At 41.1% G+C, this 144,179-nt stretch overlaps 2 protein-coding genes and 2 long non-coding RNA genes across 4 annotated transcripts in view; 2 read left to right on the forward strand and 2 right to left on the reverse strand.

Moving 5' to 3' along the window:
- Nucleotides 1-26,515: 26,515 nt before the first annotated feature.
- Nucleotides 26,516-92,608, reverse strand: LOC128477589 (uncharacterized). Its single transcript, XR_008348557.1, has 3 exons — nucleotides 92,385-92,608; nucleotides 27,679-27,701; nucleotides 26,516-26,574 (listed from the first exon to the last, which is right to left on the reverse strand). It is a non-coding gene; the product is annotated as an uncharacterized LOC128477589 (long non-coding RNA).
- A 4,078-nt stretch (nucleotides 92,609-96,686) lies between these two features.
- Nucleotides 96,687-103,198, forward strand: LOC128490231 (vomeronasal type-2 receptor 26-like). Its single transcript, XM_053462412.1, has 3 exons — nucleotides 96,687-96,829; nucleotides 97,676-97,967; nucleotides 102,255-103,198. The coding sequence occupies exons 1-3, from the start codon at nucleotides 96,687-96,689 to the stop codon at nucleotides 103,113-103,115; spliced, it is 1,296 nt and encodes a 431-aa protein (XP_053318387.1). The 3' UTR covers nucleotides 103,116-103,198.
- Nucleotides 103,199-107,741: 4,543 nt separating this feature from the next.
- Nucleotides 107,742-117,568, forward strand: LOC128491045 (vomeronasal type-2 receptor 26-like). The gene is made up of 3 exons (XM_053463617.1): nucleotides 107,742-107,858; nucleotides 113,718-113,841; nucleotides 116,507-117,568. Exons 1-3 carry the CDS (start codon nucleotides 107,742-107,744, stop codon nucleotides 117,412-117,414), a joined length of 1,149 nt encoding a protein of 382 aa, XP_053319592.1. The 3' UTR covers nucleotides 117,415-117,568.
- A 22,260-nt stretch (nucleotides 117,569-139,828) lies between these two features.
- The window catches only part of LOC128477600 (uncharacterized), an 11,483-nt gene continuing 7,132 nt past the window's right edge, over nucleotides 139,829-144,179 (reverse strand). The window contains exon 3 of the long non-coding RNA XR_008348568.1: nucleotides 139,829-139,898. This is a non-coding gene — a long non-coding RNA (uncharacterized LOC128477600). The remainder of the gene's footprint in view (nucleotides 139,899-144,179) is intronic.

The raw sequence follows: 144,179 nt of genomic DNA on the forward strand, positions 1-144,179 counted from the left end.
TTAAAATATTACAAGATTTATAGGACGGCCATGGTTGGCTGATTTATATGCCCAAAATGTAGTTGGTGAGGAAACCTTTTGTCGGCCATTTTTGCAATATGTTCTGTGTTTCCTTTTTTATATAAAAGCGAGAAATCCAGTCGTCAAGTAGCAGTGTGGAATCCATATAAAAAAAATTCCTAATTTTGGAAAATTTTATCAGTCTAAGTACTTTCTCGAATATTGAATATTTTGAGCTTGGAAACATAATTAAAACAATTCTCTTTGTAAAAATCTCAAAAACCCAGCCCATTAATGCTGCTGATGCCGAAGGATTCTGATACAGAGCACGTATTCCAGTTAGAAAGCTTCCCTGAAAGCCAAAGTGATCCATGACTTCCCACGCGTCACTCCAGTCCATGCTGTCGAATGCCTTTTCGACATCTAAGACAAGCAGCACAGCAGGTTGGTTCATTAGTTTAGCTATTTCAGTGAGATCCACTGTACGACAGATATTATCCGGAGCTTCCCTTTGTGGTATGAACCCAACTTGGTCAGGGTGAATTAAGGAAGCGCCTACTTCATTCAGACCAGCAGGGCATTCAGTTCTTCCTCTGAAAAATACCCCTCCTTCTATAGCACTTAAATCCAGATCCTAAATGAAAGTTAAATCTGATGTATTTCTAATTAATAATAAAATAAACATGTAATTTTATTAATTAGCAAAATAATTCTGTGTATTTTGTCTGCTAAGTTTGGTTGAATAAATGAAATATAAAATTGAAGTATGAATGATTAAATAATGTAAAGCTTAATTGTTTCAATCAATAAAGAATTCTGGGTGCTTTGCCAACAAAATCATAAAAAATAAATGAAATATTAAATTGTTGTATTCCTATTAAACGTAGAAAATTAAATAAGGGGGAAATTATAATAGAAACGTGTAGTTAATGTTGAAGATACAATAAGATTCTCTTTGGACGAGCTTTTTTGCCAGTTAATTTAAATTAATAACTTATAAGTAAAATAAATACGTTTAAATAACATTTACTGAACATATAATAGTGCTTTCTTTAATAACCCTCCAAAAAATCCAGCGCCCACATTGCCCACATAAAACCTGACCAGCACCCAAATTACACACACATAGGACGTGCCATCTTTGCCCCCAAACAGCCCAGCATGAGTCAGCATTGCTCCCAAACAGCCGAGTGTACGCCATCTTTGTCCCATAAACACGCTACCTGTGCCATCTTTGTCCCATAAACACCCTGCCTGTGCCATTTTTGTCTCATAAACACCCTGCTTATACCATCTTTGCCTTTTTGACAAATCAACTATACACCTATGATTAACACAAACACTTTTACAGTCACTCACTAATTCACTTTCATTCACACAATTCATTCACACAATCAATTATTCTTTTACACAAATTATTTACACATATTCATTGATGCATTCTCACAAATTCATTAATTCTCTCACTCATTCACACAATTCATCCACACATTAATCCATCCATTTTTGCTCTCTCATTCTGACTCTTTATTTCAATATTCTTGCTACCCTCCTTTCTCCCTATCTAACCATTCTCACCCCCTTCTGACTCCCTTCTCCCTATCTCCCTCATCCCCCCGTCTCACTCCTTTCTCCCTATCGACCCCCTCCTAACTATCTACCCTCTCCCCCCTTTGAAGTTCACTTACCTTTCAGGAGTCCTGCAGTGGGGGTGCAAGGCCTCTGTCTCCCAGCTCTGCTACTGTATGGAACAGTATAGAGTGATGGGGCTTATGATGTACTTTAGAGCATAATCAAAAAGACATTGGAAATGGTACAGCATAACACCCATCACTCTCACACACTTACCAATCCACATTTACCATTCCACAGATTCCACACATACCAATCCACAGATTCCACACATACCAATTCACACTTACCAATCCACACATTCCACATTTACCAATCCTGATTCCACACATACCAATCCACACATACCAATCCACAGATTCCACACATATCAATCCAGATTCCACACATACCAATCCACACTTACCAATCCAGATTCCACACATACCAATCCACAGATTCCACACATACCAATCCACACATACCAATCCAAAGATTCCACACATACCAATCCACAGATTCCACACATACCAATCCACACTTACCAATCCACACATACCAATCCAGATTCCACACATACCAATCCACAGATTCCACACATACCAATCCACACATACCAATCCACAGATTCCACACATACCAATCCACACATTCCACACATACCAATCCACTCTCACTCACTGAATGATTTCCTACCTTTCCTCTTTTCTTCTAACAGCAGTCAGCTCCTTTTCTTCCTCTTCGCTCCTCTTCTTCTGTCTTCTTCCGGTTCAGAGGGCACGGGCGGCGGTGGGCGCGGCTTCAGTGCTGTGCACCGGGATCTGACAACAAACCCCGGCTCACAGCAGCAGTTGCCGCGCGGATCGCGAGGGAGCGGTATCGGAGGTCTTTAACAGACCTCCGGCTCCCTTGAGTGATTTTAAGCCGGTTCCCGGCCTAAAATCACTCAAGGGAGCCGGAGATCTGTTAAAGACCTCCGATACCGCTCCCTTGCGAGCCTTCTCCTCCAGCGGCGGACATTACTGTCCGTCTCTGGAGGGGTGCCGGGTGCCCAACTGTATGGTTTATGGAGTTGTTTGGATTTCTGTGAGCACTATTGAAGTTAGAGCCTCCAATGCTAAATTTGGAAAAAATACAGAATTTTAAAAAATTGATGCACAAAAAATGTGTTTTACACATTTTTTTATTTACATTACACAAAATAATGTCTCACATTTATGATTATAAATTCTAACTGAGAACGAGGGAAATTACAGCTGAACAGACACAGTAAATAGTGTAAAAGAGTCCTGGTCCTTAAGGGGTTAATGAGCTCGTCCCAATAGAGGTTATATTTACGGGCTTCAATAACCTCGTACTTAGCTGCTCCAGAACGTCCACACATATCGTACGCGGTGCCCCGGGGGGGTGTCATCTTCACTACTGGACTCCGAAGCAAGAGCGAGAGCGTCCATTAGACGGCTAGAATGGGTCTCTCTCTCTGCTTCAACTTCAGAGGAGTCGCAACTCGATGATGAAATGGGAACGATGGCGTCCGACGGTGTCGTGTCTGTCATCCTTCTGGTGCCGCATTTCTCTCCTTGTTTGGTTCCCTTGGATTTTATGGTCCTTAAAAGAAATAGAACATTTAGATTGTTACGGGAAGGTCAGTGATGGATCTTCAGACTGAGGGAAGTCCTCATACAGGACAACCTCAGATGTTCCTTGAAAGATGTCAGTAAATACCCGGCCGTTTATTCCAGGACTAGGTCACATTTTCTAAATGACTCATCTTAGGACATCATCTTCAGCACAGGGCTGTGAGGACGCCGACAGAGAATGGCCGTCCGTTATCTCCGTTCCATGTTCAGGGCTGGTCTGTGGAGACTCACTTTCTGTTGGAACGGAGACAATGGTGTCTGGTGGAGCGGAGTCTCTCGTTGGTCCAGCATCAGCTTTCTCACCTTGACCGGTTCCCTGACATTTCCTGGACCTGACGAGGTCCCATTTAGGTCGCTGGAGGAGAAGGCTCGCAAGGGAGCCGGTTCCCGGCCTAAAATCACTCAAGGGAGCCGGAGATCTGTTAAAGACCTCCGATACCGCTCCCTTGCGAGCCTTCTCCTCCAGCGGCGGACATTACTGTCCGTCTCTGGAGGGGTGCCGGGTGCCCAACTGTATGGTTTATGGAGTTGTTTGGATTTCTGTGAGCACTATTGAAGTTAGAGCCTCCAATGCTAAATTTGGAAAAAATACAGAATTTTAAAAAATTGATGCACAAAAAATGTGTTTTACACATTTTTTTATTTACATTACACAAAATAATGTCTCACATTTATGATTATAAATTCTAACTGAGAACGAGGGAAATTACAGCTGAACAGACACAGTAAATAGTGTAAAAGAGTCCTGGTCCTTAAGGGGTTAATGAGCTCGTCCCAATAGAGGTTATATTTACGGGCTTCAATAACCTCGTACTTAGCTGCTCCAGAACGTCCACACATATCGTACGCGGTGCCCCGGGGGGGTGTCATCTTCACTACTGGACTCCGAAGCAAGAGCGAGAGCGTCCATTAGACGGCTAGAATGGGTCTCTCTCTCTGCTTCAACTTCAGAGGAGTCGCAACTCGATGATGAAATGGGAACGATGGCGTCCGACGGTGTCGTGTCTGTCATCCTTCTGGTGCCGCATTTCTCTCCTTGTTTGGTTCCCTTGGATTTTATGGTCCTTAAAAGAAATAGAACATTTAGATTGTTACGGGAAGGTCAGTGATGGATCTTCAGACTGAGGGAAGTCCTCATACAGGACAACCTCAGATGTTCCTTGAAAGATGTCAGTAAATACCCGGCCGTTTATTCCAGGACTAGGTCACATTTTCTAAATGACTCATCTTAGGACATCATCTTCAGCACAGGGCTGTGAGGACGCCGACAGAGAATGGCCGTCCGTTATCTCCGTTCCATGTTCAGGGCTGGTCTGTGGAGACTCACTTTCTGTTGGAACGGAGACAATGGTGTCTGGTGGAGCGGAGTCTCTCGTTGGTCCAGCATCAGCTTTCTCACCTTGACCGGTTCCCTGACATTTCCTGGACCTGACGAGGTCCCATTTAGGTCGCTGGAGGAGAAGGCTCGCAAGGGAGCCGGTTCCCGGCCTAAAATCACTCAAGGGAGCCGGAGATCTGTTAAAGACCTCCGATACCGCTCCCTTGCGAGCCTTCTCCTCCAGCGGCGGACATTACTGTCCGTCTCTGGAGGGGTGCCGGGTGCCCAACTGTATGGTTTATGGAGTTGTTTGGATTTCTGTGAGCACTATTGAAGTTAGAGCCTCCAATGCTAAATTTGGAAAAAATACAGAATTTTAAAAAATTGATGCACAAAAAATGTGTTTTACACATTTTTTTATTTACATTACACAAAATAATGTCTCACATTTATGATTATAAATTCTAACTGAGAACGAGGGAAATTACAGCTGAACAGACACAGTAAATAGTGTAAAAGAGTCCTGGTCCTTAAGGGGTTAATGAGCTCGTCCCAATAGAGGTTATATTTACGGGCTTCAATAACCTCGTACTTAGCTGCTCCAGAACGTCCACACATATCGTACGCGGTGCCCCGGGGGGGTGTCATCTTCACTACTGGACTCCGAAGCAAGAGCGAGAGCGTCCATTAGACGGCTAGAATGGGTCTCTCTCTCTGCTTCAACTTCAGAGGAGTCGCAACTCGATGATGAAATGGGAACGATGGCGTCCGACGGTGTCGTGTCTGTCATCCTTCTGGTGCCGCATTTCTCTCCTTGTTTGGTTCCCTTGGATTTTATGGTCCTTAAAAGAAATAGAACATTTAGATTGTTACGGGAAGGTCAGTGATGGATCTTCAGACTGAGGGAAGTCCTCATACAGGACAACCTCAGATGTTCCTTGAAAGATGTCAGTAAATACCCGGCCGTTTATTCCAGGACTAGGTCACATTTTCTAAATGACTCATCTTAGGACATCATCTTCAGCACAGGGCTGTGAGGACGCCGACAGAGAATGGCCGTCCGTTATCTCCGTTCCATGTTCAGGGCTGGTCTGTGGAGACTCACTTTCTGTTGGAACGGAGACAATGGTGTCTGGTGGAGCGGAGTCTCTCGTTGGTCCAGCATCAGCTTTCTCACCTTGACCGGTTCCCTGACATTTCCTGGACCTGACGAGGTCCCATTTAGGTCGCTGGAGGAGAAGGCTCGCAAGGGAGCCGGTTCCCGGCCTAAAATCACTCAAGGGAGCCGGAGATCTGTTAAAGACCTCCGATACCGCTCCCTTGCGAGCCTTCTCCTCCAGCGGCGGACATTACTGTCCGTCTCTGGAGGGGTGCCGGGTGCCCAACTGTATGGTTTATGGAGTTGTTTGGATTTCTGTGAGCACTATTGAAGTTAGAGCCTCCAATGCTAAATTTGGAAAAAATACAGAATTTTAAAAAATTGATGCACAAAAAATGTGTTTTACACATTTTTTTATTTACATTACACAAAATAATGTCTCACATTTATGATTATAAATTCTAACTGAGAACGAGGGAAATTACAGCTGAACAGACACAGTAAATAGTGTAAAAGAGTCCTGGTCCTTAAGGGGTTAATGAGCTCGTCCCAATAGAGGTTATATTTACGGGCTTCAATAACCTCGTACTTAGCTGCTCCAGAACGTCCACACATATCGTACGCGGTGCCCCGGGGGGGTGTCATCTTCACTACTGGACTCCGAAGCAAGAGCGAGAGCGTCCATTAGACGGCTAGAATGGGTCTCTCTCTCTGCTTCAACTTCAGAGGAGTCGCAACTCGATGATGAAATGGGAACGATGGCGTCCGACGGTGTCGTGTCTGTCATCCTTCTGGTGCCGCATTTCTCTCCTTGTTTGGTTCCCTTGGATTTTATGGTCCTTAAAAGAAATAGAACATTTAGATTGTTACGGGAAGGTCAGTGATGGATCTTCAGACTGAGGGAAGTCCTCATACAGGACAACCTCAGATGTTCCTTGAAAGATGTCAGTAAATACCCGGCCGTTTATTCCAGGACTAGGTCACATTTTCTAAATGACTCATCTTAGGACATCATCTTCAGCACAGGGCTGTGAGGACGCCGACAGAGAATGGCCGTCCGTTATCTCCGTTCCATGTTCAGGGCTGGTCTGTGGAGACTCACTTTCTGTTGGAACGGAGACAATGGTGTCTGGTGGAGCGGAGTCTCTCGTTGGTCCAGCATCAGCTTTCTCACCTTGACCGGTTCCCTGACATTTCCTGGACCTGACGAGGTCCCATTTAGGTCGCTGGAGGAGAAGGCTCGCAAGGGAGCCGGTTCCCGGCCTAAAATCACTCAAGGGAGCCGGAGATCTGTTAAAGACCTCCGATACCGCTCCCTTGCGAGCCTTCTCCTCCAGCGGCGGACATTACTGTCCGTCTCTGGAGGGGTGCCGGGTGCCCAACTGTATGGTTTATGGAGTTGTTTGGATTTCTGTGAGCACTATTGAAGTTAGAGCCTCCAATGCTAAATTTGGAAAAAATACAGAATTTTAAAAAATTGATGCACAAAAAATGTGTTTTACACATTTTTTTATTTACATTACACAAAATAATGTCTCACATTTATGATTATAAATTCTAACTGAGAACGAGGGAAATTACAGCTGAACAGACACAGTAAATAGTGTAAAAGAGTCCTGGTCCTTAAGGGGTTAATGAGCTCGTCCCAATAGAGGTTATATTTACGGGCTTCAATAACCTCGTACTTAGCTGCTCCAGAACGTCCACACATATCGTACGCGGTGCCCCGGGGGGGTGTCATCTTCACTACTGGACTCCGAAGCAAGAGCGAGAGCGTCCATTAGACGGCTAGAATGGGTCTCTCTCTCTGCTTCAACTTCAGAGGAGTCGCAACTCGATGATGAAATGGGAACGATGGCGTCCGACGGTGTCGTGTCTGTCATCCTTCTGGTGCCGCATTTCTCTCCTTGTTTGGTTCCCTTGGATTTTATGGTCCTTAAAAGAAATAGAACATTTAGATTGTTACGGGAAGGTCAGTGATGGATCTTCAGACTGAGGGAAGTCCTCATACAGGACAACCTCAGATGTTCCTTGAAAGATGTCAGTAAATACCCGGCCGTTTATTCCAGGACTAGGTCACATTTTCTAAATGACTCATCTTAGGACATCATCTTCAGCACAGGGCTGTGAGGACGCCGACAGAGAATGGCCGTCCGTTATCTCCGTTCCATGTTCAGGGCTGGTCTGTGGAGACTCACTTTCTGTTGGAACGGAGACAATGGTGTCTGGTGGAGCGGAGTCTCTCGTTGGTCCAGCATCAGCTTTCTCACCTTGACCGGTTCCCTGACATTTCCTGGACCTGACGAGGTCCCATTTAGGTCGCTGGAGGAGAAGGCTCGCAAGGGAGCCGGTTCCCGGCCTAAAATCACTCAAGGGAGCCGGAGATCTGTTAAAGACCTCCGATACCGCTCCCTTGCGAGCCTTCTCCTCCAGCGGCGGACATTACTGTCCGTCTCTGGAGGGGTGCCGGGTGCCCAACTGTATGGTTTATGGAGTTGTTTGGATTTCTGTGAGCACTATTGAAGTTAGAGCCTCCAATGCTAAATTTGGAAAAAATACAGAATTTTAAAAAATTGATGCACAAAAAATGTGTTTTACACATTTTTTTATTTACATTACACAAAATAATGTCTCACATTTATGATTATAAATTCTAACTGAGAACGAGGGAAATTACAGCTGAACAGACACAGTAAATAGTGTAAAAGAGTCCTGGTCCTTAAGGGGTTAATGAGCTCGTCCCAATACAGGTTATATTTACGGGCTTCAATAACCTCGTACTTAGCTGCTCCAGAACGTCCACACATATCGTACGCGGTGCCCCGGGGGGGTGTCATCTTCACTACTGGACTCCGAAGCAAGAGCGAGAGCGTCCATTAGACGGCTAGAATGGGTCTCTCTCTCTGCTTCAACTTCAGAGGAGTCGCAACTCGATGATGAAATGGGAACGATGGCGTCCGACGGTGTCGTGTCTGTCATCCTTCTGGTGCCGCATTTCTCTCCTTGTTTGGTTCCCTTGGATTTTATGGTCCTTAAAAGAAATAGAACATTTAGATTGTTACGGGAAGGTCAGTGATGGATCTTCAGACTGAGGGAAGTCCTCATACAGGACAACCTCAGATGTTCCTTGAAAGATGTCAGTAAATACCCGGCCGTTTATTCCAGGACTAGGTCACATTTTCTAAATGACTCATCTTAGGACATCATCTTCAGCACAGGGCTGTGAGGACGCCGACAGAGAATGGCCGTCCGTTATCTCCGTTCCATGTTCAGGGCTGGTCTGTGGAGACTCACTTTCTGTTGGAACGGAGACAATGGTGTCTGGTGGAGCGGAGTCTCTCGTTGGTCCAGCATCAGCTTTCTCACCTTGACCGGTTCCCTGACATTTCCTGGACCTGACGAGGTCCCATTTAGGTCGCTGGAGGAGAAGGCTCGCAAGGGAGCCGGTTCCCGGCCTAAAATCACTCAAGGGAGCCGGAGATCTGTTAAAGACCTCCGATACCGCTCCCTTGCGAGCCTTCTCCTCCAGCGGCGGACATTACTGTCCGTCTCTGGAGGGGTGCCGGGTGCCCAACTGTATGGTTTATGGAGTTGTTTGGATTTCTGTGAGCACTATTGAAGTTAGAGCCTCCAATGCTAAATTTGGAAAAAATACAGAATTTTAAAAAATTGATGCACAAAAAATGTGTTTTACACATTTTTTTATTTACATTACACAAAATAATGTCTCACATTTATGATTATAAATTCTAACTGAGAACGAGGGAAATTACAGCTGAACAGACACAGTAAATAGTGTAAAAGAGTCCTGGTCCTTAAGGGGTTAATGAGCTCGTCCCAATAGAGGTTATATTTACGGGCTTCAATAACCTCGTACTTAGCTGCTCCAGAACGTCCACACATATCGTACGCGGTGCCCCGGGGGGGTGTCATCTTCACTACTGGACTCCGAAGCAAGAGCGAGAGCGTCCATTAGACGGCTAGAATGGGTCTCTCTCTCTGCTTCAACTTCAGAGGAGTCGCAACTCGATGATGAAATGGGAACGATGGCGTCCGACGGTGTCGTGTCTGTCATCCTTCTGGTGCCGCATTTCTCTCCTTGTTTGGTTCCCTTGGATTTTATGGTCCTTAAAAGAAATAGAACATTTAGATTGTTACGGGAAGGTCAGTGATGGATCTTCAGACTGAGGGAAGTCCTCATACAGGACAACCTCAGATGTTCCTTGAAAGATGTCAGTAAATACCCGGCCGTTTATTCCAGGACTAGGTCACATTTTCTAAATGACTCATCTTAGGACATCATCTTCAGCACAGGGCTGTGAGGACGCCGACAGAGAATGGCCGTCCGTTATCTCCGTTCCATGTTCAGGGCTGGTCTGTGGAGACTCACTTTCTGTTGGAACGGAGACAATGGTGTCTGGTGGAGCGGAGTCTCTCGTTGGTCCAGCATCAGCTTTCTCACCTTGACCGGTTCCCTGACATTTCCTGGACCTGACGAGGTCCCATTTAGGTCGCTGGAGGAGAAGGCTCGCAAGGGAGCCGGTTCCCGGCCTAAAATCACTCAAGGGAGCCGGAGATCTGTTAAAGACCTCCGATACCGCTCCCTTGCGAGCCTTCTCCTCCAGCGGCGGACATTACTGTCCGTCTCTGGAGGGGTGCCGGGTGCCCAACTGTATGGTTTATGGAGTTGTTTGGATTTCTGTGAGCACTATTGAAGTTAGAGCCTCCAATGCTAAATTTGGAAAAAATACAGAATTTTAAAAAATTGATGCACAAAAAATGTGTTTTACACATTTTTTTATTTACATTACACAAAATAATGTCTCACATTTATGATTATAAATTCTAACTGAGAACGAGGGAAATTACAGCTGAACAGACACAGTAAATAGTGTAAAAGAGTCCTGGTCCTTAAGGGGTTAATGAGCTCGTCCCAATAGAGGTTATATTTACGGGCTTCAATAACCTCGTACTTAGCTGCTCCAGAACGTCCACACATATCGTACGCGGTGCCCCGGGGGGGTGTCATCTTCACTACTGGACTCCGAAGCAAGAGCGAGAGCGTCCATTAGACGGCTAGAATGGGTCTCTCTCTCTGCTTCAACTTCAGAGGAGTCGCAACTCGATGATGAAATGGGAACGATGGCGTCCGACGGTGTCGTGTCTGTCATCCTTCTGGTGCCGCATTTCTCTCCTTGTTTGGTTCCCTTGGATTTTATGGTCCTTAAAAGAAATAGAACATTTAGATTGTTACGGGAAGGTCAGTGATGGATCTTCAGACTGAGGGAAGTCCTCATACAGGACAACCTCAGATGTTCCTTGAAAGATGTCAGTAAATACCCGGCCGTTTATTCCAGGACTAGGTCACATTTTCTAAATGACTCATCTTAGGACATCATCTTCAGCACAGGGCTGTGAGGACGCCGACAGAGAATGGCCGTCCGTTATCTCCGTTCCATGTTCAGGGCTGGTCTGTGGAGACTCACTTTCTGTTGGAACGGAGACAATGGTGTCTGGTGGAGCGGAGTCTCTCGTTGGTCCAGCATCAGCTTTCTCACCTTGACCGGTTCCCTGACATTTCCTGGACCTGACGAGGTCCCATTTAGGTCGCTGGAGGAGAAGGCTCGCAAGGGAGCCGGTTCCCGGCCTAAAATCACTCAAGGGAGCCGGAGATCTGTTAAAGACCTCCGATACCGCTCCCTTGCGAGCCTTCTCCTCCAGCGGCGGACATTACTGTCCGTCTCTGGAGGGGTGCCGGGTGCCCAACTGTATGGTTTATGGAGTTGTTTGGATTTCTGTGAGCACTATTGAAGTTAGAGCCTCCAATGCTAAATTTGGAAAAAATACAGAATTTTAAAAAATTGATGCACAAAAAATGTGTTTTACACATTTTTTTATTTACATTACACAAAATAATGTCTCACATTTATGATTATAAATTCTAACTGAGAACGAGGGAAATTACAGCTGAACAGACACAGTAAATAGTGTAAAAGAGTCCTGGTCCTTAAGGGGTTAATGAGCTCGTCCCAATAGAGGTTATATTTACGGGCTTCAATAACCTCGTACTTAGCTGCTCCAGAACGTCCACACATATCGTACGCGGTGCCCCGGGGGGGTGTCATCTTCACTACTGGACTCCGAAGCAAGAGCGAGAGCGTCCATTAGACGGCTAGAATGGGTCTCTCTCTCTGCTTCAACTTCAGAGGAGTCGCAACTCGATGATGAAATGGGAACGATGGCGTCCGACGGTGTCGTGTCTGTCATCCTTCTGGTGCCGCATTTCTCTCCTTGTTTGGTTCCCTTGGATTTTATGGTCCTTAAAAGAAATAGAACATTTAGATTGTTACGGGAAGGTCAGTGATGGATCTTCAGACTGAGGGAAGTCCTCATACAGGACAACCTCAGATGTTCCTTGAAAGATGTCAGTAAATACCCGGCCGTTTATTCCAGGACTAGGTCACATTTTCTAAATGACTCATCTTAGGACATCATCTTCAGCACAGGGCTGTGAGGACGCCGACAGAGAATGGCCGTCCGTTATCTCCGTTCCATGTTCAGGGCTGGTCTGTGGAGACTCACTTTCTGTTGGAACGGAGACAATGGTGTCTGGTGGAGCGGAGTCTCTCGTTGGTCCAGCATCAGCTTTCTCACCTTGACCGGTTCCCTGACATTTCCTGGACCTGACGAGGTCCCATTTAGGTCGCTGGAGGAGAAGGCTCGCAAGGGAGCCGGTTCCCGGCCTAAAATCACTCAAGGGAGCCGGAGATCTGTTAAAGACCTCCGATACCGCTCCCTTGCGAGCCTTCTCCTCCAGCGGCGGACATTACTGTCCGTCTCTGGAGGGGTGCCGGGTGCCCAACTGTATGGTTTATGGAGTTGTTTGGATTTCTGTGAGCACTATTGAAGTTAGAGCCTCCAATGCTAAATTTGGAAAAAATACAGAATTTTAAAAAATTGATGCACAAAAAATGTGTTTTACACATTTTTTTATTTACATTACACAAAATAATGTCTCACATTTATGATTATAAATTCTAACTGAGAACGAGGGAAATTACAGCTGAACAGACACAGTAAATAGTGTAAAAGAGTCCTGGTCCTTAAGGGGTTAATGAGCTCGTCCCAATAGAGGTTATATTTACGGGCTTCAATAACCTCGTACTTAGCTGCTCCAGAACGTCCACACATATCGTACGCGGTGCCCCGGGGGGGTGTCATCTTCACTACTGGACTCCGAAGCAAGAGCGAGAGCGTCCATTAGACGGCTAGAATGGGTCTCTCTCTCTGCTTCAACTTCAGAGGAGTCGCAACTCGATGATGAAATGGGAACGATGGCGTCCGACGGTGTCGTGTCTGTCATCCTTCTGGTGCCGCATTTCTCTCCTTGTTTGGTTCCCTTGGATTTTATGGTCCTTAAAAGAAATAGAACATTTAGATTGTTACGGGAAGGTCAGTGATGGATCTTCAGACTGAGGGAAGTCCTCATACAGGACAACCTCAGATGTTCCTTGAAAGATGTCAGTAAATACCCGGCCGTTTATTCCAGGACTAGGTCACATTTTCTAAATGACTCATCTTAGGACATCATCTTCAGCACAGGGCTGTGAGGACGCCGACAGAGAATGGCCGTCCGTTATCTCCGTTCCATGTTCAGGGCTGGTCTGTGGAGACTCACTTTCTGTTGGAACGGAGACAATGGTGTCTGGTGGAGCGGAGTCTCTCGTTGGTCCAGCATCAGCTTTCTCACCTTGACCGGTTCCCTGACATTTCCTGGACCTGACGAGGTCCCATTTAGGTCGCTGGAGGAGAAGGCTCGCAAGGGAGCCGGTTCCCGGCCTAAAATCACTCAAGGGAGCCGGAGATCTGTTAAAGACCTCCGATACCGCTCCCTTGCGAGCCTTCTCCTCCAGCGGCGGACATTACTGTCCGTCTCTGGAGGGGTGCCGGGTGCCCAACTGTATGGTTTATGGAGTTGTTTGGATTTCTGTGAGCACTATTGAAGTTAGAGCCTCCAATGCTAAATTTGGAAAAAATACAGAATTTTAAAAAATTGATGCACAAAAAATGTGTTTTACACATTTTTTTATTTACATTACACAAAATAATGTCTCACATTTATGATTATAAATTCTAACTGAGAACGAGGGAAATTACAGCTGAACAGACACAGTAAATAGTGTAAAAGAGTCCTGGTCCTTAAGGGGTTAATGAGCTCGTCCCAATAGAGGTTATATTTACGGGCTTCAATAACCTCGTACTTAGCTGCTCCAGAACGTCCACACATATCGTACGCGGTGCCCCGGGGGGGTGTCATCTTCACTACTGGACTCCGAAGCAAGAGCGAGAGCGTCCATTAGACGGCTAGAATGGGTCTCTCTCTCTGCTTCAACTTCAGAGGAGTCGCAACTCGATGATGAAATGGGAACGATGGCGTCCGACGGTGTCGTGTCTGTCATCCTTCTGGTGCCGCATTTCTCTCCTTGTTTGGTTCCCTTGGATTTTATGGTCCTTAAAAGAAATAGAACATTTAGATTGTTACGGGAAGGTCAGTGATGGATCTTCAGACTGAGGGAAGTCCTCATACAGGACAACCTCAGATGTTCCTTGAAAGATGTCAGTAAATACCCGGCCGTTTATTCCAGGACTAGGTCACATTTTCTAAATGACTCATCTTAGGACATCATCTTCAGCACAGGGCTGTGAGGACGCCGACAGAGAATGGCCGTCCGTTATCTCCGTTCCATGTTCAGGGCTGGTCTGTGGAGACTCACTTTCTGTTGGAACGGAGACAATGGTGTCTGGTGGAGCGGAGTCTCTCGTTGGTCCAGCATCAGCTTTCTCACCTTGACCGGTTCCCTGACATTTCCTGGACCTGACGAGGTCCCATTTAGGTCGCTGGAGGAGAAGGCTCGCAAGGGAGCCGGTTCCCGGCCTAAAATCACTCAAGGGAGCCGGAGATCTGTTAAAGACCTCCGATACCGCTCCCTTGCGAGCCTTCTCCTCCAGCGGCGGACATTACTGTCCGTCTCTGGAGGGGTGCCGGGTGCCCAACTGTATGGTTTATGGAGTTGTTTGGATTTCTGTGAGCACTATTGAAGTTAGAGCCTCCAATGCTAAATTTGGAAAAAATACAGAATTTTAAAAAATTGATGCACAAAAAATGTGTTTTACACATTTTTTTATTTACATTACACAAAATAATGTCTCACATTTATGATTATAAATTCTAACTGAGAACGAGGGAAATTACAGCTGAACAGACACAGTAAATAGTGTAAAAGAGTCCTGGTCCTTAAGGGGTTAATGAGCTCGTCCCAATAGAGGTTATATTTACGGGCTTCAATAACCTCGTACTTAGCTGCTCCAGAACGTCCACACATATCGTACGCGGTGCCCCGGGGGGGTGTCATCTTCACTACTGGACTCCGAAGCAAGAGCGAGAGCGTCCATTAGACGGCTAGAATGGGTCTCTCTCTCTGCTTCAACTTCAGAGGAGTCGCAACTCGATGATGAAATGGGAACGATGGCGTCCGACGGTGTCGTGTCTGTCATCCTTCTGGTGCCGCATTTCTCTCCTTGTTTGGTTCCCTTGGATTTTATGGTCCTTAAAAGAAATAGAACATTTAGATTGTTACGGGAAGGTCAGTGATGGATCTTCAGACTGAGGGAAGTCCTCATACAGGACAACCTCAGATGTTCCTTGAAAGATGTCAGTAAATACCCGGCCGTTTATTCCAGGACTAGGTCACATTTTCTAAATGACTCATCTTAGGACATCATCTTCAGCACAGGGCTGTGAGGACGCCGACAGAGAATGGCCGTCCGTTATCTCCGTTCCATGTTCAGGGCTGGTCTGTGGAGACTCACTTTCTGTTGGAACGGAGACAATGGTGTCTGGTGGAGCGGAGTCTCTCGTTGGTCCAGCATCAGCTTTCTCACCTTGACCGGTTCCCTGACATTTCCTGGACCTGACGAGGTCCCATTTAGGTCGCTGGAGGAGAAGGCTCGCAAGGGAGCCGGTTCCCGGCCTAAAATCACTCAAGGGAGCCGGAGATCTGTTAAAGACCTCCGATACCGCTCCCTTGCGAGCCTTCTCCTCCAGCGGCGGACATTACTGTCCGTCTCTGGAGGGGTGCCGGGTGCCCAACTGTATGGTTTATGGAGTTGTTTGGATTTCTGTGAGCACTATTGAAGTTAGAGCCTCCAATGCTAAATTTGGAAAAAATACAGAATTTTAAAAAATTGATGCACAAAAAATGTGTTTTACACATTTTTTTATTTACATTACACAAAATAATGTCTCACATTTATGATTATAAATTCTAACTGAGAACGAAGGAAATTACAGCTGAACAGACACAGTAAATAGTGTAAAAGAGTCCTGGTCCTTAAGGGGTTAATGAGCTCGTCCCAATAGAGGTTATATTTACGGGCTTCAATAACCTCGTACTTAGCTGCTCCAGAACGTCCACACATATCGTACGCGGTGCCCCGGGGGGGTGTCATCTTCACTACTGGACTCCGAAGCAAGAGCGAGAGCGTCCATTAGACGGCTAGAATGGGTCTCTCTCTCTGCTTCAACTTCAGAGGAGTCGCAACTCGATGATGAAATGGGAACGATGGCGTCCGACGGTGTCGTGTCTGTCATCCTTCTGGTGCCGCATTTCTCTCCTTGTTTGGTTCCCTTGGATTTTATGGTCCTTAAAAGAAATAGAACATTTAGATTGTTACGGGAAGGTCAGTGATGGATCTTCAGACTGAGGGAAGTCCTCATACAGGACAACCTCAGATGTTCCTTGAAAGATGTCAGTAAATACCCGGCCGTTTATTCCAGGACTAGGTCACATTTTCTAAATGACTCATCTTAGGACATCATCTTCAGCACAGGGCTGTGAGGACGCCGACAGAGAATGGCCGTCCGTTATCTCCGTTCCATGTTCAGGGCTGGTCTGTGGAGACTCACTTTCTGTTGGAACGGAGACAATGGTGTCTGGTGGAGCGGAGTCTCTCGTTGGTCCAGCATCAGCTTTCTCACCTTGACCGGTTCCCTGACATTTCCTGGACCTGACGAGGTCCCATTTAGGTCGCTGGAGGAGAAGGCTCGCAAGGGAGCCGGTTCCCGGCCTAAAATCACTCAAGGGAGCCGGAGATCTGTTAAAGACCTCCGATACCGCTCCCTTGCGAGCCTTCTCCTCCAGCGGCGGACATTACTGTCCGTCTCTGGAGGGGTGCCGGGTGCCCAACTGTATGGTTTATGGAGTTGTTTGGATTTCTGTGAGCACTATTGAAGTTAGAGCCTCCAATGCTAAATTTGGAAAAAATACAGAATTTTAAAAAATTGATGCACAAAAAATGTGTTTTACACATTTTTTTATTTACATTACACAAAATAATGTCTCACATTTATGATTATAAATTCTAACTGAGAACGAGGGAAATTACAGCTGAACAGACACAGTAAATAGTGTAAAAGAGTCCTGGTCCTTAAGGGGTTAATGAGCTCGTCCCAATAGAGGTTATATTTACGGGCTTCAATAACCTCGTACTTAGCTGCTCCAGAACGTCCACACATATCGTACGCGGTGCCCCGGGGGGGTGTCATCTTCACTACTGGACTCCGAAGCAAGAGCGAGAGCGTCCATTAGACGGCTAGAATGGGTCTCTCTCTCTGCTTCAACTTCAGAGGAGTCGCAACTCGATGATGAAATGGGAACGATGGCGTCCGACGGTGTCGTGTCTGTCATCCTTCTGGTGCCGCATTTCTCTCCTTGTTTGGTTCCCTTGGATTTTATGGTCCTTAAAAGAAATAGAACATTTAGATTGTTACGGGAAGGTCAGTGATGGATCTTCAGACTGAGGGAAGTCCTCATACAGGACAACCTCAGATGTTCCTTGAAAGATGTCAGTAAATACCCGGCCGTTTATTCCAGGACTAGGTCACATTTTCTAAATGACTCATCTTAGGACATCATCTTCAGCACAGGGCTGTGAGGACGCCGACAGAGAATGGCCGTCCGTTATCTCCGTTCCATGTTCAGGGCTGGTCTGTGGAGACTCACTTTCTGTTGGAACGGAGACAATGGTGTCTGGTGGAGCGGAGTCTCTCGTTGGTCCAGCATCAGCTTTCTCACCTTGACCGGTTCCCTGACATTTCCTGGACCTGACGAGGTCCCATTTAGGTCGCTGGAGGAGAAGGCTCGCAAGGGAGCCGGTTCCCGGCCTAAAATCACTCAAGGGAGCCGGAGATCTGTTAAAGACCTCCGATACCGCTCCCTTGCGAGCCTTCTCCTCCAGCGGCGGACATTACTGTCCGTCTCTGGAGGGGTGCCGGGTGCCCAACTGTATGGTTTATGGAGTTGTTTGGATTTCTGTGAGCACTATTGAAGTTAGAGCCTCCAATGCTAAATTTGGAAAAAATACAGAATTTTAAAAAATGGATGCACAAAAAATGTGTTTTACACATTTTTTTATTTACATTACACAAAATAATGTCTCACATTTATGATTATAAATTCTAACTGAGAACGAGGGAAATTACAGCTGAACAGACACAGTAAATAGTGTAAAAGAGTCCTGGTCCTTAAGGGGTTAATGAGCTCGTCCCAATAGAGGTTATATTTACGGGCTTCAATAACCTCGTACTTAGCTGCTCCAGAATGTCCACACATATCGTACGCGGTGCCCCTGGGGGGGGTGTCATCTTCACTACTGGACTCCGAAGCAAGAGCGAGAGCGTCCATTAGACGGCTAGAATGGGTATCTCTCTCTGCTTCAACTTCAGAGGAGTCGCAACTCGATGATGAAATGGGAACGATGGCGTCCGACGGTGTCGTGTCTGTCATCCTTCTGGTGCCGCATTTCTCTCCTTGTTTGGTTCCCTTGGATTTTATGGTCCTTAAAAGAAATAGAACATTTAGATTGTTACGGGAAGGTCAGTGATGGATCTTCAGACTGAGGGAAGTCCTCATACAGGACAACCTCAGATGTTCCTTGAAAAATGTCAGTAAATACCCGGCCGTTTATTCCAGGACTAGGTCACATTTTCTAAATGACTCATCTTAGGACATCATCTTCAGCACAGGGCTGTGAGGACGCCGACAGAGAATGGCCGTCCGTTATCTCCGTTCCATGTTCAGGGCTGGTCTGTGGAGACTCACTTTCTGTTGGAACGGAGACAATGGTGTCTGGTGGAGCGGAGTCTCTCGTTGGTCCAGCATCAGCTTTCTCACCTTGACCGGTTCCCTGACATTTCCTGGACCTGACGAGGTCCCATTTAGGTCGCTGGAGGAGAAGGCTCGCAAGGGAGCCGGTTCCCGGCCTAAAATCACTCAAGGGAGCCGGAGATGTGTTAAAGACCTCCGATACCGCTCCCTTGCGAGCCTTCTCCTCCAGCGGCGGACATTACTGTCCGTCTCTGGAGGGGTGCTGGGTGCCCAACTGTATGGTTTATGGAGTTGTTTGGATTTCTGTGAGCACTATTGAAGTTAGAGCCTCCAATGCTAAATTTGGAAAAAATACAGAATTTTAAAAAATTGATGCACAAAAAATGTGTTTTACACATTTTTTTATTTACATTACACAAAATAATGTCTCACATTTATGATTATAAATTCTAACTGAGAACGAGGGAAATTACAGCTGAACAGACACAGTAAATAGTGTAAAAGAGTCCTGGTCCTTAAGGGGTTAATGAGCTCGTCCCAATAGAGGTTATATTTACGGGCTTCAATAACCTCGTACTTAGCTGCTCCAGAACGTCCACACATATCGTACGCGGTGCCCCGGGGGGGTGTCATCTTCACTACTGGACTCCGAAGCAAGAGCGAGAGCGTCCATTAGACGGCTAGAATGGGTCTCTATCTCTGCTTCAACTTCAGAGGAGTCGCAACTCGATGATGAAATGGGAACGATGGCGTCCGACGGTGTCGTGTCTGTCATCCTTCTGGTGCCGCATTTCTCTCCTTGTTTGGTTCCCTTGGATTTTATGGTCCTTAAAAGAAATAGAACATTTAGATTGTTACGGGAAGGTCAGTGATGGATCTTCAGACTGAGGGAAGTCCTCATACAGGACAACCTCAGATGTTCCTTGAAAGATGTCAGTAAATACCCGGCCGTTTATTCCAGGACTAGGTCACATTTTCTAAATGACTCATCTTAGGACATCATCTTCAGCACAGGGCTGTGAGGACGCCGACAGAGAATGGCCGTCCGTTATCTCCGTTCCATGTTCAGGGCTGGTCTGTGGAGACTCACTTTCTGTTGGAACGGAGACAATGGTGTCTGGTGGAGCGGAGTCTCTCGTTGGTCCAGCATCAGCTTTCTCACCTTGACCGGTTCCCTGACATTTCCTGGACCTGACGAGGTCCCATTTAGGTCGCTGGAGGAGAAGGCTCGCAAGGGAGCCGGTTCCCGGCCTAAAATCACTCAAGGGAGCCGGAGATCTGTTAAAGACCTCCGATACCGCTCCCTTGCGAGCCTTCTCCTCCAGCGGCGGACATTACTGTCCGTCTCTGGAGGGGTGCCGGGTGCCCAACTGTATGGTTTATGGAGTTGTTTGGATTTCTGTGAGCACTATTGAAGTTAGAGCCTCCAATGCTAAATTTGGAAAAAATACAGAATTTTAAAAAATTGATGCACAAAAAATGTGTTTTACACATTTTTTTATTTACATTACACAAAATAATGTCTCACATTTATGATTATAAATTCTAACTGAGAACGAGGGAAATTACAGCTGAACAGACACAGTAAATAGTGTAAAAGAGTCCTGGTCCTTAAGGGGTTAATGAGCTCGTCCCAATAGAGGTTATATTTACGGGCTTCAATAACCTCGTACTTAGCTGCTCCAGAACGTCCACACATATCGTACGCGGTGCCCCGGGGGGGTGTCATCTTCACTACTGGACTCCGAAGCAAGAGCGAGAGCGTCCATTAGACGGCTAGAATGGGTCTCTCTCTCTGCTTCAACTTCAGAGGAGTCGCAACTCGATGATGAAATGGGAACGATGGCGTCCGACGGTGTCGTGTCTGTCATCCTTCTGGTGCCGCATTTCTCTCCTTGTTTGGTTCCCTTGGATTTTATGGTCCTTAAAAGAAATAGAACATTTAGATTGTTACGGGAAGGTCAGTGATGGATCTTCAGACTGAGGGAAGTCCTCATACAGGACAACCTCAGATGTTCCTTGAAAGATGTCAGTAAATACCCGGCCGTTTATTCCAGGACTAGGTCACATTTTCTAAATGACTCATCTTAGGACATCATCTTCAGCACAGGGCTGTGAGGACGCCGACAGAGAATGGCCGTCCGTTATCTCCGTTCCATGTTCAGGGCTGGTCTGTGGAGACTCACTTTCTGTTGGAACGGAGACAATGGTGTCTGGTGGAGCGGAGTCTCTCGTTGGTCCAGCATCAGCTTTCTCACCTTGACCGGTTCCCTGACATTTCCTGGACCTGACGAGGTCCCATTTAGGTCGCTGGAGGAGAAGGCTCGCAAGGGAGCCGGTTCCCGGCCTAAAATCACTCAAGGGAGCCGGAGATCTGTTAAAGACCTCCGATACCGCTCCCTTGCGAGCCTTCTCCTCCAGCGGCGGACATTACTGTCCGTCTCTGGAGGGGTGCCGGGTGCCCAACTGTATGGTTTATGGAGTTGTTTGGATTTCTGTGAGCACTATTGAAGTTAGAGCCTCCAATGCTAAATTTGGAAAAAATACAGAATTTTAAAAAATTGATGCACAAAAAATGTGTTTTACACATTTTTTTATTTACATTACACAAAATAATGTCTCACATTTATGATTATAAATTCTAACTGAGAACGAGGGAAATTACAGCTGAACAGACACAGTAAATAGTGTAAAAGAGTCCTGGTCCTTAAGGGGTTAATGAGCTCGTCCCAATAGAGGTTATATTTACGGGCTTCAATAACCTCGTACTTAGCTGCTCCAGAACGTCCACACATATCGTACGCGGTGCCCCGGGGGGGTGTCATCTTCACTACTGGACTCCGAAGCAAGAGCGAGAGCGTCCATTAGACGGCTAGAATGGGTCTCTCTCTCTGCTTCAACTTCAGAGGAGTCGCAACTCGATGATGAAATGGGAACGATGGCGTCCGACGGTGTCGTGTCTGTCATCCTTCTGGTGCCGCATTTCTCTCCTTGTTTGGTTCCCTTGGATTTTATGGTCCTTAAAAGAAATAGAACATTTAGATTGTTACGGGAAGGTCAGTGATGGATCTTCAGACTGAGGGAAGTCCTCATACAGGACAACCTCAGATGTTCCTTGAAAGATGTCAGTAAATACCCGGCCGTTTATTCCAGGACTAGGTCACATTTTCTAAATGACTCATCTTAGGACATCATCTTCAGCACAGGGCTGTGAGGACGCCGACAGAGAATGGCCGTCCGTTATCTCCGTTCCATGTTCAGGGCTGGTCTGTGGAGACTCACTTTCTGTTGGAACGGAGACAATGGTGTCTGGTGGAGCGGAGTCTCTCGTTGGTCCAGCATCAGCTTTCTCACCTTGACCGGTTCCCTGACATTTCCTGGACCTGACGAGGTCCCATTTAGGTCGCTGGAGGAGAAGGCTCGCAAGGGAGCCGGTTCCCGGCCTAAAATCACTCAAGGGAGCCGGAGATCTGTTAAAGACCTCCGATACCGCTCCCTTGCGAGCCTTCTCCTCCAGCGGCGGACATTACTGTCCGTCTCTGGAGGGGTGCCGGGTGCCCAACTGTATGGTTTATGGAGTTGTTTGGATTTCTGTGAGCACTATTGAAGTTAGAGCCTCCAATGCTAAATTTGGAAAAAATACAGAATTTTAAAAAATTGATGCACAAAAAATGTGTTTTACACATTTTTTTATTTACATTACACAAAATAATGTCTCACATTTATGATTATAAATTCTAACTGAGAACGAGGGAAATTACAGCTGAACAGACACAGTAAATAGTGTAAAAGAGTCCTGGTCCTTAAGGGGTTAATGAGCTCGTCCCAATAGAGGTTATATTTACGGGCTTCAATAACCTCGTACTTAGCTGCTCCAGAACGTCCACACATATCGTACGCGGTGCCCCGGGGGGGTGTCATCTTCACTACTGGACTCCGAAGCAAGAGCGAGAGCGTCCATTAGACGGCTAGAATGGGTCTCTCTCTCTGCTTCAACTTCAGAGGAGTCGCAACTCGATGATGAAATGGGAACGATGGCGTCCGACGGTGTCGTGTCTGTCATCCTTCTGGTGCCGCATTTCTCTCCTTGTTTGGTTCCCTTGGATTTTATGGTCCTTAAAAGAAATAGAACATTTAGATTGTTACGGGAAGGTCAGTGATGGATCTTCAGACTGAGGGAAGTCCTCATACAGGACAACCTCAGATGTTCCTTGAAAGATGTCAGTAAATACCCGGCCGTTTATTCCAGGACTAGGTCACATTTTCTAAATGACTCATCTTAGGACATCATCTTCAGCACAGGGCTGTGAGGACGCCGACAGAGAATGGCCGTCCGTTATCTCCGTTCCATGTTCAGGGCTGGTCTGTGGAGACTCACTTTCTGTTGGAACGGAGACAATGGTGTCTGGTGGAGCGGAGTCTCTCGTTGGTCCAGCATCAGCTTTCTCACCTTGACCGGTTCCCTGACATTTCCTGGACCTGACGAGGTCCCATTTAGGTCGCTGGAGGAGAAGGCTCGCAAGGGAGCCGGTTCCCGGCCTAAAATCACTCAAGGGAGCCGGAGATCTGTTAAAGACCTCCGATACCGCTCCCTTGCGAGCCTTCTCCTCCAGCGGCGGACATTACTGTCCGTCTCTGGAGGGGTGCCGGGTGCCCAACTGTATGGTTTATGGAGTTGTTTGGATTTCTGTGAGCACTATTGAAGTTAGAGCCTCCAATGCTAAATTTGGAAAAAATACAGAATTTTAAAAAATTGATGCACAAAAAATGTGTTTTACACATTTTTTTATTTACATTACACAAAATAATGTCTCACATTTATGATTATAAATTCTAACTGAGAACGAGGGAAATTACAGCTGAACAGACACAGTAAATAGTGTAAAAGAGTCCTGGTCCTTAAGGGGTTAATGAGCTCGTCCCAATAGAGGTTATATTTACGGGCTTCAATAACCTCGTACTTAGCTGCTCCAGAACGTCCACACATATCGTACGCGGTGCCCCGGGGGGGTGTCATCTTCACTACTGGACTCCGAAGCAAGAGCGAGAGCGTCCATTAGACGGCTAGAATGGGTCTCTCTCTCTGCTTCAACTTCAGAGGAGTCGCAACTCGATGATGAAATGGGAACGATGGCGTCCGACGGTGTCGTGTCTGTCATCCTTCTGGTGCCGCATTTCTCTCCTTGTTTGGTTCCCTTGGATTTTATGGTCCTTAAAAGAAATAGAACATTTAGATTGTTACGGGAAGGTCAGTGATGGATCTTCAGACTGAGGGAAGTCCTCATACAGGACAACCTCAGATGTTCCTTGAAAGATGTCAGTAAATACCCGGCCGTTTATTCCAGGACTAGGTCACATTTTCTAAATGACTCATCTTAGGACATCATCTTCAGCACAGGGCTGTGAGGACGCCGACAGAGAATGGCCGTCCGTTATCTCCGTTCCATGTTCAGGGCTGGTCTGTGGAGACTCACTTTCTGTTGGAACGGAGACAATGGTGTCTGGTGGAGCGGAGTCTCTCGTTGGTCCAGCATCAGCTTTCTCACCTTGACCGGTTCCCTGACATTTCCTGGACCTGACGAGGTCCCATTTAGGTCGCTGGAGGAGAAGGCTCGCAAGGGAGCCGGTTCCCGGCCTAAAATCACTCAAGGGAGCCGGAGATCTGTTAAAGACCTCCGATACCGCTCCCTTGCGAGCCTTCTCCTCCAGCGGCGGACATTACTGTCCGTCTCTGGAGGGGTGCCGGGTGCCCAACTGTATGGTTTATGGAGTTGTTTGGATTTCTGTGAGCACTATTGAAGTTAGAGCCTCCAATGCTAAATTTGGAAAAAATACAGAATTTTAAAAAATGGATGCACAAAAAATGTGTTTTACACATTTTTTTATTTACATTACACAAAATAATGTCTCACATTTATGATTATAAATTCTAACTGAGAACGAGGGAAATTACAGCTGAACAGACACAGTAAATAGTGTAAAAGAGTCCTGGTCCTTAAGGGGTTAATGAGCTCGTCCCAATAGAGGTTATATTTACGGGCTTCAATAACCTCGTACTTAGCTGCTCCAGAATGTCCACACATATCGTACGCGGTGCCCCTGGGGGGGGTGTCATCTTCACTACTGGACTCCGAAGCAAGAGCGAGAGCGTCCATTAGACGGCTAGAATGGGTATCTCTCTCTGCTTCAACTTCAGAGGAGTCGCAACTCGATGATGAAATGGGAACGATGGCGTCCGACGGTGTCGTGTCTGTCATCCTTCTGGTGCCGCATTTCTCTCCTTGTTTGGTTCCCTTGGATTTTATGGTCCTTAAAAGAAATAGAACATTTAGATTGTTACGGGAAGGTCAGTGATGGATCTTCAGACTGAGGGAAGTCCTCATACAGGACAACCTCAGATGTTCCTTGAAAAATGTCAGTAAATACCCGGCCGTTTATTCCAGGACTAGGTCACATTTTCTAAATGACTCATCTTAGGACATCATCTTCAGCACAGGGCTGTGAGGACGCCGACAGAGAATGGCCGTCCGTTATCTCCGTTCCATGTTCAGGGCTGGTCTGTGGAGACTCACTTTCTGTTGGAACGGAGACAATGGTGTCTGGTGGAGCGGAGTCTCTCGTTGGTCCAGCATCAGCTTTCTCACCTTGACCGGTTCCCTGACATTTCCTGGACCTGACGAGGTCCCATTTAGGTCGCTGGAGGAGAAGGCTCGCAAGGGAGCCGGTTCCCGGCCTAAAATCACTCAAGGGAGCCGGAGATGTGTTAAAGACCTCCGATACCGCTCCCTTGCGAGCCTTCTCCTCCAGCGGCGGACATTACTGTCCGTCTCTGGAGGGGTGCTGGGTGCCCAACTGTATGGTTTATGGAGTTGTTTGGATTTCTGTGAGCACTATTGAAGTTAGAGCCTCCAATGCTAAATTTGGAAAAAATACAGAATTTTAAAAAATTGATGCACAAAAAATGTGTTTTACACATTTTTTTATTTACATTACACAAAATAATGTCTCACATTTATGATTATAAATTCTAACTGAGAACGAGGGAAATTACAGCTGAACAGACACAGTAAATAGTGTAAAAGAGTCCTGGTCCTTAAGGGGTTAATGAGCTCGTCCCAATAGAGGTTATATTTACGGGCTTCAATAACCTCGTACTTAGCTGCTCCAGAACGTCCACACATATCGTACGCGGTGCCCCGGGGGGGTGTCATCTTCACTACTGGACTCCGAAGCAAGAGCGAGAGCGTCCATTAGACGGCTAGAATGGGTCTCTATCTCTGCTTCAACTTCAGAGGAGTCGCAACTCGATGATGAAATGGGAACGATGGCGTCCGACGGTGTCGTGTCTGTCATCCTTCTGGTGCCGCATTTCTCTCCTTGTTTGGTTCCCTTGGATTTTATGGTCCTTAAAAGAAATAGAACATTTAGATTGTTACGGGAAGGTCAGTGATGGATCTTCAGACTGAGGGAAGTCCTCATACAGGACAACCTCAGATGTTCCTTGAAAGATGTCAGTAAATACCCGGCCGTTTATTCCAGGACTAGGTCACATTTTCTAAATGACTCATCTTAGGACATCATCTTCAGCACAGGGCTGTGAGGACGCCGACAGAGAATGGCCGTCCGTTATCTCCGTTCCATGTTCAGGGCTGGTCTGTGGAGACTCACTTTCTGTTGGAACGGAGACAATGGTGTCTGGTGGAGCGGAGTCTCTCGTTGGTCCAGCATCAGCTTTCTCACCTTGACCGGTTCCCTGACATTTCCTGGACCTGACGAGGTCCCATTTAGGTCGCTGGAGGAGAAGGCTCGCAAGGGAGCCGGTTCCCGGCCTAAAATCACTCAAGGGAGCCGGAGATCTGTTAAAGACCTCCGATACCGCTCCCTTGCGAGCCTTCTCCTCCAGCGGCGGACATTACTGTCCGTCTCTGGAGGGGTGCCGGGTGCCCAACTGTATGGTTTATGGAGTTGTTTGGATTTCTGTGAGCACTATTGAAGTTAGAGCCTCCAATGCTAAATTTGGAAAAAATACAGAATTTTAAAAAATTGATGCACAAAAAATGTGTTTTACACATTTTTTTATTTACATTACACAAAATAATGTCTCACATTTATGATTATAAATTCTAACTGAGAACGAGGGAAATTACAGCTGAACAGACACAGTAAATAGTGTAAAAGAGTCCTGGTCCTTAAGGGGTTAATGAGCTCGTCCCAATAGAGGTTATATTTACGGGCTTCAATAACCTCGTACTTAGCTGCTCCAGAATGTCCACACATATCGTACGCGGTGCCCCTGGGGGGGGTGTCATCTTCACTACTGGACTCCGAAGCAAGAGCGAGAGCGTCCATTAGACGGCTAGAATGGGTCTCTTGCTCTGCTTCAACTTCAGAGGAGTCGCTACTCGATGATGAAATGGGAACGATGGCGTCCGACGGTGTCGTGTCTGTCATCCTTCTGGTGCCGCATTTCTCTCCTTGTTTGGTTCCCTTGGATTTTATGGTCCTTAAAAGAAATAGAACATTTAGATTGTTACGGGAAGGTCAGTGATGGATCTTCAGACTGAGGGAAGTCCTCATACAGGACAACCTCAGATGTTCCTTGAAAGATGTCAGTAAATACCCGGCCGTTTATTCCAGGACTAGGTCACATTTTCTAAATGACTCATCTTAGGACATCATCTTCAGCACAGGGCTGTGAGGACGCCGACAGAGAATGGCCGTCCGTTATCTCCGTTCCATGTTCAGGGCTGGTCTGTGGAGACTCACTTTCTGTTGGAAGGGAGACAATGGTGTCTGGTGGAGCGGAGTCTCTCGTTGGTCCAGCATCAGCTTTCTCACCTTGACCGGTTCCCTGACATTTCCTGGACCTGACGAGAAACAGAACATTCATATTCTTTTTATGTTTAAATCTGTTTATTCGCAATTGTAAAAGAGCAGATTGAAAATAATCAGTTACAGTGTAGTGACATAGCAGATCACACACAACATGTGTAACAAAGTATTCGGTCGTGAAATAAAACACAAATGTCATACAATTGCCTTAAGATTATAACATTATCCATGTGGGTGAGGGAAGCAAAACACAGATATCAGACAAACACGATCACTCATAAATAAGGAAGGGAAGAAAAAAAAAGTTTCTTCAAGTGGTCCACCTGAGAGTGATGAAAGGTACACAAGAATCACAACTGGTCTATTGTGTAAAGTCCCGGCGAGAAGTAAAAACCTACCCAGCTTGTCAGCCTTGCTGTAGCCAAGTTGAAATCCCAAGCTGCTTCTCAAAAAACTCCGACTTAATTATTTTTCTGCGTGGGGTGCGTGGCATGGTAATGATCCTGGAAAGATGTACTCCAAAAGGCATGTAGTGAAGATTTTCGAAGGTGAGTTTCCTCCAACAAAATGACATCGCCATGTAACTTCTGGTAATATCAAATCGATTGCTTGTCTTGTCTTATGTTGTGGGAGTGAATTGTTTTCGATCAATAAAGAATTCTGGGTGTTTTGCCAGTAAAATAATATTAAAAATGTAATATAAAATCCATGTATTTCTAATTAATAATAAAATAATTAAACATGTAATTGAAATAATTAGCAAAATAATTCTGTGTATTTTGTCTGCTAAGCTTGGTTGAATAAATGAAATATAAAATTGAAGTATGAATGATTAAATAATGTAAAGCTTAATTGTTTCAATCAATAAAGAATTCTGGGTGTTTTGCCAACAAAATCATATAAAATAAATGAAATATTAAATTGTTGTATTCCTATTAAACTGTTTTACACATTTTTTTATTTACATTACACAAAATAATGTCTCACATTTATGATTATAAATTCTAACAGAACGAGGGAAATTACAGCTGACACAGTAAATAGTGTAAAAGAGTCCTGGTCCTTAAGGGGTTAATTAGCTCATCCCAATAGATGTTATATTTACGGGCTTCAGTGACCAAGTACTTTGCTGCTCCAGAACGTCCACACATATCACACGCGGTGCCGCTGGGGGGTTCATCTTCACTACTGGACTCCGAAGACGAGAACAGAGCGAGAGCGTCCATTAGACGGCTAGAATGGGTATCTCTCTCTGCTTCAACTTCAGAGGAGTCGCTGCTCGATGATGATGAAATGGGAACGATGGTGTCCCACGGTGTCATGTCTGTCATCCTTCTGGTGCCGCATTTCTCTCCTTGTTTGGTTCCCTTGGATTTTATGGTCCTTAAAAGAAAGAGAACATTAAGATTGTTACGGTGAAGAGTGAAGTCCTCATACAGGACAACCTCAGATGTTCCTTCAAAGTACTTTCAATATTCTTGCCCTATCTACTCCCTTCTGCCTATCTACCCCTTCCTCGCTATCTACCCCCTTCTCCCTATCTGCCCCTTCTCCCTCCGTTCACCCTGTCTACCCTTTATCACTCCCTTCTGCCCTATCTACCCCTTCTCACTCCCTTCTCCACTATCTACCCCTTCTCACTCCACTCTCACTATCTACCCCTTCCTCACCATCTACCCCCCCTCCAGTCTCTCTTTCTACCCTCTCCACCTCCGTCTCCCTATGTATCCTCTCTCTTTCTAATGGCGGCTCTGATCATACCAAATATCAAAACGCACATGAAAACACTGATCAGGACGGCGCAGAGTCCTCCTCTGCATTGTTTTCATTTTCTCTTCTACCTATCTTCCCCTTCTCACTCCCTTCTGCCCTGTCTTCCCCTTCTTACTCCCTTCTGCCCTATCTACCCCTTCTCACTCCCGTCTCCCTATCTACCCCTTCCTCACTATCTACCCTCCCCCGTCTCTCTATCTACCCTCTCTACCCCCATCTCCCTATGTATTCTCTCTCCTTCTAATGGCAGCTCTGATCACACCAAATATCAGAATGCACATGAAAACACTGATCAGGATGGCAGAGTCCTCCTCTGCATTATTTTTATTTTCTCTTTTACCTATCTTCCCCTTCTCTCTATCTACCCTCTCCACCCCCGTCTCCCTATGTATCCTCTCTCCTTCTAATGGTGGCTCTGATCATACCAAATATCAGAACGCACATGAAAACACTGATCAGGATGGCGCAGAGTCCTCCTCTTTGCGTTTTCTGCTTTCTGGCTATTTTATAATTCTGTCAGTTATTATCACTAAGGGTTCAGATGATATATCAGCCCATTCTAGGAATAATCATATTGATGCAGATGAGTCCTCTAAGCAAATTCCTTTGAATTACTTCATTGTGAGAAAAAAACTATTTTCCATGTAATTTCTTTACAACGCCACCATATATGAATGCGGGATCCTCGTTCTAATTGGCGTCTCAAGCAAATATCTCTACTGCGGTTCTATTTGGGACATGAAACCATCTATTTAATCATTTATAAAACATTTCTACCAAATTTAAACAATGTTTACTTTTCTCAACTTTAACTGAGAAATCCCATTCTGAGATTTTTTTCTCTATAAATATCTCTTTTTAAAGATATTTATCACTATTTCTAAGGAATATTTGGCTCTCGTGTTTTCTACTATGTTACCAAATACGCTTCCATTTGAATCTCATTTTTCTCTTCATTAAATTATTATTGGAAAACCCTTTGACTCTCATAGAATTAAAAATATCCGTTAATTCATTCTGAACTTTATTTGCAGCTGGTTAAAGGGGCTGCATTTATCTTCTTTGACGACATCTGAGATATAAATGATGCCTTTATCTTTCCAAGTTTGTAAATTAAAATTTTCAGTTAGTAATGTTATTTCACGTGCTTCAGCCACTTTTGCTATTTTATCCTTCCACCCTGTTATTTTAGGGTTCTTTGCATGCTTTATATAAATGCCAGATGATTTAAGAGGGTTGCTCCGAAGTCTTTTATATTAGGAAGGCCCAAGACGCCCTCCACTTTCCTAGATAAAACAAATTGCAAGAAGGAAATTTGAATTAGATTTACCCTTGTTCTGGTACGGTTAAATCCTTCCCTGCCAAGAAATTTCACATTTTTTAAGTACTTTAACTATTTTAGTGTTAATTCCAAGATAATTTATCTCATCCATTTAAATCTGTAGTGCCTTCTTGCAACGTCTGATTTTTTAGGACATTCATTAGATCAAAATTGTTTTTGTAGGGTTACTAATTGTAAATAGAATATAATCTGCATACATATGGAGTTTCCACATCTGCAGCCCGTCTCTCTTGTTTTGTCCTCATCTCTCTGGCTAATGGTTATATTGTTAATATGTATAGGAGTGGAGATAAAGGACAACCCTGTCTAGTTCCATTAGAAATGTTAAACCACTTAAAGGTAATGCCAGGACTGATGGTTCTAGCTGTAGATGATAAGGATAATAAAAGTATCGCATTATAGGGCATTAATGTACGCTTCAGATGTACCATCTAACTCTATCAAACGCCTTCTGTGAAAGAATTATAAGTGGAGGCTTTCTTTTATATGTAATGTCCAGAATATCAGTTATCTTTAGTTATTTGTGGTTGATATCCTAGGAATAAACCTTATTTGATGCATTAAATCCGGGATTATTAATTTGAATCTGTTAGTATAGAGGAGTACATTTTATCATCCACATTTAAAAGGGAGGGGGGGAGGTCTATTATCCCCTAGACTTTTCTCGATATTTTTTTGTATCGATATATTTGCCTTTAATAGTTCTTACCAAATATGGCGTTTATCAACTAAAAGTAAAAAATATGTTTAATCAATCAGGGCCTGGAGCTTTTGGAGTTAACTTGTTTTTTCTCGTTAGATTGTAATAATCAGTTTATGAGTTATGAGTGTTTCCCTTTTTCCAGATCCCATTTTTATCAAATAACCTAGAATTGTGGGCTTGTAAGGGAATTCCAGAACGGTCCCAAAAATGTCATATCCATAATATACTTCCTGTATGATTTCATGGGCCATTGTTTATTTTAACGATAATAATAATCTGACCATGTTATTTATTTTATTATTTTTATTATTATCTTTATATTTCCTACATTTATATCTATCCTAGAATAGGAATTATATGATACAGAGTAAGAAGTAAAATCCCTTTCCAGTGGGTGATACATATAATAAATGAAGATTGAGATAGGCTCTTATATAACTTGGTGCCAATTTCACTTTTACTTGATTTCTGATCATGTCTGCTACACAAATTTCCGGCTGTTACTAACATACCCTGGCAAACTTTATCAATAAGATAATTATTTGGGGATATTTATTAACCAGTGTGTACAATATTCTGTTTAATTCATAAATCGACATGATATATCTTGCATTGTAGTCGACTTCTTGATATTTCATATTTACTACCTTGGATTTTTTCATGGAAGCACTTAGCACTCTTAGAAAATTATTAGGTTTAAATAAAAAAGAGTTAATTTTCAGAGAACCCTAGGTAAAAGAGAGAAAGAGAGAGAGAAAGAAAGAAAGAAGAAAAAGCACCGTTATTAATCTCATATGAGTCCATTTGAATAATTCTGTGTAACTGATTGTTTTTGAAATCGAAGTGGAAATCTGTGAATTTTATTTTTGAATTATTTTTGAAAATAAATATTTTCTTCCTTTAAAATGAATTAACTACAAATCTTGATCTTCCCCATTATATGAATAAACCTATTTTTTTTCTATAATATTAACACAGAGACCCCCTCCGTTTAAATAGCCTATAAGTGTTTTGGGCTTATATGATAAACCTTATCCCACTTAAGGAAGAAAAAGAAAACTGTAAAGCACTTTAATAAGCTCGTTGATCTGAGCCGTTCATTTGCTTGATTCTTGATTTTCCGGTACATTTAAATTTTAATTATTATTATAATTCTGGTTGTATAATTTTACACCCAGAGTAAATGTCCTTTTTTGTCCTCGTCTGATCAGGGAATATTCTGAAACTGTTCGAGTTACCGTTCGCTGGGTCCGGTGGGGTCTCGTTAGCGGGAGCCGCCAGCGGGTCCTCCCAGTTCCTACATGCGCACCCTCACGAGCATCGGTAGATCAGAGCGTGCGTCATGCAAAGCCATCTGCGCATGCGCGGACAGCTATCTCATGAATATTCAGTACGAAAATTAAAGGGACCTTTATCCATTTTTCTCCACCCCACGAATAGGAGAATCCTGAAGCTTGGAGGGATATTTAAACCCTCTGTTTGTGATCTAACATTGCCTGTGACAGTGCCTCTGTACTGCACTAGCATTTTCATTATCTCTGAACCTTTGGTATTGACTCCTGCTTGTTTCCTGACTACTGCTGATTGCCACCTGCCCTGAATTTTGTTCCCCCGACTACTCTTCTGCCTGACCCGTGTTTGTTCATTATCGGTTCCTGACTTCAGCCTGGCTCCAGACCACCGTTGGGTTTTGGTTCTTCTGCTCTGTGCCGGTGTCTCCTCTGCCCTTGCTGCACATGTATTACATTTAGTTCCATCTGTAGCAGTGTCTCCTGTCGACCACAAGGGGGAGCTTTCTCCATCCCCTGCAGCGAGGATCCTCCTCTACATCTGCCTGAGAGCTACACTTTGTATTGTAATATTTGTTCTCTCCGAGCCTTGATTATCGCTTCCTTCATTTTATATACCGTATTTGCTCGATTATAAGACGAGGTTTTTTCCAGAGCAAATGCTCTGAAAAATACCCCTCGTCTTATAATCGGGGTCGTCTTCTAATCAGACCCCAAAAAAATGGCTGGGGCCATGCTGCTTACCGGTCGCGAGCAGCGTCTCTTCCGTTAGAAGCAGGAGGACAGGAAGCTTGTAGCTTCCTCACAGAACTCTATCTCCCCCTCCCTCCTCTGGGGGCGGGGCCAGAGAAGTTGCTGGTACAGCCGGTCCCCTGCAGAAGTCTTCGAGTGAGAGATCTGCAGTTCAGGTAAGGGGGTGGGGGAGGGTTTTTGGGTAAGTATGTGTGATTAATGTGTGAAGTATGTGTGATTAATGGAATGAATGAGTATTTAAATGTTTGTGAATGTGTGTTTGTGTGTGATAGCATGGATGTGTAAGGGGGGTGGGGGTTGTAGCATGGCATAGGGAGGCTGTAATCCCACTACTATCATCCCCAGGTTCCAGCATGTACTGGCTGCCTTGGCTTGATAGGAGTGTGATTGCTGTTAGCAGCAATCACACTCCTATCAAGCCAAGGCAGCCAGTACATGCTGGGTTAAAAGGCATATCATGGGGCTGAGTAGCATATAGGGGGTTAAAATGCATTTCTGGACCTATAAGGCATATCATGGGGCAGAGTGGCAAATAGGGGGGGTATAAAGCATTTCTGGGGGCAGAGTGGCATAACTGGGGGGGGGCAGGTTGGCAAATAAAAGGAAATTTAAAAAATATATTTACATGAATTAATATTTACTGGTAAAACCTTTTTTCCTATAGGGTCGTCTTATATTCAGGCTTTTTGTTTTTTTCCTAAATTAATATTTTGATTTTGGGGGGTCGTCTTATAATCGGGGTCGTCTTATAATCGAGCAAATACGGTAAATAGCAACATGTTATCACATTTGATAAATTGTACACAACTACTGTCACCGATTTCCCTTCTAAAAACGTGTTTACAAAAGAATGTCTTCCAGCTTAGTTTTAGAAATTGGACTAATTTCAGAAATAAAAGGATTAGTGATATTATGTTTTGGAAAAATATAAAAACACTTCTCTAAGCTTATGGAATTTAAATTTAACAATCTAGAATTCTTTAATGTTTTTAGGATTAGGCATTATTTGAGCTCTCCTTAATATATATATATTGGAAAAATCCGCAAAGACAACAGATCAGCGAAATGTTTTCTTCAGAAATTATTACTAAAAGCCTGAAGAAATGCTGCTTACTGTTGGAAGGGATAGAAAACCCAATTAATATAATAGCTTTAGAATCCTGGCAAAAGGACCTTAGAGTTCAGATAGATCGAAATCAGTGGATAACTAGTTTATTAGAAATTAACAGAGTTTCCCATCGTCTAAACATGATAGAATTACATGACAAGATTATGCAACGTTGGTATTTAATCCAAGTTAGGTAACCAAAGTGCTTCTTCCTTATGATGGAGATGTAACCAGGATCAAGGTACTTTTAAATATATTGTGTGGCGTTGCAGTATGATCAGGCAAACATGGTATGCGTACTGCTGCAATAAATTATCCGTTGAAGCCACTGGTGTTCCCCTGCTAGCACAGAGGCTACTAAACCTGCCTTATGACCGGGGCACCAGGCCCAGGGAGTGTCTGGCATCTGCACCTGTTTACCACTAGGTCTTGTGCGTGGCGGATAAAATCGCTGCCACTTGCTGTTTCGCATAGAGACAAATAATTCATTCTCCCCTATTACCAAGAAATCCCTTAATTGCACAATTATTTCTTATAGCTAAGGGCTCCAGCGATAAATTTGCTCCTATGATTCTGCCGGTTGGATCGGTATACATGGACATGATCGCTCGGGGCATCTAACCAGTAACTCCAGCAGCTTGGAGGGTCCGGCTCATTTATACCCACCCGACTCTTTCAAAAGCTTCCTTATCTCCTAATCAGGAGAGGCGAGCATCTGCTATTAGCAAAAGCTAAAATATTAATTAATCTTCCAGCAAGAACTCCATTTAATCTACATGCATAATAATCAGAAGATCCTTCTATATCCAAAGCCTCAGACAGAAGATTACATCGTTTTTGATAGAAGACACTAAATGTTTTAAGTATTTAGTCCAGAGTCCTATATACCTTTATCGGATTAAATTATTCTGAATATCCTATTGTTAGGAGATTATTTCATCTCCTCAATTCTCCCTATGATAGATTTTTCATTTTAACCTCCCCATAGTCTTATTTATTCTAATAAACTCAACCCGGTGTATTCAATCCTGTCATTGAAATATTATTTCTTCAGCTAGGTCTCTTTTATTCTCCGCAGATAAATTAGAAAAAGAAATGTAAAATTTAAATAGGGCGGGATCTCTATTTTCCTTCACAATATTATTAAGATTTATAGGAACGGCCATGGATGACTGATTTACAGAATTATTTTCTAGAAAACAAATTGTTCTGTGTTTTCTTTCTTATATAAAAGCGAGTAATTCGGTCGCCAAGTATCTATAAAAAAATATTACTAATTTCGAAAAATGTAAACGTTAAACAGAGGATCCGATCACAAAGAGAAGCCCTTGAATGCAAAGACAAATAATATCAAATATTCTGTTTACGTTAAAAAATGACAAAACTGCGAGGACTGTCACGCGATTTGTTAAGTCTTGAGCCGCAGGTTATCGTCCGGAGCCGCGTCACCAATGGACAACGAGCTATAGACTCCTCTTTTGCCTTCTACAGAAAAAAACATTCTTAATTAAGGAGATTGGCCGATAATTAGCTGGTTCCATAGGTGTCATGGCCTTCGCCCTGAGTGTTTTATCCAGAAAAGTCCCACTTTGGATATACCGTCATATGGTTTTGTTTGATGCTCTGTTTTATTCAAATTACATTTCCAAAACCTTCTGGTCCCGGAGTCTGGGGTTTGATGCGTTTGTTGATAGCCTTAATTACTGGTTCTTCTTACCCTTTTGTATTACAATATAGAAGGTTTTCACCCTCCATGTCTGCAGTTCTGAGCCCGTCTCGGATCGCCTCACGCTGTTGGTCCTGACAGGTTTTTTGGGGGCTTCTCCCTTCTCTTTTGGTGGAAAGCTTCCGCTCAGCACTCAGAGCCCTCCGCTTCTAATCGGGTCTCTGCCTCGAGATCCGCTCGCCACGCGGGCACTCCATACACCTCCAGCAACGTTACATGGCACACCTGCTATATCATCCCTCCCATATTTCTTTTATTTAGTGAACACAGATAATATTCTGAACACAAGCAGAGAATCATGTCATTTAGTGTGGCTATTATATAAAAATCAGAAAATAAGACATTCTTTGCACTTCTCCCTGTAAAGCTTTATAAAATATTTTTTTTCATTATATACATGAAACAGCTTGTATAGTATACATTAGTATTAGTATATAGGGGGCTCAAAATCAGGGCCATTAAATAAATATATTTTGGGTATTTCCCCACATCAGCAGTAGCTGTGTACAATTTATATGCAAATACAACTGCAAAAAATGTTGTGTTTTTAGAACAAGGGAAATTACGGCTGAACAGACGCAGTAAATACATGAAAACTCCTCTGGTCCTATAGTGTGGAAGAGTCCTGGTCCTTAAGGGGTTAATAAGCTCAGTCCCAATAAATGTTATATTTACGGGTTTCATTGGCCGTGTGATTAGCTGTTCTAGAACGTCCACATATATCACACATGGAGCACTTGGGGAGATCATCTTCGCTACTAGACTAGGAAGACGAGAACAGAACGAGATCGTCCATTAGACGGCTAGAATGGGTCTCTCTCTCCACGCGATGTTCAGAGGAGTCGCTACTCGAAGAAGAAATGGGAACGATGGCGTCCCAAGGTGTTGTGTCTGTCATTCTTCTGGTGCCGCATTTCTCTCCTTGATCGGTTCCCTTAGATTTTATGGTCCTAAAAAGAAAGAGAACATTAACACTGCTACAGGAATGTAATGTAATTTATGTAATTTTTGGGAGAGTTAATTTCTATAGATAATTACATATTTTATCATTAGTGGCATCCTCAGGTATTGTGTCCCAAAACAGGACCCATTTAAAAAAAAGAGCTCCAACATGAAGCTGCAGCTTCCCATTAGGGCTATTTTATTAAAGGCCCTATAATTCTGCGAAGGGTTCAGATGATATCTCAGCCCATTCTAGGAAGAATAAAATCGAGTCCTCTAAGCAAATTCCTTTTGATTATCTATAAGCCACTGGACCCAATCATTTCTCCATTAATACAGACTGCTTAACGATATAAGAGATCAAAAGTCATTTCCATCTGAGATGTTACAAGCCATAATCACCCCGATACCTAAACCAGATAAACACCCTGGCTTTGTTTCAAATTATCACCCAATTTCACCCAATTTCTCTGTTAAACATTGACATCAAGATATTCTCCTTGATCCTGGCAGATTGACCCAAAGTGCTCATCCCGGAGTTAATATATTTAGATCAATCTGGTTTTATAATAAATAGAACAGGAGGAAACAATGTTCGGAAACTAACACATGTGATTCAGGAAATAAATATGAATCCTGCCCCAGTGTGTCTTATTGCCTTACAATGCTGTAAGATCATACTTGATGCCAAAAATAGAATATTTGATGAGAACTATCCCATTAAAAGTATCAAAAATTGAGTATGGGGGGGCAAAAAAAGCTAAAATCTCATCCACCAGCTTGACCAGAAAATGAGGTATGTCCTTCCCGGACGTTTTTTAAATATATGTTGGCATAGAAATATGTGAACCTTAGGAATAATTCTTGGTATATATATGAAAAAGATGCCTGTAATAACATTGACCCAATATTACTTTACTGGGTAGACCTCCCAGCTTTTAAAAAGCTTAGAATAAACAATATTATTGTAGAAGATATTTATCATATTCAGGGAAAACTCTGTCCATTCTATCGAGAATTTAAACACGAATAAGTGGAGTGAGGTGGAAATAAAACATATTGGGAGATTTTTTTCTCTGTGGACCTTAAAATAAGAACCTTTCAACAGATTGAGTACTAGACTAGTAACTAATCACACTTTCCTTGATCCTTTATTCTCGTTAGAAAAATGACAAAACTGATCTCCAAAATAAATAATTATATAAACAAAACATGGAGATAAATTAAAAGCAATAATAAAGTGGGAGGAGGAGCTGGGACTTGAGTTCTCTTTGGAGGAATGGCTGGACTCTGACTCTGCTAGGGAAAACAATTCATTGTATAAATATCTGAAACTTTTACCAAGATGGTCCCGGCCAGCCTATTAAAATGTCACATTTCTGCAACCCATATATGCTGGAGATGTCTCCCAAATGCATCTACAGTGGGAATGTAGAGAACTTATTTCTCTGAGGAATAAACCACTGATGTCTTGGCGGGAATTTTACAGGCCCCACTGAGGATTGAGCTCCAGCTCTTCCTATTCCATTTGGACATCCCAATACCTAAAAAATCTATTAAATTAAATTGCGCTTCTCAGTCATAGGAGTCACCCTATTTACTATTTTTTGTTTTTACATATTATTTTTATGTTTTTATTAGTATTTTTTAGGTTTACATGAATTTGGCTGGGATATATATATGATCGGTTGGTATGTGAGATCATTTCATTGTTGTTTTCCATTCATCCGTTTTATTGGGACATTTTTTCTTCCCCACTGTTCTATTCCACGCTTGTTTGATATTATTTCCAACACTGTTATTGATCTTTTTTTCATCAATTGCACAGGATTTTTTTTATTGCATGATTTTTAAGTAACATTATCTGTATTTTCCCCCCTTTATTGATACCATCATGAGTACCGCAATGAATTAAATATCAAGTAAATTCTATTTGCCAACACTGTAGCATTCAAATTATTCCTGTCTATACATCGTACAGCGCTACAGAATATGATGGTGCTATATAAAACAATAAATAATAATAATAAAGTGACAGTCTATTGAAGGACACATAGTAGAATCTTTCCCTGGCTTCGGAAATGTCACTATGTGTGTAAATTTTCTTTTTAAAATAGAATAAATAAAAACCATAATAATGTAGTAGGCAGACATGCAGAATTTCTACAATATACATATTCACATTCAAATACTATCTAGTCCCGGAGCCACGTGGGGTCTGAGTTGTTTAATTGTCCCTCGTACTTCTAAGGCAGTTATTGGAGTGTCCGATGAGGGTGGCATAACATGGATGATATAGATTGGAATTATACTGCCCTAAGCAGTGGCGGATCAGTAACAGTCTCCCGGCGGCCACGGGCCCTGATCTCTAGGGGAGTCCCCTGGCTCGTCACATGCTACCCTGAAACCTGGAGTGGCTGCGTCAAGACAGAGAAGGATGGATGGAGTTTCGGGGCCCGATTCATTCTGTGCCTTGGAGCCTCCGTCTTTACATCCCCTCCATGCGAGCCTGAAACCCCCCGGGCCAGACTGATGCAACGTCAGACCCACTGATCGCTTTAAGTGAAAATGACTCACACTGAATAGTCCTATTTCTGTGTCTCTCTGACATGTGAAGTATTGCGGTGTTTAGGTACCATAAAGTTTTTAAGCATTTTGCACAGAAATTGTTCCTAATCTGATTATTATTGACATGCTTTTCGGAGTTTGTGTGTATAGATCCCAGATGTCATTCAGAACTTTACTTGAATATACCAGTGAAATACATATTATTTTTTTTACCAATTTGGTTGTTTTCAATGGTTTTTTTTCATTTTGGTGTTTTTTGTGGTATGCTGATACAACGGTCGCTTTTTAAAGGTCATTTAAAATAATTAGAAATCACCAAAATCTGCATAACTTTATTAGGCATGTTTAAAAAAAAAATCCCAAAAACATGAATTTATTGTGTTGGTTGCTTATAAACCCATGTAATAAAATTCATCCGTGAAAAGCACCTGCCTGTAGCATTGAAACAGCTATCTTATTCCTCCCCGTTAAATTATACTTATTTCTAAGTCAAATTGATGCAAACACATTGATCTCTCCAGCCATGCTCACGGCGACTCATACGGACCATTCTTGGGCACAGCCAGACACTGACAAGCACTGGTCAGCTTCAGTCTGTAAACCCATTCACAGCACTCTCAGGCAAACTGCCAGAAACTCGAAAAAACACTGACCCAGAACGGGGAATGTACCGGACAAGGCGTCAAGAAGAAGCCCGTTTCCACCCATCCTAGACATTATGTGGTATGGCCCAACCAAATTATAGAGCGGCTCATCTTCATGCCGCTGCAGTGATATTTATTTTGTTGGCCGTTTAGTTTTATTTCTGGCTGCTGCATTTTCTCTGGAATTAAAGTGAGTTATCCTCATATCTGGTATGAACGGACCAGGAGACTCCACACATTAACCCTTTAATAGCCCACTGTGGAGATTTAATGCATTCACCCAGCTCTAATACCGGTCCTCATGGAAACCTTTGACTTGTCCTAATTTAAAGATACACTTAAACGAGTCAACTGCATTCAAGCAGGCATATCAACCATAATATATCTGATATATGAACGCAGCACATTATAAGAAGCAGTCAGCTAAGGACTCTGTTACCCTGAGAATCTGCCCCTTTAGCCCGAGACTGCTGCAAATACCCTAAGACTCGGGGCATATCCCTAGTTCCCAGGCGTGGTTATTCTGTGTGTGTATGTCGCTAGTACTCAATATACCCCACAACTGCAACACCATCCAAGGCTTTCTTATTCATAATATATATATATATATACTGTACATCTATATGCGTTTATTGATGGCCATTTTTGGGGGTTGCTGATTAGTGATCCTTTACGTCTATATACAGCATAGGGCGAGAGATGGGCACAGGTTCACTATAGTGTTGTGGATGTTAGATTTTTTACATTTTCTTTTATTTAGCATACACATTTAAACACGTACATGGTGTATGTTTGAGGAACTGTCATTAAGCACACCTAGAAAAGCGTGGCAACCTTAATTCCAAATAAAATTTTAAAATTAACCCAAACCAACCTAACATTAAATACGCTAATCAGGACTAAAGAAATAAAACACTACACTGTCCCAAATTCCCTCCAACCACCCACTAAACTACCCCTAAAATGCAATCACTGTGTTTAAATGTGCACCACATAAATGGGTCTGTCCAGGAGAGAATAACAGTGAAGAAAAGTGGGCATTTGGCACAGGGCCCCTGGTGGCTAGGAGCCCCACTTTCTACTGGCTTGCTGCAGTGTCATTTATGTAAGACCCTGCACTGCACATTGGGAATAAAGCATCCGGTGTGCTGGGAGTTGTGGTAGGCAAATGGGGCCCACTTTCTACAAGAGGCCCTCTCCTGCAGCAGATTATATGCTCAGACACACAGCAGCCCTTAAAGGCAAATAAACAATGATGGCAGAGTGAGCCTTATATTCCCTGTCACAAGAGATGTTCAGTCAGACTGTCAGTAAGAAGCTGCTTTATTGGTTACATGGTAAGTTAGGGTGAAAGCTATAGGGTGACAGTTACTGAGGGATTCCCCGCCCACTAGCCTGCAGCAGAGAGCAGACAGGTTACAGGAGCTGGCAGCCATTTTGTGGAGGTCTCTCTGAATCTGAATGCAGGTGGCTGTGTGCTCATACATGTGCATTCTGCCCCTGTGTGCTCATACATGTGCATTCTGCCCCTGTGTGCTCATACATGTGCATTCTGCCCCTGTGTGCTCATACATGTGCATTCTGCCCCTGTGTGCTCATACATGTGCATTCTGCCCCTGTGTGCTCATACATGTGCATTCTGCCCTGTGTGTTCATACATGTGCATTCTCTCTGCTACCATGTAAAGTAATGAGTGTACAGCCTGTATAACAGAGTAACTTTACTGTCCCTTCAAAATAACCCAACACACAACCATTAACCCCTCAAATATAACCCAACACACAGCCATTAACCCCTCAAAATAACTCAACACACAGCCATTAACCCCTCAATATAACCCAACACACAGCCATTAACCCCTCAAATATAACCCAACACACAGCCATTAACCCCTCAAAATAACTCAACACACAGCCATTAACCCCTCAAAATAACTCAACACACAGCCATTAACATGTAAACCTTGGCAACAAAAGTGAGTTCAGTGCTGTACAATATGTTATTATAATTACTTATATATCGCCCTCATACTCCGCAGCGCTGTACAATGTGTGTTATTATTATTATTTATATATCGCCGTCATACACTGCAGCGCTGTACAATGTGTGTTATTATTATTTATATATCGCCGTCATACTCTGCAGCGCTGTACAAAGTGTGTTATTATTATTATTTATATATCGCCGTCATACTCCGCAGCGATGTACAGTGTTTTTTTATTATTTATATCGCCGTCATAATCCGCAGCGCTGTACAATGTGTGTTATTTATATATCGCCGTCATACTCCGCAGTGCTGTACAATGTGTGTTATTATTTTTTATATATCGCTGTCATACTCCGCAGCGCTGTACAATGTGTTATTATTATTATTTATATATCGCCGTCATACTCTGCGGCGCTGTACAATGTGTGTTATTATTATTTATATATCACCGTCATACTCTGCGGCGCTGTGCAATGTGTGTTATTATTATTTATATATCTCCGTCATACTCTTCGGCGCTGTACAATGTGTGTTATTATATTTATATATCACCGTCATACTCCGCAGCGCTGTACAATGTGTGTTATTATTATTTATATATCGCCGTCATACTCCGCAGTGCTGTACAATGTGTGTTATTATTTTTTATATATCGCTGTCATACTCCGCAGCGCTGTACAATGTATTATTATTATTTATATATCACTGTCATACTCCGCAAAGCTGTACAATGTGCTATTATTATTTAGATATTTCCGCCATACTCCGCAGCGCTGTACAATGTGTTATTATTATTATTTATATATCGCTGTCATACTCCGCAGCGCTGTACAATGTGTGTTATTATTATTTATATATCGCCATCATACTCCGCAGAGCTGTACAATGTGTGTTATTATTATTTATATATCGCAGTCATACTCCGCAGCGCTGTACAATGTGTGTTATAATTTATATATCGCCGTCATACTCTGCAGCGATGTACAATGTGTGTTATTATTTATATATCGCCGTCATACTCCACAGCGCTGTACAATGTGTGTTATTATTATTTATATATCGTCGTCATACTCCTCAGCGCTGTACAATGTGTGTTATTATTATTTATATATCGCCGTCATACTCCGCAGCGCTGTACAATGTGTCATTATTTATATATCGCCATCATACTCCGCAGCGCTGTACAATGTGTTATTATTATTTATATATCGCCGTCATACTCCGCAGCGCTGTACAATGTGTGTTATTATTATTTATATATCGCCGTCATACTCCGCAGCGCTGTACAGTGTGTGTTATTATTATTTATATATCGCTGTCATACTCCGCAGCGCTGTACAATGTGTGTTATTATTTATATATCGCCATCATACTCCGCAGCGCTGTACAATGTGTGTTATTATTTATATATCGGCGTCATACTCCGCAGCGCTATACAATGTGTGTTATTATAATTACTTATATATCGCCGTCATACTCCGCAGCGCTGTACAATGTGTGTTATTATTATTTATATATCGCCGTCATACTCCGCAGCGCTGTACAATGTGTTATTATTATTTATATATCGCCGTCATAGTCCGCAGCACTGTACAATGTGTGTTATTATTATTTATCGCCGTCATACTCCGCAGCGCTGTACAATGTGTGTTATTATTATTTATATATCGCCATCATACTCCGCAGCGCTGTACAATGTGTGTTATTATTATTTATATATCGTGTCATACTCCGCAGCGCTGTACAAAGTGTGTTATTATTATTATTTATATATCGCCGTCATACTCCGCAGCGCTGTAGTGTTTTTTTATTATTTATATATCGCCGTCATACTCTGCAGCACTGTACAATGTGTTATTTATATATCGCCGTCATACTCCGCAGTGCTGTACAATGTGTGTTATTATTTTTTATATATCGCTGTCATACTCCGCAGCGATGTACAATGTGTTATTATTATTATTTATATATCGCCTTCATACTCCGCAGCGCTGTACAATGTGTGTTATTATTATTTATATATCGCTGTCATACTCTGCGGCGCTGTACAATGTGTGTTATTATTATTTATATATCGCCATCATACTCCGCAGCGCTGTACAATGTGTGTTATCATTATTTATATATCGCTGTCATACTCCAGTGCTGTACAATGTGTATTATTATTATTTAGATATTTCCGCCATACTCCGCAGCGCTGTACAATGTGTGTTATTATTTATATATCGCCGTCATACTCCGCAGCGCTGTACTATGTGTGTTATTATTATTTATATATCGCCGTCATACTCTGCAGCACTGTACAATGTGTTATTTATATATCGCCGTCATACTCCGCAGTGCTGTACAATGTGTGTTATTATTTTTTATATATCGCTGTCATACTCCGCAGCGATGTACAATGTGTTATTATTATTATTTATATATCGCCTTCATACTCCGCAGCGTTGTACAATGTGTTATTATTATTATTTATATATCGCCGTCATACTCTGCGGCGCTGTACAATGTGTGTTATTATTATTTATATATCGCCATCATACTCCGCAGCGCTGTACAATGTGTGTTATCATTATTTATATATCGCTGTCATACTCCGCAGCGCTGTACAATGTGTATTATTATTATTTAGATATTTCCGCCATACTCCGCAGCGCTGTACAATGTGTGTTATTATTTATATATCGCCGTCATACTCCGCAGCGCTGTACTATGTGTGTTATTATTATTTATATATCGCAGTCATACTCCGCAGCGCTGTACAATGTGTGTTATTATTTATATATCGCCGTCATACTCCGCAGCGCTGTACAATGTGTGTTATTATTTATATATCGCCGTCATACTCTGCAGCGATGTACAATGTGTGTTATTATTTATATATCGCCGTCATACTCCACAGCGCTGTACAATGTGTTATTATTATTTATACCCCACAACTGCAACACCATCCAAGGCTTTCTTATTCATAATATATATACCGTATATACTGTACATCTATATGCGTTTATTGATGGCCATTTTTGGGGGTTGCTGATTAGTGATCCTTTACGTCTATATACAGCATAGGGCGAGAGATGGGCACAGGTTCACTATAGTGTTGTGGATGTTAGATTTTTTACATTTTCTTTTATTTAGCATACACATTTAAACACATACATGGTGTATGTTTGAGGAACTGTCATTAAGCACACCTAGCAAAGCGTGGCAACCTTCCTTAATTCCAAATAAAATTTTAAAATTAACCCAAACCAACCTAACATTAAATACGCTAATCAGGACTAAAGAAATAAAACACTACACTACACTGTCCCAAATTCCCTCCAACCACCCACTAAACTACCCCTAAAATGCAATCACTGTGTTTAAATGTGCACCACATGCATGGGTCTGTCCAGGGGAAAATAACAGTGAAGAAAAGTGGGCATTTGGCACAGGGCCCCTGGTGGCTAGGAGCCCCACTTTCTACTGGCTTGCTGCAGGGTCATTTATGTAAGACCCTGCACTGCACATTGGGAATAAAGCATCCGGTGTGTTGGGAGTTGTGGTAGGCAAATGGGGCACACTATCTACAAGAGGCCCTCTCCTGCAGCAGATTATATGCTCAGACACACAGCAGCCCTTAAAGGCATATAAACAATGATGGCAGAGTGAGCCTTATATTCCCTGTCACAAGAGATGTTCAGTCAGACTGTCAGTAAGAAGCTGCTTTATTGGTTACATGGTAAGTTAGGGTGAAAGCTATAGGGTGACAGTTACTGAGGGATTCCCCGCCCACTAGCCTGCAGCAGAGAGCAGACAGGTTACAGGAGCTGGCAGCCATTTTGTGGAGGTCTCTCTGAATCTGAATGCAGGTGGCTGTGTGCTCATACATGTGCATTCTGCCCCTGTGTGCTCATACATGTGCATTCTGCCCCTGTGTGCTCATACATGTGCATTCTGCCCCTGTGTGCTCATACATGTGCATTCTGCCCCTGTGTGCTCATACATGTGCATTCTGCCCCTGTGTGCTCATACATGTGCATTCTGCCCCTGTGTGCTCATACATGTGCATTCTGCCCCTGTGTGCTCATACATGTGGATTCTGCCCCTGTGTGCTCATACATGTGCATTCTGCCCTGTGTGTTCACACATGTGCATTCTCTCTGCTACCATGTAAAGTAATGAGTGTACAGCCTGTATAACAGAGTAACTTTACTGTCCCTTCAAAATAACCCAACACACAGCCATTAACCCCTCAAATATAACCCAACACACAGCCATTAACCCCTCACAATAACCCAACACACAGCCATTAACCCCTCAATATAACCCAACACACAGCCATTAACCCCTCAACTATAACCCAACACACAGCCATTAACCCCTCAAATATAACCCAACACACAGCCATTAACCCCTCAATATAACCCAACACACAGCCATTAACCCCTCAAATATAACCCAACACACAGCCATTAACCCCTCAAAATAACTCAACACACAACCATTAACCCCTCAAAATAACTCAACACACAGCCATTAACATGTAAACCTTGGCAACAAAAGTGAGTTCAGCGCTGTACAATATGTTATTATAATTACTGATATATCGCCCTCATACTCTGCAGCGCTGTACAATGTGTGTTATTATTATTATTTATATATCGCCGTCATACTCTGCAGCGCTGTACAATGTGTGTTATTATTATTTATATATCGCCGTCATACTCTGCAGCACTGTACAAAGTGTGTTATTATTATTATTTATATATCGCCGTCATACTCCGCAGCGATGTACAGTGTTTTTTTATTATTTATATCGCCGTCATACTCCGCAGCGCTGTACAATGTGTGTTATTTATATATCGCCGTCATACTCCGCAGTGCTGTACAATGTGTGTTATTATTTTTTATATATCGCTGTCATACTCCGCAGCGGTGTACAATGTGTTATTATTATTATTTATATATCGCCGTCATACTCTGCGGCGCTGTACAATGTGTGTTATTATTATTTATATATCACCGTCATACTCTGCGGCGCTGTACAATGTGTGTTATTATTATTTATATATCGCCGTCATACTCCGCAGCGCTGTACAATGTGTGTTATCATTATTTATGTATCGCCGTCATACTCCGCAGAGCTGTACAATGTGTGTTATTATTATTTATATATCGCAGTAATACTCCGCAGCGCTGTACAATGTGTGTTATTATTTATATATCGCCGTCATACTCTGCAGCGATGTACAATGTGTGTTATTATTTATATATCGCCGTCATACTCCACAGCGCTGTACAATGTGTTATTATTATTTATATATCGTCGTCATACTCCTCAGAGCTGTACAATGTGTGTTATTATTTATATATCGCCGTCATACTCCGCAGCGCTGTACAATGTGTGTTATTATTATTTATATATCGCCATCATAGTCCGCAGCGCTGTACAATGTGCGTTATTATTATTTATATATCGCTGTCATACTCCGCAGCGTTGTACAATGTGTGTTATTATTATTTATATATCGCCGTCATACTCCGCAGCGCTGTACAACGTGTTATTATTATTTATATATCGCTGTCATACTCCGCAGAGCTGTACAATGTGTGTTATTATTATTTATATATGGCCGTCATACTCCGCAGCGCTGTACAATGTGTTATTATTATTTATATATCGCCGTCATACTCCGCAGCGCTGTACAATGTGTGTTATTATTATTTATATATCGCCGTCATACTCCGCAGCGCTGTACAATGTGTGTTATTATAATTACTTATATATCGCCCTTATACTCCGCAGCGCTGTACAATGTGTGTTATTATTATTTATATATCGCCGTCATACTCCGCAGCGCTGTACAATGTGTGTTATTATTATTTATATATCGCCGTCATACTCTGCGGCGCTGTACCATATGTTTTATTATTATTTACATATCACTGTCATACTCCGCAGCGCTGTACAATGTGTTATTATTTATATATCGCTGTCATACTCTGCAGCGTTGTACAATGTGTGTTATTATTATTTATATATTACCGTCATACTCCGCAGCGCTGTACAATGTGTGTTATTATTATTTATATATCGCCGTCATACTCCGCAGCGCTGTACAATGTGTGTTATTATTTATATATCGCCGCCATACTCCGCAGCGCTGTACAATGTGTGTTATTATTATTTATATATCGCCGTCATACTCTGCAACGCTGTACAATGTGTTATTATTATTATTTATATATCGCCGTCATACTCTGCAACGCTGTACAATGTGTGTTATTATTATTTATATATCGCCGTCATACTCTGCAGCGCTGTACAATGTGTGTTATTATTATTTATATATCGCCGTCATACTCCGCAGCGCTGTACAATGTGTGTTATTATAACTTATATATCGCCGTCATACTCCGCGGCGCTGTACAATGTGTGTTATTATTATTTATATATCGCCGTCATACTCTGCAGCGCTGTACAATGTGTTATTATTATTTATATATCGCTGTCATACACCGCAGCGCTGTACAGTGTGTGTTATTATTATTTATATATCGCTGTCATACTCCGCAGCGCTGTACAATGTGTGTTATTATTATTTATATATCGCCGTCATACTCCGCAGCGCTGTACAATGTGTGTTATTATTATTATTTATATATCGCCGTCATACTCCGCAGCGCTGTACAATGTGTGTTATTATTATTTATATATCGCCGTCATACTCCGCAGCGCTGTACAATGTGTGTTATTATTATTTATATATCGCCGTCATACTCCGCAGAGCTGTACAATGTGTGTTATTATTATTATTTATATATCGCCGTCATACTCCGCAGTGCTGTACAATGTGTGTTATTATTATTTATATATCGCCGTCATACTCCGCAGCGCTGTACAATGTGTGTTATTATTTATATATCGCCATCATACTCCGCAGCGCTGTACAATGTGTGTTATTATTTATATATCGCCGTCATACTCCGCAGCGCTGTACAATGTGTTATTATTATTTATATATCGCCGTCATACTTCTCAGCGCTGTACAATGTGTGTTATTATTATTTGTATATTGCCGTCATACTCCGAAGCGCTGTACAATGTGTGTTATTATTATTTATATATCGCCGTCATACTCTGCAGCGCTGTACAATGTGTGTTATTATTATTTATATATCGCCGTCATACTCCGCAGCGCTGTACAATGTTTGTTATTATATATATATCGCAGTCATACTCCGCTGCGCTGTACAATGTGTGTTATTATTTATATATCGCCGTCATACTCCGCAGCGCTGTACAATGTGTTATTATTATTTATATATCGCCGTCATACTTCTTAGCGCTGTACAATGTGTGTTATTATTATTTATATATCGCCATCATACTCCGCAGCGCTGTACAATGTGTGTTATTATAATTACTTATATATCGCCGTCATACTCCACAGCGCTGTACAATGTGTTATTATTATTATTTATATATCGCCGTCATACTCCACAGCGCTGTACAATGTGTTATTATTATTATTTATATATCGCCGTCATACTCCGCAGCGCTGTACAATGTGTGTTATTATTATTTATATATCGCCGTCATACTCCGCAGCGCTGTACAATGTGTGTTATTATTATTATTTATATATCGCCGTCATACTCCGCAGCGCTGTACAATGTGTGTTATTATTATTTATATATCGCCGTCATACTCCGCAGCGCTGTACAATGTCTGTTATTATTATTTATATATCGCCGTCATACTCCGCAGCGCTGTACAATGTGTGTTATTATTATTTATATATCGCCTTCATACTCCGCAGCGCTGTACAATGTGTGTTATTATTATTTATATTTCGCTGTCATACTCTGCGGCGCTGTACAATGTGTGTTATTATTATTTATATATCGCCGTCATACTCCGCAGCGCTGTACAATGTGTGTTATTATTATTTATATCGCCGTCATACTCCGCAGCGCTGTACAATGTGTGTTATTATTATTTATATATCGCCGTCATACTCCGCAGCGCTGTACAATGTGTGTTATTATTATTTATATATCGCCGTCATACTCCACAGCGCTGTACAATGTGTGTTATTATTTATATATCGCCGTCATACTCTGCAGCGCTGTACAATGTGTGTTATTATTATTTATATATCGCCGTCATACTCCACAGCGCTGTACAATGTGTGTTATTATTTATATATCGCCGTCATACTCCGCAGCGCTGTACAATGTGTGTTATTATTATTTATATATCGCCGTCATACTCCGTAGCGCTGTACAATGTGTGTTATTATTATTTATATATCGCCGTCATACTCCGCAGCGCTGTACAATGTGTATTATTATTATTTATATATCGCCGTCATACTCCGCAGAGCTGTACAATGTGTGTTATTATTTATATATCGCTGTCATACTCCACAGCGCTGTACAATGTGTGTTATTATTATTTATATATCGCCGTCATACTCCGCAGAGCTGTACAATGTGTGTTATTATTTATATATCGCCGTCATACTCCGCAGCGCTGTACAATGTGTATTATTATTATTTATATATCGCCGTCATACTCCGCAGCGCTGTACAATGAATGTTATTATTATTTATATATCGCTGTCATACTCCGCAGCGCTGTACAATGTGTGTTATTATTATTTATATATCGCCGTCATACTCCGCAGCGCTGTACAATGTGTGTTATTATTATTTATATATCGCCGTCATACTCCGCAGCGCTGTACAATGTGTGTTATTATTATTTATATATCGCCGTCATACTCTGCAGCGCTGTACAATGTGTTATTATTATTTATATATCGCCGTCATACACCGCAGCGCTGTACAGTGTGTGTTATTATTTATATATCGCTGTCATACTCCGCAGCGCTGTACAATGTGTGTTATTATTTATATATCGCCATCATACTCCGCAGCGCTGTACAATGTGTGTTATTATTTATATATCGCCGTCATACTCCGCAGCGCAGTACAATGTGTTATTAGTATTTATATATCGCCGTCATACTTCTCAGCGCTGTACAATGTGTGTTATTATTATTTGTATATTGCCCTCATACTCCGAAGCGCTGTACAATGTGTGTTATTATTATTTATATATCGCCGTCATACTCTGCAGCGCTGTACAATGTGTGTTATTATTATTTATATATCGCCGTCATACTCCGCAGCGCTGTACAATGTTTGTTATTATATATATATCGCAGTCATACTCCGCTGCGCTGTACAATGTGTGTTATTATTTATATATCGCCGTCATACTCCGCAGCGCTGTACAATGTGTGTTATTATTATTTATATATCGCCGTCATACTCCGCAGTGCTGTACAATGTGTGTTATTATTATTTATATATTGCCTTCATACTTCTTAGCGCTGTACAACATGTGTTATTATTATTTATATATCGCCATCATACTCCGCAGCGCTGTACAATGTGTGTTGTTATAATTACTTATATATCGCCGTCATTCTCCACAGCACTGTACAATGTGTTATTATTATTATTTATATATCGCCGTCATACTCCGCAGCGCTGTACAATGTGTGTTATCATTATTTATATATCGCCGTCATACTCCGCAGCGCTGTACAATGTGTGTTATTATTATTATTTATATATCGCCGTCATACTCCGCAGCGCTGTACAATGTGTGTTATTATTATATCGCCGTCATACTCCGCAGCGCTGTACAATGTGTGTTATTATTATTTATATATCGCCGTCATACTCCGCAGTGCTGTACAATGTGTGTTATTATTATTTATATATTGCCTTCATACTCCGCAGCGCTGTACAATGTGTGTTATTATTATTTATATTTCGCTGTCATACTCTGCGGCGCTGTACAATGTGTGTTATTATTATTTATATCGCCGTCATACTCCGCAGCGCTGTACAATGTGTGTTATTATTATTTATATATCGCCGTCATACTCCGCAGCGCTGTACAATGTGTGTTATTATTATTTATATATCGCCGTCATACTCCACAGCGCTGTACAATGTGTGTTATTATTTATATATCGCCGTCATACTCCGCAGCGCTGTACAATGTGTGTTATTATTATTTATATATCGCCGTCATACTCCACAGCGCTGTACAATGTGTGGTATTATTTATATATCGCCGTCATACTCTGCAGCGCTGTACAATGAATGTTATTATTATTTATATATCGCTGTCATACTCCGCAGCGCTGTACAATGTGTGTTATTATTTATATATCGCCGTCATACTCCGCAGCGCTGTACAATGTGTGTTATTATTATTTATATATCGCCGTCATACTCCGTAGCGCTGTACAATGTGTGTTATTATTATTTATATATCGCCGTCATACTCCGCAGAGCTGTACAATGTGTGTTATTATTTATATATCGCCGTCATACTCCGCAGCGCTGTACAATGTGTATTATTATTATTGATATATCGCCGTCATACTCCGCAGCGCTGTACAATGAATGTTATTATTATTTATATATCGCTGTCATACTCCGCAGCGCTGTACAATGTGTGTTATTATTATTTATATATCGCCGTCATACTCCGCAGCGCTGTACAATGTGTGTTATTATTATTTATATATCGCCGTCATACTCCGCAGCGCTGTACAATGTGTGTTATTATTATTTATATATCCCCGTCATACTCCGCAGAGCTGTACAATGTGTGTTATTATTTATATATTGCCGTCATACTCCGCAGCGCTGTACAATGTGTTATTATTTTTTATATATCGCCGTCATACTCCGCAGAGCTGTACAATGTGTGTTATTATTTATATATCGCTGTCATACTCCACAGCGCTGTACAATGTGTGTTATTATTATTTATATATCGCCGTCATACTCCGCAGAGCTGTACAATGTGTGTTATTATTTATATATCGCCGTCATACTCCGCAGCGCTGTACAATGTGTATTATTATTATTTATATATCGCCGTCATACTCCGCAGCGCTGTACAATGTGTGTTATTATTATTTATATATCGCCGTCATACTCCGCAGCGCTGTACAATGTGTGTTATTATTATTTATATATCGCCGTCATACTCCGCAGCGCTGTACAATGTGTGTTATTATTATTTATATATCGCCGTCATACTCCGCAGCGCTGTACAATGTGTGTTATTATTATTTATATATCGCCGTCATACTCCGCAGCGCTGTACAATGTGTGTTATTATTATTTATATATCGCCGTCAAACTCCGCTGCGCTTTACAATGTGTGTTATTATTATTTATATATCGCCGTCACACTCCGCAGCGCTGTACAATGTGTGTTATTATTCTTATTTATATATCGCCGTCATACTCCGCAGCGTTGTACAATGTGTGTTATTATTATTATTTATATATCGCCATCATATTCCGCAGCGCTGTACAATGTGTGGTATTATTATTTATATATCGCCGTCATACTCCGCAGCGCTGTACAATGTGTGTTATTATTATTATTTATATATCGCCGTCATACTCTGCAACGCTGTACAATGTGTTATTATTATTATTTATATATCGCCGTCATACTCCGCAGAGCTGTACAATGTGTGTTATTATTTATATATCGCCGTCATACTCCGCAGCGCTGTACAATGTGTATTATTATTATTTATATATCGCCGTCATACTCCGCAGCGCTGTACAATGTGTGTTATTATTATTTATATATCGCCGTCATACTCCGCAGCGCTGTACCATGTGTGTTATTATTATTTATATATCGCCGTCATACTCCGCAGCGCTGTACAATGTGTGTTATTATTATTTATATATCACCATCATACTCCGCAGCGCTGTACAATGTGTGTTATTATTATTTATATATCGCCGTCATACTCCGCAGCGCTGTACAATGTGTGTTATTATTATTCATATATCGCCGTCATACTTCTCAGCGCTGTACAATGTGTGTTATTATTATTTGTATATCGCCGTCATACGCCGCAGCGCTGTACAATGTGTGTTATTATTATTTATATATCGCCGTCATACTCCGCAGCGCTGTACAATGTGTGTTATTATTATTTATATATCGCCGTCATACTCCACAGCGCTGTACAATGTTTGTTATTATTTATATATCGCAGTCATACTCCGCAGCGCTGTACAATGTGTGTTATTATTTATATATCGCCGTCATACTCCGCAGCACTGTACAATGTGTGTTATTATTATTTATATATCGCCGTCATACTCTGCAGCGCTGTACAATGTGTTATTATTATTATTTATATATCGCCGTCATACTCCGCAGCGCTGTACAATGTGTGTTATTATTATTTATATATCGCCGTCATACTCCACAGCGCTGTACGTTTGTTATTATTTATATATCGCAGTCATACTCCGCAGCGCTGTACAATGTGTGTTATTATTTATATATCGCCGTCATACTCCGCAGCGCTGTACAATGTGTTATTATTATTTCTATATCACCGTCATACTCCGCAGTGCTGTACAATGTGTGTTATTATTATTTATATATCGCCGTCATACTCCGCGGCGCTGTACAATGTGTGTTATTATTATTTATATATCGCCGTCATACTCCGCAGCGCTGTACAATGTGTGTTATTATTATTTATATATCGCCTTCATACTCCGCAGCGCTGTACAATGTGTGTTATTATTACTTATATATCGCCGTCATACTCCGCGGCGCTGTACAATGTGTGTTATTATTATTATTTATATATCGCCGTCATACTCCGCAGCGCTGTACAATGTGTGTTATTATTATTTATATATCGCCGTCATACTCTGCAGCGCTGTACAATGTGTGTTATTATTATTTATATATCGCCGTCATACTCCGCAGCGCTGTACAATGTGTGTTATTATTATTTATATATCGCTGTCATACTCCGCAGCGCTGTACAATGTGTTATTATTATTTATATATCGCCGTCATACTCCGCAGCGCTGTCCAATGTGTGTTATTATTATTTATATATCTATATATATAGATTTATATATAGAGATATATATATTTATTTATATATATATATATATACAGGACAGATAGGCACAGGTGCAAATAGTGTGGTGGATGTTAATTTGTGTTTTTAATTTTCTTTTATTTAGCATACACACATAAAGATGTACACGGTGTATGTTTGAGGAACTGTCATTAAGCACACCTAGCAAAGTGTGGCAACCTTCCTTAATTCAAAGTAAAATTTTAAAATTAACCCAAACCAACCTAACACTAAATACGCTCATCAGGACTAAAGAAATAAAACACTACACTGTCCCAAATTCCCTCCAACCCCCCACTAAACGACCCCTAAATGTGCACCACATGCATGGGTCTGTCAGCCCAGGAGCTGGCAGCCATTTTGTGGAGGTCACTCTGTGAATGCAGGTGGCTGTGTGTTCATACATGTGCATTCTGCCCCTGTGTGCTCAAACATGTGCATTCTGCCCCTGTGTGTTCATACATGTGCATTCTGCCCATGTGTGCTCATACATGTGCATTCTGCCCCATGTGTTCACACATGTGTATTCTGCCCCTGTGTGCTCATACATGTGCATTCTGCCCGTGTGCTCATACATGTGCATTCTGCTCCTGTGTGCTCATACATGTGCATTCTGCCCCTGTGTGCTCAGACATGTGCATTCTGCCCCTGTGTGCTCATACATGTGCATTCTACTCCTGTGTGCTCATACATGTGCATTCTGCCCCTGTGTGCTCATACATGTACATTCTGCCCCATGTGTGCATACATGTGCATTCTGCCCCTGTGTACTCATACATGTGCATTCTGCACGGCTCTATCATTAAACCGAAGAAGGCAGAGATCCAACAATTTATGGAAAAATGTTCTATTAATGTTAATAGAACAGCGTTGTACAATGTGTGTTATTATTATTTATATATCGACTTCATACTCCGCAGCGCTGTACAATGTGTTATTGTTATTTATATATCGCCGTCATACTCCGCAGCGCTGTACAATGTGTTATTATTATTTATATATCACCGTCATACTCTGCAGCGCTGTACAATGTGTTATTATTATTTATATATCACCGTCATACTCCGCAGCGCTGTACAATGTGTGTTATTATTATTTATATATCACCGTCATACTCCGCAGCGCTGTACAATGTGTGTTATTATTATTTATATATCGCCGTCATACTCCGCAGCGCTGTACAATGTGTGTTATTAATATTTATATATCGCCATCATACTCCATGGCGCTGTACAATGTGTGTTATTATTATTTATATGTCGCCGTCATTCTCCGCGGCGCTGTACAATGAGTGTTATTATTATTTATAGATCGCCGTCATACTCCGCAGCGCTGTACAATGAGTGTTATTATTATTTATATATCGCCGTCATACTCCGCAGCGCTGTACAATGTGTTAGTATTATTATTATTGATATATCGCCATCATACTCCACAGCGCTGTACAATGTGTGTAATTTTTTTTATATATCGCCATCATACTGCGCAGCGCTGTACAATGTGTGTTATTATTTATATATCGCCGTCATACTCCGCAGCGCTGTACAATGTGTGTTATTATTATTTATATATCGCTGTCATACTCCGCATCGCTGTACAATGTGTTATTATTGTTATTTATATATCGCCGTCATACTCCGCAGCGCCGTACAATGTGTGTTATTATTATTCTTTATATTGCGCCGTCATACTCCGCAGCCCTGTAAATGTGTTATTATTATTTATATATCACCGTCATACTCAGCAGCGCTGTACAATGTGTGTTGTTATTATTTACATATTGTCGTCATACTCCGCAGCGCTGTACAAAGTGTATTATTATTATTATTTATATCGCCGTCATACTTCGCAGCACTGTACAATGTGTGTTTTATTATTTATATATCGCCGTCATACTCCGCAGCGCTGTACAATGTGTGTTATTATTATTTATATATCGCTGTCATACTCCGCAGCGCTGTACAATGTGTGTTATTATTATTTATATATCACCGTCATACTCCGCAGCGCTGTCCAATGTGTGTTATTATTATTTATATATCGCTGTCATACTCCGCAGCGCTGTACAATGTGTTATTATTATTTATATATCGCCGTCATACTCCGCAGCGCTGTCCAATGTCTGTTATTATTATTTATATATCTATATATATAGATTTATATATATATAGATATATATATATTTATTTATATATATATATATATATATATACAGGACAGATAGGCACAGGTGCAAATAGTGTGGTGGATGTTAATTTGTGTTTTTAATTTTCTTTTATTTAGCATACACACATAAAGATGTACACGGTGTATGTTTGAGGAACTGTCATTAAGCACATCTAGCAAAGTGTGGCAACCTTCCTTAATTCAAAGTAAAATTTTAAAATTAACCCAAACCAACCTAACACTAAATACGCTAATCAGGACTAAAGAAATAAAACACTACACTGTCCCAAATTCCCTCCAACCCCCCACTAAACTACCCCTAAATCACTGTCTTTAAATGTGCACCACATGCATGGGTCTGTCAGCCCAGGAGCTGGCAGCCATTTTGTGGAGGTCACTCTGTGAATGCAGGTTGCTGTGTGCTCATACATGTGCATTCTGCCCCTGTGTGCTCATACATGTGCATTCTGCCCCTGTGTGCTCATACATGTGCATTCTGCCCCTGTGTGTTCATACATGTGCATTCTGCCCATGTGTGCTCATACATGCGCATTCTGCCCATGTGTGCTCATACATGTGCATTCTGCCCCTGTGTGCTCATACATGTGCATTCTGCCCGTGTGCTCATACATGTGCATTCTGCTCCTGTGTGCTCATACATGTGCATTCTGCCCCTGTGTGCTCAGACATGTGCATTCTGCCCCTGTGTGCTCATACATGTACATTCTGCCCCATGTGTTCATACATGTGCATTCTGCCCCTGTGTACTCATACATCTGCATTCTGCACGGCTCTATCATTAAACCGAAGAAGGCAGAGATCCAACAATTTATGGAAAAATGTTCTATTAATGTTATTATTATGTTCTATATATATATCAACGTCATACTCTGCAGCGCTGTACAATGTGTGTTATTATTATTTATATATCGCCTCCATACTCCGCAGTGCTGTGCAATGTGTGTAATTATTATTTATTATTATTTATATATCGCCATCATACTCCGCAGCGTTGTACAATGTGTTATTATTATTTATATATCGACTTCATACTCCGCAGCGCTGTACAATGTGTTATTGTTATTTATATATCGCCGTCATACTCCGCAGCGCTGTACAATGTGTGTTATTATTATTTATATATCACCGTCATACTCCGCAGCGCTGTACAATGTGTGTTATTATTATTTATATATCGCCGTCATACTCCGCAGCGCTGTACAATGTGTGTTATTAATATTTATATATCGCCATCATACTCCATGGCGCTGTACAATGTGTGTTATTATTATTTATATATCGCCGTCATTCTCCGCGGCGCTGTACAATGAGTGTTATTATTATTTATAGATCGCCGTCATACTCCGCAGCGCTGTACAATGAGTGTTATTATTATTTATATATCGCCGTCATACTCCGCAGCGCTGTACAATGTGTTAGTATTATTATTATTGATATATCGCCATCATACTCCACAGCGCTGTACAATGTGTGTAATTTTTTTTATATATCGCCATCATACTGCGCAGCGCTGTGCAATGTGTGTTATTATTTATATATCGCCGTCATACTCTGTAGTGCTGTACAATGTGTGTTATTATTATTTATATATCGCCGTCATACCCCGCAGCGCTGTACAATGTGTGTTATTATTATTTATATATCGCTGTCATACTCCGCAGCGCTGTACAATGTGTGTTATTATTATTTATATATCGCCGTCATACTCCGCTGCGCTGTACGTGTGTTATTATTATTTATATATCGCCATCATACTCTGCAGCGCTGTACAATGTGTGTTATTATTATTTATATATCACCGTCATACTCCGCAGCGCTGTCCAATGTCTGTTATTATTATTTATATATCTATATATATAGATTTATATATAGAGATATATATATTTATTTATATATATATATATATATACAGGACAGATAGGCACAGGTGCAAATAGTGTGGTGGATGTTAATTTGTGTTTTTAATTTTCTTTTATTTAGCATACACACATAAAGATGTACACGGTGTATGTTTGAGGAACTGTCATTAAGCACACCTAGCAAAGTGTGGCAACCTTCCTTAATTCAAAGTAAAATTTTAAAATTAACCCAAACCAACCTAACACTAAATACGCTCATCAGGACTAAAGAAATAAAACACTACACTGTCCCAAATTCCCTCCAACCCCCCACTAAACGACCCCTAAATGTGCACCACATGCATGGGTCTGTCAGCCCAGGAGCTGGCAGCCATTTTGTGGAGGTCACTCTGTGAATGCAGGTGGCTTTGTGTTCATACATGTGCATGTACAATGTGTGTTATTATTATTTATATATCGCTGTCATACTCCGCAGCGCTGTACAATGTGTGTTATTATTATTTATATATCACCGTCATACTCCGCAGCGCTGTACAATGTGTGTTATTATTATTTATATATCGCCGTCAGACTCTGCAGCACTGTACAATGTGTGTTATTGTTATTTATATATCGCCATCATACACCGCAGCGCTGTACAATGTGTGTTATTACTATTTATATATCGCCGTCATACTCCGCAGCGCTGTACACTATGTTTTTCTTTATTTATATATCGCCGGCATACTCCGCAGCGCTGTACAATGTGTGTTATTATTAATTATATATCGCCATCATACACCGCAGCACTGTACAATGTATATTATTTATATATCACCGTCATACTCCGCAGTGCTGTACAATGTGTGTTATTATTTATATATCGCCGTCATACTCCGCAGTGCTGTACAATGTGTGTTATTATTATTTATATATCGCTGTCATGCTCCGCAGCGCTGTACAATGAGTGTTATTATTATTTATATATCACCGTCATACTCCGCAGCGCTGTACAATGTGTGTTATTATTATTTATATATCGCCATCATACTCCACAGCGCTGTACAGTGTGTGTTATTTTTTTTATATATCGCCATCATACTCCGCAGCGCTGTACAATGTTTGTTGTTATTATTTATATATCGCCGTCATACTCCGCAGCGCTGTACAATGTGTGTTATTATTATTTATATATCGCCGTCATACTCCGCAGCGCTGTACAATGTGTGTTATTATTATTATTTATATATCGCCGTCATACTCCGCAGCGCTGTACAATGAGTGTTATTATTATTTATATATCGCCGTCATACTCTGCAGCGCTGTACAATGTGTTATTATTATTCATATATCGCCGTCATACTCCGCAGCGCTGTACAATGTGTGTTATTATTATTATTTATATATCACCGTCATACTCCACAGCGCTGTACAATGTGTGTTATTATTATTGATATATCGCCGTCATACTCTGCAACGCTGTACAATGTGTTATTATTATTTATATATCACCGTCATACTCCACAGCGCTGTACAATGTGTTATTATTTATATATCGCCATCATACTCCACAGCGCTGTACAATGTGTGTTATTATTATTTATATATCGCCGTCATACTCCGCAGCGCTGTACAATGTGTGTTATTAATATTTCTATATCGCTGTCATACTCCGTGGCGCTGTACAATGTATATTATTTATATATCACCGTCATACTCCGCAGTGCTGTACAATGTGTGTTATTATTATTTATATATCGCCGTCATACTCCGCAGCGCTGTACAATGTGTTAGTATTATTATTATTGATATATCGCCATCATACTCCACAGCGCTGTACAATGTGTGTTAATTTTTTTATATATCGCCATCATACTGCGCAGCGCTGTGCAATGTGTGTTATTATTTATATATCGCCGTCATACTCTGCAGCGCTGTACAATGTGTGTTATTATTTATATATCGCCGTCATACTCCGCAGTGCTGTACAATGTGTGTTATTATTATTTATATATCGCCGTCATACTCCGCAGCGCTGTACAATGTGTGTTATTATTATTTATATCGCCGTCATACTCCGCAGCGCTGTACACTGTGTTATTATTATTTATATATCGCCGTCATACTCCGCTGCGCTGCACGTGTGTTATTATTATTTATATATCGCCATCATACTCCGCAGCGCTGTACAATGTGTGTTATTATTATTTATATATCGCCGTCATACTCCGCAGCGCTGTACAATGTGTGTTATTATTATTTATATATCGCCGTCATACTCCGCAGCGCTGTACAATGTGTGTTATTATTATTTATATATCGCCGTCAAACTCGGCTGCGCTTTACAATGTGTGTTATTATTATTTATATATCGCCGTCACACTCCGCAGCGCTGTACAATGTGTGTTATTATTCTTATTTATATATCGCCGTCATACTCCGCAGCGCTGTACAATGTGTGTTATTATTATTTATATATCGCCATCATATTCCGCAGCGCTGTACAATGTGTGGTATTATTATTTATATATCGCCGTCATACTCCGCAGCGCTGTACAATGTGTGTTATTATTATTATTTATATATCGCCGTCATACTCTGCAACGCTGTACAATGTGTTATTATTATTATTTATATATCACCGTCATACTCCACAGCGCTGTACAATGTGTGTTATTATTTATATATCGCCATCATACTCCACAGCGCTGTACAATGTGTGTTATTATTATTTATATATCGCCGTCATACTCCGCAGCGCTGTACAATGAGTGTTATTATTATTTATATATCGCCGTCATACTCCGCAGCGCTGTACAATGTGTGTTATTATTATTTATATATCGCCGTCATACTCCGCAGCGCCGTACAATGTGTGTTATTATTATTTATATATCGCCGTCACACTCCGCAGCGCTGTACAATGCGTGTTATTATTATTTATATATCGCCTTCATACTCCACAGCGCTGTACAATGTGTGTTATTTTTTTTATATATCGCCATCATACTGCGCAGCGCTGTGCAATGTGTGTTATTATTTATATATCGGCGTCATACTCTGCAGCGCTGTACAATGTGTGTTATTATTATTTATATATTGCCGTCATACCCCGCAGCGCTGTACAATGTGTGTTATTATTTATATATCGCCGTCATACTCTGCAGCGCTGTACAATGTGTGTTATTATTATTTATATATCGCCGTCATACTCCGCTGCGCTGTACGTGTATTATTATTATTTATATATCGCCGACATACTCCGCAGCGCTGTACAATGTGTGTTATTATTTATATCACCATCATACTCCGCAGCGCCGTACAATGTGTGTTATTATTATTTATATATCGCCGTCACACTCCGCAGCGCTGTACAATGCGTGTTATTATTATTTATATATCGCCATCATACTCCACAGCGCTGTACAATGTGTGTTATTTTTTTTATATTTCGACATCATACTGCGCAGCGCTGTGCAATGTGTGTTATTATTTATATATCGGCGTCATACTCTGCAGCGCTGTACAATGTGTGTTATTATTATTTATATATTGCCGTCATACCCCGCAGCGCTGTACAATGTGTGTTATTATTTATATATCGCCGTCATACTCTGCAGCGCTGTACAATGTGTGTTATTATTATTTATATATCGCCGTCATACTCCGCTGCGCTGTACGTGTATTATTATTATTTATATATCGCCGACATACTCCGCAGCGCTGTACAATGTGTGTTATTATTTATATCACCGTCATACTCCGCAGCGCTGTACAATGTGTTATTATTATTTATATATCGCCGTCATACTCCGCTGCGCTGTACGTGTATTATTATTATTTATATATCGCCGACATACTCCGCAGCGCTGTACAATGTGTGTTATTATTTATATCACCATCATACTCCGCAGCGCTGTACACTATGTTTTTCTTTATTTATATATCGCTGTCATACTCCGCAGCGCTGTACAATGTGTGTTATTATTATTTATATATCGCCGTCATACTCCGCTGCGCTGTACGTGTATTATTATTATTTATATATCGCCGACATACTCCGCAGCGCTGTACAATGTGTGTTATTATTTATATCACCATCATACTCCGCAGCGCTGTACAATGTGTGTTATTATTTATATCACCATCATACTCCGCAGCGCTGTACACTATGTTTTTCTTTATTTATATATCACCGTCATATTCCACAGCGCTGTACAATGTGTGTTATTATTATTTATATATCGCCATCATACACCGCAACGCTGTACAATGTATATTATTTATATATCACCGTCATACTCCGCAGTGCTGTACAATGAGTGTTATTATTATTTATATATCGCCGTCATACTCCGCAGCGCTGTACAATGTGTTAGTTTTATTATTATTGATATATCGCCATCATACTTCACAGCGCTGTACAATGTGTGGTTTTTTTTTATATATCGCCATCATACTGCGCAGCGCTGTGCAATGTGTGTTATTATTTATATATCGCCGTCATACTCTGCAGCGCTGTACAATGTGTGTTATTATTATTATTTCTATATCGCCATCATTCTCCGCAGCGCTGTACAATGTGTGTTATTATTATTTATATATCGCCGTCATACCCCGCAGCGCTGTACAATGTGTGTTATTATTTATATATCGCCGTCATACTCTGCAGCACTGTACAATGTGTGTTATTATTTATATATCACCGTCATACTCCACAGCGCTGTACAATGTGTGTTATTATTATTTATATATCGCCGTCATACACTGCAGCACTGTACAATGTGTTATTATTTATATATCGCCGTCATACTCCGCAGCACTGTACAATGTGTGTTATTATTATTTATATATCGCCGTCATACTCCGCAGCGCTGTACAATGTGTTATTATTATTATTTATATATTGCCGTCATACCCCGCAGCGCTGTACAATGTGTGTTATTATTTATATATCGCCGTCATACTCTGCAGCGCTGTACAATGTGTGTTATTATTATTTATATATCGCCGTCATACTCCGCTGCGCTGTACGTGTATTATTATTATTTATATATCGCCGACATACTCCGCAGCGCTGTACAATGTGTGTTATTATTTATATCACCGTCATACTCCGCAGCGCTGTACAATGTGTTATTATTATTTATATATCGCCGTCATACTCCGCTGCGCTGTACGTGTATTATTATTATTTATATATCGCCGACATACTCCGCAGCGCTGTACAATGTGTGTTATTATTTATATCACCATCATACTCCGCAGCGCTGTACACTATGTTTTTCTTTATTTATATATCGCTGTCATACTCCGCAGCGCTGTACAATGTGTGTTATTATTATTTATATATCGCCGTCATACTCCGCTGCGCTGTACGTGTATTATTATTATTTATATATCGCCGACATACTCCGCAGCGCCGTACAATGTGTGTTATTATTTATATCACCATCATACTCCGCAGCGCTGTACAATGTGTGTTATTATTTATATCACCATCATACTCCGCAGCGCTGTACACTATGTTTTTCTTTATTTATATATCACCGTCATATTCCACAGCGCTGTACAATGTGTGTTATTATTATTTATATATCGCCATCATACACCGCAACGCTGTACAATGTATATTATTTATATATCACCGTCATACTCCGCAGTGCTGTACAATGAGTGTTATTATTATTTATATATCGCCGTCATACTCCGCAGCGCTGTACAATGTGTTAGTTTTATTATTATTGATATATCGCCATCATACTTCACAGCGCTGTACAATGTGTGGTTTTTTTTTATATATCGCCATCATACTGCGCAGCGCTGTGCAATGTGTGTTATTATTTATATATCGCCGTCATACTCTGCAGCGCTGTACAATGTGTGTTATTATTATTATTTCTATATCGCCATCATTCTCCGCAGCGCTGTACAATGTGTGTTATTATTATTTATATATCGCCGTCATACCCCGCAGCGCTGTACAATGTGTGTTATTATTTATATATCGCCGTCATACTCTGCAGCACTGTACAATGTGTGTTATTATTTATATATCACCGTCATACTCCACAGCGCTGTACAATGTGTGTTATTATTATTTATATATCGCCGTCATACACTGCAGCACTGTACAATGTGTTATTATTTATATATCGCCGTCATACTCCGCAGCACTGTACAATGTGTGTTATTATTATTTATATATCGCCGTCATACTCCGCAGCGCTGTACAATGTGTTATTATTATTATTTATATATCGCCGTCATACTCCGCAGCGCTGTACAATGTGTGTTATTATTATTTATATATCGCTGTGATACTCCGCAGCGCTGTACAATGTGTGTTATTATTTATATATCACCATCATACTCCACAGCGCTGTACAATGTGTGTTATTATTAATTATATATCACCATCATACTCCGCAGCGCTGTACAATGTGTGTTATTATTATTTATATATCGCCGTCATACTCTGCAGCGCTGTACAATGTGTGTTATTATTATTTATATATCGCCGTCATACTCCGCAGCGCTGTACAATGTGTGTTATTATTATTTATATATCGCCGTCATACTCCGCAGCGCTGTACAATGTGTGTTATTATTATTTGTATATCGCCGTCATACTCCGCAGCGCTGTACAATGTGTGTTATTATTATTTGTATATCGCCGTCATACTCCGCAGCGCTGTACAATGTGTGTTATTATTATTTGTATATCGCCGTCATACTCCGCAGCGCTGTACAATGTGTGTTATTATTATTTGTATATCGCCGTCATACTCCGCAGCGCTGTACAATGTGTGTTATTATTATTTGTATATCGCCGTCATACTCCGCAGCGCTGTACAATGTGTGTTATTATTATTTATATATCGCCGTCATACTCCGCAGCGCTGTACAATGAGTGTTTTTATTTATATTTTGCCATCATACTCCGCAGCGCTGTACAATGTGTGTTATTATTATTTATATATCGCCGTCATACTCCGCAGCCCTGTGCAATGTGTGTTATTATTATTTATATACCGCCGTCATACTCCACAGCGCTGTACAATGTGTGTTATTATTATTTATATACCGCCGTCATACTCCGCAGCGCTGTACAATGTGTGTTATTATTATTTGTATATCGCCGTCATACTCCGCAGCGCTGTACAATGTGTGTTATTATTATTTGTATATCGCCGTCATACTCCGCAGCGCTGTACAATGTGTGTTATTATTATTTATATATCGCCGTCATACTCCGCAGCGCTGTACAATGAGTGTTTTTATTTATATTTTGCCATCATACTCCGCAGCGCTGTACAATGTGTGTTATTATTATTTATATATCGCCGTCATACTCCGCAGCCCTGTGCAATGTGTGTTATTATTATTTATATACCGCCGTCATACTCCACAGCGCTGTACAATGTGTGTTATTATTATTTATATATCGCCGTCATACTCCGCAGCGCTGTACAATGTGTGTTATTATTATTTATGTATCGCCGTCATACTCCGCAGCCCTGTGCAATGTGTGTTATTATTATTTATATACCGCCGTCATACTCCACAGCGCTGTACAATGTGTGTTATTATTATTTATATACCGCCGTCATACTCCACAGCGCTGTACAATGTGTGTTATTATTATTTATATATCGCCGCCATACTCCGCAGCGCTGTACAATGTGTTATTATTATTTATATATCGCCGTCATACTCCGCAGCGCTGTACAATGTGTGTTATTATTATTTATATATCGTCGTCATACTCCGCAGCGCTGTACAATGTGTTATTATTATTTATATATCGCCGTCATACTCCGCAGCGCTGTACAATGTGTGTTATTATTATTTATATATCGCCGTCATTCTCCACAGCGCTGTACAATGAGTGTTATTATTATTTATATATCGCCGTCATACTCCGCAGCGCTGTACAATGTGTGTTATTATTTATATATCGCCGTCATACTCCGCAACGCTGTACAATGTGTTATTATTATTATTTATATATCGCCGCCATACTCCGCAGCGCTGTACAATGTGTGATATTATTATTTATATATCACCGTCATACTCCACAGCGCTGTACAATGTGTGTTATTATTTATATATCGCCATCATACACCACAGCGCTGTACAATGTGTGTTATTGTTATTTATATATCGCCGTCATACTCCGCAGCGCTGTACAAAGTGTGTTATTATTATTTATATATCGCCGTCATACTCCGCAGCACTGTACAATGTGTGTTATTATTATTTATATATCGCCGTCATACTCCGCAGTGCTGTACAATGTGTGTTATTATTTATATATCGCCGTCATACTCCGCAGCGCTGTACAATGTGTTATTATTATTTTTATATCGCCATCATATTCCGCAGCGATGTACAATGTGTGTTATTATTATTTATATATCGCCGTCATTCTCCTCAGCGCTGTACAATGTGTGTTATTATTTATATATCGCCGTCATACTCCGCTCTGCTCTTTTGTTGTAAAATCTCTGCTCATATAGGAGTTAAAGTTTCTTCAGCTGTGTGAAATGGGGAGGGTTTCGTGTTTTTTTTCCAACATAGAACGCAGGACACAGTTATTGTCCTCAGTCTCCGTGGCAATGTACCATTATTTTTCTGTTCATTTGTACTGGATTTGAGTGATGTCATATTGCACGTTAACTCTGCCCAATAAAGTTTTTTTTTGTTTTTTTTTAAAAACTTTTGGACACATTTTACTAAAGAACTCACAGCCTGGCAACCATTTCCCGCACGTCATGGTGGGATATGTTGGCTGGTTTTATGGGTTTATAACTCAAATAAAAAGTTGTGCCCACCACAAGCTCCCACGCTTTTACGTTGCCAGAAAATGTGCCTATCTTTTTTAAAATCTCTTCACTAATCACGGCAACGCACTTTCCGGATCGCACCCTAAAGGGGAAGTTCCACTGGGAAAAAAACAAATGTTGAGAAAGCTATACCTGCTCTAAAAATATTTCTTGAAAGCCTATTTTTAACCTGATACTAGGAATAGGAAATGCTGGAGGGTCACAATATGGAAGGTTTTCTGAGAGATCACTTTCCACGATTGCTCCATGAACATTTCATTGTGTCGCTGCATAAGAGTGATGACGTGAAGACGCGAGGACGGTTGCTGAGCGTGGAGGTGGAGGAATGACCTGTTGATGCGGCGGCTGAAGGAGGTCGTGCCGGGGCTGTGAGCCACGGCACAAGGATATTGGATATAAAACCACTCCCCTCCCCTCTCCTCCATCTTAGGCAGACGACGCCATTAAAACATTGGACACTCTGCGGATAACAAACGAACAGAAATATACAACGCTATTAAACGCCATTGAGTGCCATCAAATCTCCTGCTAACCGCGAGTAACATGAGGAACATGTTAATACTTGTGATAAAGTGGTCAGTATGAGTAATATATGAATAATATATGGAACATAAATTGAACATTATGCAGATAAAGTGGCTCTAGAATGGCGGGAATATAAAGAGTGAAATGGAATGTATTTAATGATGGCTGATGAAATATACATTTGAAATGAAAATATAATAATGGTGGATGTGTTAAGAGAACTAATGAGCAAACGGAATAAATGGATGAGAGGGATGAAGGTATTGGATATTAAATCTTTGTACCCGTAAGCACCCACAAGTACTAAAATATAGCCGTTTGACATACAAGCTAAAGGAAATTTGAAAGGAGACGGGTGTAGGAAATGGAAGTATGGATATGATAATTGATTAAGAGTGATTAGAACCAAAAGACAATATTTGAAGTGAATCAATTGTTGACTGAGGATGCATTTAATAATCTACTTACTAAGGAATATTAAGCAAATGTATTTATTTAGAACTATCATAATGATCTTGCTTCTGGTCCTTTTAAACTATTTGAATAAAATTGATATCATTATAAGATTAGTAATGATGATATTTTTCTATAACAGAAATATATCCAGACCAAATTGATTAAGAAACAGGTAGACAATCTAACTGCTAGAAGATAACTTACAAAAATAAATTTAACCAAGAAGAGTAAAAAAAAAAGCTATGGGTCGAAAAAAAAGAAAAGGAGAAAGAGAGAATAATTCAAGAAAAAAAAACAAGAAAAAAATAAACCGATAAATGATTACTATTCTCCTATAACACATATAACACAGACATCACTCCAATTAACAGAAGATTAACATTAGATGACCGTAGAGAATCTCTCCAGCTGGGGAAAGAATCAGCTCAAGAGGAGGAGTCACTATCTTAATTAATTAATCATTTATATAAAAAAATCAAAATGGATATTGAAGAAAGCAGCCACCAGATCAAAGAAGATGTCGCTAAAATATCTGAATTATTGAAAACGCAAGACGATATGACAGTTAAAATAAAAGAAGAACAAAAGATCTTACAGGTAGAAAGCAATCAATTAAATGTGAAAGTTAGACTTCTGGAAACTAAAATAAATGACCAAGAAGATAAAAATCGCATAAACAACATAAGAATAAGAGGAATAGCGGACTCAATATCTCAAGAACAACTAGAATTTTACTTAATGGAATTAATACAAGATATCATAAATAATCAAACATTCAAGTATACACCAATGGAACTATACTATAAAATTAAAAAACCGAGCCAAATAAGTCAAGACCTCCCAAGAGACGTACTTGTGAGATTCACAAGCTCACACATAAAAGAACATTTCAATAAAGGATTATGGAGCAAACAACACTGTCTGATAAATTCAAAAATGTAAAATTTTACCCGGATTTATCATCAACAATACGAAAAGAAAGGAAAAAATTGAAAGAATTGACTGCAATATTGAGACAAAAAAATATAGAATATAAATGGGGATTTCCGGTTAGTATTAAAATGGAATATGAAGGCACTTCAGTGTATATCAAAAATGTAGAAACCGGAAGAGAAGAAATTTAGACAATGGGGATTTTTAAAAGAAGGGCGAGTGTATAATTTTTTCTTTTTCACAGTTATTTACACATTTTTACACATGTATTATTAATTAAGTGATTAATATTATCACAATTTTCACTGGACTAGGGTTTTTTTTTGTTTGATATAAAACATTATTACATTAGGAATGCATAATACTACATATCACATGCATTATTTATCATAATATTAATATTTATTACACTAAATATATGTTGCAATTTAAAAAACACTAAATATCACAGTAATTATCTACTAATTTAATTTAATCTTATAAAAATAGATAAAAGGTTTAGTAACCTTATTGCACAAATCACACTTTTACACATAATCAAGGTAGAAATATACATATATATATATATATTTATTTTTTCTCTATTGGTTACTTTTTTCTTTTCCAAAATTGGTACTTGATATTATAATTTAGAATTTGCTGGTACGCTTCAATACATTGATATCATTTTATATTTAATTTAAATGTAAATATAAGAAGTGATGCTCTTAGATTTGTATTTAGTACTAGAATATTAATTGGAGTCTCCTGTTAACGACTACGTGGTATAAGCATTATGCACTTTATACAAAGATGATTCATTTAATATTATGAAACTCTTAAGGGAAAAAAAGAGGAGAAAAGGAAAGGAAGAAAATAAAAGAGAAAAAGGAGAAAAAAGTAAATGTATAATGTACTATATTTGGAGGAAATGTGAACGGTATAAAATCCTGATACATACTTTGTTATTTTTGAGTAACTCCTCATAAGCAAGAAGTAATGAATGACGGTACAGGATATTAATGACAATATATGGAAAATATTATAGGTAAATGATGATATTAATATAAGGTTATTATCAAGGGATTTTAGTATGAGTCAAGATCGAAAAACTTATAAAGATAAGTATAAACTAAAACTCCAAGTAAAACTTAAAACCCACTGATTATAATGATGCAGGATTAAAACATCAATACTTTACGATTTCTATACCCACCCCTATTACTTGTTATTCCCTCTCGCTCTTCTAAACCCCCCCCCCCTGTATTGGGTTGGGGGGATAGAGGGGGACTATTATGTAGCGGCTATAGAAAATGTATTTTTTATCTCACCCCCACGCCAGAAAATTCCTGTATTAAGAACAGGATGGATGTTGAGAAAGAGTTTCTTAAAATCGACATTTATATGTTTTTTGTGTAGAATGAATGGTTTAAATGGTTTTAAAAAAGAAAATAATAATAAGATATCTCCAAAAACCTATAAGAAAACATTAAAATTGGTACATCGTTGAAATTAGTCTCAATAAATGCGCGAGGGTTAAATTCGCCACAAAAAAGGAATCATTTGTTTAATATGTTAATCCAAGAAAAGGTAAATATTGCTTTAATTCAGGAAATTCATTGAACAATAAATCCACAAAAATTATGGAGATACAGACTCTTCCTAGAAATATTTTTCTCTAACTTAGAGGGGAACGTAAAAAAAAGAGGGGTTACAATTATAGTTTCTAGCAATGTTAAATTTGAACTTTTATATCATGAAGACGATAATCAAGGTAGATCACAAATTTTAATTTGTAAAATTAATGATATATTATATACATTGGTGAACATATATGCACCTAATAAGAACCACTCTAATTTCATGAAAAAAATCTACAAAAGAGTGCAACAAAGAAAAAAAGGAATATTATATATGGGGGGGACTTTAATTGTATTATAGATCCTAAAAAAGAAAAAAAAATCTACAATATTAACTCTAGATCCCTATATAAAAACAGAAGCAAGACATATGAGCTCTTTTATAGAAAATAACTCATTGTATGATATATGGAGACCTCCATCCTAAAGAAATAGATTTTACCTTTTTTTCCCGCAGCCACATATGTCGTATTCTAGAATTGATTATATATTAACGGAATTAGATAATTTAAGTTCAATAATAAGTTCAAATATAGGACAAATCATTTATTTATTGAATTCAAGAATAATCAATATTATAGAATGAATCAGAAATGGAGATTAGATGAATCATTATTAAACAAGGAAGAGATTGTAGATGATTTGAAGAAACAAGCTAATTTATTTATGGAAACGAATAATAACGGGGAGGTCACCAATTTAATATTATGGAATACATTCAAATGTCATATGTTTAATAAAAACAGCCTCAAATATTAAGAGGAAAAGGGGTCAACATTTAGAGGATTTATATATTATTTTAGCTAAAAAAAGAAAGATTAAATAGGGACAATCTTAATATAGTAAATACAATAGAACTTAATAAAATAAGGACAGAAATTAATGTAAAACTACAAGAGAAAGTAGATAGGGGACTCTTAAGAATGAAACAGAGGTGGTATTATGGCAATAACCGAGTAAGTAGATATTTAACAAAAAAATTAAAATATGAACGGAGTGTGATTAAAAAAATAATAGTTGGAAACGAAATTAAATTTTTAAATTCTTCGCAAATAGCTAAATGTTTTGAAGACTATTATAAATCACTTCTAAATTTCATAAATTACAGAGAAATTAGCTAGAAATTGGAAAAAGAGGGGCAAAATATCTCGGGATGAGATACATGCTCAAATCCAATTCCAATGTAAAATGGAGGAGGGATATTACCCAAGTATAGCTAAATGTAAGAAACATGTGAACATTTGGAAACCATGAAAAACCCATGCAAATTTAGAGACTAAGAAAGAGAAGGAATAAATAGACAAAAATACCCATACAAATTTAGGAGACACCTATCTTATTATTACTATTGAGATGGATGATTGTATAAGTTTAGAATGGTGAAATTTTAACTAAATTATGATCTTATATATTTCCCTTCCAGATAAAACTTTAATAAGAATTACGTTTTGGAAGAATATAATGAAAGGGAATGAATATAAATATACCATCTCTTTGAACGCCTGTTTTTGCATTTTGTATGTATTTATATATGTATAGCTGAGGTGGCTAGCTATGGCTCTGCTAATAACAACCAGGCGGTGCGAGAGCGTACCGCTCTTTCTCTACACTTATTTGTAAGCTATAAAGAAAAGCATTTGATACTTTTTCTTTCTCAGGTCTAAAGCAATACCTGAGGAAGAGAGGGAATCTTTTGAGAGCTGGTCTTTTAAGTATTATGTTAATCCAAAAAAAAGGTATCACTGCATACCACAATACGCCGGTATATATATATATATATATATATAAATTCCAAAATTAGTTACCAGCACTCCTGGGACTTGGTTTCAATAAATCTCTCAAAACTCTGTGTTATAAGTCAACGTTTCAGTCTTTTATTTTCAGACTTTCATCAGGACATAACAGAGACATAGCGTGTCTAACATTTATAATATGTGTAATTACAATCATTAGGAACAGAACTTACTGCACCTGAAGTGTTCACAATCACCAAGCTCGGCGTGTATCTCAACAATGTGCACATGCACGTGACGTCATGGCAACGTTTACTAGAATTAACCAAATAGTTGGTCTAATATAAATCTGTGCCGATACGGAGATCTAAGTGAAATGCCCGTGTATTATTCGTGTCTAGTGATATGATGCCTTATTAGAAAACTAGGCTCATATATATATATATATAGGTACTGTGAAGTTTTAACCTCCGGACAAAACATAAAATTAATTGGCAATATTGAATATAACAAAGTACGTAGCTACTCCACATAGGGGTAGAAATAACCTGTATAATATCAAATCATGGTAGTAACAGGTAGGTATAAATAGTGTAAGAACAAATAATAATAACATAAAAAGTGACTCTATAAATAGTAAATCTATCATTTATAATACTGTGAAAAAAATGTGCAAACCTGAGCCAACATACATTTATACCTGATAAAGTCTACTAGCTTATGGCTATAGACATTCACGTTTTAATTATAATATACCCAATAACCATCCCCAATTAAAATTATGTACTCACTGACATAGTGTATAGTTGCAGTGATTGTATCCACCAAGCATATACTCTTTGTGGATCAAAAAGGGATATAAACCATAAATCACTCACCCCTTTAAAGGGACAGTAGTCTTATCTGGTACCCTCATATTTACCATAGCCTTAAGCCAATCTGATATCTTAGCATTCTAGCTATCAATACCACTTCTCAAAGTATTCGAGTGGTTATTCACTTCACACACTTAACTGAACAGTAGTTTCACTTTACATGTATTTAAAAATCACATATCAAATAAATAAGGAAAATGTCAATTTGTCATTCAGCCCTGCTGGGGCCATAGTTTCCGATTGTTCAATCCAAAATGTCTCTCGCTGTAATAAGGTTTTACCTCTGTCACCCCCTGTTTGAGACTCGGGGACATGGTCAATCGCTATGAAGCGAAGAGAAGACAATAGATGTTTCCAGGGAACATTTCTTAAGTACTGCAGTCCCATCTTTACATACTTGGGCTTGTCCAAGTCTATTTCTTTGTTCTTTAGCCGTAATAATTGTGTCCCCACATCTTTGCTACTGGTGTCAATCGGTAGTTCCAAACTCATAATATTCCATAATATTTTTTGTGCTTCATCTTTTGTGAAATACAGTGTATCAGCTTGTGTGGCAAGCGCACCAGCCCGTTGCATAAAGTCTTCCATCTGGCTCAATTAGTTGCACAGGGTCCACAGGAATGTTCATGCATGAAATAGTTACAAAGTAGATATTTCTCAATGCAAATATACAATATGTGTGCAGTTCAGTCCTGAATTTAAATTAATAACTCAATACGGGGGTGCTAATTGTATAAGGAGCTGCTACTCCAAATCAATACAAAGTCCAAAGTGTACAATTGCACACCAACCTTAATTTCTCTGCCCGGTGCCTGGTAACTGGAGCAGTCATGTATATAAATTCCAAAATTAGTTACCAGCACTCCTGGGACAGCGAGAGACATTTTGGATTGAACAATCGGAAACTATGGCCCCAGCAGGGCTGAATGACAAATTGACATTTTCCTTATTTATTTGATATGTGATTTTTAAATACATGTAAAGTGAAACTACTGTTCAGTTAAGTGTGTGAAGTGAATAACCACTCGAATACTTTGAGAAGTGGTATTGATAGCTAGAATGCTAAGATATCAGATTGGCTTAAGGCTATGGTAAATATGAGGGTACCAGATAAGACTACTGTCCCTTTAAAGGGGTGAGTGATTTATGGTTTATATCCCTTTTTGATCCACAAAGAGTATATGCTTGGTGGATACAATCACTGCAACTATACACTATGTCAGTGAGTACATAATTTTAATTGGGGATGGTTATTGGGTATATTATAATTAAAACGTGAATGTCTATAGCCATAAGCTAGTAGACTTTATCAGGTATAAATGTATGTTTGCTCAGGTTTGCACATTTTTTTCACAGTATTATAAATGATAGATTTACTATTTATAGAGTCACTTTTTATGTTATTATTATTTGTTCTTACACTATTTATACCTACCTGTTACTACCATGATTTGATATTATACAGGTTATTTCTACCCCTATGTGGAGTAGCTACGTACTTTGTTATATTCAATATTGCCAATTAATTTTATGTTTTGTCCGGAGGTTAAAACTTCACAGTACCTATATATATATATATATGAGCCTAGTTTTCTAATAAGGCATCATATCACTAGACACGAATAATACACGGGCATTTCACTTAGATCTCCGTATCGGCACAGATTTATATTAGACCAACTATTTGGTTAATTCTAGTAAACGTTGCCATGACGTCACGTGCATGTGCACATTGTTGAGATACACGCCGAGCTTGGTGATTGTGAACACTTCAGGTGCAGTAAGTTCTGTTCCTAATGATTGTAATTACACATATTATAAATGTTAGACACGCTATGTCTCTGTTATGTCCTGATGAAAGTCTGAAAATAAAAGACTGAAACGTTGACTTATAACACAGAGTTTTGAGAGATTTATTGAAACCAAGTCCCAGGAGTGCTGGTAACTAATTTTGGAATTTATATACATGACTGCTCCAGTTACCAGGCACCGGGCAGAGAAATTAAGGTTGGTGTGCAATTGTACACTTTGGACTTTATATATATATATATATATATATATATATATATATATATATATTTATGTAGTTTTTTCAATGGCATAATTTAGTGGTAGAACTTATTACTGCCCCCCAGTTTTAACTGTGGTCTCTTATTTGCGCCCCCCATATATTGTTCTTAGAGTCGCCCCTGGTCAGAGGCCTATGAATGTATTGTAAGAAGCACTGCTATAGAAATAAACTATAATAATAAAATAACTGAAATTTAAATCTGGTGTATTTCTAATTACTAATAAAATAATTAAACATGTAATTGAATTAATTAGTAAAAAATTCTGTGTATTTTGTTTGCTAAGTTTGGTTGAATAAATGAAATATAAAATTGAAGTATGAATGATTCAATAATGAAACGCTTAATTGCTTCAATCAATAAAGACTTTTGGGTGTTTTGCCAACAAAATCATTAAACTTAGAAATATTAAACTTAGAAAATTGAGACGCCTCAATGAAGAAAATTGTAAAGAATTCGTGAAAAACAGGAAAGTCGATGCCTTCGGCAGAGATTGGTGATAATCTGGCCACTTTAAAAGTGTCACAATGTCTTTTTTTCAGTAATATATGGTTTATGAAGTTGTCTGGATTTCTGTAGCACTATTGAAGTTAGAGCCCCTAATGCAAAATTTGGAAAAAATACAGAATTTTAAAAAATTGATGCACAAAAAATGTTTTTTAGACATTTTTTTTTCAAATAAAGATTTATTGAGTTTTTTCATGTGAAAGAAAACAGTAGGCAGGGGAGTAAGGGAATGGGGAAAAGGGAGGGGCAGGATGGGGAGGGAGAAACAGCAATCCCGTCGCAGCGGGGTATATTAAATCCGACAATAATCAGTACAGAATAAAGCTCGTAAAGCAAAATACGTTACAGAGCAGTACAATAACGTCGGCAGGCAATACAGCATCGCGTACCCGGGATAGTGGAGCATTAGTGCCGCAGAAGGGGCCAGTTGTAACACTGGTAGATTGCCCATGTACGGTGTGAAAGGTATCGCAAATCCCCCGGCAACAGTGCGTGTACACAATACCACCAAACGTTCAAATGGGGCCGAAAAAGGGGGGAGGGGATGGACAGGGAAGACAGAAACACAAGGAGGGTAGGGAAGAAAAACCGGAACAGGGGGCGATAATCAGGATAAAAGGAGGAAGACATAAGAGAGAGACTAAGGGAGAGAAAAGGAAGAGAGAAAAAGAAGAAAATAATAAAAAAAAAAATGGGACCATGGCACCCCGATCAACACCGCAGCCTGCCCCTCAGCGACCAAGAAGACCCCGCACTTCCGTGCTCTCCACATAGGACAGCCAATAGAACCAAATTTTCCCATACTGTTCCTGCCGATCTGCAGACGCCATAGCCAACTCCTCCAATGCCCTAATTTGTTCCACCTTTAAAATCCATTCCCGGAAAGAGGGGGGAGAGGACTTTTCCAATGCAGCGGGATCAATGATTTTGTAGCATTCAGGAGATGAGGTATGACTGACTTCTTATAACTCGAAACCGAACTAGCAGTGTGGTGCAAAAGGAACGTTTCAGGCAAAAATGGGATTGGGCAATCCGTGAATTTTGGCAGGATTGCATGGATTTGTTCCCAGAATGGCGCTATCCTCGGGCACTCCCACCACAAATGTAAGAAGGTTCCCACAGCGGCCCCGCATCTCCAACACGTATCAGGCAAGTCAGGAAAAATGTTATGGAGAACCTCAGGAGTCTGATACCAACACGACAGAAACTTATAGGAAAGTTCCTGAAGTTTCGTGCTACGGGAGCATTTATGGGTGAGAAGGAAAATCTTGTCCCAGTCACGTTGATCAAGAGTAAGTCGTAAAACGCGTTCCCAGTAGCCTTGGAAGCGCAATGGAACGACAGAGTGTGCCTGTAATAAGAGCTGATACAGAAGCGAGATCCCATGAGCAGGCAGGGAGGCTCTAGTACAAAGGAGTTCAAAGCTCGTGAGATCTCTGTCATAACATGTGGCCATAAGCGTATGTGGGTGGATAGTGCCACCATCTAATATGGAATTAAGAGAAAGCACCAGCTGCGGACCCAGTACCTCTAACATCTTCTTATAGTAAACCAAAGAGAGCCCATCAGGGCCAGGACACTTCCCCAGCTTGGAGTCCTTAATCGCCGCACCTAATTCAGATAAAGTGATGGGGGCTTCCATGGAGGTTGCCTCCACGGCTGACAACTTACGCTTTATATTTCTAGAAAGGTAGTGATGTAAGGCTGGCGCATGGGACGGAACCTGTTTAGAAAGGTTATACAGATCCGAGTAGTATTTAGTGAAGGCACCCATTATCTCCTGAGGGAGTCGATAAGGAGGACCCGAAGTAGGTTTAATCCGAGGGATATAGAATTGCCTACGACGAGCACGCAGCGCACGAGCCAAGAACTTGCCGGGCTTATCACCGTGTTCATAATACAGCGCTTTCAGTGTCATAAAGGAACGACGTGACGGCACAATAAGAAGAGAGGATAATTCCTTGCGCAATACAACTAAACGCTGAAAGGCGACATCCGACAAACTCTCCTTGTGGGCACATTCCAAGGGCGCTATTTCCTGATATAATTTCGCAAGAACAGCCGCATGGGCCCTCTTTTTCTCAGCCCCCACCCTTATTAGATGCCCGCGAACCACACATTTGTGGGCCTCCGAGACCGTCAAGGGGGAAACGTCAGTCGAGGAGTTTTCAGAGAAATAATTAGTTAAAAGGGTTGTCATGTCAGCGAGAACCACCGTGTCAGCGAGAAGCGTTTCATTCAGTCGCCATGTCGTAGAGGACAGTCTAGTGAGTGTCGAAGTCAATGACAACACCAAAGGTGCATGATCCCACCAGGTGATCAGGCCGTAACGAGCTGCCCGCAGACTAGAGAGATGATAGTATGGAAGAAAAAGTCAATTCTAGTATAGAGCCCCTTAGGGTGTGAGAAGAAACTATAATCCCTATTACTAGGGTGCAATGCTCTCCAACAGTCCACTAGCTGGAGATCATGCAATAAAGTTTTAATTTTACGGGAGACATGAGGGGGAGTGCAGGAGTGCCCTACGGAAGTATCCACCCCGGGTTCCAAAGCAACGTTAAAATCACCGCCAAGCAATAGGACACCCACCCCAATATATTAAGGCACTCCCGATGAAGGGGCAAGGGCCAACCGCCCAAGAGGGAGTACGTGGAACCGGAACTCGAGAGGAACCGGTAGGTAAAGAACAATAACTCGGGCGCCGCCACACCCCAGCCCGGAGCAGCATACAGGTCCCGCAAAAGCAGAGTACAGGAGAAAACAGAACGACTTCATAAGAACAAAATATCTAGAAAGATATCGATGTTGTTGTCTATTGGGGTGATAAATATTCGCGAAGGTATACATGAGGCCAGCTATGGTGCCCTTAACAAAGACGTATCTACCATTCTGGTCAGTTAAGCAGGCCTTCTCAAGAAAGGGAGTATGTTTATCAAAGAGAATGGCCATGCCTTTGGACTTGGTGGCGGCATTGTTGCTAAAAAACCCTATCGGGTAGTCCCTATTCAGTAACCGGGGTGACCGGGAGGCCTTAAAATGGGTTTCCTGGAGAAACACAGCGGAGGCTTTATAGTGTCTCAGATCCCTCAACAAATGGGAACGCTTTTCAGGGATATTCAAACCCTTCACATTAAAGGAAATAACAGTGAGGTCCCTGGGTAGGAAGCGAGGCTGCCGCGTCGACACAGACGCCGTAGGGAACTAAGAGAGAAAAGAGAAAAAGAAAAAAAATAAAAGAAAAAAATAAAAAAGGGGGGAGGGGGGAGAAAGGGGAAAAGGGTAGAGGTAGGAGGAAGGAAGTGTGGGGGAGAAAAGAGAAGAGAGGGGGGAAGAAAACACGTGGAGTGTCTATTGGGTAATGGAACGTGCCACCCCAATATATTAAGGCACTCCCGATGAAGGGGCAAGGGCCAACCGCCCAAGAGGGAGTACGTGGAACCGGAACTCGAGAGGAACCGGTAGGTAAAGAACAATAACTCGGGCGCCGCCACACCCCAGCCCGGAGCAGCATACAGGTCCCGCAAAAGCAGAGTACAGGAGAAAACAGAACGACTTCATAAGAACAAAATAAACAGAAACATCAGTGATCGATTGCAGTAGTTACCATGTTAAAACAAATCAAAGACCAAAGCAATCAGAGATACATAGTAACAATTGAATGGCAGAGCGCAATGCGTCGAGTGGAGTAGGAACCAACAATATGTGTGAGAGCGTCCCCCATAATGCGAGCAATAAAATAAAAATAAATAAATAAAAAATATATATAAACCCCTTGTGCGGAGCTGGGAATATATTGTATAGAAATAGCAGCAACTGCCATTAGCTGCTTAATCAAATGGCCCACTCATCCATTAGGAAGCGCCGCGGGCCGCCAAAAGTCCCGCGAGCATTAGCTCATGCTGTGTGCATTATAAGCTGGTAGACCGTGAATGTGAAGTAGCAGCACAGTAGTGTTAAATGCAGTATTAATGTAGTAATGGAATGTGATGCTATCCTCTGTGATGCTATGTGTATGCGTTTTGTTTGCGCTACCTGGGACAGCCTAGAAAGCCGTATGCAGGACAACAGTAGCAGCGGCTCACAGGCACAGTTGGTGACATATGATATCCCGTGGAGGGGCCGAGAGCGGGCTACGCGGTCGCAGGGCTCTGTGAGCTCTGTCAATGCCAACCACGGCATCACTGGGGCGATTGAGGAGCGAATTAAACAGCGTGGTAAGAATCTGGAACACATCTTCACCCACCTGGGGCCGAGCTTCAGGTAGGCCTCGGACCCTGACGTTATGCCGTCTGCCCGTTATCGAGATCTTCAAGCCGGCGTCGGTAATCCGCCAGATACAGAGCGTGTTGTTTAGAGATTTTAGCCACCTGGGTGACATTTCGGGTCAGTCTTGTGGATTCTTGTTCCTGAGCGGTGATCCGCTTCTCCAGGCCCAGTAGGTCTGCTCGCAGGGACGCCACCTCCTCCTTCACCGCGTGCTTAAGCTCCGTGATGAGGGTGCTAAAATCCTCCTTCCACGGAGCGGAAGAGAAGAGTCGGTGCACGGACTCCCGGCCTGGGAGATCCACGGAGGGGTGATATCACCTACTCTGCCCGCTACCGTCAGTACCCGACAAGCTGGCCGGTGAAGAGGCCTCAGGGCCTTCAGGGAGCTGCGAGGTAAGGTCTCTCGGCGTCTGAAAAAAGTCTTGTAGCGATGCAGATGTAGACTTTCCTTTGCCTCTAGGAGTCTCTGAGTCGTCTGGTAGCTTTTTATTTCTGCCCATGGTGCAGGATGGCTAAAGATTGCTAATAAGGCCGGGTTCGTGGCAGAGCACCTCACTCAAGCGTCCATCTTCCTAGATGGCCGACCACGCCCCGACATTTTTTTATTTACACAAAATAATGTCTCACATTTATGATTATAATTTCTAACTGAGAACGAGGGAAATTACAACTAAACAGACATAGTAAATAGTGTAAAAGAGTCCTTAAGGGGTTAATGAGCTCAGTCCCAATAGATGTTATATATACGGGCTTCAGTGACCACGTACATAGCTGCTCCAGGACGTCCACACATATCGCACGCGGTGCCCCTGGGGGGGTCATCTTCACTACTGGACTCCGAAGCGAGAGTGTCCATTACACGGCTAGAATGGGTCTCTCTCTCTGCTTCAACTTCAGAGGAGTCGCTACTCGATGATGAAATGGGAACGATGGCGTCCCACGGTATCGCGTCTGTCATCCTTCTGGTGCCGCATTTCTCTCCTTGTTTGGTGAAGTCCTCATACAGGACAACCTCAGATGTTCCTTCAAAGATGTCAGAGAAGGGCCATCCGTTATCTCTGTTCCATGTTCAGGGCTGGTCTGTTAAGACTCACTTTCCGGTGGAATGGAGACAATGGTGTCTCGTTGGTGCAGCATCAGCTTTCTCACCTTGACCGGTTCCCTGACATTTTCTGGACCTGACTAGAAATAAAACATTTCTATTCTAATGAGATGATCGCTGATGGAGCTACAGGTTTCCCAGTAACATTGGAACTTTCTAGATTGTAAGCTCTTGTGCGCAGGACCCTCTTTACCCTTTGCTTTTCTAACTCTAATTGTTATGAGATGCTACTTATAATGTGCTGTCTACGCATTGTACAACGCTGTGGAATATGATGGCGCTATATAAATCAATAAATAATAATATCAGCCAATATTCCCAAGTGACTCCCTTCCTTCTAATACCCCCAGAGGTGCTGCGAGGGCCTGCGGTCATATGACTCTATTTAACATCAGGTGACCAGGCCTTGAAGGATGCCCCCTAAGACTCGTGATGGTGGCCCTGGCGGCTCTCCCATCATCTCGAGTCCACATTTTCTAGTTACCCTTGGATGGATGGAGCCCAGTAAAATCCCAGAATGGAAATCTCTTCTTCAACACAGATGACTCGCGACATATAAGAATCACACGGATGCAGATTATACGGGGACTTTTATTAATAGAATCTCACAGTGGGCTATGTGTTATTTTAGCCGATTTCTACTGAGAGACGTTAATGAGAATGACGGGTAAAACACATGATTGGTGAGAGCAGGAAATCTCCGGAATTCGGCTATTGGTCTCTGGCAGTAGATCAAAAAGTAAAATTTAAAGACAGACATAGCGTTAAAATGATATGAATGACATCCCTGATAGTGCTCCGCGGAACAAACACTCTAAACACGGAATACGATATTTTCTGTCCCACTAAACGCGTCCGTCCTGTTACTCATTAGATCAGACCAGCGGATCTGTCACCATTAAAATGACACGCACCTTCTTTCATCCCTTCAGTCATAGAAGCTCCAGTGAAAATGTCAGCCAGCAGAGGAGGTTCACCTTTTGCACCCACTAGACACCAGGGAGTGGCGGGGGTCAGAATCGTGTATTGGGGAGAATGCAGAGTGATGTATGGGGGAGGGGAGGCAGAGTGGTGCATGGGGGAGAGGAGGCAGAGTGGTGTATCGGTGGAGAGGAGGCAGAGTGATGTATGGGGGAGGCAGAGTGGCGTATGGCATATTGGAAGGTGTAAGGCATATCTGTAGGGCAGATCCCAGTTCAGGGACCCGAGGGTGTCGTTCCTTCTCCCCAGCGGCGGACGGATGACCTGGGAGATGGCGCTGCTAACCCATTACCCCAGCGGCAACAGGAGCACCAGGGAGAAGATGCAGGCATCATCACTACCCAGTGGCTTGGAAGATTCTAGAGAGAAGGTGCTGTAGGGACTTCTCTCCAGCGGCAGTTGTATTTTTCTGGAGAGTCCGAGGTTGGGTGGGGGAGTACTGCTCTTGGAGGGGCAGATTATTTGGGGCACCAGTATTGGGAGGGCATTGATGGGCTAAGTGAACTAACTGACTACGGAGTCAACCTGTTTGGGGTCTCCTCCTGGGTCAGTCCTATTTGGAAGGGGAGAGATGTGACAGAATCCTCCATCACTGGGGCCCCTGGAGAGGCCTGAGAGCCAGCCTCCTCCCTATCGACTATGGGCCCAGGCCTTGTAGAGACTTCTGTGTGTGAATACAGGGGTTCAGTTTCTGCTGATTTTCCCCATGTTTTACGACTCAGAGTCTCAAAACTGTAACGTCAGCTGGACATCCTGTTGTAGGAAGAAGGCTGTATGTCTTTGCATTGTTGATTGTCTATGTGTGAAGTGTTTCCCCTGTCATTTTGTGAGTTAGTGCTTGTCTTAAGACCCCCTGTAGGTATGACTAGGTGTCACTGCTGCATACCTAATTATCAATTACACAACAGGTAGCTGTTAATCCTGTGGGTTCCTGTTATCCATGTGTCCTGGCCATTGTCTGTCTCAAGCCAATTATATGTCTATCGTCATTCCATGTCTACGTCCCCAATTAATGTAATTATTTATGCCTCATGTCATCCTGTCCTTCCCCCGGATAGTGTGTTGCAGGATTTGATCTAATTACTTCCTTCCTGACATGGTAATTAGATCATGTGATATTTGTCTTGCCCCATTTCTTACTTGTGTATATATAGCTCTGTATTTGGTTTTAATAAAGGAGTCCTGTTTTCACCTCAACATGAGTGTTGCCTGATGCTTGGGGTGGGCTGCAATGATCCTTTATTGTCCTTTCAGGACAATAGCCACGCAGTGTAGCTAAGCTTCGGATAGCCACAGTGCCAACGCAGCTCCGGTACAGCGACGCCCCCCCTTCTATCTACAACGCTGGTTCTGCCTGGCGCTGAAGGGGTTAATTGTTGGTGTCCCGGCAGGAGGAAGCAAAGATTGGTGGGAGTACCCAGTCGGGGTACAGGTCGGTCCCGTCACAGAAAGCATATCAGGTGGTATTGATTCTGTTGATCACCACCTTCTTCTTGATTAATTTGCTACTACAGACTATTACTTCATGGATGTCACAACGCTCCCTGAAACATAATCATTCTAAAACTGAACTCATTATCTTCCCCCCTTCCATCTCCACTCCACTTTTCATTTCCCGTCTTGACTACTGCAACATTCTTCTGGTTGGCATTCATCTGTCTCTAATAAATATAAATTAACATGTAAGCTATTTGTTCATATTTAATAAAAACTATAATTGAGAAAACTGTATTTCTTGTTTTTATTTTCTTTTATTGGCCAACCTGCCCCCAGTTATGCATACCTAGCCCCCCCAGATATGATTTATATCCCATATATGCCACTCTGTGTCTGTTGGCTGTTTGCGCCATATGCGTAGATAACATCCATTGCTGCCTGGTACTTCCGCTGGGGCTTCTAAGAACATTTTTGAAGAAGTGCTATTTTCTGTACTTTTTTTTTTTTTTTAAAGAAAAGTTTTTGCTCAGGTTCTCAAGTATGAACATTCCTGTCCTATGTTCCAAAATTCCTAACTTTTATGTTATAAATGAGCATATTGTCGCCAATAATGTTACCAATCAGCTAAATATTACCTACTGTAGAATTTCTTTTACTAAATGATTATAAGAATATCTGTATCTGAAGTTAAAAGAAAACCTCAGAGCCCCAACAATTAAAACATCGTTTATTTATGCTTGCACTGGGAATTATGAAGCTTGTGTACGGAATAAACCTTAACGAATACATCTATATCTTGGAGTATTTATAAAAGCCACAGCTGCCTGGTTTAATATAGAATGACCTGAATGCTGATATATTGTGAACCTGCAGAGCTGCCTCGGATTTTACACACAGAGAACGGCGCCGGCTGTGATGGAGCAGCGCCTGTCCAGAGCTATTCCTCGGGAGTCTGCAGCTATTTTCTTCTTGGTTATTTTGTGGCTGGTGCCTGGAACATCCAAAACTCGGAAATCACAACCTGGATGTCAACTCAAGATGAAAAGTACTGCTTTTGAGTATGAATATTACCAGGATGGCGATATTATCATCGGTGGGCTGTTTACTGTGAATACTGGAATACAAAAAAATGTATGATGACAATGATGTTAAAGAGTATTCTTTATGTGCATAGTAAGTGTATATTTTCTATACGTTACATGTTTTAATGTCATGATTTAGAAGCAGTATAGAGTGTTTACTTGTGATCAGTAATCATACACAGAGCACTTCATCTTTTTGGAAAACATCTTTTAATATTTACATAATATTTCTATTATTTTAACAAAATACATGATTCAGCTTTGTTATGAAGCAATCCATTTCCCAAGAACATGGATTAATTAATATAAGTTTTCTGTCTCTTCCCACAGTTTGAATAATAAAGAATACGCAACTCTCCTGACCTTTTTCTTTGCTGTTGATGAGATAAATCGGAACCCAGATATTTTGCCCAATGTCACCCTGGGCTATCATGCATTTGATTCATGTGGAGATAGCCAGAAATCTGTAAAGAATGGAGAATGGAGAATGGAGAGAAGCTCCGAATTATTCCTGCCAGAAAAAGAGTAAAATAGCTGGCTTTCTAGGAGATCGTTACTCTGCCACGAGCATTGCAGCGGCACAGGTTCTCGGTCTATATGGATACACGCAGGTAAGTGGCATACACACTAAATGGACAAAAGTATTGGGACACCCGACTGTTACACATAACAGAAACATTTTGGACGTCATATTCTAAATACATAAACATTAATATGTAGTTGGTCCCCTCTTTGCAGCTATAACAACTGTCACTCTTCTGGGAAGGCTTTCCACAAGATTTTGACTGTTTCTGTGGGAATTAGCACGTAGGTGTGAAACGCTTCAAGTATTAGGTCTGATCCTGCAGAAGCATTTTGTCTCTGTTGCTGTCTAAGGATACAAATAAAGTTTTTCCTTTTTTAATTTTACTTTACATTCATTTCTGCTTCTCCCCAATTTGCACCTGCTCATTTGATTTGTTGAATTTCAAAGCCACAAAACTATGCTAGACCCCCCCAAATCCGAAATTTCCCTCACACTTTCACTTTCTCATTCACTCTCTCTCATATGTTCTCTAAATGTTTCCCTACCATCTCTGCCGACTGCTTTCACTTCCACATCGTCTTGTTCTTCATCTTCTTTCTCTCCGTGGGAAACATTCATAGCGCATGAGAGAGAATGAGACTGAATGTGGTCACCGGGAACAAATTTCTTTCCCAAATTAAAAATGTCCTAATAGTTTTTGGCCCGTTTGCAGATACCTACTGGCTACATTTATTCATTGACCATTGAATATATGACCAATACATGCACCTTAATGCAGCCCCTGCATTCATTTCTTTATTCCAGTGCTGGTATTATTCACATTTAGAGATCTTCATGCTAAACTATATTTCCAGGATTTTCATCAGCCCATAGAAGTATATCTCCGCTATGACAATTACCTCAGCCCGGTGCTTCAAAAGCTGCATCGCATGTGGATCTATACATGTAAATACGTTATATGAAATTTATTTTTTAAGTGTGTCTGGATTTAGTAAGAGGTCTTTTGTAGAGAGCCACCTCTGTCCACACCCCAAATTTATGTTTACACTATTGGTTTTTGGTCTGCACCTTTGCCCTCCTCCTTTAACCCCTTTCTTATTTACTGTACCCACACAAGTTATATATTTTTTCAAGACAGGAAGGTCTTTCTTTAAGTACCTGTCAGGCCCCATGCAGGCTTCGGAGCTCCTTATCTCTGGTTTTACCTTTTTCCACTACAGTTCCCCTATCTAGCTACAGTTAACGATAGCGTGAACAATTAAATTGCAAAACAAACTGAAATCTTTGGGGGGGGCAATATATGCCCTATATATGTGATGATCTCCTGTGCGCAGCCCTCTTCAGATCACCCCACAGATGTTCAATTGGATTCAGGCCTGAGCTCTGGCTGGGCCATTCCAAAACGTAAATCTTCTTCCGGTGGATTTTTTGGATGTGTGCTTTGGGTCGTCGTTGTGCTGAAAGGTGAACTTCATCTTCAGATTCCTAATAGACGCCTGAAGGTTTTGTGCCAAAATTGCCTGGTATTTGGAACTATTCATAATTCCCTCCACCCTGACTAAGGCCCCGGTTCCAGCTGAAGAAAAACAGCCCCAAGGCACGATGCTGCCCTTACCATGCTTCACTGTGGGTATGGTGTTCTTTGGGTGATGTGCAGTGTTGTTTTTGCGCCAAACATACCTTCTGGAATTATGGGCAAAAAGTTCAACCTTGGTTTCATCAGACCATAACACATTTTCCCGCCTGCTTTTGGGGGACTTGATGTTTGTTTTTGCAAACTTCAGCCGGGCTTGGATGTTTTTCTTTGTAAGAAAAGGCTTCCATCTTGCCACCCTACCTCATAGACCATTCATTTGAAGAATACGGGAGACTGTTGTCACATGTCGCACACAGCCAGTACGTACCAGAAATTCCTTTAGTTCCTTTAACCCCTTAAGGACAATGGGCGGTCCCAAAACCCATTGAAAACAATGCATTTTGAGCCCGTACATGTTGTCATTAAGGGGTTAATGTTGCAGTAGGCCTCTTGTAAGCCTCCCTGACCAGTTTTCTTCTCATCTTTTCATCAATTTTGGAGGGATGTCCAGTTCTTGGTAATGTCTCTGTTCTGCCATATTTCCTCCACTTGATGATAACTGTCTTCGCTGTGTTCCATGGTATATTTAAAGCTTTGAATTGGAACACCCACATTGCGGGAGCGGGCAGGATTGGGCAAAAAATCAGCGGGAGCGGGCGGGATTAAAAAAGTAGTCCCGCGCAGGGCTCTAGTCCAAACCACAATTTGACTATAAGCAACACATGTAAGCACTTGCAAAAAGTAACTCGGATTCAAGTGGGAAAAAAATCAAGGGACTCAGATTTTGTGATAGAATTCTTTATCCATACTTTTTCAGGACAATACAAAATGCTCTGAATTATTATGAAGCTATTCTTCATGGCCAAAAATATCCTCCATGGCCAAAGATTAATAGCTTCGCAGGTGGTCACTGGACGGGCTCACAAATTGAAAAGTCACACACTCAAATTTTGAAGAATATGCAAGTTTTTGTTCCCGGTGTAAACGTTTGAGGGCATGCAACCCTTCCAAAGTCTGGTCAGTAAACCAGTTAACCCCTAACTCAACCGACCATGCAACTTTCCAGTGCATAGAGCCTTGTTCATTAAGCTCTACCCTCATTCATTCTTAATATTAAATTACACATTTATACAACATGTTTTGTATCTATTCCTTTCTTACTTAAGACATAGCAGTGATAACACAAATTATTAAGTGATATACACTTTCTATGATTTCTAATAATGTGATATACTTTTAAAAAGAAACATAAGCATATAATTTGATTATGTGAGATATGTTTCAGTATTTTTTCTTGTTTTTCTTGTTCTTCTTGTTCTTTTCTAGATCAGCTATGGGGCCACCGACCCTCTGCTCAGTGACAGAATTCTTTATCCATACTTTTTCCGCACAACACAAAATGATCTGACTTATTATGAAGCCATTGTAAAGCTGCTGAAATATTTTGATTGGAATTGGGTTGGAATAATGACAACAAGAAATCAGAGTGGAGAGACGCAGCTCCGGGAGCTGAGCCAAGTGATCACTGGGCGCGGGATCTGCATTGAGTTCATCATCAAAATCTCAGACACACTGCAAGAAAACCACAAGGATCTGGATATCATTAAGAAATCAACATCACAGGTTATAATAGCGATCGGTACATGTCATCTGAATTGTGTTTACCCCTTTCTTAACAACAAATCTGCGCAAATGCTGCAAAATATAACACTTATCTATACATCTTCATGGTCGTATGTTTTAACTTTTAGTATAAAAACAGGCATACCTTTTAGCAGCGGTTTAAGTTTTTCAGCCCTCGTTACGGAAATTCTAGGCTTGCAAACATTTATGGAAACTGTCGAGCTATCCAATGACGTGACTGATCCCCTGCAGGAAGATATTTGGCTATTAGAGTTTCATTGTCTAACGTCAAATCGGCACAAAAGTGATTTTTTCCAATGTCTATATAATTTTACTGCAAATAACTGCACTGGAAAACAGAATATTATAGATCTGATTAGTTACAAAACTGATTCCATCCCTTATCTGACTTACACTGCGGTTAATGCCCTGGCTCGTGCTTTACACAATATGAACCAGCCTTTCAATCGTCCTGAAAAAGATTTGCTGAATTATGAATATCAAAACAAGGTGAATATACTATTAAGTTATATGTTACACGTTATGGTTATGAGATCTGGTGCAAAAGTTTCACAGTAACTGCTGTGTTTAAAAAATGGCGAGCACAAACCACAAAACCAAAATGAACAAAAAAGCCTCACAAACTTAAATGTGAAAATTTTGAAAAATGCCACATCCATCGTCAGAGCAAACATTACGTGAGAGTACATGTAAAAATGTAAAAGATAAGTGTAATGTGTGAGAAACGGTAAGTGTCGTGTATATCAAAAACAAATAAGCAAATGGGAAGAACCCAAACAAGAAAGTCAACGAAATGAACGATCCAAGAGCTAGCAAGTAAGCGTCTTGTGGTGGCTACATGAGACTACTCACTGCCCGGAACAGTCACTATTCTTCCCGCAGAAGTCCACTGCGAACTTCGGCGTCTTGGCGCGAAGTAGTAGGGAGAGGATCCGGTCGTAGTCCCCGAGGTCGAGACGCCTCACGACGGCGGTGACGCGGCAGATGATCCATCGGTCTCCCAGGTAGAGGAAGCTCAGGTAATCCCCAATCAGCGACGTGCAGGTCAGAAAGTCCGAGCGCCTCCAAGAACTCTGGTAGCTCATGATGATATCGGAGAGAGTGAACAATGTTATCAATGCGCACATTGAGACTGAAAGGGTAACCCCAGCTATAACGCAATTCCCGTCGCTGGAGCTCTCTCGTTAACGGTCGCAGTATCCGCCGGGCTTGTAGGGTCAGGTCAGAAACATTGTGGTAGAAAGATATCTCATGGCCGTCGTAGAGCCAGGAGCCTACCTCCCTCGCGCGTTTCATAATGGATTCCTTCAACTGGTAATCCACAAGGTGACATATGATATCCCGTGGAGGGGCCGAGAGCGGGCCACGCGGTCGCAGGGCTCTGTGAGCTCTGTCAATGCCAACCACGGCATCACTGGGGCGATTGAGGAGCGAATTAAACAGCATGGTAAGAATCTGGAACACATCTTCACCCACCTGGGGCCGAGCTTCAGGTAGGCCTCGGACCCTGACGTTATGCCGTCTGCCCGTTATCGAGATCTTCAAGCCGGCGTCGGTAATCCGCCAGATACAGAGCGTGTTGTTTAGAGATTTTAGCCACCTGGGTGACATTTCGGGTCAGTCTTGTGGATTCTTGTTCCTGAGCGGTGATCCGCTTCTCCAGGCCCAGTAGGTCTGCTCGCAGGGACGCCACCTCCTCCTTCACCGCGTGCTTGAGCTCCGTGATGAGGGTGCTAAAATCCTCCTTCCACGGAGCGGAAGAGAAGAGTCGGTGCACGGACTCCCGGCCTGGGAGATCCGCGGAGGTGATATCACCCCTACTCTGCCCGCTACCGTCAGTACCCGACGAGCTGGCCGGTGAAGAGGCCTCAGGGCCTTCAGGGAGCTGCGAGGTAAGGTCTCTCGGCGTCTGAAAAAAGTCTTGTAGCGATGCAGATGTAGACTTTCCTTTGCCTCTAGGAGTCTCTGAGTCGTCTGATAGCTTTTTATTTCTGCACATGGTGCAGGATGGCTAAAGATTGCTAATAAGGCCGGGTTCGTGGCAGAGCACCTCACTCAGGCGTCCATCTTCCTAGATGGCCGACCACGCCACGACATATTTTTATTTACACAAAATAATGTCTCACATTTATGATTATAATTTCTAACTGAGAACGAGGGAAATTACAACTAAACAGACATAGTAAATAGTGTAAAAGAGTCCTTAAGGGGTTAATGAGCTCAGTCCCAATAGATGTTATATATACGGGCTTCAGTGACCACGTACATAGCTGCTCCAGGACGTCCACACATATCGCACGCGGTGCCCCTGGGGGGGTCATCTTCACTACTGGACTCCGAAGCGAGAGTGTCCATTACACGGCTAGAATGGGTCTCTCTCTCTGCTTCAACTTCAGAGGAGTCGCTACTCGATGATGAAATGGGAACGATGGCGTCCCACGGTATCGCGTCTGTCATCCTTCTGGTGCCGCATTTCTCTCCTTGTTTGGTGAAGTCCTCATACAGGACAACCTCAGATGTTCCTTCAAAGATGTCAGAGAAGGGCCATCCGTTATCTCTGTTCCATGTTCAGGGCTGGTCTGTTAAGACTCACTTTCCGGTGGAATGGAGACAATGGTGTCTCGTTGGTGCAGCATCAGCTTTCTCACCTTGACCGGTTCCCTGACATTTCCTGTACCTGACGAGAAATAAAACATTTCTATTCTAATGAGATGATCGCTGATGGAGCTACAGGTTTCCCAGTAACATTGGAACTTTCTAGATTGTAAGCTCCTGTGCGCAGGACCCTCTTTACCCTTTGCTTTTCTAACTCTAATTGTTATGTGATGCTACTTATAATGTCCGCATTGTACAACGCTGTGGAATATGATGGCGCTATATAAATCAATAAATAATAATATCAGCCAATATTCCCAAGTGACTCCCTTCCTTCTAATACCCCCAGAGGTGCTGCTAGGGCCTGCGGTCATATGACTCTATTTAACATCAGGTGACCAGGCCTTGAAGGATGCCCCCTAAGACTCGTGATGGTGGCCCTGGCGGCTCTCCCATCATCTCGAGTCCACATTTTCTAGTTACCCTTGGATGGATGGAGCCCAGTAAAATCCCAGAATGGAAATCTCTTCTTCAACACAGATGACTCGCGACATATAAGAATCACACGGATGCAGATTATACGGGGACTTTTATTCATAGAATCTCACAGTGGGCTATGTGTTATTTTAGCCGATTTCTACTGAGAGACGTTAATGAGAATGACGGGTAAAACACATGATTGGTGAGAGCAGGAAATCTCCGGAATCCGGCTATTGGTCTCTGGCAGTAGATCAAAAAGTAAAATGTAAAGACAGACATAGCGTTAAAATGATATGAATGACATCCCTGATAGTGCTCCGCGGAACAAACACTCTAAACACGGAATACGATATTTTCTGTCCCACTAAACGCGTCCGTCCTGTTACTCATTAGATCAGACCAGCGGATCTGTCACCATTAAAATGAGACGCACCTTCTTTCATCCCTTCAGTCATAGAAGCTCCAGTGAAAATGTCAGCCAGCAGAGGAGGTTCACCTTTTGCACCCACTAGACACCAGGGAGTGGCGGGGGTCAGAATCGTGTATTGGGGAGAATGCAGAGTGATGTATGGGGGAGGGGAGGCAGAGTGGTGCATGGGGGAGAGGAGGCAGAGTGGTGTATCGGTGGAGAGGAGGCAGAGTGATATATGGGGGAGGCAGAGTGGTGTATGGCATATTGGAAGGTGTAAGGCATATCTGTAGGGCAGATCCCAGTTCAGGGACCCGAGGGTGTCGTTCCTTCTCCCCAGCGGCGGACGGATGACCTGGGAGATGGCGCTGCTAACCCATTACCCCAGCGGCAACAGGAGCACCAGGGAGAAGATGCAGGCATCATCACTACCCAGTGGCTTGGAAGATTCTAGAGAGAAGGTGCTGTAGGGACTTCTCTCCAGCGGCAGCTGTATTTTTCTGGAGAGTCCGAGGTTGGGCGGGGGAGTACTGCTCTTGGAGGGGCAGATTATTTGGGGCACCAGTATTGGGAGGGCATTGATGGGCTAAGTGAACTAACTGACTACGGAGTCAACCTGTTTGGGGTCTCCTCCTGGGTCAGTCCTATTTGGAAGGGGGAGAGATGTGACAGAACCCTCCATCACTGGGGCCCCTGGAGAGGCCTGAGAACCAGCCTCCTCCCTATCGACTATGGGCCCAGGCCTTGTAGAGACTTCTGTGTGTGGATACAGGGGTTCAGTTTCTGCTGATTTTCCCCATGTTTTATGACTCAGAGTCTCAAAACTGTAACATCAGCTGGACATCCTGTTGTAGGAAGAAGGCTATATGTCTTTGCATTGTTGATTGTCTATGTGTGAAGTGTTTCCACTGTCATTTTGTGAGTTAGTGCTTGTCTTAAGACCCCCTGTGGGTATGACTAGGTGTCACTGCTGCATACCTAATTATCAATTACGCAACAGGTAGCTGTTAATCCTGCGGGTTCCTGTTATCCATGTGTCCTGCCCATTGTCTGTCTCAAGCCAATTATATGTCTATCGTCATTCCACGTCTACGTCCCCAATTAATGTAATTACCGTATTTGCTCGATTATAAGACGAGTTTTTTTCCAGAGCAAATGCTCTGAAAAATACCCCTCGTCTTATAATCGGGGTCGTCTTCTAATCAGACCCCAAAAAAATGGCTGGGGCCATGCTGCTTACCGGTCGCGAGCAGCGTCTCTTCCGTTAGAAGCAGGAGGACAGGAAGCTTGTAGCTTCCTCACAGAACTCTATCTCCCCCTCCCTCCTCTGGGGGCGGGGCCAGAGAAGTTGCTGGTACAGCCGGTCCCCTGCAGAAGTCTTCGAGTGAGAGATCTGCAGTTCAGGTAAGGGGGTGGGGGAGGGTTTTTGGGTAAGTATGTGTGATTAATGTGTGAAGTATGTGTGATTAATGGAATGAATGAGTATTTAAATGTTTGTGAATGTGTGTTTGTGTGTGATAGCATGGATGTGTAAGGGGGGTGGGGGTTGTAGCATGGCATAGGGAGGCTGTAATCCCACTACTATCATCCCCAGGTTCCAGCATGTACTGGCTGCCTTGGCTTGATAGGAGTGTGATTGCTGTTAGCAGCAATCACACTCCTATCAAGCCAAGGCAGCCAGTACATGCTGGGTTAAAAGGCATATCATGGGGCTGAGTGGCATATAGGGGGTTAAAATGCATTTCTGGACCTCCAGAAATGCATTTTAACCCCCTATATGCCACTCAGCCCCATGATATGCATATATACCTCCAGAAATGCATTTTAACCCCCTATATGCCACTCAGCCCCATGATATGCCTTTTAACCCCCTATATGCCAGAGTGGCATATAGGGGTATAAGGCATATCATGGGGCAGAGTGGCAAATAGGGGGGGTATAAAGCATTTCTGGGGGCAGAGTGGCATAACTGGGGGGGGGCAGGTTGGCAAATAAAAGGAAATTTAAAAAATATATTTACATGAATTAATATTTACTGGTAAAACTTTTTTTCCTATAGGGTCGTCTTATATTCAGGCTTTTTGTTTTTTTCCTAAATTAATATTTTGATTTTGGGGGGTCGTCTTATAATCGGGGTCGTCTTATAATCGAGCAAATACGGTATTTATGCCTCATGTCATCCTGTCCTTCCCCCGGATAGTGTGTTGCAGGATTTGATCTAATTACTTCCTTCCTGGCATGGTAATTAGATCATGTGATATTTGTCTTGCCCCATTTCTTACTTGTGTATATATAGCTCTGTATTTGGTTTTAATAAGGGGAGTCCTGTTTTCACCTCAACATGAGTGTTGCCTGATGCTTGGGGTGGGCTGCTACGATCCTTTATTGTCCTTTCAGGACAATAGCCATGCTGTGTAGCTAAGCTTTGGATAGCCACAGTGCCAACGCAGCTCCGGTACAGCGACGCCCCCCTTCTATCTACAACGCTGGTTCTGCCTGGCGCTGAAGGGGTTAATTGTTGGTGTCCCGGCAGGAGGAAGCAAAGATTGGTGGGAGTACCCAGTTGGGGTACAGGTCGGTCCCGTCACAGAAGGCATATCAGGTGGTATTGATTCTGTTGATCACCACCTTCTTCTTGATTAATTTGCTACTACAGACTATTACTTCATGGATGTCACAACGCTCCCTGAAACGTAATCATTCTACAACTGAACTCATTATCTTCCCCCCTTCCATCTCCACTCCACTTTTCATTTCCCGTCTTGACTACTGCAACATTCTTCTGGTTTGCACTCATCTGTCTCTAATAAATATAAATTAACATGTAAGCTATTTGTTCATATTTAATAAAAACTATAATTGAGAAAACTGTATTTCTTGTTTTTATTTTCTTTTATTGGCCAACCTGCCCCCCAGTTATGCATACCTAGCCCCCCCAGATATGATTTATATCCCATATATGCCACTCTGTGTCTGTTGGCTGTTTGCGCCATATGCGTAGATAACATCCATTGCTGCCCGGTACTTCCGCTGGGGCTTCTAAGAACATTTTTGAAGAAGTGCTATTTTCTGTACTTTTTTTTTTTTTTAAAGAAAAGTTTTTGCTCAGGTTCTCAAGTATGAACATTCCTGTCCTATGTTCCAAAATTCCTAACTGTTATGTTATAAATTAGCATATTGTCGCCAAAAATGTTACCAATCAGCTAAATATTACCTACTGTAGAATTTCTTTTACTAAATGATTATAAGAATATCTGAATCTGAAGTTAAAAGAAAACCTCAGAGCCCCAACAATTAAAACATTGTTTATTTACGCTTGTACTGGGAATTTATGAAGCTTGTGTACGGAATAAACCTTAACGAATACATCTATATCTTGGAGTATTTATAAAAGCCACAGCTGCCTGGTTTAATATAGAATCGGCTGAACGCTGATATATTGTGAACCTGCAGAGCTGCCGCGGATTTTACATACAGAGAACGGCGCCGGCTGTGATGGAGCAGCGTCTGTCCAGAGCTATTCCTCGGGAGTTTGCAGCTATTTTCTTTCTGGTTATTTTGTGGCTGGTGCCTGGAACATCCGAAACTCGGAAATCACACCCTGGATGTCAACTCAAGATGAAAAGTACTGCTTTTGAGTATGAATATTACCAGGATGGCGCTATTATCATCGGTGGGCTGTTTACTGTGAATACTGGAATAAAAAAAATGTATGATAACAATAATGTTAAAGAGTATTCTTTATGTGCATAGTAAGTATTTTCTATAAGTTACATGTTGTGATGTCATGATTTAGAAGTGGTATAGAATGTTTACTTGTGATTAGTTATCATTTATCACACGTTTTCCTCTGATTGCTGTAACCAATACACAGAGCACTTCATCATTTTGGAAAACATCTTTCAATATTTACATAATATTTCTATTCCGAGACAGATTTAAGTAAGATTACAGAAAAAGGGATAACATTTGAGGGACTCTCCTAATCAAGTATAATTTATTTTAAAAAGCAGACATTTTTATTTTGTTTTAACCAGTACTGTTAGGGCCTTGGATACTGTATATCCTTACCTTGAAATTAGGTATTTTAATGAATTTTAGTTGAGGTGCCTGCACTCAAGCTAGGATATCCAAAAATGGGGACCCGTTGGCAGCCCTTGATGGCACAGATTTAAACTCTACAGCGTTGCATAATTTCCATACACTATTAAACTGTATAAAAATGACTTACAAATAATCTGAAGTTCAGACACATGGTGGAGCCCCTGCTGTCCTCTCCCAGCTCCCGGACCATCACAGGTACAGCCTGCCAGGAGATGCTGGAGATGCCCTTCCTCAGCCTGCTGCTTCTACAAAGCCCTTATTAAATTAACTAAGTCAATGTTTGTTATTTTAACAAAATAAATGATTCAGCTTTGTTATTAAGCAATCCATTTCCACATAAAACTTTTTAATTAATATAAGTTTTCTCTCTCTTCCCACAGTTTGAATGATAAAGAATACGGAACTCTCATGACCTTTTTCTTTGCTGTTGATGAGATAAATCGGAACCCAGATATTTTGCCCAATGTCACCCTGGGATATCATGTATTTGATTCATGTGGAGATAGCCAGAAATCTGTAAAGAATGTCCTGGGGATATTATCTGGCAGAAGGAGAGAAGCTCCGAATTATTCCTGCCAGAAGAAGAGTAAAATAGCTGGATTTCTAGGAGATCGTTACTCTGCCACGAGCATTGCAGCGGCACAGGTTCTCGGTCTATATGGATACACGCAGGTAAATGGCATACACACTATATGGACAAAAGTATTGGGACACCTGACTATTACACCAACAGAAAGATTTTTGATGTCGTATTCTAAATACATAAACATTAGTATGTAGTTGGTCCCCTTTTTGCAGCTATAACAACTGTCACTCTTCTGGGAAGGCTTTCCACAAGATTTTGGGTGTTTCTGTGGGAATTTTTGCCCGTTCATCCAGTAGAGAATTTGTGAGGTCAGACACTGATGTTGGACAAGAAGGTGTTCAATGGGGTTGAGGTCAGGGCTCTGTGAGGCCGGTCAAGTTCTTCCACACCAAACATGTCTTTATGGGCCTTGCTTTGCGCACTGGGGCACAGTCATGCTGGAATAGACAAGGGCATTCCCCAAACTGTTCTCACAAAGTTGGAAGCATAGCATTGTCTGAAATGTCTTGGTGCTGGAGCATTAACCCCTTCGGGACCGGGATTTTGATACTAAGGTGGCACTAAAAGACCGGAGCCGTTTTTGTGTTTTTGCTATGTCTTTCTTTAACTGTAATTTCTCTCTTATCAATTAGTGCACCCACACAAATCATTTATTGTTTTTTTAGCACAAGTAGGGCTTTCTATTGAAATAATAATTATATATATAAACCATCATTAAGTATGAAAAATATCTAAAAATGTGGGGGAAATTAGGAAAAAAAGTAAATATTTTCACAGTTTCACCTATAAAAACTTGCAACAGTGCAAATGGGAAAAAAAACTCCAAAAATGTATTTGGGTATTTGTCCTGTTTTTGGAAACACCTCATATGCCTGGTATTTTCATTTATTTTGGCACTTATAGGGTTAAATATGAATGACGCGCATCGCTGTTTCTAAACAAGATTTTTTTTAAATGTGGTATGTTGGGAGTTGCGCCCCAATAGAGGCTGGAAAAAGAAAAACTGCCCAACAAAAGTATATATTTTTTGAAATATGACATCCCAAAGTATTTTACTTGGGGCATTTTAACACTTAACCTACAGGACTGCTCAAAGGACTTGTGGGGGCTCGTTTTTGCTGTTGCTGGTCTGCCTGGCCGGCTTCCTGGCAGACCACCAGCAGCAGAGCCCCATACAAAATGGGTATTAACCCCTGGAATGCCGTGATCTTATGGAGCGATCAGGCAGCAGGGGAGTGTTGTGGCAGGTCCTTACACTTGCCTGAAGCTGCCTGTTCACTCCATGAGAGCGTCAATGCAGCGTTAACCCTTTCAATGCCGCGATCATTTTATGAAAAGCGGATTTTGAGCCGACAAAATTACTCTGTGGGAGTGATCTAAGGCTCGGGGGCAGGCTCTGGGTGGCTGTGCTGTCTGCTCAGACACCCAGACAGACAGCAACAGCAGCGCCGCCACGATCACCATGATTGTGGCAACGTGGGGGCATTTCTTTTTGAGATGACGTACCTGGTACGTCCCGCTCTGTTGGTGACATCTGATCAGGAAGTACCAGGTATGTCCCGGTCCGGGAGGGGTTAAGGTTCCCATTCATTGGAAGTAAGAGGCCAAAACGCTGATTTCAATAATTAGGTGTGTATTTTTGTCTATATAGTGGTGCACAAAGCAAGGTCCATAAAGACATGGTTGGATGAGGTATTTATATTGAACTGCAACTGTCATTTTTATAACATAATTAAATAGTTTCAGTTTGGCTTATTCCACCCGAAATGTTTATTCTGTTGCAGACCTTTGTATTAAGGGCAAAAAAGACATACATGTTGTAATAACACAATAACATAACCCTTCAGTAACAATTCAACATTAACCACAAGCTTCTATCTCTTGTCACTCAACCATTGTGTTATCCATTATACTATTCTAACAATCACAATATTATATATCTCAACAATCCCTTATTTTAGCAGATTTCATTTAATTTCACCCACTATTCACATAAAATCTATTGGTCTGTAGTTGGCTCCTTTGCTACTGTTTTTTGTGAAACGGTACTACCATTTTCATTTATTTATGAATGAGTTGACTTTTGATATTTATTGAAATGTATTGAAGAATGAATTATTGATATTTATTTACTGTTTATCTGCACTAAGCGAAATAAACAGGATGACTTGTCTTATTTATTGGCATATATTTGAAAACTATCACATTGATTGATGTAGTCTAAAGGGTTAAAAAAACACACGCGTATATATCGTTTTGTATTGATTATAACACATTTTTTTAATTTTAAATCAACTTGATTGGTTAAGCTTAAGTATTTAAAGGGTGTTACTTTACCCACAAGTCAGACAGCTTTGGAGTAAGCAGGTAGGTGCAAAACGCATCAAGCATGAGGTCTGATCCTGCAGAATCATTTTGTCTCTGTTTCTGTCTAAGGATACGAATAAAGTTTTTCCTTTTTAATTTTACTTCGCATTCATTTCTGCTTCTCCCGGATTTGCACCTGCTCATTTGATTTTTTCAAAGCCACAAAACTATGCTAGACCCCCCAATATATGTTCTCATATGTTCTCTAAATGTTTCCCTACCATCTCTGTTGACTGCTTTCACTTCCGCATCGTCAGAAGACCAAATGGGGCCAAAAAACAAACTGAAAATTTTGTCCTAATAGTTTTTGGCCCATTTGCAGGTACCTCCTGGCTACATTTATTCATTGACCATTGAATATATGACCAATACATGCACCTTAATGCAGCCCCTGCATGAATTTCTTAATTCCAGTGCTGTTATTATTCACATGTAGAGATCAAAAACAGTGCTTCAAAAACAGCATATGGATCTATACATGTAAATACGTTATATGAAATGTATTTTTTAAGTGTGTCTGGATTTATTGAAATGTCTTTTGTAGAGAGCCACCTCAGTCCACATCCCAAATTTATGTTTACACTATTGATTTTTAGTCTGCACCTTTGCCCTCCTCCTTTAACCCCTTTCTTATTTACTGTACCCACACAAGTTATATTATGCAATAATTAAATTGCAAAACAAACTGAAATCTTTGGGGGGGGGGAATAAAAAAAAAACCTCACAATAACCTGGTTGGATAAGTGTGCAGACCCTTAAACTAATACTTTGTTGAAGCACCTTTTTGATTTTATTACAGCAATCAGTCTTTTTGGGTAGGAGTCTCTTAGCATAACGCATCTTGACGTGGCAATATATGCCCGATATATGTGATGACATCTCCTGTGCGCAGCCCTCTTCAGATAACCCCACAGTTTCCGGTCTGGGCCATTCCAAAACGTTTATCTTCTTCTGGTGGATTTTGTCGATTTGGATGTATGCTTTGGGTCGTTGTTGTGCTGAAAGGTGAACTTCATCTTCAGCTTCCTAACGGACGCCTGAAGGTTTTGTGCCAAAATTGCATGGTATTTGGAAATATTCATAATTCTCTCCACCCTGACTAAGGTCCCGGTTCCAGCTGAAGAAAAACAGCCCCACGGCACGATGCTGCCCTTACCATGCTTCACTGTGGGTATGGTGTTCTTTGGGTGATGTGCAGTGTTGTTTTTGCGCCAAACATACCTTTTTTGAATTATGGCAAAAAAGTTCAACCTTGGTTTCATCAGACCATAACACATTTTCCCACTGGCTTTTGGGGGACTTGATGTTTGTTTTTGCAAACGGGCTTGGATGTTTTTCTTTGTAAGAAAAGGCTTCCATCTTGCCACCCTACCCCATAGCCCATTCATATAAAGAATACGGGAGATTCTTGTCACATGTCGCACACAGCCAGTACTTGCCAGAAATTCCTGCAGTTCCTTTAATGTTGCAGCAGGCCTCTTGTAAGCCTCCCTGACCATCTTTTAATCAATTTTGGAGGGATGTCCAGTTCTTGGTAATGTCTCTGTTGTGCCATATTTTCTCCGCTTGATAATGACTGTCTTCACTGTGTTCCATGGTAAAAAAAAGTCACACACTCAAATTTTGAAGAATATGCAAGTTTTTGTTCCCGGTGTAAACGTTTGAGGGCATGCAACCCTTCCAAAGTCTGGTCAGTAAACCAGTTAACCCCTAACTCAACCGACCATGCAACTTTCCAGTGCATAGACCCAAGAGCCTTGTTCATTAAGCTCTACCCTCATTCCTTCTTAATATTAAATTACACATTTATACAACATGTTTTGTATCTATTCCTTTCTTACTTAAGACATAGCAGTGATAACACAAATTATTAAGTGATATACACTTTCAACGATTTCTAATAATGTGATATACTTTTAAAAAGAAACATTAGCATATAATTTGATTATGTGAGATATGTTTCAATATTTTTTCTTGTTTTTCTTGTTCTTCTTGTTCTTTTCTAGATCAGCTATGGGGCCACCGACCCGCTGCTCAGTGACAGAATTCTTTATCCATACTTTTTCCGCACAACACAAAATGATCTGACTTATTATGAAGCCATTGTAAAGCTGCTGAAATATTTTGATTGGAATTGGGTTGGAATAATGACAACAAGAGATCAGAGTGGAGAGACGCAGCTCCGGGAGCTGAGCCAAGTGATCACCGGGCGCGGGATCTGCATTGAGTTCATCATCAAAATCTCAGACACACTGCAAGAAAACCACAAGGATCTGGATATCATTAAGAAATCAACATCACAGGTTATAATAGCGATCGGTACATGTCATCTGAATTGTGTTTACGCCTTTCTTAACAACAAATCTGCGCAAATGCTGCAAAATATAACACTTATCTATACATCTTCATGGTCGTATGTTTTAACTTTTAGTATAAAAACAGGCATACCTTTTAGCAGCGGTTTAAGTTTTTCAGCCCTCGTTACGGAAATTCTAGGCTTGCAAACATTTATGGAAACTGTCCAGCTATCCAACGACGTGACTGATCCCCTGCAGGAAGATATTTGGCTATTAGAGTTTCATTGTCTAACGTCAAATCGGCACAAAAGTGATTTTTTCCAATGTCTATATAATTTTACTGCAAATAACTGCACTGGAAAACAGAATATTATAGATCTGATTAGTTACAAAACTGATTCCATCCCTTATCTGACTTACACTGCGGTTAATGCCCTGGCTCGTGCTTTACACAATATGAACCGGCGTTTCAATCGTCCTGAAAAAGATTTGCTGAATTATGAATATCAAAACAAGGTGAATATACTATTAAGTTATATGTTACACGTTATGGTTTTGGAGGAATTATGAATAGTTTGGATGAGATCTGGTGCAAAAGTTTCACAGTAACTGCTGTGTTTATAAAATGGCGAGCACAAACCGCAAAACCAAAATGAACAAAAAAGCCTCACAAACTTAAATGTAAAAAAATGCACATGTCTCACTGTACTCTGGAGATGTTGCTGAACACATATTGGGGTGTTGTGTGACAGTGACCTATACCAGGAGCTGTAAATTCATACATAAAGTAGCTATGTGGGTAAAAATACACACAAAAAACACTACTGCAAACTTTGACAAAGGCTGGTAGTAGAATTTGTGCATGGAAAGAGTTAAAATACCTGGGGTGTCTAGTCTTCAAAAACATATGGTTTGATGGGGTAAATTGCATTGGCCGGCTTCAAAGATATCCGAAACAGCACATGGGGGGGAGAATTACCAGATTTGGAAAAATGGTTTTCAAATAGCAAAACGCTACCTGTACTTATTGCCCCATAACGTGCAAAAATAAAAAAGGAAAAAAATACAAACATTAGGTATTTCTAAATTCAGGACAAACAGTAGAATCTATTTAGCAGGTTTTTTCATTAGCTTTTATAGATGAGTAAAAGATTTTTCAAGTAAAAGTCTGAAAAACTCCATATTGTATACTTTTTTTAATAGTAAATGATATGATACAATCAAAATACTGAAATCTAAAGAAAGCCCTTCTTGTCCTGAAAAAAACAATCTATAACTTGTGTGGGTTAAGTAAACGGGAAAGAAGAAAATTACAGCTAAACACGAGCACCGCAGAAATGTTAAAACAGCCATTGTCACAAAGGGGTTAAGCAGCGAAATATAGATGCACATAGTATTTAGAAGAGATATAGCCTAACAACCAACACACAAATTAGGAATCTACACCCTATACTAGCAAAGATAATGTTTAAAAACGATAATACAGTAACCCCTTAAGGACAAAGCTGGGTTTTTTTGCACCCTTCACGACAATGGCTGTTTTAACATTTCTGCAGCGCTCATGTTAAGCTATAATTTTCTTCTTTATTATTTGCGGTATCCACACAAGGTATATATTGTTTGGACAAGAAGGGCTTTGGATACCATCATTTTAATTCTATCATCAAATTTACGGGGAGAAAAAAACATAAGATATGGTGAATAATTAAAAAAGGACTTTTTCTTATTTGAAAATAGTTTCTACTCATCTACAAAAGCTAATGAAAAAACCTGCAAAACAGATTCTAATATGTGTCCTAATTTAAAAACGCCCAATGTTTTGGGTTTGTTTGCAAGGGCAATAACTACAAGTAGCAAATTGCTATTTCAAAATCTGATCATACTGCCCCCATTTCCCATTTGGGACCTATTTGAATTCAATTTACCCCATGAAACCATATGTTTGAGAACGAGACACCCCAAGGTATTTGAAATGCTAACATTTTAACTCCTTCCATGCACTAATTCTATTACCAGTCAAACTTTGTGGTAGTATTTTTTTGCATTTTTCACACACATTTTACTTTTGATATGAGTTTATCGCTCCTGGAATATGTCAGTGTCAAACACCCTAATAACATCTCCTGAGTACAGTGATACCCATGCATGGGTTTGTCGGGTTATTTGGGGCTTAAAGGCCACATTTGGCTGGCACGCATTTTTTAAATTGGAATTTTGACATATGGTCATTCTCCCTCCAAGTGTTATTTGACACATTTTTTAACCCAGACAAGTCAATTTAACAAACCTTATGTTTTTGAAAACTAGATTCTCCAAGGTATTTCAAGTGCTGGTATTTTAACCCTTTCCATGCACTAATTTTAACATCAGCCTTTTATTAATGCTTGCGGTTGTATTTTTGTGTGTGATTTTTTTCAGACACACTGTACTTCACTGTACTGTATGAATTTACAGCTCCAGGTGTATGTCACTGTGAAAGAACACCCCAATATGTATTCTGCAACATCTGCTGAGTACAGTGATGTCACCCATGTATAGGTTTGTTGGGTTGTCTGGGGGCTAAAAGGCCACATTAGGGAGGTGTGCATTTTTTGGAATTTTGACACCTGGTCAGTTTGTACTTATGCCCAGGCCAATTCGATCTACCCCATTATGTCATATATTTTTAAAACTAGACACCCATTGTTGTTTCAAATGGCAGTATTTTAACTCTTTCCATGCAAGAATCCCATACGAGTTTAACTGTGACCTAGCTAGGTATACTATCACATATGCATATTACGTGGCCACCTAGGTAGAGGCACTGCCGTTGCCAGGATCTCTGCTTGAGCAACAGAGGCATCAGATTTACCAGTTGAGCATCAAGGTAACCCTGGAAAATAATATTAATTTTGGTACTGTCTTGCGTCAGTCACAACTAATGTATTCATCAGTAGGAAAGTAAAGTCTTAAGACTAAATAAACATAACAAAAACAGAGCTTCAACTATAAGTTTGAAGCCTTAGATGTAGGTAGATGGACCAAATAGTTGTTATCTGTAGTCAAATTCTGTTTTCGCTAGGCGGAGGGGGGGGCAAAAATGACACATGAAGATCATAGTACATCCTCTGTCCTTTCAGTTATGGTGAGAATTTTACTTTTTAAGAAAGGTTTATATGGTGATCTAGTTGATACAGGCATACCCCACATTAACATATACACAATGGGGTCCAGAGCCCGTATGTAAAATGAAAATGTACTTAAAGTGAAGCATTACTTATGTCACATATCAATGCATGTTCTGCACTGGAATCGTCAGGTCGTTCCACCACAAAGCACAAGACGCACAAAAAGATGCACGACAGATGAACTAACGTGCTGGCGTCATGCTGTTTTGTGTCTGTTCTTGCGAAGTGAAAGTACATAAACAGGGGAATGGTTGTGCTGCAACTATGTCCTTACTCACGAGTGTCGTTAAAGTGACTGTCCTTAAAGTGAGGTATGCCTGTAATTATTATTATTAATTGAGTCTATGTTTCTTACACAATTAATTTTCCCGTTATAGCTGCATGAATATATAAAAAGGTTGCATTACCGTGACTTTAGTGAAACTGAAATATTCTTTAATGAAAGAGGAGAAGTGCCTAGCAAATATTATCTTTTTAACACACTTGTGACAAGCAAAGGAAATCAATCTATCATAAAGAAACGTGTGGTGGGCTCTTTAAACACATTACTTCCTGAGGACAAGCAGCTCCATGTTAGTCTACAATCAATAAAATGGAAAAACCAAAAAGTAAGTAATATTATAACAAAGCTTTTACACCAGAGTCCCTAAATGTCCCAACGCTCTTTATCTGCTGCCCCATTGTGCTAATCTCTTCATTTCCTTCTCATACTCTCCACAAATATTTTTTATATAGCACCATCATATTCCACAGCACTGCACAATGAGTAAACAGGACATACAAGCTAACTTAAAGAAACAACAAACAAGAAGGTCCCTGCTCAAACAAGCTTGCACCATCTTTTATTTCCTGACCTTTACCCACCAAGCCCTTAACAATAATGTGCCCTCTTTAGTTGTGCTCTTTTTCTTCAGTTGCTCACTGGCATCAACCAATGAAGCTGCCCTTTCTTGATTGATGCCAGAGGAGGTCCCTGCCGGCGACCAATAGAGTCGCTCATACGGACCTTTAACCCCTGGACCCGGGAGACCAATGGTCTCCCCAGGCCAAGTTTCAGCATCAGGTGTTAAAGGTCTGTAAGAGTGACTCTATTGGTAGCCGGCAGGGAGCTCCTTTGGCTTCAATGATCATCCTTTGGCAATGAAGGGTTGCTCTTACGGACCTTTAACTCCTGGAGCCTCCCCAGGCCAAGTTTCAGCGTCAGGAAGTAAATGTCTGTAAGAGCAATTCCACTGGTCGCCGGCAGGGACCTCCTCTGGCATCAAACAATGGCAGAAATCCTTTGTGCCAAAGCTGCTGCGTACATTTGCCGTGTTAACCCCGTATTAACCCCTGCTAGAAAACCGGCAAAAAATGAAGGAAAAAAGGACACGAAAAACCTACACAAATATTCTTCAGAAAAAAAACACAGGAATGGGTGAATATTCGTGGAATACAGAGTTTTCTTTTTTTTTCACAAAGACGAATGCGAAGACTTTTGCGATGCCCAAGTCTAGTCGATGCACACTTTATTTTTTATTTTTACTGAAGCCTCCAGAATATTGAAATCATCCTCTCAGTAGATGAAGAAGCAGTCATTTTATGTTGTTTCCATATACAGAAAATCACAACCTAAGAATTAGCTTTCAAATAGACAATCTTGAAAATTAATATCTAAGATTAATATCTATTTTACTAAGCTCTATAAGCCACCCATAGCGATTTTAATTTGGGGATAGATAAAGCTGACTTGTCCAAAGCCCAGCCCAGCCCAACGGGATATTTTGGAGGCAAATGTCACGGAGGATGAGGTCCGGTCTGTTATATCCAGATTACACAATAACAAGGCCCCGGCACTGATGGATACCCTGCTGAGTTCTATAAGATCCTAAAATTGCACCTGGCACCTATCTTAACCTCACTGTTCAATAGTGTCTTACATGATAGCTCTACAAGTGGTAATCGCACAGTGGCTAGAACCATATTAATAAAAAAAGAGAGATATCTTAAGCCCTTAACTCAATTGTCTGCCCACTTGCCTCCTTCCCTAATGGACAGGTTCCGCTACGCCCAACTGTGCAGCTTTTTCCGGTCCCAGCCTCGGAAGCATGCTATGCTGAGGGACTGCACACGATTTGAGGACCCCTGCCTGGCTTCTACGCTCCCTGTATGGAGATACCTCCTGGTTATTGTGTATTCTTTCCTTGTACCCCCTCCCTTTTTCTTTCTTCTGTTCCCCCTCTTTGAAATACAAAAAATATGAATAAAAAAAAAAGAGAGATAGATATCCGACCCAAATTTGCTCTCATTGGCCGATAACTCCATCATATGAAAAGTTTGGTGACACTACATGTTAGCAATAAAAAACAAGTGAGAGTAGGTGAGCCGTAAATAATTAATTCAAAAATGTGTTTTTTAACACCACAGTGAAAAACAATGAAAACATCTATTCAATGAAGTTAAACGAACTGATAGGCAATCTCTCGGAACAAAGAAAATAAAAAAAGATAGAGACATAAGCGAAAAAATCCCGATGATTTTTTATTTTAACACTAGTCATAAACAATTACGAAAAATAATACAAACCCATTGGTCTATACTTTTGAAGGATAAAGCTCTAACTAAGATACTTACTCCTTCTCCTAATATTGTTTTTAGAGGAGCACATAATTTAAGACAAAAATTAGTAAAAAGTTATATTAAGGAAGATAAAAAACTGACACACTTTCTTGGTAATTTGATTTATTGTGGAAAATGTCAAGCCTGTAAAACTAGAAACAAAATGAACAGTAAGAAAGTTACAGAATTTAAATCCAATATAACAAATAAAAAAGTATGAAATGAAAGAAGTTATAACTTCTCAATCTACTAATGTTATATATTTATTAACCTGTCCCTCTGGGATACAATATGTTGGGCGCACTACGAGAAAAATTTTAACTCGAATAAATTAACATATTGGTAATATCAGAAGAGGATATATGCTTCATTGCATATCTGCCCACTTTATAGAAGTACATAATAAAGATCCCACAGGTTTAGACTTTGTAGGTATTGAAAAAATCACTAAATATTGGAGGGGTTAAAATTTAATAAAGCCAAAAAGAAATTAAATGGGCTTATAATCTACAAACTTTAACCCCAAAAGTTCTTAATATTGAATTTGATCTATTTAACGTTTTATAAATATTATACTTAAATATATATACCTCCCAAAGTAATTTACATTTTATTTTTTCTTTCTTGTAGGTGTGACCTTTTAAAATAAAAACATAATTTATAATTTATATTGTTTATTTATTGCTACAATAGAAACATATATTGGCATTATATTTATTATTATAATCTATTCTATTGTCCCAGTTTTTATATATTAATATCTATCAATTCATTTTTTACAATTATGGTTTTATGAAATATATATGTTTGTTATATTTTTATATATTTGTAAATGGATGAAGTTAATGTTATACAATTTTAAATAAATAAATGTATAAACTTTTTTAATATTTAAGACTATACATTTTTGATATATATATATATATATACCGTATTGGCTCGAATATAGGCCGCACTTTTTTCCCCCACTTTAAGTTTTTAAAGTGGGGGTGCGGCCTATATTCGGGGTCTAGCGCCCGACGCCCGGGACATGCAGTCCCGGGCGCCGGGCAGGCAGCGGGGTTAAGATACAGATCCCCCGCAGCGGTGCAGGGGACCTGCATCCTACTCCCTGATACGCTCAGACAGCCTCCCCTGCCAGCACTTCCCACGGGGGGGGGGGGGGTGCCGGCACGGGAGGTTATCTAAGCGTTTTACCTCTGCCCACCCCCGACTTACCGGAGCAGACTCCCGGGTGTCTTGCGGGGCCGGCGGGAGACATTTACGCAATACGCGCATGCAACTTCCGGTACCGGAAGTTGCATACGCGTATTGCGTAGATGTCCCTCGCCGGCCCCGCAAGACACCCGGGAGTCTGCTCCGGTAAGTCGAGGAGGGGGGGCAGAGGAGGACAGCGGCAGCGTATCGCGGGGAGGGAGGACAGCGGCAGCGTATCGCGGGGAGGGAGGACAGCGGCAGCGTATCGCGGGGAGGGAGGACAGCGGCAGCGTATCGCGGGGAGGGAGGACAGCGGCAGCGGATCGCGGGGAGGGAGGACAGCGGCAGCGTATCTCGGGGAGGGAGGACAGCGGCAGCGGATCTCGGGGAGGGAGGGCAGCGGATCGCGGGGAGGGAGGACAGCGGCAGCGTATCGCGGGGAGGGAGGACAGCGGCAGCGTATCGCGTGGAGGGAGGACAGCGGCAGCGTATCGCGGGGAGGGAGGACAGCGGCAGCGGATCGCGGGGAGGGAGGACAGCGGCAGCGTATCTCGGGGAGGGAGGACAGCGGCAGCGGATCTCGGGGAGGGAGGGCAGCGGATCGCGGGGAGGGAGGACAGCGGATCGCGGGGAGGGAGGACAGCGGCAGCGTATCGCGGGGAGGGAGGACAGTGGCAGCGTATCTCGGGGGGGGGGACAGAGTGGCAGCATGTTTTTTTTGGTGCTTTTTTAAAGAAAAAAAACTTTTTCTTTAAAAAAGCACCAAACTTTTAGGGTGCGGCCTATATACGGGGGCGGCCTATATCCGAGCCAATACGGTATATATATATATCTTTATATGTATAAACTTTTTTAGAGATTTTTTCTAATAATATTTTAATATCTTTTTATAAATATATATATATATTCTATTCTTATTTAATGATATATATAATAGCTTATACCATATATATTTATCTAACATGTTCTTCATCCATAGTAACGAATAAAACGGGGTTAATATTACCAATATTATAAATTCCAATTAAGTGGTTAATGACATCACTGTATGTTGTATAAAAAACACTTACCTGGACTGGAATGCACCTGATGAAGCCGATTAGACTGGCGAAACGCGTTGTGCTTTATTTGTTTGGACCTTTGGAGACTCCGTTGGTGTGAACACGGCACACACGAAACCCGGAAATCATCACGGCGTTTTTTTTTTAACTGAGGAGAGAAACGCTGTTTAAATCCTCGAGCAGCTTCGTATACTGCCGTCTTCTATACTGTCTTCGTGAGGAGAAATACACCGATTGACTACCCAAACAACTTTATATATTGTCGTCTTCGGAGAGTTTTTTACAACAAAATACACTTCGTCTGATATCTTACCATTTATTGTTTTTGTACCATATATTAAAACCTTCATTTATCGTTTAAGTAAACTTGATTCTTTGGGTTGTGATCTTATATTATTTCTAGTTATATGTTGCGCTATATATGGTTTATATTGTTTTTCATATAAATAACCAAATCAATCAAATCCGTGGAAATATATATATATATATGTATATATATATATATATACATGAGTATATTTTTTCATTATGTCTCACTGTGGTGTTAAAAAACTAATTTTTTTATTAACTATTTACAGCTCACCTACTCTCACTTGTTTTTTATTGCTTTCTTGTATTTTGGGTTTGTTTAACGGAGACTGCCTTGAGTATTGGTTTTGATGCTTGTGTCCTTTTGAGTATAAGCGCTTTTATTAAATTTTTTACATTTTTTCTGACAATACATGTTAACCGGCTACAAGGGGTTTTGTTCGACATCTTATGCCCTCAACAACTGGGATTCTTGTGTGGCAAACATTCGGTGAAGGGAATTAGCCACATTGGTGGCTCAAACCCAACCACCTAACTTGTGTAACACTCTGAGTCTTGACACGGAAAAAGGCACTTGACCAGGTCATACTTGTTTAGAGTTATTAAGCGCCAACACTTTGGTCAGACATTTCTCACTCTAATCCGCCGGCTGTATGATCATCCCAGTACGATTATTTCCACCAATGGGTTGGACTCGACCACTATTGCTATGGGACGAGGGGTCCTATTTTGAAAACATTTCTTTCTTCTTCTAGTGAGATAACAGGAATACAGGTGGAGTCCTGCACTGTAAAACTTTATCTGTGTTCTTGATACTCACAAATTAAAAAAAAAACATCTACCCCTATCTTCAAGGCCGCTCACTGACTTCTCCACACGACCTTCACAAAATTGGAATCAGCTTCACTCAAGCAGTCCCTAACCTTCTTTCTCATTCCCTTCCTAATAGACAGTAAGCTACCAAGAACTGGTCTCTCTTTTCATGGTATCTTAATATATAGTGTCAATGTTCATGTTATTGTTAACTTTCCATTCTGTCTTATATGCTGACGCTGTAAAATGTAAAGTAGGAAAAAGCAGAGAAGGGCAACAAGAAGCACTTTATATTGGTGAGCACCACTATGTTCTATGATCTTTTCTCCTCTGGGCTGTGGGGACTAGCATGACATCATGTGGACATCAGTCGCCTTATAACTGAACAATGAATTTATAGTGATACTGAGTTACACAGATTATACCATAACATAGGGTCCAGTAGAGATTGGCAGTAGGTTTCTGTATAATAGACTTGTGTAAAAGGGCCGAAAAACTATTTGGACAAATTTTTGTTTTCATTTTTGGTCCATTCATCTTCAGACAACGTTGCCCATTGCTAACTACCTGTGAATTTCCACAAAATGGCAGAGCTTCCAGGTACACCCCCCCAATTGGAGGAGAGAGAGTGTGCCCAGATGCTCCACACTTTTGCCCGAAGATAACTTCTCAGGAACTTCTGCAAATTGGTGGAACTTTTGGGAACACATCTGGGCTGGCCATTTTGCTGAAGTTAACCAGGAGGTCATGTCCCGGTCCCCCTGTCCACGAATAAGAGATAGAAGATCAAAGCCTTTGGAGTAGCAAAAAGACAGAAAAAATACAGAAGAAAAAGAAAATACAAGGTAAGAAGCAGAGCTGTGTGGCACGGAAACGAGGGCACGCATATGGTAGGCAAGGAGGTAGGGAGAGAGGGAGAGTGAATGAAAGTGAGAGAACTTGAATGAAAGAGCGGGAGAATGAGTGTGACAGAACCAACGGAATTCAAAAGAAAAATGTAAACTTTTTGCTTTGTTTTCAGTTGTTTCATTGCCTAAATATGCAAATTTTGTTAAAATTGCAATTCATCCAAATCCACAACTCTACTTTTTAATATGGTTTTATTGAATGATGATTGTTGGAGTATCCATGCTATTGTCCATCCTGTTTTTGTCCATAGAAAAACGTTTTTTCATCGATATTTCTTAGGGGACACATTTGTTTATCCCAAATAACAGTATCCTTATTCCTGGATGTACTCTCTGGAACACATCTCACTGCATGTGATATACTTACCACCATCCAAACTCCAGTTCAGACCCCCGTGTGCATGTGCAGCAAACATTCCTATTTATTTCAAAAGAAGAACTTCGCTGTCAGTGATTGGCTGCCTCAAGCAGCTTTAAGCAGCCAATCAGTGCCAAACAATGCCAGACCACATAGGACGAAGAAAGACTGATATGGCAACAGAGCAGGCTCTTATGTGTCAAAATAATTATTAAAATACTTCTGGAAGTGGTTGGCAGAAAAGGTAGGGAACCATTTAGAGAGCGTGAGAGAGTGTACGAGAATGAGAGTAGGAGAGAGTGAGAGTGAATTAGTGTGAATGTGGGCACCGGGAAATTAATTTCAGTTGTCAGGTGACAATTCTGAGCATTTTTCTCCATTTTCATCTGCTTTGTGGAAGGTATGGCCTCATTTTCATGGCTTCATACTAATTGCCAAAATTCTGTAAATTTGCATAATCTGTGTAAAAGGTATGTATACTATATTAGTAGAAACACATAAAAAAAGCCAAATGTGTTTTGGGGGAAATTAAATCAAATAATTCTTAGATTACGTTATTTGCATTTTTCTGCATCCTGTGCGTATTATTTCTGGATTGTGACGTAATCCTGCATTCGGATTTACCAGCTAAAAGGGATTTAAAGATATATTTTGGCACAGGAGATTCGCCTTTGAGTTCCCTTTACTAATTTATTAGAAACAATCTGACTTCTGTCAAATGTACAATAATTTACAAATAAGAATCCTGATTTTTGCTCCAGATTCCCCAGGCTCAGTGTAATGATTATTGCCCTCCAGGATCCAGAAAAGCCCCTGGTGAAAGCTATCACACCTGCTGCTACGATTGTATCCCGTGTTCAGAGGGAGAAATCTCTAATGTGACAGGTATAAGCATGTGAAATATAGTTAGATGTGCGAATTTCTAGTTAAATAAAATGATTAGCATTTCATGTTTCATTAATACAAGGTTATAAAAGGTACACCATATTCATCAAAATGATATCACTTAAAAAGTGCTCTTCAAAATAATTGAGCTTCTTAGTAAATTTTGAGAAAAGTATAGTTAAAATGATACCATTTATTGGCTAACTGAGAGTTTAATTGCGAGCTTTCGAGACCAAGTTGTTAGGCCCCTTCCTCGGGCATTAATGAAGCTAACACAGACTTTTCTAAATACAAAAGCACAATTTACACAATTAACAAAGACTTTAGATAAACACAGAGGTATCGGGGAATTTGTTCAGCAGTGAATTAGCTGGACTAGCAGAGATCCAATGGACAGATATGGTTCAATCAAAGCATCCTTGGTCAGTTCACTCCCTGGTTAGAGGGGCCGTAAAACCATTTGACATATGCCAGATCCATGAAGGTGTCAAATGTTCCCAGGAATAAGTTGTTTGTAGTTAATTCGAATTGTGAGAGGATTAATGGTTTGTAATGTTATAATGGGAGAGGAATTCTCTGTCTTTGTTGAGGCCGGTGAGTCGGGTATTAAACCGGTATATTTGTTTGATCTCCCATATCTTTCTCTCCCTCTGGGTGCGGAACGATCCCATCAGTACTGACAGCTTCACATCCTGAATGCTGTGTCCAGGCTGACAGAAGTGTTCTCCAACAGGTGTATCTATTGTTTTCTGTTTGATGGTCTGTCTGTGGGAATTAAACCGTTTGTGTAATGCTTGGCCTGTTTCCCCCACGTACATCGCTGTTGGGCATTTAGCACACATGATGAGGTGCACCACGTTAGATGATTTGCACGTAAAGCAGCCATTGGTTTTGTGGTGTAAGTGTGAGCCTGGTATCTGTATTTCATCTGTGGGAAGGATGTGTGCACAGGTCTCGCATCTCTTTTGTTGGCAGGGAGAGGTACCATTTGCTGTTTGTCTGTGAAGGGTGCTCCTCACTATACATTGTCTGAGATTGGGAGTCTGTTTGAATGAGAGCAGTGGGGGATGTGGGAATATCGTCCAAAGTCTTTCATCAGTGTGCAAGATTTCTTGTAGTTCCTTTAGATCTTGCGCAGGGCTTCCATTTGTGGATTATAGGTGACCACTAATGGTACTCGATCTCTTTTTTGTGGCTGCTGGTAGCTGAAGGTTTTCTCTGGGGATATTGATGGCTTTCTGTATTTGTGAGTCTGTGATTTTTGTACTGTACCCATGGTTGATGAATTCCTCCCTGAGATTCTGGAGGTGTTTATCTCTGTCCATAGGATCCGAACAGATGCGGTTATATCGAATAGCTTGACTGTATATGATTGAGTTTTTGGTATGTCTGGGATGGAAGCTGTTGTGTTTCAGATAGGTTGATATCTCCGCTACATCGGCGATATACTAATCACCTGGACTGGTAGCGAAGAGGAACTCCTCGGATTTCATGAAGGCTATAATGCCTTTCATCCCACTATAAACCTGAAACTGAGCTACTCCCGCACTAACATCCAGTTCCTGGACACTACCATCTACATAAGGAACAAGTCCATTCAGACGTCACTCTACCGCAAACCAACAGATAGACCAACTATACTTTTCTCCTGTTTTCTCAACGGCTACAAAACCTTTTTATCATAGTAAATTTTGATGAATTCTCAACGGCAACCAAGTAAATGGATATCTCCTGAAATACCTAATACAAAACCCTTCCTTTCCAAAAATGCTTAATATTGCTGTTAGCAACACCCCTTTGCACTTCAGTAGGCCGAAGCTGCCTGCAAGGAACCCCCCCCCGTTGCCACTTTCCTTATTGCTTAGTACTGGGATATGATATGTTGGAATTATCCTGAAATGCTTTTGTCCCTTGAAATGCTTTCATTTCACATGATTAGATGATATTACAGGATATTACTTAGAAAGGAATAAGCATAGTGGGTGGGTTGGTAGGTATTTCATATTAGTATGATTACTATTATAAGGCCCAGGTTGGCAGAAAGCAAAAGCAGCTGGGAATGCCTGGGCTCAAACTATGTGAACTTAATGACAGGACTCTGTGCAGACCACTCAAGTTCCGTCACACTAAACTCATCAAACCAAGTCTTGCTTTGGGCTGAGGGGCACAGTCATGCTGGAACAGGAAAAGGCCTTTTCCAAACTGGTGCCACAACGCTGAAAACATACAAACATTAGTATTACCCAGTAGTACAGCTGTAGAAGGAGTGTTCCTGGCAGTCTGGAGTGACTGGAGGTGGAGTCCTTCTGCTTGAGGAAGGAGTCTTGAGTCGATTTCCCTGTATAAACCCAATTCACCCTTCATGGCTTCCTTGAATGTGGCCAAGCTATGTTATCTGTTTCTATACAGTCACCATCCCCTTGTGTCCTTGCTAGAGCTCTTTACTTGATCCTGCTTGACCTCGTTTGAGCTACCGGATTTTGACATTGGTTTGCTATCCAGATTATTCTGATTGTCTCCTACTCCATGACCTTGGCTTGTTAACCTTTTGTGATCCTTTGCTGCCTGCCATTGTTCTTCCGGACTGATTATTATCTGACTGTTGATCTGGACTGACATCTAACATTTTAACATTTTTAACAATATTTGTATTTCTTTGTTACAGACAGCGATAATTGCCACAAGTGTCCAGAGAGTGAATGGCCGGATAAGAAAAAAGTGAAGTGTATTCCAAAAACATACGACTTTCTGTCCTATACAGAGGATTTTATGGCTCCAGTTTTTTCATTAGTAACTATGTTATTTTCTGCTATAACTATCCTTATATTAAGGATGTTTATTTTATACCGGGACACCCCCATTGTTAGAGCTAATAACCGGACACTCAGCTTCCTCCTCCTGGTCTCCATCTTGCTGAGCTTCCTCTGTGTGTTTCTGTTTCTCGGTCGTCCTGTGGATATAACCTGCTTTCTACGCCAGACCTCTTTTGGAGTCATCTTCTCAGTAGCTGTTTCTTCAGTGTTGGCCAAGACCATCATGGTTTGTATTGCTTTCAAAGCCACTAAACCAGGCAGCTCCTGGAGAAAATGGGTTGGGGTTAAAGTGTCCAATTCTGTTGTCTTGATTTGTTCCTCTGTCCAAGTTCTAATTAATATTATTTGGTTGTCCACTTTTCCACCGTATCAAGAGTTTGACATGCAATCTTATCCTGGAAAGATCATCATTCAGTGTAATGAAGGCTCGGTTGTTTTCTTCTACTGTGTCCTGGGTTATATGGGGTTTCTCGCAGCTGTTAGTTTTATTATAGCTTTTTTAGCCAGGACATTACCGGACAGTTTTAATGAAGCCAAATACATCACCTTCAGCATGTTGGTGTTCTGCAGCGTTTGGATTGCGATGATCCCGGCCTATCTGAGCACTAAAGGCAAATATATGGTGGCCGTAGAGATTTTTGCCATATTGGCCTCAAGTGCTGGGATACTCGGCTGTATATTCTTTCCCAGATGCTATTTTTTGTTATTTAAACCTGAGCTAAATAGTAGAAGATATTTGCTAGAGAAAAGTAAATCATAATTTTTATAAGTATCCCCTGAACTAAAACACTTGTATCTGTTCATAGTTGTTATCTGTACTTTGGGAAACACCCATAATAGGACAGTTTCCAACTATATTCCTCAACCAAGCCATAACAAGATATGGATTATAAAGTGAGATGAGTGAGGAATTTCTCAAACTTTCCTTTAGTCAAAAAATAAATTCCATTTGTATGTAACACTTGGCTTGATGAGCTTTACTTACTGGCTATTTCAATGATTAGTGGTCTGGTGATCAGCGAATAGGGTCTGCTTCTGGTGAGGTGCAGTATTTTGCAGATATCATGAAGGAGGCAAAATGTGATACAGCTCTAGTCAACGTTATTGGCATTACATAGTTATTCTTCAATATTTTGTACATCATGTTCAATGTTTCCTTAAAACATGAATAGTAAAACTGCTTTGGACTGGATGCACTCACGTGTTTGATGCAGAACAGCACCGCATAAAACAATAACAATCAAAAAAAGAAATGGGAGGAAAATATATAAAAATGACTTGCCATGTGTTTCGCCCAATCAATGAGAATACGGAATGACAGCACAACACACAACAATTTGATCAAGCAAAACTTTAATATAGAACTCTTAGAACAGCAGATAGGAAATAGTTGTTTGTAAAATGATATCTATATATGTGTGTGTAAAACGAGTTAAGCAATCAATATCACAGCACTCAATGCTATAGTGTCAAATGTCAATACCGTAATACATCACCGAGCCAAGTAGTTATCACCATTCCTGGGATCTTCGTCTCTCTGGCTACCCCTTGCGGGACGCGGCCTGGACTGCCCACTGACGTCAGCGGGTGGTCCTGTGACGTCGGTGGGAGTTCCTCCTTACGTCAGTGGGAGCGCACCTGGAGAGTTCCCAGATATGCGTAGGACGGTTCATCTGCCAACAAGCTTATAGAGTTGAATTTTGGGATGTAAAAATTTAGAGTCAATTTATTTTCGACTGATCCATCATTTAAGAAAATATCCCCTTTTTCATAAATGAATAATAATATACTCTTGAGAGGGTAATCTCAACCTAGTAATAAAACATATATCATTAGTTGCAATCATGATGTCTCTTGAGCTGATATCCTGGAACGAGGACAATTTATTCTGTCTATGGGCTTATGCATTTTCTAAATATCTAAATATCCATTTTAGAAATATCCGCCTACTGTGGTGTAACAAGGCCTTCGTCCATATATTAAGCCTTACTTACGATACTCACTGGTGCAGAAATACTCTCCTACTACATTCAAAGTTTACATGTGTGAATAATACATCTAGCATGACCTACTCCCTCGTTGGTGTCCCCACTAAATTCTTAAGAAATAACACCTTTGAAGAATTTAGAATTTCTTTTTGGCTGAACCAGAAGTCCCCCATCATGAGAGCCTCACCTTCCACTTTCTTATTACGATTCATCTTAGTGGATAATCAGAATCTTCTGCTTGTCTATAGTGTCCATGGATCTTCCCTATTCAAATGGCCATTTTATTTCTAAATTTAACCCCTTATTAACAAGCCCGTACATGTACGGGCTCAAAATGCATTGTTTTCAATGGGTTTAGGGACCGCCCATTGTCCTTAAGGGGTTAAAAATCACTCAACCAAAATAAATTATTCAGCTGGTTAATGGCTTGCCGTGACTAAATGCCACTTTAATTAATCATAAACGATCATTTATGTAACAATTGGTTTGTGGGATGTATACATTGTGTGGATTCATAGTGCTGTGTAACGAGGTTATGAATAAAAATAACGTAAGCCAAGCCAAACAGGGTGCTATAAGTGCTTTTGTAAAATAAATCTCTTTCAGCTTGAATCTTTTTTATCAGAGCAGTCTTGCATCACCAAAAGGTGTGTACGTGTGTGACGCTTCCTTATATTCCATCTAAGCCTCTGACTCTCTAGTTTTGGATTATGTCCTCTTTGTTCTAAAATTTCTGCTCCTTTGATACAAACTTTCCTCCTGTACTTTGTGTTTCTATCCCATCCCCCTCTGTCTCTTTTCTACTCCAAGCTTGAGATTTGCACTTAAGTGAAGTCCGACCAGGGATCTGTAAAGTGGGATGACCACCTCCGCTCTCTGCTTCTAATGCCTCTCGCTATACAACCCAGCAGCCTGCTTACATTTCCCGCCATTTTATTACCGTATTGGCTCGAATATAGCTTGCATCCGATTATGGGCCGCACCCTTATAGTTTGGTGCTATTTTAAAGACATTTTGCAATGTTTTTACATTTAATGTATGGTAGGAGGCTCCCACCCTCCTTACCTAAACTTTAGTTTTGCAGCGTTAATGTAGATGGGGCAGACGTGATCTCCACATCCTGCACCAGTCTGCCTCATCTACATCAACGTTGAGAATCAAGAATCAGGGTGGAACTAAAGTTTTTGCTCGCGTTGCCGGGGCACCGCACTGTACTGCACTACTGAAAAGCGCTGTGCAGTCTTCTGATCCGGACATCCTGGAGAAGTTAAAAATGCTAAACCGATTATAGGCCGCACCCCCGCTTTAAAGATTTAAATTATGGGGGAAAATGTGCGGCCTCTGTTGGTACTGACAGTACCACCCCTAATGTTACATTTTGCCCATGGATTTTTAGCAAAGTACATTTTACAAAAAGTATTAACCCTTGGCGGTCCAATAAATTTTCACTAAGTACGCCAAGCAGGTCCAATTTAATTTTCGTTAAGAAACATTTGAATTTGTATACTAAACAGTTATATTTGCTTTGTAGTTATCAGGAATTAATAAAAACTATTCTAAAACCATATATTATGTTAGCCTCAATATTGTATGAAACTTTTTTATAATCATCTTCATCACTAAAATCACATTCAGAGTCACTCCGTAATAATAATATGGCGGATTTTTCCTTATAATAGCGACATCTAGTGGTCACTAGGAAATCCAACATTGAACCACAAGCTGTGAAATATTTTTTTCTATAATAGGGACACCTAGTGGGCAACCGCCATAGGACCACAAGCAGTGAAATATTTTGTCTGGTATATTCCGACATAGGGCTGGAAAGTGTTAACATTGAACTGCAGCTGCCACGCTCTCCACCATTCTTATAACGCAAGTAAATCATTTTGATTTGGATAATTCCACCGGAAATGTTTATCCTGTTGCAGAACTTTGTATTGTGGGCAAAAAGAGCTTCTTTCTGTAACATCACATTCTGTCTCCTGTCACTCAACCATTGTGTAATCCATTACACTATTTTAACACAATATTATATATTTCAACGATGCATTCCTTTAGCAGGGTTTCAATAAATCCCCCCACTATTCATGTAAAACCTACTGCTCTGTATTTGTACTACCATCTTCAGGAACTAGATCCATAGTGACTGGTTAAATAATTTGCCTAATGGTTTTACCTTCACTTTCTGAATATACTGAAGTGTAAGGGTTAGGGATATTAAGTAGGGAATGTAATGGTTAGTGTTAGTGCTAGCAGGAGAGTTTGGAGTGCTTAGTCTAAGTTTCATTAGTGGGGATTTTTCAGGTTTATTACATTTTGAATTGTTAATAGGATTGTTTGCTGGACATTGACCCCTTCTCTGTCATTCAACACAACCATAGTTAGAAAGGGCAACCAGTAAAGGTAGACCAAAACCCAATTTTACCATAGAGACCTTGCTGAACTAGAAGGTCCTCTTCTCCTCAGGAACTTCTCCATGGTCCTCAGAAACCATGCCATCAGCTTCAGGCATTACGGATTGGGATGAACCACTGCTCTCTTAATAACTTTGTATACCACCTTCCTTTGGACCCTTGAGTAGAGCTCTCCTCTTGACAACCTCAAGCTACAGGGCTCTTCTCCTCTGAGAAATGCTGTATGGTGGTTACAACCTGCTCTGCTCCAGATCTCATTACCAATCCAAACAAACCCCCCTATGGCAGATATATCCAAAAAGGGCTGATATGAGTAAAGCTCTTCGTTTTATAGCCTCCCATCATTCACTATCACCAACCCTGCCCTCAAACCCCTTCTGCCCTATCTACACTGACCTAAACTCTGGGCACTATCTTTAACCCCTTAATGATAAGACTGTTTCTTTCTAGTAGTACATTTTGGGACAAAGGCTCTTTTAACATTTTCAGTGTTGCTGTTTAGCTGTAATTTTCTTCGTTCTCATTTTGTGCTCCCACACACATTATATATTGTTTTTTGCAGGACAAACAGGGCTTTCTTTAGATATTCTTTAGATCCATTATTTTTATCATATCATCTAACTTACTATAAAATTTTTTTAAAATATATGGTGATATATGGTTAAAAAATGACTTTTTCTCACTTTAAAAAAAATATTTTACTCATCTGCAAAAACTAATGAAAAAACCTGATAACTAGATTCTACATTGAGTAGCATTGTTCCATATGCTTGAAATCCAAAGTTATTATGCTACTCAATGTATTGTACCAATAGATGGCAGCATTCTGTCCGAAGATATATTAGCCATATATGGTAGTGTGCTCATTTTCATTTATTAATTATTAAAATAAAATCTATTCCCATGATCCGCTGGTCTCCCCGCTGCAACAGTTAAATGTCCACACTCGCGGACATTAATTCTGTCGAACTTCCAAACTTTTTTTCTATTTGTATTAAACTGTTAGACGAAAGGATCATGGGAATATATTTTATTTGAATAAATGCAAATACGCAAACTAGCATTTATGGCTAATATATATGTTCGGACAGAATGCTGCCCTCTATTGGTTATACATTGAGTAGCATTGTTCCATATGCTTGAAATCCAAAGTTATTATGCTACTCAATGTATCTTACCGATAGATGGCAGCATTCTGCCCGAAGATATATTAGCCATTTGCAGCAGTGTGCTTATTTGCATTTATTCAAATAAAATATATTCCCATGATCCTTTCGTCTAACAGTTTAATACAAAAAAAACCCCCCAAATAAATAGAAAAAAAAGTGTGTGTTTGCAAGTTCGACAGAATTAATGATTGCGGGCATTTAACTGTTGCAGCGGGGAGACCAGTGGTGTCCCCGCTGTGTCAGTTAAATGTCCGTACCAGCGACTTTGTTTTACTTTGCAAAACATGACTTAATACTTGGTGGCAAAACCCTTGTTGGCAATCACAGAGGTCAGACGTAGTTGGCTACCAGGTTTGCACACATCTCAGGAGGGATTTTGTCCCACTCCTCTTTGCAGATCCTCTCCAAGTCATTAAGGTTTCAAGGCTGACATTTGGCAACTCGAACCTGCAGCTTCTTCCACCGATTTTCTATGGGCTTAAGGTCTGGAGACTGGCTAGGCCACTCCAGGACCTTAATGTGCTTCTTCTTGAGCCACTCCTTTATTGCCTTGGCCATGTCTTTTGGGTCATTGTCATGGTGGAATACCCATCCACGACCCATTTTCAATGCCCTGGCTGAGGGAAGGAGGTTCTCACCCAAGATTTGATGGTACATGGCCCCATCCATTGTCCCTTTGATGCGGTGGAGTTGTCCTGTCCCCTTAGCAGAAAAACACCCCCAAAGCATAATGTTTCCACCTCCATGTTTGATGGTGGAGATGGTGTTCTTGGGGTCATAGGCAGCATTCCTCCTCCTCCAAACACGCTGAGTTGAGTTGGTCCCAGCTGCCTTGAGATCATTGACAAGATCCTCTCGTGTAGTTCCGGGCTGATTCCTCCCCGTTCTCATGATCATTGAAACTCCACAAGGTGAGATATTGCATGGGGCCCCAGACCGAGGGAGATTGACAGTTATTTTGTGTTTCTTCCATTTGCGAATAATCGCACCAGCTATTGTCACCTTTTCACCAAGCTGCTTGGTGATGGTCTTGTAGCCCATTCCAGCCTTGTGTAGGTCTACAATCTTGTCCCCGACATCCTTGAGCAGCTCTTTACCTGTATAAAAGACACCTGGGAGCCAGACATCTTGTGGATTGGTAGCGGATAAAATACTTGGCCGGCTTCAAAGATGTCCCAAATATGGGATGTGGGCACAGACTGACCAGATGTCTAAATGGCAAAAAAATATGCACCTCAAAAAGGTGGCCTTTTACCTCCCGAATAACCCAAAGAAACCATGGACGTGGAGTATCACATCAGGAGATGTTACTGAACACATTTCGGGGTGTTGTTTGACACGGACATATAGCAGGAGTGGTAAATTCATACCTGAAGTACGTGTATGAAAAAAATTCAAAAAAGATTTACTACCATAAACTTTGACAAAGGCTGTTGGTAAAATTAGTGCATGGAAAGGGTTTAAAATACGAGCATTTGAAATACCTTGAGGTGTCTAGTTTTCAAAAATATATGGTTTGATGGGGTAAATTGTATTGGCCGGCTTCAAAGATACCTGAAATAGCACATGGGGCAGAATGACCAGCTTTGGGGGAAAAATGGTTTTGAAATAGCAAAACGCTACTGGTACTTATTGCCCCATAACGTGCAGAAAAAATGCAAAAAACCATAAAAACATAGGGTATTTTTAAACTCAGGACAAGATGTTGCCTTTGTCCCAAAATGCACTACAAGTAAGAATAGTCTTGTCATTAAGGGGTTAAGTTTGAGTGGAACTATATAATATTGCCCCCAAAAATACATAAATAAAAATGCGTAAAGCATATTATAATATATAATATAGTTTAATATTTCGTAATTTGATACATTAATGGAATAATTAAAATGAAACCAATGACATACTACAAATTCTATTTTTCCAAATAACAGGATGGATACCTCATACTGGGATTTGAGTCCCAGGGGTCTTCTGGTAGCTAAAGTACAAATCAAGGAGACCTCTCTCTGATTTAAACTAACAATTATGTTGTCTCTCCTGGGAGAGCTGACAACTCTTAAGATAAGATAAATTATCTCCATGACAATTGGACAAATGTTAACCCAAAAGTGAATTCGTAGCTTTATGTAAGAAGATGTTCCTGGAGGGAGAAGCCAAATGGCAAATGATTTAGGTAGACAGGAGAAATGGTCATCAGTTTGCTTCCTGATGCAGGTATTTAACAGCAGCTATACATGTAAGGGCTTTGTCGTTAATGCATTGCATTGTGTATGGGGTTTGTCATGAAGGGATTAAGTTTGCCATCTAACCTTTTGAGGGCCCTGCTTGAGAGCTTACAATCTAAAGGAATAGTATGGGTAATTGAAACATAACCTAATTCCTCCCAAGCTTTGACTTTATTTTCCAAAATGCAGAAAGCATTTAACCTCTTATCACTTATTCATCATCACATCTTAATATTCCACAATTTTAATTGTATTGCTTTTGAAATTGCACGTCTATAAATTACCGTATTTGCTCAATTATTAAACGACCCTGATTATAAGACGACACCCCAAAATCTAAATATTAATTTAGGAAAAAAAGAAAAATCCTGAATATAAGACTACCCTATAGGAAAAAAGTTTTACTAGTAAATATTAATTCATGTAAACTATTTTTTCATATTTAATAAAAGCTATGATTGAGAAAAATATTTTTTCTTTTTATTTCCTTTTATTTGCCCCCAGTTATGCACATCTGCCCCCAGGCTTGCCACTCTGCCCCCAGAAATGCTTTATACCCCCCTATTTGCCACTCTGCCCCATGATCACATCCATGCTATCACACACACTCATTCACAAACATTTATATACTCATTTATTCCATTAATCACACATACTTGCTCATAAACCCTCCCCCACCTCCTTAACTGAACTGCAGATCACCCACTCGCAGACTTCTGCAGAGGCCCGGCGGTGTGAGCAACTTCTCTGGCCCCGCCCCAAGAGGAAGGAGGGGGCAGAGTCATATGCCGACTTCCTGTTCTCCTGCTGCTAGCACAGGAGACGCTGCTCACGACCAAAGCAACGGTAAGCAGCCTGGCCCCAGTGGACATTTTTTTGAGGCCTGATTAGAGGACGACCTCGATTATAAGACAAAGGGTATTTTTCAGAGCATTTGCACTGAAAAAAACCTTGTCTTATAATCGAGCAAATACGGTAATATCTTTAAGTAAACATTTCTCGGCTTATTCCCCTAATTCTTTATTGTTGTCTTTATGGAGAAATAAGATGAAGAAGGGGAGTTACAGAAAACGTTCGGTAACCTGTGAACTCATATCCAAGACTGGAGCACCAGGGAGAGCCTTTTGTTTGTACTGCAAAATGGTAGGCAAGTAGGAAGTGGCTAAATGTTCTTATTCATTACTTTTTCAATCAAATAAAATAGGAATAGAATTGGCAATATGGGAACAAAAATAAGAAAGTTGTGAAAAGGGAAAGGAATATTTTAAGAAGCAAGGTCCAAGGAGGTCCTGTTGATGCCTGTGGGCAGTCCGGCTGACATTGTGGGCAGTCCCGCTGACTTTGCCGGAAAAGCGCCATTGTTGGAGGGAAAGTGGGCGAGAGTTAGACGTGCCGCAACACTGCTCCCATGACTCAGGCCTGTCTTTAGCAGGGTAATACCTCCTGTGCAGCCTATGACTGGGCATACAAGCCCATGTAACATGGTGGGAAAGACTGAGAGTGAAGAAAGGGAATAAGGAGGAGGCTCTGCTGGTATCTGACAGCCCCTCATATTAACCCTGAGCTCACAGCCTGCGCAGGTTGTGGCAGTAGAGCAGCAGCTTAGGATACTACAAATCAAGCAAATCTACTAGATGATCTACTACCTATCACTCTAGGGCAATTGCTCCATGTGTTCCTTGATCAATCTACGCTTGGTTCTATAGTAGTAATCAGATACTTATATAGAAGATTATCTATTGCTATTTCCAAGCAGGTATGTTTTTGTATTAATTTCTGGTCTAAATAAAACAATGTAACATTTTGGCAAAAATATACAGCCTAACAGTCCAGCGCTGGAGGTCAATATGGCAAAAATCTCTACTGCCACCATGTATTTGCCTTTGGTGCTCACATAGGCTGGGATCATTGCGATCCAAACGCTGCAGAACACCAGCATGCTGAAGGTGATGTATTTGGCCTCATTAAAACTTTCTGGTAATGTCCTGGCTAAAAAAGCTATAATAAAACTAAGAGCTGCCAGAAGCCCCATATAACCCAGGACACAGTAGAAGGCAACAACCGAGCCTTCATTACACTGAACGACAATCTTGCTATGGTAAGAGTCCATGTCCAACTCCTCAAATGGGGGAGAAATAGCCAACCAAGCAATATTAATAATAACTTGGACAGATGAACATAACACAACTATAGAATTTGACAGTTTAGCATCAAGCCATTTTTTCCACTCACTGCCTGGCTTTGTGGCCCTGAACGCAATGCAAACCATGATGGTCTTGGCCAACACAGAAGACACAGCTACTGAGAAGATGACTCCAAAAGCAGTTTGACGCAGCATGCAGGTTATGTCCACAGGACGACCGAGGAACAGAAACACGCAGAGGAAGCTCAACATGATGGAGACCAAGAGAACGAAACTGAGGTTCCGATTATTGGCTTTTACAATTGGGGTATAACGATAGCAAGTAAATATTCCCAGTATTAAAGCTGTGACCAGGGTAAAGAAAGCCGAGAGTGACATCAGTACTAGAGCAATCACATCTTGAGTGTAAGAAAGAAACTCAAATTGTTTGGGAATACACTGATCTTGATTCCTATTTGGCCATTGACTCTTGGAGCATTGTATGCAGTTTTCACTGTCTGTAAAATAAAATGTTTTCATGAATACCACAGGTCAACTTAATATATATATATATATATATATATATATATAAAAGTTAAATATTAATATTCAGAGCGCATGACAACCTTTTAAGTAAATGAATAGGATCATAACAATGGTTGCTCTGTAAAAATGCTAAAAAATAACTATTTGGCCTATATGCAAGGAAATTATCTTCAGTAGCATGCTCTGGAAATATTGTGCAGCATGGGGAGGAAGACCTGGTCCCCACACTCTTGTATGGCCAAAAGTATGCTGAATTTCATCCCTGAAGCTATTTATGGCAGCTGGGATCCAGTTGTTGGTAAAACTAGGAATTGTTTGGTTACTAGAGAATAGTCGGGTCAAACCAGGAAAGGGAAAGCCAAATCAAAATCCAGAAGCAAAGTCAACTAGCCGAGTCAATACCAGACGTTCAGAAACCAGGAGCCAAATCAGCGGAACAGGAGCAAGGTCAACAAGCCGGGTCAGAGCGAAGAAATCAGTCTCAGTAAGCACGTAATAACCTATCGATAAATAACCCCCCCCCACAAAAACACACTTCCTACCAGGCCCAGACTGGCCAAGTGGCACACTGGACAAATGCCCAAATGGCTGCTGGCTAACAGTGTCACACCTTACCGCGATCTGTTGCTCCAGCTTCAAGCTAGGTGTGCTTCCACCAGCTGGATAAGAGCTTGCCTCCTCCCCTATAGATATGCTACTGTCTTTATAGGGGCTTCATGGAGAACCACATTGCTGGCAGCAATGTGATTTACCACGGGGCCCCTAGAACGCAAGGTCCTTGGGCAACTGTCCAGTGTACCCATGCGTTTAGATGGCAATGTGCCAATTGGTCCTGCAGCAGGGGGCCTCCAAATTCGGTGGGAGGGGCAAAAGGGGGGCAAGGCATAATCTAGGGGGGGGGCAATTGTCCCCCTTATAGACGTTTATAGTAGTTTATAGAAGTTTAGGTTGAGAAAAGACTTCCATCAAGCTCAAAGTTTTTCCTATTCCTTGTTAACCACTGCTGATCCAAAAGAAGGCAAAAAAACCTGCAGCAATTTTGAATTGTGCTTACAATGGGAAAAGATTCCTTCTTGATTCCAAATGGCAATCAGATTTCTCCTTGCCTCCCTGTAGCGACATACATACCGACAGGTAGCTCACTCACACGTTCTACCTTAATGCTGGGCTGGGTAGGGAGATCCATGATCTCCCCAACCAGTCCTGCAGGCTGCAGCTGCTGATGTGGTGGCTGTGCGCCCCTCGCAGTGACGCCCGAAGTGAGTGCCTCTCTCACCTCACCATTCCTATGGCCCTGGACTCAAATTAAGCTCGAGCTGCAAGGGTGAACTACTGGCCACCTATTGGAGTAAAGATTTCAGTCCCTCCAAAAACACTTCCTTTTTCTCCTGCTACATTCTCCCAAACTATATTTTAAATACCAGGACAAAGGAAACCCCTATATCATCTGCTTTGTGGTTATTGGGATTTCCAGAGAGGTAATAACAGTTAGGACTAGATGACAAAATGTTATATTATTCTATAATGTGACCATTCGCTACTACCTATACATATATGTGCTATACCAGTTATATTGGAGATTTCTCCCTCTGAGCATCTCGCACAGTCATAGCAGCAGGAATGGATGCTAGACCCCATGACTTTTCTGTATCCAGGAAGACAGTTTTCTGAGCATTGAGATTTTGGAGGCTACAAAAAAAAAAGAAAACCATTTAGCTTTTGTAGATAAAGTTGAAACCTCTTAAATTATATGTCTATCTAACATACACAACTACAGAATGCACACTTTCTCTTTCCATATATATATTAAAAGATTCACATTCTGTATATGTTGCATATTTCAAGCTATAAATACCAGATTTGTGCATTCTGGTTTGTATACATGTAAATTTTAACAAAATTTGTAAATTTCACTAATTTGTACAGATGTCAGAAAATAAAGGGAACCCAACAAATCAAACGAAAACATTTAATTGTTTTTGTTCACTCTCTCATGGTCTAACATACTCTCATGCCTTATCGCACTCAATCCCAACGTCTCCCTCTCCCAACCTTCTACGCCAACCGCTTCCTTGTCCTTGTCTCCTTTTCTGTAGCTCTTGCCTCTTCTTGTACTTCTCCTCCTCTGTATTTTGTATTCTGGTCTTCTTTCTTCTCCCCGCTGCATTATCCAGGCATCCCAGAGCTTTTCCACAAAAGAGCAGAGCCTTCGCGCACACTCCCTCACCCAATTGGAGGATTGGGGAGAGGCCGTCCCTGTAGCTCCACCCTTTTGTGGAAGTTCTCCAAGAGGCCAGAAAAATGCAGAAAGATCTGCGGATCTGCAATGTGCGTGTGTGTGAATGAGGGTGTATGACATGAAATTTCCCCCGAACCGAAAAGGCAGGAAACAAAATCTGTTGTTTGAAAATGAATGGACCAAAAACCAAACAAAAATGAGTCCAAATCGTTTTAGGTCCATGTGCACAAGTCTAGTAAACACAATAAAAAGGGTTTTTTAGTGCATGTAACTATGAAATGGATGATTTGGCAAATGAGAGAGATCTAAGTCATTATTAACAGAATTATTTCAAACCTTTGGATGATTCTTCCAGATAATTCTATTCTTGTCAATGTTAAGTATCTCGTATATGACATTTTGTGGATTAAATGTTAAAATCGTACGGTCCTCCAAGCTTCTGTTTTCCATCCATACGACCCAGTTCTTAGACATATAGAATAAGTTCATTTCTCCATCCTCGTTAAAAAATTCAAATACAAAATTATCTTTCTCCATTTTAAGTTGTCTCAAATACTGAGGTATCTTAAAAAAATACAGATATCATGCATTATAAAAGGTACAATACCTGCTTACAAATAAAAAATAAGTTTTACTTTTTTCCAAATCAGAATAAGCTAGTAATTGAGAACAGGACACAATTAATAAGCAGGATAAATGTAATTATCATAGTTATTAAACTAACAGCAGAAAATATTCTTGAAGATTATTTTGGAAATAAACCACCCAAGTTATACCTACTAATGTATGTATATATATATATTATCTTTGCTGATGTTGTTTATCCTCCATACCATTCTCCATTTTCGTCGCCCTTTTTCTGAATTCCCTCCAGAATATCAACATAGTTCAGGAGATTGGGGTCTCCAAAACTGTATATAATAATCAAGGCGAGGTCTGCCAGATATCTGCAAAGTGGCAGAACCACCCCACTCTTTCTGCTACTAATGCCTAATTATAACCATTATTATTACTACACTAAAAACACATTTTGTGAATTTTTTATGTAATTTACCCAAATGAAGTGTAAAATTCAAAAGGGCCCACTGTTTTAGGTTAACGAGACATAGGAGGCATAAAAAGATTGGCGGTAAAATGGTTAAAAAAAGGTATTAACATGCCCCTAATAAAATACTTAGGGATGTCAGCTTTCAAAAAATATATACTTTTGGTCAGCAGTTTTTCTTTTTCTGGCCTCTATTGGGGCGCAACTCCCAACATACCACATTTTAAAGAAATCTTGTTTAGAAACAGCGTTGCGCGTCATTCATATTTAACACTGTAAATGCCAAAAAAAAGAAAATACCAAGTGTTTCCAAAATCAAGACAAATACCTTAATAAATTAAATTAAAGTGTTTTTTTTCCATTTGCATTAGTTATATATAGTTTTTATAGGTGAATGTCTTTCCTTTTTTACCTAATTCCCATTAGGCTCATTGGTTCCGTGACATACTTTGTGTGTCATACCAAAAAATGCCCAGCACAATCACCCGATTCCACCCCCTGATCAGTCTTACATCAATAGCCAGGGACCTAATCTGATCATCATCATCACTAACACTATACAGTACTGTAACCTAACATATAACCATACCTATATTTACCCACCAACAGGATCCTACAGTTACCCCTTATGCTATCAGCTAACCCCTATGTACTTTCACTAAACTGAAAAATAAGGAGGTGACTTTGAGGTCCTTGGGCTTTGTACTTTCAGGGAATATATAGTTTTATGGGGTTAAATTGATATTGACCTTTACTGTGCCTGTCAAAATTCCAAGTTTGCATGTTCCAGTTTTGACTCCACAATGTGTAAGAAACATGACTTATTCATGCATGCGGGGTATTGCTGTAATTGGAAGGCGTTAGTGAACAGGGCCGGACTGGGAATGAAAAGCAGCCCTGGAAACATTTGGAGAGCAGCCCCATATAGTTTATCTCGTGGTCGAGCTCTTGTACCCACACGCACCCGTTATACATACCCGATATTTAAGAAAAGCTATGATTGAGAAAAAATATTTTTTCTGTTTTATTTCCTTTTATTTGCCAACCTGCCCCTTCCAGTTATGCACATCTGCCCCCAGGCTTGCCACTCTGTCCCCATAAATGCCTTATACCCTCCTATATGCCACTCTGCCCCATGATATGCCTTTTAACCCCCTATATGCCACTCTGCCCCATGATATGCCTTTTAACCCCCTTTATGCCACTATGTCCCATGATATGCCCCTGGTAAAAGGGGTGGGACGAACCCTCCAGAAATGCCTTATACCCTTATATGCCAGGGGCATGTTTTAGGGTCAGAGGCCACATCAATGTCTGGCTTATTGCATATTAACACGGGTTATGCTGCACTACCATCAATGTCTGACTCAGCGTGTAGTGGTAGGAGTCTGTTTGCTTCACATAGGTTGCTGGAACTATTTACCTCATGAAAATTCAAAACTTTTATGGCAAAAGTTTTACTAGTAAATATTAATTCACATGTAAACTATTTTTTCATATTTAATAAAAACTATGGTTGAGAAAAATGCATTTTTTGTTTTTATTTGCTACACATAGGTTGCTGGATACAATTGTGTCTGAAATTTATTTACCTCATGAAAATTCAAAACTTTTATGGCAACTCCCCAAACATTTAATATCAATTTAGGAAAAAAAGAAAAAGCCTGAATATAAGACTACCCTATAGGAAAAAAGTTTTACTAGTAAATATTAATTCACATGTAAACTGCTTTTTCATATTTAATAAAAACTATGGTTGAAAAAAAATGCATGAGTGGTGTATGTGCGAATAACCTTAAATAAACACACAGACAAATGAACTTGGATATAAAAAGGCCGTGGTATTTTATGGAGGCTTTAAAAATAACCGTTTATTAACCATAACTTCACACATAATAAATTAACCATTAAGTCAGCCCTACTAGCCAGACTTACAACCAAAATTGAAAAGCTGTCCACCCCCCACTAATGGGCAGGTGACCCATACCCTCAATAAAGCCACGACAAGAAAATAATATAATATATTTTTTTAATATAGGGGAAGGGAGGGTGGGAAGCTCAGTCCAACACAACACAAGCTGGCTAGTTACCTCAGATTTGTGCAAACAATTTTACCTGCGCAGCGCTATTTATATCAACCCTTCCCGCCAGAATCTCTCGCGCGACCCATAGCCAATCAGCAGCTCACCTAGCTAGCAAGCGCAGCTGAAATAAAATGCACTCAAGCTATTAACCACTACCCACCCTATTAACCCTTACCTGCACAATTAACCCCTCGCCCAAAACCCTCATGCAACATTAAGGGCTATGTGCCCCCATGTTGCCATTTCTTGTTTTTATTTCCTTTTATTTGCCAACCTGTCCCCAGTTATGCACATCTGCCCCCAGAAATGCCTTATACCCCTATATGCCACTCTGCCTCCCCGATATGCCACTCTGCCCCCAGGGTGGGTATGGTGGATGTTTATGCCCAGGGGAGGGGCCAGACATGGCCCCTGATGCTGCTCTCGGTGTTGCTGAATGCCTAGACATGCCTCAGTTAACCTCAGTCGGGGTATTTACCAATCCTAGCTCCAATACATGTTAAAAAAAATTACCTTGTGTTTGCAGCCTGCAAATTGTGTTTGCAGCTCTGTGAAGGAGCCCCCTACCAGGAAACCCTTCTTCTAAGACAACAGAAGAAGGCAATCAAGAGGAGGTAATGAGGTATTGTAACATACCCAAATGTAGTTTGAAAGTTTTTTTTCAATAAATTATCTAATATTTAATCTGAACTAAAAAATTGTGCATGCATTAAGTTACCTGGTGTTTATAATTAGACATGCGAATTTTATCTATTGGATATTTTCTCAATTGGGTGTTGTACATATAGAATATGGCACTTCCCATGGCATTCACAGCATGATCCACTTGGCTGCTTTCTCCTTCTGACAAAATGTCAGGTATTTCTGAGATATGTTGCTTCCAAGTGCAGCGTGAAAGAGAGATATTCAGAGTAGACTCATAATATTTCTTCTTTTCAGGGTCACCTGAGAAACAATGAAAATGGAACATCCAAATTTCTTCAAGTAACTTGTCTTCAGGGAATCTCAGAGGATGAAAATTATCTGTGAATTCTCTCAGGCCTGGAATATTTCGAGATAATGGTTCAACTGTTAAACTTCCATTAAAAACGTAGGGCATAAGTCTTAGAAGGAAAGTTTTTAAGGCCAAATTAGGGCCAAGGATATGAGTTTTATCGACGAGACCTTCTTTTATGCGTTCTAGAGCAAATGAAACAAATAGAGAATACGTTCCACAAAATGTTATGACTCGAGCTGTGGATTGTTTTAAAGCATGAATCATATTTTTAGCTGTCTTAACAATATAGTCAACGCTATTAATAATTTTTTGTACAAAGGCCACACAAATGCCATCATCTTTTAAATATTTTGTTAACACTTGAGTTTCTTTCTCTCCATTGTCATCATCAGAGGCTAAAATTCCAACCCAGGTCCAGCCAAAATATTTCATTAACTTGGAAATAGTAAAATAATTAACATGATCATTTTTAACTGTTCGAAAAAAATGTGGATAATCATGTCTGTCGCCGAGTTTTGGATCAGTGGCACCATAGCTGATCTGAAACAAACAAGAAGTATAAATATATATGTAGGTGATGGTGCCCAGTGGTGGAGACTGACAAGTTAGTTGCCTAAAAATAAAGAAATTAAGAGCTTACATTAAGCATTCTTGTAACAGCAGCACACTCTTGTTCTGTCAAAAAAAGAAAACCACCTACTCTAGCTGTATTGGTTTTTAAAAGTCCTTAATAAGCATACCTGGGAACCCAGAGACTTCAGGTGAAGCACTGCTTCTTTGGCCCATGGCATGAAATCTAAAGGTCTCAGGAGCGGCATTTAGACATGCTCACTATTTGCCCATAGAAATAGTTGGGGCTAGCCTGCCTGAAACGCCATGGGCCCAACCCACTGGTGTTATTGGTCCTGTCTGATGAAAGCAGCCCACTTTTATCTGACTTGTCGAAGAGGGAGAGCGATGGGGAGCCTGGGCCTGGCAGTTCCCAGGTATGTTAATAAGGCATCAGTTATTTTACAAACAGATTAACTTGTTTGTTGGCCGATAGGTCCCAGCCACGGGAACAGACCCTGTTAAATTCCTTCCCGGGTTAGCAAGTGGCTCAAAGCAAAATGCTGCTGAAGCCCGACAGTCACCTATGATTCGTGACAGAAAGTCTGCATTGGCTTGGTCTTTGCCGGAGCTATGCAGAATGTCAACAGAGAAAGGTTGGCAGGCTTTTTATTATTGTGTTATTCTAGGATTAGTGTCCTTTGTTGTGGCCAGTCATTTTAGCAGCATACGAGGTTTTATTTGGCTTCGTCCAACAGCATACCCAAGGTATTTTATTTCAGCCATTCCTAAAATGCACTTATAAGTTCTGCTTTTAACTGATTATATGGGATATCCAGTGCTTACCAAAAATAAGTGTATAATCTGTATTTGCAACTGCATATCTAATGTGTGGCCTCAATACCCTATCCATTAATCTGTGGAAAATTGCCGATACCCAATGTATCTCAAACGGCATCTTGACAAATTGGTAGATCCCCATAGATGCCACAAAGGCTTATATTTGGACTGTTTGTCCAATGGAATTTGTCAATATCCTTTATTTATTTCCACTGTTAATACAGCAACAAGCTTCACCCAGTCTTAACCCCTTAATGACATGTACGGGCACAAAATGCATTGTTTTCAATGGGTTTAGGGACCGCCCATTGTCCTTAAAGGGTTAATATGAGTATCTCATCCACTTGAGAAATCGCACCTTCCCATATGGGTTAGATACAAGAACTAAGGGACTACACTAGTCATTACAGCTGGTTTCAACATCTCCCAAAGCTCCATTAGGACAATTCATTTTCTACTGTAGCCTGTGAGAGACCTTTACCCCTGGTTCAGTTTCTGATTTTATTTGAAACTAAATATGTACTAGTCCTGTGTCATCATAAAGCTAACAAAAAAGGCAAAACAAATTTAATATGTCCTGTTGCTGCTCTCCCTTGGTACTTCCCCTACTGTCTATCACCCAGCTCAGCATCCTCAGCCACTATTCGGCTCTCCAAGGCTTCAGAAGATTTACATGCTAAATGTACTTAATCTGAAACCTGGCAATCTCATAGATCACTCCACACCTTAAACAAAACCCTAACCAGCAGTTATTAGCATTTTTTTCACAGCTAGGTATTAATAACATCACTCTATCTTTAGGATGCAAAACCCCTCATATGGACATCATTGTGAAGGTGCCCACAAATTGGAGTCAAAACAGCCTTTCATCTCGCTGCCCAGTACACATACGAGTGTCCCAGGATCCAAGCCAAAAACATCACAGAAAGATCTAGGAGAGAAGCCTAGGATACAATATACGAAAGAACCCTGAATACCAATTGACCACCAGGACAATAAAAAGAAAACTTTGATGTGTATATATCGCAAGAAAATGTCATAAAGCAATGTTGCACTTTACAGTCAAGAAAAAAACTCGAAAACCCATTACGTCATAAGCCAGGTACACTGTTTAAGCATCGCTCCATGTTTCTTCTTTTTGTTCTATATTTTTAATTTTTTTATATATTTTCAATGCAAAAGTTTTTTTTTTTTTTTTTAAATACTGCACACATTACACCAGGTTACGGGATACATTAGAGCAGATCCTGACAGAATCCCAACGACCAATCCTCCGAACCAACTCGTCGGGTAACCCCCATCTTGAAGCCTCAGTTGCCAAAATCAGAAAGTATGTAAGGTTGGGTTGAAAAAGTCTAATAAACTGAAAATGGGATAAGGATGTGTTGTCCTTATGCATTAATAATCAGACCGAACTAATAAAAAACATATCTAGTAGAATTCCCAACTCCCTGACATTGCTCCATAAAGTGTTTAAAGCCTGACCAAAATCAATTAAAATTACCCTGAGAAGGTACTCACTCCAAAATACCCGCAACCCCCCCCTGCTATCCCTTCCATTATAGTGGAATTAGAGTGAGGTGGCTAAAGAAAAGGAGAAGGAGAAATAGACTCACCCACAGGCTGACAACTGGAGGAGCATTGGAATAATGACTGTGCCGCGCAACGCGTGACTCGATACCTGCAAGTTGAACGGCGGCCATCTTGACTACAATTTCTTCAGCAAGGAGGAGAGAAGACCATCTAGAAAGTCACTGGGTAGAGTGCTTGTCACGGAACCAGGGCTGCAGAGGACTTTTAACCCTATCTACAGTTGTGTTTGCCTATTTTGGCTGTGCCCAAGAGTATAATTTCACCCTTGTGTCACCCAGACCCACTGGATCTTTATTCCCCTTGCACTGTACCTGACCGGCACTTAGCCGTAATTCTCTGGAACTGTTTGTTGGCTAGGATTGGCAGGAGTGCCTGCTGGACCTTTTAACCCTACGTATCTCGGATGCCCCTCGCCCCACCAGAGGGCTCTTTTGCACAAATACACAACATGTGTTGGGGCTTAGATAAGGGGTGGTTTGGAGAGGGAGCCCAAACACATGTTGCTGGGAACGCCGTTTTTAAAAATCTTTTGTTGACCGGGTTTAGCAGCCGCGGCTATGGAGCTTCCACTCGGTTGCTTTCAGGACTGTCCCGCTGCCACTACCTTGGCATCACCCTGAAAACAAAGGCTTACGGTTATATGGGCATTGCTGTGCTTTGTGGCCTGCTTGTGGCACCGGGCTGTCTGGGCAGGGCAGGCCCCGACTGGGACAAAAAATAGGCCCGGGCATTTAAGACTAAGCAGCCCATTTTTATTTATTTATTTATTTATTTATTGTTAAAGCCCACCCCTCATGTACCATCTTTGCATTTCCCCAAATCACTTAAACATTCATGATAGACACAAAAACGTACTCACTCATTCACACAAATCATTAACACGTTCATTAATGCAGTCTCACAAATCATTCAAGTAATTCATCCACACATGAATTCATTAATTCTCACACGCATTCACACAATTCATCCACACATTTATTTATTCTTTCATTATCGTACACATTCACACTACCCCCTCTCCCCATCTACCCCTCCCCTTCTATGTTCCCCCTTATCACTATGTACCCCCTTCTCCACTTCTCAATATGTTCCCCCTCTCACCATCTATCCCCTCTCCCCCCTCTCACTGCACCCCCCTCCCTCCCTCCCTCACCCTTCTTACCTTGTTGCCGGAGTAAGCAGCAACTGCGACCGGGCCCACCACTCTAGGGGGCCGGGCAGCCCCCACCAGGGCCGACCTTAGGGGTGTGTGGCCACACAGGGCTTAAATTAAAACATTGGGTTTTTTTTTAACTTTATTTAAAATCCTCCATGTTAAATAAAGTAAAAAAACTTTAACATGGAGGATGTGAAATAAAGTAAAAAAAAAATTTAAGCCCTGTGCGGCCACACACCCCTAAGGACGGCCCTGGTGGGGGCTGCCCGGCCCCCTAGAGTGGCGGGCCCGGTCGCAGTTGCTGCGGGCTTAAGGAGCAGGTGCCCCTTTATGCCCTGCGTTAATGCGGCAGTAGAGGCTGAATATGCCCAGTCAGTCCGGTCCTGACGGTGCCTATTTTAAGGTAGGGGTCTGGAGCTTCAGCTCCATCAGCCCCTACGTCAATCTGGCCCTGAGCCGCCCGGTGTGCCCGATGGCCAGTCTGGGCCTGGGGCAGGGTATTGTTTGTGGTGATGGGATTATCTCCTCATCTGATAGAGTTTGTATGTAAGGCTGCATGTTTTCACAATAAAGTGTTCTTTTGTTTTCATCTCAACATTGGTATTGTCTGATGCTTGGGGTGGGCTGCTTTAATACTTTTCAGGACAGCATCAGCGCTGTATCAGCTACACAGCACGGCTCCATTCTGGCAAAGTCCCGCTTTATCTCTGTCTCTAGCACTAGTTCTGTCTAGCCCTGGGAAGGTTAATCGCCAAAGTCTCGGGAAGGAAGCACTGATCTGACGGGTGTACCCAGTCGAGGTACAGGACCTCCCGTCACAGTGCTGACCTGGGGAACCATCCCGTACAAGCGCAAAGCCGCATCTGGGTCTCCTAATGCAAGAACGCCAGAGAAGGGGCCAAGGAAGGATAGGAAAGCAGGGTGACTCGCCTAGAAAACAGGAAACTAGGCCTGAAGCAGGAGGAGAGGGAAGGAGGGCCTGGATGGCAGACAGGGTGAGGTTTCTCAGCCTCCTGGTCATCAACAAGCTGAGCAGATCGAGGGGATGCGGGGTCTTTGGCCTTCCTATTCCTCATCATCTGGGGCCCTGTTATGGTTATCTGTGAAGATGCAGCAGGTTCAGGAATAAGATTGATAGGAGGCCTGGAAGTCCTGGTGCTTCAGGGCCTGTGAGTAGCTGTGGAGGGAACATCCCCAGTAAGATCTCCTAATTTTTTTGCAGCCATGCCTCTCCATTCTTCATAGCAGTGCACCTGATGGATGCCAACATCCTATCTAAATTCCTGGAAGCCATAGTGAACTAAACATGGCTTGGAGAGCCAGAAACAGCACATGAAAACAACCATGGGAAGATAAAATGATAATGATGTGGGGGAGCCTTCCCAAAGCTATCACCCCCTAAAGATCCTCACTAATCCAACACCAACCGGCCATCCCTTAATAAACCCCTTATATCCCCTAAAATAGGATTCCCCCCTTGATCTAGTCATCGAGCCCTTCTAGTTAATGCTTAACTTCCAGTGCTTTACTGGATCATCATTTTCCTGAAGACTATGGGCCCAAATCATTAGTCCCCCCCCCATGCAGGACTGAACAACCACTGTAGCATACGGCATTCATGGTTTCAAACTAAAAATGAGTTTACAAGCATTCAGGAATCCCATAATTTGCAGGCGATCACCACTTTAAGACAGGGGTACTTGAAGTTCAGAAGCAGGCAACTAATTTGTAGCAGAAGTGCTCTTAGATAAGAGAAGTACTCCTATATAAAGTCAGCACACCAGCCTCCTGGTGACTACAGGGATATGGCAGTGGCTCCTGTATCACGTATCATCAGTTCAATCCCAGTTTAACTGTGACAAGTTCCTTGTAGATGCATCCAGTAAAAGTGGAAGCTGCTTGTAATGAAAAGGAGTGAGCCGCCTACAGCTTCAGGACAAGAGATACTCTGCAGACAGGTGCTTAGACCTGTGTTCATGGCAATAAGGATGGGCTAAAGGGGTCTTATCTATTGTCAAATTCTGTGTTTCTGGATGCATTAATACATTTAATGGCTGGAGTATTTCTTTAAACAAATACTGCAATAACTTTGTGTCAGGTCAATTATATTTATTTAAAAAACAAAATAGTTTTACTCACCTGTGCGTACCCATAAAGCTTCAGTATCTGGGCTATGGCCAATGTTGGACTGGAATGATGATCCCCAATAAATCCAGCCACTTTTCCTTGTTCAGTACAGGAGTAATTAGGGACGGTCTTTCCCGGCCCCGATAATATCTGCAGAACACTTTTTACAGCCTTTTTTTCATCAGAGCATGAGTCAAATATATGATATCCCACAGAAAAATTACGTACAGATTCAATTTCTTTGTTAATTACCCCAATGGTAAAGAGAAAGGTCAGAAGATTTTTGTAATAATGTGGCTGAGGTCTACAAAAGTAATATAAAGAGATACATGTAAAACTCATATAAAATAAATGTCAAATTCTCCTGTGTTATTCTGGGTGATGGCATTAGGCAGAACATCTGCAGTAGATCTAGGGTTGTCACCTTTCTTGATAAAAAAATACTAATTTGCTAATGTGCTAATTTGCATAATTAATTACATATACATGACATCACAGGAAGTGATATAAGAGATACGATACATATGCAGAGGAAATTTTCCTAAATCACACAAACAAAAACATTCAAAGAATAAAATCACATAATTATAAATAACACTTATTTATTGAACAAAAACTAAATACAAATACAACTGACAACTTCACCAAACATTTAAACAGCTCCTATGTATGCAGGCAGGAGTAAGGACATAAGGCTTTTTCCTCCACGGGCAGCGAGCTTATACAGGCCGGCCGGTCTGCGGATGCTGCCACACTCCAGAGCGCCACTGGGGGAAGTGATGTCATGATCAGCCTCAACGATCAGCCTCAGGCTCAGCCACAAAGCGGCACCGGCGCATAGACATAGCGCTGCTATGGGCGCTCCCCCTCCTGCCAATCACCCTGCCGGTCTGCCCCTGCAAAAAATACCTGTATTTTTAAAATACCATGTCCGGCAGGATGCTCTAAATGCCGGCTGTGCTGGTGAAATACCGGCCGTGTGGCAACTAAACTTGTGCATTCATCTTCGGCCGAACATGAAAACGAACACGAAGAGTGCGTTTTCGTTTCGAATAAACGTATGATAGAATATAGTGGCGGTAAAACGTACACGAAGACGACACACAACACAAAGAATCTTCGTGTTAGTCCTCGTCTACTAATCTCCATGGTCCCTTCCCCATCTAGCCTACCTTATCTCCGCAGCATTGCAGGGGTTAACGGAAGGGGAATTCAGTAGGTTCGCCGTCAGGAGTTAAAAAGGCCGTGCGAGTGAGTCTATTGGTGGCCTGCAGGGTCCTCCCCTGGCATCAACCAATTGTCAAACCTGGAGTCTAATCAATGAAACAAGGTTAGTGGTGTGTTTTAGAGCTATGAATGGGGTATGTATGTTTGTATGTATGTGAGCATGAATTTCTAGGTATAAGTGTATGTGAGCCTGGACATCTATGTACATGTGTTTGTGAGTTTGGATGTCTATATACAAGTGTACGTGAGCCAGGACAGTCTATGTATTACTGTTATTATTAGACTTGGACACCAGCCAAGTTTTCGTGTTAAGTCTTCGTGTTAAAAAAACCCTTCATATCCCATGAATATACGCCCGTTTCCTTGCTCGTTTCGGGCGATTATTCGTGTATGTATTTTTAACGGGTTAATATGGGGTTAACTTGTTAAAAATATGTAGAAGCATTGGTGCCAGGATTTTAAAGCAACTCTATCTATTGGTCATCAGCAGGAACCTCCTCTTGTATCAACCAATGCTGCTCTTCATTGGTTGATGTCAGACAAGCTCCCTGGTGGCAGCCAATAGAGTCGCTTTTACAGACCCTTAACTCCTAACGCCAAAGGCCACTGTGAGGGATGGCTCCACTTGCAGGTTGAATACAGGTACCATGCAAGTCAATGGAGTCCAGCTTTCACAACGTGATTAGTAAAATAAATTAAAACAAAAAAATAATAATAGAAAATGAGCAGGTCCTAATCGTAGCCCTTTATCTTCAAACAATTCTCACATGGAAGAATGGAAGAAGTTATAATATTGGCATGCGAAATGGCCATGGGCTGTAAACTCAGCACTGAGGGTATAGAGCAAACAAACAACACATGGAAACAGCACTGCAGGTATTGACCAACTAAATCAGACATACAAACCCTGTATTTGCAGGTATATATAAATAATGTATGAAAACATAGAATAGCAGGTATGGATCAACAGAATAACCAGGGCCGGCGCAAGAGTTAATGCCGCCTGGGGCGAAGTTTAAAATGCCGCCCCCCCCACTGCCGACGCCGGGGGGGGCAACATTTTAAACTTTGCCGACGCCATTATCTATCCCCCCCCCTTTGTACTTACCTTTACACAGTCCTGCGGCGAGTCTCCCTGCTCTGCCACGGTGCCGGCTTGTAATGCTGAGCGCCGGAAATTGACATCACTTCCGGTGCTCAGCATTACAAGCCGGCACCGAGACCGAGCTAGAGGGCTCTAAAGTGCTGCCCCTTCAAAAGTGCAGCCTGGAACAATTGCCCCACTCGGCTCCATTGTAGGGCCGGCCCTGAGAATAGCACACAAACCCAGCTTTGCAGGTACAGATCAACTGGAAGTCACATAAAAACTCACCATTAAAGGTATAGATAAAACACCCTTAATTACCCGTCCACACTGCCTACATAGAATCTGACACCCCCCCAAATTAGACACATAGAACTTGCCATCTTTGTCCTTAACCCCTTAATGACAATTGACAGTCTGGGCACGTCACCCGGAAACGAAGGGTTAACAACAATTGACGTGCCAGGACCGTCATGTTGCTGTAATGCCTTGACATCGAGGCATTCAGCAACACCGTGATCAGCATCAGGGGCCATGTCTGGCCCCTCCCCGGGGCTTCAATATTCGCCATACACTGTTAGACGGCGGACGCCCATTTTAAAAGTGGTGTTGCTGACATGCCTCGATCAGGAGGCATTCAGCAACACCAAACACTCAGTAAACATGTAAACATTTTTAAAAAAAGGCAAAAAATATTAAAATATATATTTAAAAAATTTGTGAGCAAGTCCTAAAATTAGCACATTAGCTTAAAACAATTCTCGCATGGAAAGAGTTAAAATTCTGGCATATTAAGTGCCCATGGGGTGTCTACTTTCAAAAAATTTATGATTTGATGGGGTAAATTGAATTGGCCGGGTTTAACAATGTCCCAATTAACGTCCCAAATGGTCTTTTAGTTCCCCAAAAAACTGACAAACCCATGCATGTGGGGTATCACTGTACTCAGGAGATGTTGCTGAACACATATTGGGGTGTCGCGTGGCAGCGACATATACCAGGAGCTGTAATTTAATACGTAAAGTATGTGTGTGTGGAAAAATATACACAAAAAATACTACTGTAAACTTTGAAAAAATGCTGGTGGTAAAATGTGTGCATGCAAAGAGTTAAAATACCAGCATTTGAAATATTCTGGGTTGTCTAGTTTTCAAAGATATATGGTTTTATTGGGCACACTGAAATGACCCGGCTCAAAGATGTACCAAATAGAGCATGGGCAGTGGATCCCCAAATGCCAAAGTTCAACATTGAAAAATGCGCATGCCCCACATGTGGCCCTTTTCCCCCCAAACAGCCAAGCAAAACCAATTCATGTGGGGTATCGCTGTACATACTGGAGTGTTTTATGATAGTGACATATACCAGAACCTGTTAATTCATACCTGAAGTAAAATGTGTGTGAAAAAAAATGCAAAAAAATGACTACCACAAGGTTTGACAAAGACTGGTGGTAGAATTAGAGCAGGCAAAGAGTTAAAATACCAGCATTTGAAATACCTTGAGGTGTCTAGTTTTTAAAAATATATGATTTGATGGAGTAAATTGCATTGGCCGGCTCCAAAGATACCCGAAGTGGCACATGGGGGGGAAGAATTACCAGATTTGGAAAAAATGGTTTTGAAATAGCAAAACACGACCTGTACTTATTGCCCCATAACGTGCAGAAAAAAGAAAAAAAACATAAAAAGATTGGGTATTTCTAAACTCAGGACGAATAGTAGAATCTATTTAGCAGGTTTTTTCATTACCTTTTATAGATGAGTAAAAGATTTTTCAACTAAAAGTTAGAAAAAGTCATTTTTTTTCCAAATTTTTCACCATATTTTATCCTTTTTTTAATAGTAAATAATATGATACAATCAAAACAATGTCATCTAAAGAAAGCCCTTCTTGTCCTGAAAAAAAACAATATATAACTTGTATGGGTACAGTAAACGGGAAAGAAGAAAATTACAGCTAAACACAAGCAGCGCAGAAATGTTAAAACGGCCATTGTCATGAAGGGTACAAAAAGTCAAATCAGCCTTTGTCACGAAGGGGTTAAACAGCCCAGCTTTGTCCCATAAACATGCCGCCTGTGCCATCTTTGACCCATAACCCATAAACACGCCGCTTGT

This window comes from Spea bombifrons, chromosome 1 (assembly GCF_027358695.1).
Source record: "Spea bombifrons isolate aSpeBom1 chromosome 1, aSpeBom1.2.pri, whole genome shotgun sequence".
Classification (NCBI taxonomy): Eukaryota; Metazoa; Chordata; class Amphibia; order Anura; family Pelobatidae; genus Spea; species Spea bombifrons.

Excerpts from the sequence above, each read along its gene's own strand:
- LOC128490231 (XM_053462412.1), top strand. The coding sequence starts at position 96,687 with ATGGAGCAGCGTCTGTCCAGAGCTATTCCTCGGGAGTTTGCAGCTATT. Across the intron at positions 96,830-97,675 it reads ATGAAAAGTACTGCTTTTGA|TTTGAATGATAAAGAATACG; the intron begins GTATGAATATTA and ends CTCTTCCCACAG. Across the intron at positions 97,968-102,254 it reads GTCTATATGGATACACGCAG|ATCAGCTATGGGGCCACCGA; the intron begins GTAAATGGCATA and ends GTTCTTTTCTAG.
- LOC128491045 (XM_053463617.1), top strand. The coding sequence starts at position 107,742 with ATGGACAGGTTCCGCTACGCCCAACTGTGCAGCTTTTTCCGGTCCCAG. Across the intron at positions 107,859-113,717 it reads GCCTGGCTTCTACGCTCCCT|ATTCCCCAGGCTCAGTGTAA; the intron begins GTATGGAGATAC and ends TTTTTGCTCCAG. Across the intron at positions 113,842-116,506 it reads AGAAATCTCTAATGTGACAG|ACAGCGATAATTGCCACAAG; the intron begins GTATAAGCATGT and ends TCTTTGTTACAG.